Here is a 137,125-nt window from a genome sequence, read left to right as displayed (position 1 = left end):
AATGGGAAAGGAGTATGCCAAGCCTTGTATACTCTCACCCTGCTTATTTAACTTATATGCAGAGTACATCACGATAAACGCTGGACTGAAGGAAGCACAAGCTGGAATCAAGATTGCTAGGAGAAATATCAACAACCTCAGATACACAGATGATACCACTCTAATGGCAGCAAGAAAAGAGGAACTAAAGAGTCACGATGAGGGTGAAAGAGGAGAGTGAAAGAGCTGGCTTCAAATGCAACATTCAAAAAACTAAGATCATGGTATCTAGTTCCATCGGTTCATGGAAAACAGAAGTGGGAAAAGTGGAAGCAGTGACAGATTCATTTTCTTGGGCTCCAAAATCACTGTGGACAGTGACGGCAGCCTTGAAATTAAAAGATGTTTGTTCCTTGGAAGGAAAGCTCTGACAAACCCAGGAGGAGGAGGAAGTGAAAGCTGTTCAGTTGTGTCTGATTCTTTGCAACCCCATGGACTATACAGTCTATGGAATTCTCCAGGCCACAGTACTAGAGTGGGTAGCCTTTTCCTTCTCCAGGGGATCTTCCCAACCCAGAGATCGAACCCAAGTCTCCCACACGGCAGGTGGATTCTTTACCAACTGAGCCACAAAGGAAACCCTAGAATACTGGAGTGGGTAGATTTTCCCTTCTCCAGTGGATCTTCCCAACCCAGGAAACGAACCGGGGTCTCCTGCATTGCAGGTGGATTCTTTACCAACTGAGCTATCAGGGAAGCCCATGACAAACTTAAACAGCATATTAAAAAGCAGAGACATTACTTTGCTGACAAAGGTGCATAGAGTCAAGCTGTGGTTTCTCCATTAGTCATGTACTGATGTGAGAGTTGGACCATAAAGAAACCTGAGCACTGAAAAATTGATGTTTTTTAATTGTGGTGCTGGAGAAGATCCTTGAGAGTCCCTTGGACTGCAAGGAGATCAAACCAGTCAACCCTAAAGGAAGTCAACACTGAATATTCATTGGAAGGACTGATGCTGAAGCTGAAGCTCCAATACTCTGCTGCCTGATGCAAAGAGCTGACTCACTGGAAAAGACCCTGATGCTGGGAAAGATTGAAGGCAAAAGGAGAAAGTGGGCAGCAGAGGATGAGATGGTTAGACAGCTTCACCAACTCAATGGATATGAGCTTGAGCAAACTCCAGGAGATAGTGAAGGACAAGGGAAGCCTGGTGCACTGCTGTGCATGGAATGGCCAAGAGTTGGACATGACTTAGTGACCAAACAAGAATAACATTAGTAAAAGTGCTATGAAAATTTGGGCACATATCTTTTTATTGATCTATGTTTTCATTTCTCTTTGGGAAAAACCTAGGAGTAAATATTGCTAGATCAAAGGGTATGTTTATGTGTAACTTCATAAGAAACTATTAATACCTGTTTCCAAAGTTGAAATGGAGGCAGAAAAACACAGGAATGATCTCTTACATAGAATACAAGTATCACTAACCATAAAAGAAGATTGATAAATTGAACTACATGAAAATTCAATACTTTCTTTTATCAAAAACACCATTAAAAGAGTAAAACAGCAAGCCACAGAGAAAAGAGATTTCCAACTTATATAATAGATAAAACACTTGTATCCAGATTCTATACAGAAAATAAGAAACAGATACACCCAACAGAGGAATGGGCAAAGGACTTTGTACACATAATTCTCAAAAAAGAATATCCGAATGCCAACAAATACATTAAAATGTACTTAATATCATTAGTCATGAACAGCATGAAAAGGCAAAAAGATTTGACACTGAAAGATGAACTCCCCAGGTCAGTAGTTGCCCAATATCCTACCAGAGTAGAGAAATAACTCCAGAAACAATGAAGAGATGGAGCCAAAGCGAAAACAACACCCAGTTGTGGATGTGTCTGGTGATGGAAGCAAAGTCCAATTCTGTAAAGAACAATACTGCACAGGAACCTGGAATATTAGGTCCATGAATCAAGGCAAATTGGAAGTGGTCAAACAGGAGATGGCAAGAGTGAACATGACATTTTAGGCATCAGTGAACTAAAATGGACTGAAACAGGTGAATTTAATTCAGATGACGATTATATCTACTCCTGTGGGCAAGAGTCCCTTAGAAGAAATGGAGTAGCTCTCATAGTCAATAAAAGAGTCTGAAATGCAGTACTTGGGTGCAATCTCAAAAATGACAGAATGATCTCTGTTTGGTTCCAAGGCAAACCACTCAATATCAAAGTAATCCAAGTCTATGCCCCAACCACTAATGCCAAAGAAGCTGAAGTTCTATGATGACCTACAAGACCTTCTAGAACTAACACCAAAAAAAAGATGTTCTTTTCATCATAGGGGACTGGAATGCAAAAATAGGAAGTCAAGAGATACCTGGAGTAACAGGCAAGTTTGGCCTTGGAGTACAAAAAGAAGCAGCACAAAGGCTAACAGAGTTTTGCCAAAAGAACACACTGGTCATAGCAAACACCTTTTCCAACAACACAAGAGAAAACTCTACACGTGGACATCACCAGCTGGTCAACACCAAAATCAGATTGATCATATTCTTTGCAGTCGAAGATGCAGAAACTATATAGTCAGCAAAAACAAGACCGGGAGCTGACTGTGGCTCAGATCATGAACTCCTTATTGCCAAATTCAGACTTAAATTGGAGAAATTACGGGAAACCACTAGACAATTCAGGTATGACCTAAATCAAATCCCTTATGATTATATAGTGGAAGTGACAAATAGATTCAAGGGATTAGATCTGATAGACAGAGTGCCTGAACTATGGACAGAGGCTCGTCACATTGTACAGGAGGCAGTGATCAAGACCATCCCCAAGAAAAAGAAATGCAAGAATGTCTGAAGAGACCTTGAAATAGCTGAGAAAAGAGATCAAAAGGCAAAGGAGAAAAGGAAAGATATACCCATTTGAATGCAGAGTTCCAAAGAAGAGCAAGGAGAGATAAGAAAGGCTTCCTCGGCCATCAATGCAAAGAAATAGAGGAAAACAATAGAATGGAAAAGACTAGATCTCTCTCAAGAAAATTAGAGATACCAAGGGAACACATTTCATGCAAAGATGGGCACAATAAAGGACAGAAATAGTATGGACCTAACAGAAGCAGAAGATATTAAGAAGAGGTGGCAAGTATACACAGAAGAACTGTACAAAAAAGATCTTCATGACCAAGATAATCACGATGGTGTGATCACTGACCTAGAGCCAGACACCCTGGAGTGTGAAGTCAAGTGGGCCTTAGAAAGCATCACTACGAATAAAGCTAGTGGAGGTGATGGAATTCCCGGTGAGCTATTTCAAATCCTGAAAGATGATGCTGTGAAAGTGCTGCACTCAATATGCCAGCAAATTTGGAAAACTCAGCAGTGGCCAAAGGACTAGAAAAGGTCAGTTTTCATTCCAATCCCAAAGAAAGGCAATGCCAAACAATGTTCACACTACCACACAATTGTACTCATCTCACATGCAAACAAAGTAATGCTCAAAATTCTCCAAGCCAGGCTTCAACAGTACATGAACTGAGAATTTCCAGATGTTCAAGCTGGTTTTAGACAAGAAGAAGGAATCAGAGATCAAATTGTCAACATCCATTTTATCATAGAAAAAGCAAGAGAGTTCCAGAAAAACATTTACTTTTGCTTTATTGACTATGCCAAAGCCTATGACTGTGTATCACAACAAACTGGAAAATTTTTCAGAGATGGGAATACCAGACCATCTGACCTGCTGCTTGAGAAATCTGTAATGAAGGTCAAGAAACAACAGTTAGAACCGGACATCACAGCAACCAGATCACGGCATCCAGTTCCATCACTTCTTAGCATATAGATGGGGAAACAATGGAAACAGTGAGAGACGTTATTTTCTTGGGCTCCAAAATTACTGCAGATGGTGATGGCAGTCATAAAATTAAAAGATACTTGCTCCATGGAAGAAAAGCTATGACCAACCTAGACAGCATATTAAAAGGCAGAGACATTACTTTGCTGACAAAGGTCTGTCTACTCAAAGCTATGGTTTTTCCAACAGTCATGTATGGATGTGAGAGTTGGACCATAAAGAAAGCTGAGCACCGAAGAACTGATGCATTTTGAACTGTGGTGTTGGAGAAGACTCTTGAGACTTTGGACTTTGGATCCCCTTGGACTACAAGGAGATCCAACCAGTCCATCCTAAAGGAAAACAGTCCTTGAATATTCATTGGAAGGACTGATGCTGAAGCTGAAGCTTCAATATTTTGGCCACCTGATGTGAAGAACTGACCCATTGGAAAAGACCCTGATGCTGGGAAAGATTGAAAGCAGGAGGAGAAGGGGATGACAGAGAATGAGATGGTTGGATAGCATCACTGACTCGATGGACATGAGTTTGAGCAAGGTCCCAGAATTGGTGATGGACAGGTAAGCCTGCAGCCCATGGGGTCGCAAAGAGTCGGACATGACTGAGTGGCTAAACTGAACTGAATATCATTAGTCATTCAGGAAATAAAAAGTAAAACTCCAACATGATTTTACTACATCTCCACCAGGATGGCTACAGTCAAAAAGACTGGTGATACTAAGTGTTGCTTAGGTTCAGTTCAGTCGCTCAGTCGTGTCCGACTCTTCATGACCCCATGAACTGCAGCACGCCAGGCCTCCCTGCTGCTGCGGCTAAGTCACTTGAGTCGTGTCTGACTCTGTGCGACCCCATAGATGGCAGCCCACCAGGCTCCCCCGTCCCTGGGATTCTCCAGGCAAGAACACTGGAGTGGGTTGCCATTTCCTTCTCCAATGCATGAAAGTGAAAAGTGAAAGTGAAGTTGCTCAGTTGTGTCCGATTCTTAGCCTACCAGGCTTGTCTGTCCATGGGATTTTCCAGGCAAGAGTACTGGAGTGGGGTGCCATTGCCTTCTCCCCAGGCCTCCCTGTCCATCACCAACTCCAGGAGTCTACCCAAACCCATGTCCAATGAGTCGGTGATGCCATCCAACCATCTCATCCTCTGTTGTCCCCTTCTTCTCCTGCCCGCAATCTTTCCCAGCATCAGGGTCTTTTCCAATGAGTCAGCTCTTCATGTCAGGTGGCCAAAGTATTTGACTTTCAGCTTCAACATCAGTCCTTCTAATGAACACCCAGGACCGATCTCCTTTAGGATGGACTGGTTGGATCTCCTTGCAGTCCAAGGGACTCTCAAGAGTCTTCTCCAACACCACAGTTCAAAAGCATAAAGTCTTCAGCACTCAGCCTTCTTTATAGTCCAACTCTCACATCCATACATGACCACTGGAAAAACCATAGCCTTGACTAGACAGACCTTTGTTGGCAAAGTAATGTCTCTGCTTTTCAATATGCTGTCTAGGTTGGTCATAACTTTTCTTCCAAGGAGTAAGTGTCTTTTAATTTCATGGCTGCAGTCACCATCTGCAGTGATTTTGGAGCCCAAAAAAATAAAGTCTGACACTGTTACCACTGTGTTTCCCCATCTATTTTCCATGAAGTGATGGAACCAGATGCCATGATCTTAGTTTTGTGAATGTTGAGCTTTAAGCCAATTTTTTCACTCTCTTCTTTCACTTTCATCAAGAGGCTTTTTAGTTCCTCTTCACTTTCTACCATAAGGGTGGTAACATCTGCATACCTGACGAGGTTATTGATATTTCTCCCGGCAATCTTGATTCCAGCTTGTGCTTCCTTCAGTCCAGCGTTTCTCATGATGTACTCTGCTTATAAGTTAAATAAGCAGGGTGACAATATAAAGCCTCGAGGTACTCCTTTTCCTATTTGGAACCAGTCTGTTGTTCCATGTCCAGTTCTAACTTTTGCTTCCTGACCTGCATACAGGTTTGTCAAGAGGCAGGTGAGGTGGTCTGGTATTCCCATCTCCTTCAGAATTGTCCACAGTTTATTGTGATCCACACCGTCAAAGGCTTTGGCATAGCCAATAAAGCATAAATAGATGTTTTTCTGAAACTCTCTTGTTTTTTCGATGATCCAGAGGTTGTTTGCAACTTGATATCTGGTTCCTCTGCCTTTTCTAAAACCAGGTTGAACACCAGGAAGTTCACGGTTCACATATTGCTGAAGCCTGGCTTGGAGAATTTTGAGCATTACTTTACTAGTGTGTGCAATGAGTGCAATTATTGTTAGATTGAGCATTCTTTGGCATTGCCTTCTTTGAGATCAGTAAGAATAGGAATTCTCATATGTTGCTGCTGGGGTGTAAATTGGTGTGATCGTTTTGAATGCATTTTGGCATTTTCTACTGAGGTTGAACACATGCATATCATCTGACCCAGAAGCCCCACTCCTAGGTATATACCCACTTAAAGATACCGCCTTTGTGCAGGAGGCACAGGCAAGCTGTTTCATAATAAAATCATTCATAACAACCCCACCTGGAAAACCCGCCATATATATATAAGAGCACATACAGACACAACACATATAGCAACTAATATACCTTCATGGATGAATTTACAAACATTTAATTGAGTGAAAAACTGAGACACAAAAGAATTCATACACAGGGCTTCCAGAACTACTCAAATGAAAGTGCCTGTTGTAAGTCAGAAAAGCATTTATGTTTGGGAAGAAAGGAAGGCTTAGTAACTGGGAAAGGAGTTTGGAAAACTGCTGTGATTGTAGCAATGTTCTGCTTCTTGAATGCCTGGTGGATATATTCTTTTGTGATAATTCTTGAGCCATACAGTTATGCTTCATGTGCATCTGTGTATCATCATTCACAGTATAAAGTGTCAAAATAGCAGGCATTCGTCTCTGTTGGGATCCATCATAACTGTACTGCTGACCCAGGGATGAGACACAGAGTCATCCTTGGGATAAAACTCACATCTAAGATTTGATTTTCCAAGGTTTTATTTAATTATGGCCTTTTGGTAAATTCTGTATTAAAATCAACACTCATGGTTTTATTATACAGTAACATGTTACTGAAACTCCAATACTTTGGCCACCTGATGTGAAGAACTAACTCATTTGAAAAGACGCTGATGCTGGGAAAGATTGAAGGCGGGAGGAGAAGGGGACGACAGAGGATGAAATGGTTGGATGGCATCACTGCCTCAATGAACATGAGTTTGAGTAGACCTTGGGAGTTGGTGATGGACAGGGAGGCCTGGTGTGCTGCAGTCCATGGGGTTGCAGAGTTGGACACGACTGAGCGACTGAACTGAACTGAACATGTTACTATCTTTTTAAATAAATAGTCTTTGTATTGATGTGCTTCAAATGGAAAGCATTTTCAACTGTAAAAGTTTCACCAATTTACCTTTGTATTTATGATTTTTTTAAATGAAGGCCAGTATTCTCATGTTACACAGCACCACCTGCTCTGCAACTTATTTTAGACAGAGAAGGTTTCAAGCCAAAAGTCTGCTATTTTTTGTAACTTAAAAAAATGAAGAAAATAAGTGACTTTTTTATTCCCTGCTTTCTCAGTCTGTACTGTCTGACTGGGGAGAAAACAAATTAGGTGGGAAAAAAATTGAATTATCAGTTTTAACATTCAGCATGAATTATAAAAAATTTTAATCTTTATTGTTCAAACTTCATCTGGCAGTTATGATGTTCTAATTAATAGCTTTTTACCCCAAAATATATGCATACATTTGTTCTCTCTTTCAGAGCACAGTATTTACTTGTTAGATTGTTTAACAATTTAAATTGTTAATAATTAATTAATAGCTTAATTAATTTTATAATAAGGGATCTTAATTGTTAATACATAGTTTAATTTTATTCTCAAAATCTGCCTTTTTTAAGAACAAAGTTTTTATTTTATAAAGTTCAGTTCTCTAACCATGAATTTTCTTAACTCATTTAATATGCTTGAACACATTTTAGAATTTGAAAATCACGCTCTTCCGCTGGCCTTTGTATGAGATTGCAAAGGAGGGCAAGGGGGAGGGCAGGGGGACTGAACAGAAAGTTTCATTGATCCTTAAGGCAACGAGTCAGGAATCTACCAATCACTGTACTGTCTGTCTGAATACCCCTTGAATCCTATTCCATGTCTTTGGATGGGTAACCTCATAGGACCGTGATGATATGTGCTGAGTAAGGATCCATGGAGACGCCCCTTCCTCTCTCCTACCACCTCCCTGTGCTGGGATGTTCATGGCACAAATAATTCACACTTTCAAAAGGAACAGAGCTGTAACCGTGGTGCAGCCAGAGAGCAACAGGAGACCCTCCCAACCAGCATGGTGCTGCCGGGACTTCATCAAGTTTGGGTATTTCGTGGGGTGCAAAGCAGAGGGCACACATCCAGAAAGACGCTACACATCCTGAGACACACACAGCAAGCGTCCCCTTTTCATTGTGGGCCCCACCGTTTCCGTGTGAATGATGCTGCCCCAGAACACCCCAGGGACAGTTTGGGAAAGGAAAGAGACACACACATGGTCAGAACAGACTCCTGTGGAAACAAGCCCTAGGGTGGCCATTTCTGGATCAATACACCGCTTTCTGACTTCCGGTCCTCACCCAGGGCCCCGAAGAGCAAACACTCAGAGCACCAGCATAGGCGTCTTCTCTGAGTGAGGGTTTATCCTCTTGCACAGAGAAACTTCAGGGAAGAGAGGCCAGTGGGTGCCAGGGGAGCGCTGAGGAGAGCCAGGCCTCTGCCTTGGTCTGGGGCAGAGATGGAAACCTACCAGGTCGGGGTTTCACAATTTAGATCAGAGTAAATTCACACATTCACAGCTTTCAGATGGAGACCTTAATTTATACAGTGTGAAAAGAGGAAAACTTTGCTAGCTGTTTCTCCATCTTAGGCTGTGTGGTATGCTAAATGGCCCCACACATCCTCGTCCTAATCCTCTGAGCCTGTGAAGGTTACTTTATATGGCAAAGTCTTTGCAGCTGTAATTAAGGATCTTAACACCGGGAGATTATCCTGGATTACCTGGGTGGACCCTAATGCAATCACAAGTGTCCTTTTAATAGAGGGGAAGAGAAGATGACACAGAAAAGGAGAAGGCAGTGGAACATGGAGGTAGAGACAGTGATGCAGAGGCCACAAGTCAGGGGAAGCAGGCAGCCAGCAGCAGCCGGAAGAGGCAGGGACTGAATTCTCCCCTCAGCCTCTGGGAGCACTGCCCCACGCACCCCCCTTTTCAAACCCCCACCCGGGCTGCCCCAGCCCAGTTCTTAGTTTCAGCCCAGTTCTGGCCTCTAGAACTGTCAGAATAAATTTCTCTTACTCTCTGTTGGTTATAAAAAATTCTGACCAAAGTTGTGTTATTTGTTACAGCAGCCAAAGAGAGTTAGTATACCACATCTCAGCCAGAACCCTAAATTCTTAAAGAAAACTTCCTCTTGACAGTTTCGAAAATGTTGGTTCTCAACTCATTTAGCTGGCAGGCGTTTCCTTTCTATATAAGACTTAGTGGTTATAAAACATAATGAGCCACCTCTTAGCCTTGAGCTGGTTAGCGGGTTTGCTGTGCACCCAGACCTGATGGAGCTGCAGGCTGGGGAGCTGGCTCCATCCACCCCCACTCCCCATGAATCCATGATTGTCGAAAACGGATTCTATGTTTTATTTAAAAGTGAATATTCCTATGTATTTTTAGAAGAGAAAGCTTACCGTTAAATTTCTTATTCTCCATAGACTCTACTTAGTTTATATACTCTCAGGTTAATTATAACAGGGTCAGAGGGGACACAGTCAATGATTACTTTTCAAGGATTGTGAGCAAATTTATCTTCCTACCACAAATACAGTTTGCAATAATTTTTATAATAAATATCTTAATAACACTTTTCTCTAACATATAAAGTCAGCATAGCATTTCTGCATCCTGAGATTAAAGGTTACATTCCAAAGAGAATTAACAGTAAGCCTAGAGTTAGAAGGTTGCAGGGTGCTCCTACAAATAAACTACTTAAGGTAATGATGAAACAATTTGAATAAGCAGAACATTAATTTTTTAAAAAATTTCTCTTTTATATAAAGGAAAACCAGTATGAGTTTTGTAGAAAGAATGCATATTATTATAAATTATTCAAGCACTACGTAGAGGTTAAAAAAATTAAATGCCACTGCTCATAAAAAATTAGTATTTACACTAGGAGGGTATCATTCTAAACATCATTCCATGTATGTGTTCAAGAAAAGCTAAATAGATATACTGAAATATTTTATTGTTTCTCAACCTTTTGGCTAAGATCAAATGCAGATATATTGAAGTATTTTGATAAACGTGATTTTTTAAATATGTTTTTGTAATGTTATTGCATTTGAATTCATTTGTAGTTAAAACTTGAAAAATATCAAAATGAACATGAAAGAATGATAAAATTTCAAATAAGTGTTTGTTCACTTCAAGAGAATTCTGTAGGGACTTCTCTGGTGGTCCAGTGGTTAAGAATCCACCTGGCGATGCAAGGTTTGTTCCTCTTCTGGGAGGATCCCACAGGCTGGGTGCCACAACCACTCACCAGAGCTGCAGAGCCTGTGAGCCGCAGCTGCTGAGACTGTGTGCCTCAACTGCTGAAGCCCACGTGCCCAGAGCCCAAGCTCTGCCATAAGAGAAGCCACTGTAGTGAAAAGCCCATGCACGGCAAGGAAGACCAACGCAGCCAAAAAATCAAATTAATTAATTAAAAAAAATAAAAAGAGTTTTGCAAAAGTACAAGATGCTTCTGTAATTACAATAATAGATTTTTTTTGTTTTATTTTATTTTTAAACTTTACAGTATTGTATTAGTTTTGCCAAATATTGAAATGAATCCGCCACAGGTATAACTGTGTTTCCCATCCTGACAACAATAGATTTTGGAGGAAAAAAACATATTGATATGAGGGTAATCATTTTTACAATCCATACTTCAATGTAGGTATTATCATTGGACTCTCTGATGTGAAAGCTGAGGTCATCTGATCCAGAGCCTTTTATCCCCCATGTTGTAATATTATATGATTATATAAATAGTATTTATATTTTAGTTGTGAGTTTTCCAGGTGGTGCTAGCGGATATTTTAGTTTGTAACTGTAATTTGTAAAATGTTTTATACTACTACTATTTCATAGTTAAATGTTTCCAAATCTCAGCACAGTTTCTTCACTCATGAAATCATTTTGATTTATAAACATTTAACTTCAAATAAGACCTTAATCCCTCCCTGATATTTATTTCTTGAATGGTTTTATTCTCAAAAGTATTTATTTTCAATAATACTTCCCCTTGAGTTTTTCACTTGTGATTTATTTTTTCTTGAATATTTAAAAATTTCCCAAGGGTTACACAAATTAAAATTTTTTACCTAGTGCCACACAACTACGATGCAAAGTCAAGATGCAAATACAGGCCTAATTTCAAACCTCACCGTTTTGTCATCCATCAATTATCCGCTGCCCTCATCCACTTATACACTTGCTCATTATCATCATTCCCAGCTATGTAGCTCTGATCTGTTATTCCCATCCACCCATCAAACACCCATCTATCTACTTCTTCATCACTCCATTCACACATAACTTATATGCATATATATGTAACATATATGATTCAAACTTACATGCATATATATGTAGCCATTTATCTAACCCCGTTTTCTCTGTCAGTTTACCCACCATCCTTCCATTCATCTATCCATTTATCTACATTTATTTACTCCAACATCCATCCAAGTACATAGATTCATACATAATTATATCTACTCTTTCAGACATTCATCTATTCACCCACAAAGCCACTCATTCAAAAATCAGTCCATTCTGTCTCTCATGGATCTGCTCATCCTTTCTATTAATTCAAATACTCATCCAACCAGGGTGTCAATTTATCCAGTCACTGATAGCTCTGTAACCCATACCGTCCACAGAACAGGGAGTAGTATCCTAAAATTCTCTTGTGATCTCATTCCATTTTCCCATCGTCAAGAGAAGACCACACCATTGCATGAGAGCAATAAAGAGGTCAGCGAGCTCATACTCTATGTCTCAGCCATATGAAAATTCTTACAATAGCTACTGTGGATCTTAAGATATACCCTACTAAGCATGGAGCCCCCTGTTAACAATCTCCCCAATAACTGAACCTTCTAAACTTACAGTACCAGATCTCTTCTTTATTGGTGAATCATCACAAAGATTACAGCCACAGACCACGAGGCAGAAATTTTGCCCATATTTGGACTGCTTTAGACCTCCTCTGACATTGGCCTGATATTTTTATTGTGGGCAAACCTTTCATAAATCCTCCCACTGCCTAACTCTCTTTCTTTATAGTCCAACTCTCACATCCATACATGACTACTGGAAAAACCATAGCTTAGACTTAGGTGGACCTTTGTTGGCAAAGTAATGTCTCTGCTTTTTAATATGCTGTTTAGGTTTGTCATAGCTTTTCTTCCAAAGAGCAAGCGTCTTTTAATTTCATGGCTGCAGTCACCATCTGCAGTGATTTTGGAGCCCAAGAAAATAAAGTCTCTCACTGTTTCCATTGTTTACCCATCTATTTGTCATAACATGATGGGACCAGATGCCATAATCTTAGTTTTTTGAATGTTGAGTTTTAAGCCAGAGGAAATATACATGTGCATTTGGCACATATATGCATCAAAAAAACACATCTAAGAATTTTCATGACACTGATATGTGTAATAACTAAACACTGGAAACAATGGAAATATCCCTTTATAATAGATGGATAGATAAATTGATATATTTACACCCTGGAACACTATACAACCTCGAAAATGAAACAACTGCTACTACATGGAACACCATGGCAACTCTCCAAAGCCCAGTATTTAATGAAAGAAGCCAGAGATGCAAGAGTACATATGGGGTCCACTTCTCCAAAGTTTACATATGGGCAAAACCAATCTTTGCTGAAATATCTGATTAGTTCTTTCCTTTGTGGGAGCAGAATAATGCCTGGAAGGGGCATTACAGAGATCTCTCAGATTCCTTTCCCTTTTTTTTTTTTTGATTGAAGTATAGTTAATTCACAATGTTGGGTTACTTTAAGTGTACAGCAAAGTGATTCAGTTACATATACACACATATATATGTAATATTCCTTTTCTTCATCTGAGTGATGGTTTGATAGGTATGTTCACTCTTCAAAAATTCATTAAGCTGTACACTTGTGATTTGTTGACTTTTATGCATGCATAATATATTTCAACAAAAATTTACATTAAAATGTGTTAGTAGAAAGATGGAGTAAACGTACTTTTCCCTATTCCTTCTGCTAAATACACTAGATAATTACAATTGAATACACTAGATAATTACAAAAAACCCAAACATAAGAAAACTGTAAAAGGTAGAAGAAGGTAGACAAGCTTTGGACCTTGGGACCTGAGGAAGACACAGTGATGCGTTCCCTGGGTTTTCTTGTTATCGCATATGTCCTGAATTTGGAGCTGAAGAAACTAGTGACTCAGAAATGCCACTGAGCACAGACGAAAATAAAACCTGAACCAAAGTTTGCCCTCTCTAGTCAATAAAGCAGGAAAGGAGCAGCCTAGTAATATAGAAAACTTGTAGTTAAACACTGCAGAGAAAACTGTGAGGGCCTCTGACTTCCAGCTACCAGCCCCAGCAAAGTCCAAGTGGTGAGTATAGACTTCTATCATTGCTAAGCTAGATCGAGGTGTTCAAGGCCAAGGTGGGAGCTGGGCTTGTTGTCCCCACTGGGGGTGCGGAGGGGAGTACCTCCTGCCTGCAGTGTCAACAAAGACCATCTAGGGAGTCCAGATGTTCACCCCTTCCCCAACAATAACAAAGCCCAACTGATCTTTGACAAAGGGAAAGTGAAAGTCACTCAGTCATGACCAATTCTTTGTGATCCCATGGACTATACAGTCCATAGAATTCTCCAGGCCAGAATACTGGAGGGGATAGCCTTTCCCTTCTCCAGGGGATCTTCCCAACCCAGGGATTGAACCCAGGTCTCCCACATTGCCGGTGGATTCTTTACCTGCTGAGCCACAAGGGAAGCCCAAGAACACTGGAGTGGTAGCCTGTTCCTTCTCCAGAGGATCTTCTGGACCCAGGAATCGAAGTGGGGTCTCCTGCATTGCAGGCGGATTTTTTTTTTTTTTTACCAACTGAGCTATCAGGGAAGCCCGATCTTTGACAAAGGGTCAAAAATTTCAGTAGATGAACTACAAAGGTGCTGAATCAGCTGGACATCATAGATTAAAAAAATCCCCCAAACAAGCCTCCAACCTAAGTCTCATGTGCTCAGGCACTCAGTCGTGTCCAACTCTTTGCGACCTCATGGACTGTAGCCTGTGAGACTACTCTGTCCTTGGGATTCTCCCAGGCAAGAATACTGGAGTGTGTTGCCATTTCCTTTTCATAGTTCACACAAATTTAACTCAAACTGAATCATGGACTGAAATGTGAAACATAAAACTATTTTTAAACTTAAAAAATTTTTAATTTATTTTATTTTATTTGACTGCATTGGGTGTTAGTTGTGCCACGTGGGATCTTTAGTTGCAGCATCGAACTCTTCACTGGGGCATGTAGGATCTAGTTCCCAGACCAGGGATTGAACCTCAACCCTTGCATTGGGAGCCCAGAGTCTTAACCACTGGCCTACCAGGGAAGTCTCTGTTTTTAAATGTTTAGAAGGAAACAGAAAATCTTTGGGACTCTGAGCTTAGTGAAGAGTTCTTAGTCATGACAGCTAGAGCACAGTTCTTAGAAGAAAAAAATCAATAAGGTGGGCTTCATCTTATTGATTTGAAAACGTTTACTCTGCAAAACATCCTGTTAAGAGGATGAAAAGACAAGCTTCAGACTGGGAGAAAATACTTGCGGATCATATATCTGGCAGAGGACTAATATCTAGAATATACAGAGAACTCTCAAAATGTAACAGTAAAAAACAAACAATCCAATTTAAAAACGGAAAAAAGACAAGAACAGTTATTTCAGAGGATATACAGATGGCAAATAAGTACATGAAAGGATGTTCAACACTACTAACCATTAAGAAAAAGCAGATTAAAAACCACAGTGAGGGCTTCTGGCTGAGTAGAAGGACGTGCACTCATCTCCTCCTACAAGAGCAGCAAAATCACAACTAGCTGTTGAACAACCATTGACAGGAGAACGCTGGAACCTACCAAAAAAAAAATTACCCCATGTCCAATGACACAGAAGAAGCCTCAGCAAGATGGCAGGAGGGGCACGATCATGATAAAATCAAGTCCCATACCCTCCAGGTGAGTGACCCACAAACTGGAAAACCATAATACCAAGGCCAAACTTTCCTGTTACCCCAACTATCTCTTGACTTTCTACTTTTGCATTCCATCCCCAATGATAAATAGAATATATTTTCTTGGTGTTAGTTCTAGGAGGTCTTCTAGGTCTTCATAGAACTGATCAGCTTCAGCTTATTTGGCACTGGTGGAAGAGGCATAGACTTGAATTACTATGATGCTGAACGGCTTGCCTTGGAAACAAATAGATCATTCTGTCATTTTTGTACCCAGGAACTGCATCCGGCCCCATTACTTCATGCCAAATAGAAGGGGGAAATGTGGAAGCAGTCACAGATTTCTCTTCTTGGGCTCTAAAATCACTGTGGATGGTGACTGCAGCCATGAAATCAGAAGATGATTGCTCCTTGGCAGGGGTTAGTTCAGTTGCTCAGTTGTTTCCGAATCTTTGCGACCCCACAGACTGCAGCATGCCAGGATTCCCTGTCCATCACCAACTCCAGAAGCTTGCTCAAACTCATGTCCATCTAGTCGGTGATGCCATCCAACCGTCTCGTCCTCTATCATCTGCTTCCCTGCCTTCAATCTTGCCCAGCATCAGAGTCTTTTCAAATGAGTCAGCTCTTTTCATCAGGTGGCCAAAATATTGGAGCTTCAGCTTCAGCATCAGTCCTTCCATTGAATATTCAGGACTGGTTTCCTTTAAGATTGAGTGGTTGGACCTCCTTGCAGTCCAAGGGACTCTCAAGAGTCTTCTCCAACACCACAGTTCAAAAGCATCAATCTTTGGTGCTCAGCTTTCTTTATGGGCCAATTCTCACATCAATGACTACTGGAAAAACCATAGCTTTGATCAGATGGACCTTTGTTGGCAAAGTAATGTCTCTGCTTTTTAATATGCTGTCTAGGTTGGTCATAGTTTTCCTTCCAAGGAGCAAGCATCTTTTAATTTCATGGCTGAAGTCACCATCTGCAGTGATATTGGAGTCCCCAAAAATAAAATCTCTCACTGTTTCCATTGTTTCCCCATCTATTTGCCATGAAATGATGGGACTGGATGCCATGATCTTTGTTTACTGAATGTTGAGTTTAAAGCCAACCATTTCACTCTTCTCTTTCACTTTCATCAAGAGGCTCTTTAGTTCTTCTTTGCTCTATGCCATAACAGTGGTGTCCTCTGCATATCTGAGGTTATTGATATTTCTCCTGGCCATCTTGATTCCAGCTCGTGCTCCACCCAGCCCGGCATTTTGCATGCATATAAGTTAAACAAGCAGGATGACAATATACAGCCTTGATGTACTCCTTTCCCAATTTGGACCCAGTCTGCTGTTCCATGTACAGTTCTAACTGTTGCTTCTTGACCTGCATACAGATTTCTCAGGAGGCAGATAGATGGTCTGGCATTCCCATTTCTTGAAGAATTTTCCAAAGTTTGTTGTGATCCACACAGTCAAAGTCTTTAGCATAGTCAATAAAGCAAAAGTAGATGTTTTTCTGGAACTCTCTTGCTTTTTCCATGATCCAGCAGATGTTGACAATTTGATCTCTGGTTCCTCTGCCTTTTCTAAAACCAGCTTGAACATCTGGAAGTTCACGTTTCACATGCTATTGAAGACTGGCTTGGAGAATTTTGAGCATTACTTTGCTAGCGTGTGAGATGAGTGCAATTGTGTGGTAGTTTGAGCATTCTTTGGCATTGCCTTTCTTTGGGATTGGAATGAAAACTAACCTTTTCCAGTCCTGTGGCCACTGCTGAGTTTTCCAAATTTGCTGGCATATTGAGTGCAGCACTTTCACAGCATCATCTTTTAGGATTTGAAATAGCTCAACTGGAATTCCATCACCTCCACTAGCTTTGTTTGTAGTGATGCTTTCCAAGGCCCACTTGACTTCACATTCCAGGATGTCTGGCTCTAGGTGAGTGATAACACCATCATGGTTATCTGGGTCATCTGGGTTATCTGAAGATCTTTTCTGTATAGTTCCTCTGTATATTCTTGCCATCTCTTCTGAATATCTTCTGCTTCTGTTAGGTCCATATCATTTCTGTCCTTTATTGTGCCCATCTTTGCATGAAATGTTTCCTTGGTATCTCTAATTTTTGAAGAAAGCTGTAACAAACCTAGACAGTGTGTTGAAAAGCAGAGATATTACCTTGCTGACAAAGGTCCATATAATCAAGGCTTTGGTAGTTCATGCACTGGAGAAGGAAATGGCAACCCACTCCAGTGTTCTTGCCTAGAGAATCCCAGGGATGGGGGAGCCTGGTGGGCTGCCATCTATGGGGTCGCACAGAGTCGGACACGACTGAAGTGACTTAGCAGCAGTAGCAGCAGCATGGTATTTCTAGTGTTCACATACAGTTGTGAGAGCTGGACTGTAAAGAGGGTAGAACACCAAAGAATTGATGGCTTTGAACACTGGTGCTGGAGAAGATTCCTGAAAGCCCCTTGGACAGCATGATCAAATCAGTCAATCTTAAGGGAAATCAACCCTGAATACTCATTGGAAGGACTGAGGTTGAAGCTGAAGCTCCAGTATTTTGGTCATTTGATTTGAACAGCCAACTCAATGGAAAAGTCCCTGATGCTGGGAAAGATTGAGGGCAGAAGGAGAAAAGGGCATCAGAGGATGAGATGGTTGGATGGCATCACCAGTGCAATGGACATGAACTTGAGCAAACTTTGGGAGATGGTGAGGGACAGGGAGGCCTGGCATGCGGCAGTCCCTGGGGCAGCAAAGAGTCGGACATGACTGAGCGACTGAACAACAACAACCAAGAATACTCTACCCAGTAAGGCTCTCCTTCAGATTTGATGGCGAAATCAAAAGCTTTCCAGATAAGCAAAAGTTAACAGAATTCAGCATCATCAAACCAGCTTTACAACAAATGCTAAAGGAACTTCTCTAGGCAGGAAAGAAGAGAAGAAAAAGGCCTACCTACAGAAAATAAGCCCAAAACAATTGAAACAGTAAAAGGATCATACATACAATAATTATCTTAATATAAATGGCTTAAGTGCACCAACTAAAAGACAGAGACTGGTTGAGCAGATGAAAACAGGTGCGTGTATGCACTTCCACTAACCACATCACTCTACTTGACCTCCTCAAACTGTATGTAATTATTTTATATTGTTAGGTTAATCATGTTAATCATCATGGCTTGCAATTGTAATTACCTTTTTTGGCGGAGGGTCTGGCTATTGATTGTGAAAACTGATAAATATCTTTCACTACTGTGATTATGTAACTATTACTGACTTAATACCATTGTATCATGACTGGTCAACAGGTAAATAATAGAATTCTATACCACCAAAACTACCATTTAATAGAAAAACCTATAATCACTTTAAAATGCAGATGCATATCAGAATTATCTTGGAACTTTTTGGAAAATACAATTGCCCAGGTGTTATTTTATTTGCCAGAGCTTTGGATATGTTTTTAAAGAGTAGCCATGTTTAAAAACAACTGGACCATATGAGAATCCTTTATTTTCATCTAGTTTATTTCACTTTTTCTATTTCATATTCAGTGCTCCCATTTCATTTAGTTTATGTTTTCCAATTTCTCCATCTCTTCTTCTTTTTTTTAATTTTTTTCTCAAGTCTTTATCAAGTGTAGTAGAAAAGCTCTTGTATACATCAGTTCAGTTCAGTCACTCAGTCGTGTCCGACTCTTTGCGACCCCATGAACCACAGCATGCCAGGCCTCCCTGTCCATCACCAATTCCCGGAGTTCACTCAGACTCATGTCCATTGAGTCAGTGATGCCATCCAGCCATCTCATCCTCTGTCGTCCCCTTCTCCTCCTGCCCTCCCAGCATCAAAGTCTTTTCCAATGAGTCAACTCTTCGCATGAGGTGCCCAAAGTACTGGAGCTTCAGCTTTAGCATCACTCCTTCCAAAGAAATCCCAGCGCTGATCTCCTTTAGAATGGACTGGTTAGATCTCCTTGCAGTCCAAGGGACTTTCAAGAGTCTTCTCCAACACCACAGTTCAAAAACATCAATTCTTCAGCACTCAGCTTTCTTTCTTTCATTTTTCAGCTTTCTTTATAGTCCAACTCTCACATCCATACATGACTACTGGAAAAACCATAGCCTTGACTAGACTTTGTTGACAAACTAACGTCTCTGCTTTTTAACAAGCTGTCTAGGTTGGTCATAACTTTCCTTCCAAGGAGTAAGCGTCTTTTAATTTCATGGCTGCAGTCAACATCTGCAGTGATTTTGGAGCCCAGAAAAATAAAGTCTGACACTGTTTCCACTGTTTCCCCATCTATTTCCCATGAAGTGATGGGACCAGATGCCATGATCTTCGTTTTCTGAATGTTGAGCTTTAAGCCAACTTTTTCACTCTCCTCTTTCACCTTCATCAAGATGCTTTTTAGTTCCTCTTCACTTTCTGCCATAAGGGTGCTGTCATCTGCATACCTGAGGTTATTGATATTTCTCCCGGCAACCTTGATTCCAGCTTGTGCTTCTTCCAGCCCAGCGTTTCTCATGATGTACTCTGCATATAAATTAAATAAGCAGGGTGACAATATACAGCCTTGACGTACTCCTTTTCCTATTTGGAACCAGTCTGTTGTTCCATGTCCAGTTCTAACTGTTGCTTCCTGACCTGCATATAAATTTCTCAAGAGGCAGGTCAGGTGGTCTGGTATTCCCATCTCTTGAAGAATTGTCCGCAGTTTATTGTGATCCACACAGTCAAAGGCTTTGGCATAGTCAATAAAGCAGAAATAGAGTTTTTCTGGAACTTCTTGCTTTTTCTATGATCCAACGGATGTTGGCAATTTGATCTCTGGTTCCTCTGCCTTTTCTAAAACCAGCTTGAACATCAGGAAGTTCACGGTTCACATATTGCTGAAGCCTGGCTTGGAGAATTTTGAGCATTACTTCACTAGTGTGTGAGATGAGTGCAATTGTGCTGTAGTTTGAGCATTCTTTGGCATTGCCTTTCTTTGGGATTGGAATGAAAACTGCCCTTTTCCAGTCCTGTGGCCACTGCTGAGTTTTCCAAATTTGCTGGCATATTGAGTGCAGCACTTTCACAGCATCATCTTTCAGGATTTGAAATAGCTCAACTGGAATTCCATCACCTCCACTAGCTTTGTTTGTAGTGATGCTTTCCAAGGCCCACTTGACTTCACATTCCAGGATATCTGGCTCTGGTCAGTGATCACACCATCGTGATTATCTGGGTCGTGAAGATCTTTTTTGTACAGTTCTTCTGTGTATACTTGCCACCTCTTCTTAATATCTTCTGCTTCTGTTAGGTCCCTACCATTTCTGTCCTTTATTGAGCCCATCTTTGCATGAAATGTTCCTTTGGTATCTCTAATTTTCTTGAAGAGATCTCTAGTGTTTCCCATTCTGTTGTTTTCCTCTATTTCTTTGCATTGATCACTGAGGAAGGCTTTCTTATCTCTTCTTGCTATTCTTTGGAACTCTGCATTCAGATGCCTATATCTTTCCTTTTCTCCTTTGCTTTTCGCTTCTCTTCTTTTCACAGCTATTTGAAGGCCTCCCCAGACAGCCATTTTGCTTTTTTGCATTTCTTTTCCATGGGGATGGTCTTGATCCCTGTCTCCTGTACAATGTCACAAACCTCAGTCCATAGTTCATCAGGCACTCTATCTATTAGGTCTAGGCCCTTAAATCTATTTGTCACTTCCACTGTATAATCATAAGGGATTTGATTTAGGTCATACCTGAATGGTCTAGTGGTTTTCCCTACTTTCTTCAATTTTAGTCTGAATCTGACAATAAGGAGTTCATGATCTGAGCCACAGTCAGCTCCTGGTCTTGTTTTTGTTGACTGTATAGAGCTTCTCCATCTTTGGCTGCAAAGAATATAATCAATCTGATTTCAGTGTTGACCATCTTATAAATGAATATAAATAGAAATCTATTATATTTAAATTATTATGATATCATTCAAGATGCTTCTATTAGGGGAGTATATATATCCCTTGGCTTTTTAATGTTGAGGTTTGACAGAAAACAACAAAATTCAGTAAAGCAATTATCCTTCAATTAAAAATAAATACATTCAAAAAACCTATAATTAATTCACATAAAAATATTTTTCTTTTATTATCTAAAAAATATATTTATAAAGATTATTTTATATAAGAATCTCCAAATGAATATTTTAGTGAATGAATAAAGTCATTCTTTTACTTTAAAAAAGAGATGCTTTTATTCTTAATTTTTCTGCACTTGATAAAATATTCTTAAAGAAATATTACTATGTCTCACTATAATTATATGTTTTTTCTTCTCCCTTATATATCTTCTGGTTTTTGCTTTATGTATCTTTATTTCTTTGTTGTTAGGTGTCTAATGGTTTATGATGTCTATCTTCTTTGTGAATTGTACCTTTTATCATTAAAAATATTCATCTTTGTTTCATTGTTAAAAACATATTTAACAAAAAGCATGGGGATTAAAAATAAAAAATACCCACATGAGGGGACATCCCTGGTGGTCCAGTAGTTAAGAATCCACTTTCCGATGCAGAAGACATGGGTTCAATCTTTGGTCAGGAACTAAGATCCCCCATGCCATAATGAAAATCCCGGGTGCTGCAACTAAGATTCAATGTTGCCAAAAATAAATAAGTATTTTTTTTAAAACACAGTGAGATGTCTCTACACATCTCACAGGATAGCTTAAAAAATAGTGATAAAACCAAACATTGGTAAGGATGTGGAGAGACCTGATCCCTCACATGATGCTGATGAGAATGTAAAGATGTACTCATCAGAAAACAATGTGGCTGTTCCTTCAAAAGAAAAAAAACTAAACATGAAGCTACCATATGACCCAGCAATGACACTCCTTGGTATTTATCTCAAAGAAATAAAAACTTACATTCACACAAAAACAAGTAAATGGGAAGAAAAAAAAAAAAAAGAAAGAAACCTATACAGGAATGCTGATAATAGCTCTATCTGTGATGGCCCCAAACTGGAAATTACCCAGATGCTCTTACATGGGCGAGCAGTAAATGAACGGTGGTAATCCCTACTATGGAATACCAGACAGCAGTGGAAGGGAACCAACTGGTGATAGACACAACGTGGGTGAATCTCCACGGAATTATGGGGAGTGAAAAACGCCAATCCCAAAAGTTTACATACTGTATAATTTCACTTATATAACATTCTTAAACTGACAAAATTATTGAGACATAGAACAGTTTAGCAGTTGCCAGAGACAAGGAAAGGGGTGGGCAGGAGAAAGTGAGTGCGGCTATAAAAGGACCTCAAGAAGAACCCTTGCAGGGATGAAAATTTTCTGCACCTTGACTGGACCAAGGTCGAAATCTTGGTTGTGATATGATGCTATAGATTTGAAAAATGTTACCACTGAGGGAATCTGGACAAATGAGACACAGGATCTGTCTTATTTCTTACAACTGTTGTGAATCTATAATGATCTCAAAATTAAAATTTTAACTTAAAGCACATATAATAATATACATAACAGAATCACTTTGCTGTACACCTGAAACACTGTAAATCAACCAAACTTCAAATTTTAAAAAGATTTTAAAACTTGCATATAATAGCAAAGAGCTGAGAATGAGAATAGTCCAGACTTTTCTGAAGAAAATGGAAAATGTAGATGAAGCTAATCACGATGGTGTAATCACTCATCTAGAGCCAGACATCCTGGAACGTGAAGTCAAGTGGGCCATAGAAAGCATCACTACAAACAAAGCTAGTGGAGGTGATGGAATTCCAGTTGAGCTCTTTCAAATCCTGAAAGATGATGCTGTGAAAGTGCTGCACTCAATATGCCAGCAAATTTGGAAAACTCAGCAGTGGCCACAGGACTGGAAAAGGGCAGTTTTCATTCCAATCCCAAAGAAAGGCAATGCCAAAGAATGCTCAAACTACCACACAATTGCACTCATCTCACACGCTAGTAAAGTAATGCTCAAAGTTCTCCAAGCCAGGCTTCAGCAATACGTGAACCATGAACTTCCAGATGTTCAAGCTGGTTTTAGAAAAGGCAGAGGAACCAGAGATCAAATTGCCAACATCCGCTGGATCATTGAAAAAGCAAGAGAGTTCCAGAAAAACATCTATTTCTGCTTTATCGACTATGCCAAAGCTTTTGACTGTATGGATCACAATAAACTGTGGAAAATTCTGAAAGAGATGGGAATACCAGACCACCTGATCTGCCTCTTGAGAAATCTGTATGCAGGTTAGGAAGCAACAGTTAGAACTGGACATGGAACAACAGACTGGTTCCAAATAGGAAAAGGAGTACGTCAAGGCTGTATATTGTCACTCTGCTTATTTAACTTATATGCAGAGTACATCATGAGAAACGCTGGACTGGAAGAAACACAAGCTGGAATATTGCTGGGAGAAATATCAATAACCTCAGATATGCAGATGACACCACCCTTATGGCAGAAAGTGAAGAGGAACTAAAAAGCCTCTTGATGAAAGTGAAAGTGGAGAGTGAAAAAGTTGGCTTAAAGCTCAACATTCAGAAAACGAAGATCATGGCATCTGGTCCCATCACTTCATGGCAGATAGATGGGGAAACAGTGGAAACAGTGTCAGACTTTATTTTTTGGGGCTCCAAAATCACTGCAGATGGTGATTGCAGCCATGAAATTAAGACACTTACTCCTTGGAAGGAAAGTTATGACCAACCTAGATAGTATATTGAAAAGCAGAGACATTACTTTGCCAACAAAGGTTCGTCTAGTCAAGGCTATGGTTTTTCCAGTAGTCATGTATGGATGTGAGAGTTGGACTGTGAAGAAAGCTGAGCACCGAAGAATTGATGCTTTTAAACTGTGGTGTTGGAGAAGACTCTTGAGAGTCCCTTGGACTGCAAGGAGATCCAACCAGTCCATTCTGAAGGAGATCAGTCCTGGGTGTTCTTTGGAAGGAATGATGCTAAAGCTGAAACTCCAGTACTTTGGCCACCTCATGTGAAGAGTTGACTCATTGGAAAAGACTCTGATGCTGGGAGGGATTGGGGGCAGGAGGAGAAGGGGACGACAGAGGATGAGATGGCTGGATGGCATCACTGACTCGATGGACGTGAGTTTGAGTGAATTCTGGGAATTGGTGATGGACAGGGAGGCCTGGCGTGCTGTGATTCATGGGGTCGCAAAGAGTCAGACATGACTGAGCGACTGAACTGAACTCAAAATTACTGCAGATGGTGAGTGCAGCCATGAAATTAAACGATGCTTGCTCCTTAGGAGAAAAGTTATGACTGACCTAGACAGCATATTAAAAAGCAGACACTTTACTTTGTCAACAAAGGTCCATGTAGTCAAAGCTGTGGTTTTTCCAGTAGTCATGTATGAATGTGAGAGTTGGACTATAAAGAAAGTTGAGCACCAAAGAATTGATACTTTTGAAACTGTGGTGTTGGAGAAGACTCTTGAGAGTCTCTTGGATAGCAAGGAGATCCAACCTTTCCATCCTAAAGGAAATCAGTCCTGAATATTCATTGGAAGGACTGATGCTGAAGCTGAAACTCCAATCCTTTGGCCACCTGATGTGAAGAACTGACTCATTTGAAAAGACCCTGATGCTGGTAAAGATTGAAGGTGGGAGGAGAAGGGGACAACAGAGGATGAGATGGTAGGATGGTATACTGACTCAGTGGACATGAGTTTGAGTAGACTCCAGGAGACGGTGATGGACAGGGAGGCCTGGTGTGCTGCAGTCCATGGGATGGCCAAGAGTTGGACATGACTGAGCAACTGAACTGACTGAACTGACTGTTGGAAAATAGTTTGGCATAAGGTTAAATGCATACCTGGTTTTATACCTCAGTTTATCTACTCAGTACACAGCTTGGAAAAACTCACAGGTGTATCAATAGACACATGAAGAATGTTCACAGCAGCATTATCTGTAGTAGCAGAAGGAAAATTGGGTGCACTTTTCACTGTTAATTTCCTGGTTTTACTAGTGTACTATGGCTATGTAAGATGTTATCATGAATCTGAAAGTATTTCACATTTTAACCTGGACACATTTTACTGAAAATGATTTTAAAATTAGACCATAGAGTGGAATACAAAATCACAGTGAAAATGAAAGGACTTCTGTGATACCTATCACAGACGAATCGTAGGAACAGAATGTAAGAAAAATGCAAGTCATAGGAGAAAACATGTCATTTGATACCTTAGAAAAAGTTCAGAAGATGCAAATGAAAGAAAATATTCCTGAAGGGCACATCAAAATGTGATAAAACTAAAAGAAAAGCCAGCTGGGGTTCTGTATTTCTGCGTAGAGGAAGGAGGAAGAGACCGGAATGCAGTGGAGGGAAACAACAGAGGCCTCAACTATTGTGATGCTTGATTTCTTCAGCTGGGTGGAGGATAAATGGGCACACCTAATGACTGCCTCCTGAGAAATCTGCATGCAGGTCAAGAAGCAACAGTTAGAACTGGACATGGAACAACAGACTGGTTCCAAATTGGGAAAGGAGTACATCAAGGCTGTATGTTTTGCCGGGCTGGATGAAGCACAAGATGGCCAGGAGAAATATCAATAACCTAAGATATGCAGATGACACCACCCTTATGGCAGAAAGTGAAGAACTAAAGAGCCTCTTGATCAAAGTGAAAGAGGAGAGTGAAAAAGTTGGCTTAAAGCTCAACATTCAGAAAGCTAAGATCATGGCATCCAGTCCCATCACTTCATGGCAAATAGATGGGGAAACAAGGGAAACAGTGAGAGACTTTATTTTTGGGGACTCCAAAATCACTGCAGATGGTGACTGCAGCCATGAAGTTAAAAGATGCTTGCTCCTTGGAAGAAAAGCTATGACCAACCTAGATAGCATATTCAAAAGCAGAGACATTACTTTGCCAACAAAGGTCCGCCTAATCAAAGCTATGGTTTTTCCAGTAGTCATGTATGGATGTGAGAGTTGGACTGTGAAGAAAGCTGAGCACCAAAGATTGATGCTTTTGAACTGTGGTGTTGGAGAAGACTCTTGAGAGTCCCTTGGACAGCGAGGAGATCCAACCAGTCCATCCTAAAGGAGATCAGTCCCAAATATTCATTGGAAGGACTGATGCTGAAGCTGAAACTCCAATCTTTTGGCCACCTGATGTGAAGAACTGACCCATTGGGAAAGACCCTGATGCTGTTAAAGATTGAAGGTGGGAGGAGAAGGGCACAACAGAGGATAAGATGGTTGGATGGCATCACCGACTGGATGGACATGAGTTTGATTAAGCTCTGGAAGTTGGTGATGGACAGGAAAGCCTGTCATGCTGCAGTCCATGGGGTCGCAGAGTCGGACACGACTGAGAGACTGAACTGAACTGAACTGAGTGACAGGTTTTCTTCTTTCTTTTTTTACATTTTATATATTTATGGTTGTGCTGGGTCTTCGTTGCTGCTGCGTGTGGGCTTTCTCTAGTTGTGGAGTTAGGGGCTACTCTCTAGTTGCGTTACACAGGCTCCTCATTGTGGTACCTTCCCTTGTTGCAGAGCACAGGCTCTGTACACAGAGTTCTTCGGTAGTTGTGGCACATGAGCTTAGCTGTTCTGCGCCATGTGGAATCTTCCCTGACCAGGGATTGAACCCATGCCCCCTGCATTGGCAGGCACATTCTTACCCCATGTACCACCAGGAAAGTCCGACAGGTTTTCTTTACAACTTAGATATACATTGTCAGCCTCAACAGGAAGCTTAACATAATTTTAAAAACTGGAACACAAGGATGCCATGTGGAAGAAACTTGTTTCAGTGAGATTGCCAAATTGAGTGTAACAGCAGCCACACTTCATTTTTTTCTTTCTTTCTTTCTTTTTTTTTTTTTTTGCCACCTGGAAAAAGCCTGTCTGCTCCAGGGCAGGCTAAGGACAAGACTCCAAATAAGGAGTCCCACAGCACAACAACCACGTTCTGTGAGCAACGCCACTGTCTCTTCCCGCTACCTGAGCCAGCCCACGTCACTGTGTGTGAAGTAGCTGGAGTCAGGGTTCTGTCACTTAAACTGGAAGAATTCTGACAGAGCCCCACGGTGCATCCTGGCCCACGGTCAGCCTGCTGGGGCTGGTAAGCAACTGAGCTGACGCAGAGGCTTAGAGTGCCCAGAGGGGCCTGCATTCCCTGCTCCTTCCTCTACTGACACTCTGACTTGTGTATGGACTGGATGGTCAGGGAAGGATGGACTTGTCCAGGCTTAAGTGAAAGGGGGTATTTTTTCTGCCACACTTTGTCTTGCCATAGATGATTTCCTCAGGAAACAATGAGAAAGTATGGGAAGGTATGGTAAGAGAGATATTAGGAGAAGGTGTGGGTGGAAGGAAGGGTGCCCCGTTGGCTGCCCCTCCTACGGACTGTGGCTTGGGAGGCTCATCTCCTTCTAGAGCTTCCTTCAACTCCATCTGGATGCAGTCTCCTGAGAGACCAAAACCCCAGAAGTGGGGTGGGAGTTTGAAAATGACCCTGAGCCTGACGCCAGGCACCATAGAGGAGATACCTCAGGGCCTGTATCCCAGACTGTATGCCCTATAGTCTACGGGGCTCCAAACCAAAGGCCATTCTGAGGAGTAGAACAGTTGTTCTTTGTTTCCCCCAGTGGGAAAAGAATGTATGTTTTATTTTTTAAATTTATTTTTATTTAAAATTTTTATTGAATGAAAGATTCTTTAAGTTCTATAGTGCCTTACAACTTTTAGAAGTTTCAAACAGAAGATTTCATGTAATGCCATAACAACCCTTTTTTCTAGTACCCCTATATTGTCCCTTTCCCTTCCCTTCCCTTTCTACTGGTAATCACAGTTTGTTCTCTATATCTGTGAATCTGCTTTTTTGTTTTATTCATTAGTTTGTTCTAGTTCTTAGATGCTACATATCAGTAACATGGTTCAGTATTTATCCTTGTTTGCCTGATGTATTTCACTTAGCACAATGACCTCCAAGTTTATCCAAGTTGTTGCAAATGGCAAAATTTCATTCTTTTTATGGCTGAGTATTATTCCATTTTATATATACACAACATCTTCTTTATCCATTCATCTGTTAATGGACACTTAGGTTGCTTACGTACCTTGGCAATTGTAATAAATGCTGCTATGAACATTGGGGTGCATGTATCTTTTCGAATTAGCTTTTCTTTTTTTCTTGGATATATACCCAGGAGTTGAACTGCTGTGTCATATAGCAGTTCTACTTTTAGTTTTTTGATGAACCTCCATACTGTTTTCCACAGTAGCTGCACGACTTTACATGCACAGCAAAAATGTACAAGGGCTCCCTTTTCTCCACATCTTTGTCAAGATTTGTTATTTGTGGGGTTTTTTTTTTGATGATGATAGCCATTCTGACAGGTGTTAAGTAATATATCATTATGGTTTTGATTTGCATTTTCCTGATGCTTAGTGGTTGAGCATCTTTTCATAAGCCTGTTGGCCATCTGCATTTCCTCTTTGGAAACATGTTTATTCAGTTCTTCTGCTCATTTTAAAATCAGGTTGTTTGGGTTTTTTTTTTTTTTAATATATTGAGTTGTATGAGCTGTTTAAATATGTTGAATATTAACCTGTTATCAGTCATATCATTTGCAAATGTCTCCTCCTATTCAGTAGGTTGCTCTTTCATTTTGTCAATGGTTTCCTTTGCTGTGTGAAAGCTTTTACATTTAACTATGTCCTGTTTGTTTGTGTTTGCTTTCGCTTTAGGAAATGGATTGAAAAAATATTGCTATGATTCATGTCCAAGAGTGTTCTGCCTATGTTTTTCTCAAGGAGTTTTATAGTATCCAGTCTTACATTTAGGTCTTTAATCCACTTTGAGTCTCTTTTTGTATATGGTATTAGAAAATGTTCTAACTTCATTCTTTTACACATAGCTGGTTAGTATTCCCAGTGCCACTTACTGAAGAGAACAAGACCATGTGCACTCTTAGCACTTTTACTCAGCAAAGTTTTGGAAGACCTAACCACAACAATCAGGGGAAAAAAAGAAATAAAAGGAGTCCAAATTGGAAAGAAAGAAAGAAGTAAAACTGTTACTGTTTGCAAATGACATGGTACCATTCATAGAAAATCCTAAAGATGCCACCAGGAGACTACTAGAGCACATCCATAAATTTGGTTAAGTTGCAGGATACAAAATTAATATATGGGAAACTATTACATTTCTATACATTAACCATGAACTATCAGAAAGAGAAATTAGGGAAACAATCCCATTTACCATCACATCAGAAGTAATAAAATACCTATAAATAAGCTTACCTAAGAAGTTTAAAGACCTGTACTCATAAAACTAAAAGATACTGATTAAAGAAATTGGAGATGACATATAGATGGAAAGATATACCACGTTCTCAGATTAGAAGAATTAATATTGTTCAAATGACCATACTATCCAAGGCAATCTATAGATTCAATGCAATCCTTATCAAAATACCAAAGGCTTTTTTTTTTTTACAGAACTAGAACAAATAATTTCAAAATTTGTATGAAAACACAAAAGACCCTGAATAGTCAAAACAATCTTGAGAAAGAACTGGAGGAATCATGCTCCCTGAGTTCAGACTATATTGCAAAGCTACAGTAATCAAAACAGCATGCCACTGGCACAAAATCAGACACATAGACCAATGGAATAGAATATAGAACCCCAAAATAAACCCACACACTTACAGTCAATTACTCTATGACAAAGTAGGGGGAAATATACAATGGAGAAAACACGATCTCTTCAATAAGTGGAACAGTTGTACTGACTTGGGGTCTAGATATTCATCCAAACATTCAACAATCATTTCCTAAGCTCAAAGTTAAGTCTTTGGGATTCAGCAGTGGAGACTCAACTGCTGATTTCATGGAATTCATCCTACAGTTTTTAATAAGCAATAAGAGAAAGATTCTAAGTAAATAAACCAGGGAGCCAGACAGGAAGACATTCCAAGCCAGCTATGTAAGTCAAAAAGAGAGCAACAAATGTCCCCTAGAAAACTCCAGAGATGAAGGTTGCTTCTCACCTTTCTCTCTGAATGAAACACACACATACACACAATTTGTTCCCTAACATCTGGGGTATAATCCCAAATGAACATTCATTGAACAGCCCTAAAAGAACAGACCACGTGGCAGCAGCACAGCAGAAGCAGTTTGGTGAAACCTCAATTACCCAGAATGCTAGGACCCGATTGGGAGAGCTTCTAACGCCTGGCACCTGCTCCTTGTTCTCACCCACTCACAAATTATCTGTGTGCCTTAACAGATCAGGTGAATGCAGAGGCAAATGGGAGGTCTCCCTCCTGTCCTCTGGGAGCTCATTGTCCAGATACACCTAATGGCCAAGGCAAGGAGTGGTGGTGTCAGCCCATAGATCCCAGGGTCCAGGGATCCAGGATTCCATCCTGGAGATGGAAGAGCTGACATTCAGGGCCTCGTTCCTCTTCTCTCCCACAGGGCATTGGGTTTAAGATAAAGTGATGCTTAGGGGCGGTTGAAGTAGGGTGCTCCTTTTATCGGTGCTCCTCTCCAGTTGGGCATGTCTGCGGGTGGGTGGCGTGAGGGGGGGGGGGACACCTATGACTCTACAGAGGCGCCCAAGAGGAGGGATCTGGGGAGAAGAGGGGAGGGAGGGCCAGACACAAGCTCGAGATGACAGTAGAGCCGGTGTGCGCCCACACGGTCCACCACACCCTGGCTCACCGACCCCCCGCCCCGACTTCTTTCCTTTTCACCCTCTCGGATGGCTGCGCTGAGTGTGTATCAGTGTCGCAGGGGGAGAAAGAAGGGGTAACATCTAGGTTTAAAGACCAGAAACAAATATCCCTTGACAATTTCACGTCATTTTCTGCATTCAAAAGAGAGGTGGAGTGGGGAAGACAGACGCAGTGGGGCAATGAGAGAGGGTCCGATTCGGTAGCCTCTTCAAGGCACGGCTGTGCGACCCTCTCCCGCCCGAGTGCGGGCTCCGGGTGGGTGGACTGACGCCCCTCAGCCCCGCAGCGCCGCGGGCCCCGCATGACATCAGAGGCTAGGGAGCGCGCAGAGCGCAGGCGCGGGCGGAGAACCTAGGCGGGAGGGGGCCGACTGGTGCGGCTCGGGAGAGCGCTCCTCCGCCCCGCGCGCCTGAGCCCCGCTCCGCCGGATCCTCGCAGTCCGCGCCGCGCCTCAGGCGTCCAGAGCGCGCCGCATCAAGCGCCGCCTGCGGCCGCCCAGCCCCATCCTTCCTCCTCCTCCTCCTTATCTTTCTCCTCCTCCTCCGCCACCGGACACGCAGCCGCAGGCCGGGGCCGGGACGCAGCTGGGGAGTCAGGGACGCGCGCAGCCAGCCCTTCCCCCTCCGGCTCCCGCACCGCCGGCCGCCTCCCCTCGCCCTCCTCCTCTCCCCTCCCTGCTCCTTCGCTTCTCCTCCTCCTCCTCTCCCAGCCCCAGCTGCCAGCACCATGTCCGCAGGGGGAGATTTTGGGAACCCACTGAGAAAATTCAAGTTGGTCTTCCTGGGGGAGCAGAGCGGTAAGTACCCCGCTTATTCCCCGGGTTTGGAGTCGAGCCCACCCCCGCCGCCAAATCATCCACCCCACTGGGACCCCGACCTCGGCTCGAAAAGGCCCCTCGATGCCGGGGTAGAGGAGAGGTTTGGGGATGGGGCGGTCGTGGCCGGCTCGGAGGGGCCAGCAGGGGAGGCTCCAAGAGTAAGGGCCGACGAGGCGCTGGGGCTAGAGGTGGGGGTGAGGGTGGGATCTGGGGTGGGGGCTCAGGGTGCGGTGCAGGTGCGGCGCGGCGGGGAGACCGGAGGGCGGCGGCTCGCTCGGCGGCGCCGGCCGCGGGCGTGAAGGCTCCGGGCTCGCTGGCTCGCTCGCACTGCGGCACCGGCTGCGGGCGACGGCGCAGGTGGCGGGGCGCCGATGAGGGTCGCAGGGAGGGCGAGTGCACCTCTTTAGAGAACGAGACGGCACTGGCGTCTGGCCGCTCCCCAAACCGCGGCACCGGAGGGGCTCCCTGGGGCCCCTGACGGGAACCGTAATTGCGGACACGTCCAGGCCCTGGGGCAGACGGCCGCGGGGGAGAAGACCGACATCTGTCTCTTCTGAGAAGAGCCAGGTGCAGATCGTGGGGGCACAGGGCGCCTACCTCTCCTGACTTATGTCCGACTGGGCACAGAACGTTCTAGACCCGCTGCCCTTCGCTGCTGTGTTTTAGCCGCTTTGAGGCTCAGGGGTCTGAGCGATGACAACAGGGGTTCCCAGCGCAGGGCAGATTTGGGGGATGGTACCGTGGCGCCTTGCACCAAGAGCCGCGAAGCCCGGCGCTGGGCAGAGAAAGGACCAGGCGACACGCCCTGCCTGGCTTCCCAGCACCCCTCCCAAGAGCGTTCTCGGCGGATTCTTCCAACCCCCACCTCCCAGCTCACCGCCCTTCTTGGGGGAGGGGAGGCCACCGTGGCAGCGGGCCAGGGGCCAGGGAGACGGGGAGACAAACGGCTTTCCTGCTGTCTAGTAGCTCCCCTGGGGAAAGCATCTCTGAAAGCCAGGTTAGTGCTGAGGAGGGAAGACCAGACTGAAGAGCTTGGAGCCTCTGACACTTGTAGGAAGGAGCGGTTCTCAGAGCATCCCTGCAGAGGCCTCTCACCTGAGGCTGCGGGGAGACAGGCTGGACCTTGACCTGCTCTGGGAGAAGGCTGTCTCTGGAGGGAAGACCACCAGCTGTAGCTCTACAAACCAGTCCAGTTCACCTGGTTTAGTGCCTGTCTGTACAAGGGGCCGCAACACACACAACCTTGGGAGGACCTGGTGAGCTCCAGGAGCTGCTGTGATGCGTGTGTACATATTGGTTGTGGAGGTCACATGACAGTCGCCTGCCTGCCGCTGCTCATTACCTGGGATGGAGGGATGGCTCACAGAAGGGTGTCAGAAGGTGGCCAAGCTCTGACATGGGTTTTAGGGCCAAGCTGGGCATTTCTGAACAATACAACTCAGCCAGCCAGCCCTGTGTCCTGGACTCTTGAGTTTCTGATCTTAGTAGATTCCAGTTTCACAAAACTAACTTTTTCTTGTGCCTAAAAGGATTTGGGAGTAGACGGGTTGGTTTTCACATTACAGTGCTAATCTTACCAGTGCTAGAGCCCTGGGAGTTGAATTCTTAGCTGTGTTCCCTTGAGGAGATTTCAAAGCCTCTCTGAGCCTTAGTTTCTGTCTCTGTAAGATGGTTGCCTGATGGTTGTTCTCTTACCCCTTCATGTTTCCTCAGTGTCTCTCAAAGGGCTGGACCCAGAGAGGCTGTCAATAAACACGTTTTTATTCCAAGTCTGAACATGCTTCAGTGAAGGGCCAGGGGTTTGATAAGGAGAATGCATCTGGTGTGTTTGAGTGAAAACTCTGGGCTCCCTCAGAACCTCTGATGGGCTGAGGCCCCTGATGAGCTCTGCAAACCCTTTTTGCACCTAAAATCACAGAAACAAGAGCTGAGGGCCTCAGAGAGCGAGCCCCCACCTCTTCAGCATGTTTATAAGGGAAGTTCAAACCCCAGGATGGGGTGTGGACCCAGAGGTCTATTGTGAGTTGTTAACACTTCTGGGACTGGAACTCATGTCTCCTGTTCCCAGTCACTAACGTGCCATTGGGAAATGAGGTGACCTTGAATTGGGAAAGACAAGAATTGGGAATCTTTACTTCTTAGGAGGTGGTGGTTACCAAACTCTACTCTGGCCAGGATTGTGGCTGGGTTGGGTGACCTGGTGGGAATGCCAGGCTAGTCGTTTGGGATCATGGTTTCTGGGCCCTTTGAACGTGGTCATTAGGGGAAAAGGCACTGCCGTTAGCCACACTGGTTCTTTCTGGCAGGGATCTCTAAGGCCCTGAAGACTCCTCCCACTTTGTTATATCATTAGTGGGTTATTTACCTTCAATTTTACAGAGCTTTGGGGTCCCGGAGTTATGCAGGGGACATGTGCATCCCTGAGCCTGGCGAAACAGACTTCCATCTCGCCTGCACGCACTTTTATACATGTTGGTCCTTCGTGCCCTCATCCTCCACAGCCTGTGTAGTGTGGGGAGCCGCTGAAGTCTGGCCATCACCTCCACCTTGGGTCTCCCTCCCTGTGTGACGTTGGAGGTCCCTCCCCTTCTGTACATGGGGAACTCAGGTCTGCTGAGCACAGCAGAGACTTCTAGAACAGCAGTGGGCTGGCCTGTATAAGCTAAGCCTCCTGGAAACGGGCCAGGGAAGGAAGTGGAGGGCTATGGCCTTCTCTTGTTTCCTGTACCTGGCATAATGGTGGCATCTCTCTAGGCCAGTGGGCAAGGACAGCTGGGTCCCAGAGAGGAGTACCCACCCTGGAGCCTAGTGATGAGGAGGGTGCCCTGAACCAGATAATACCAGGGGCATAGGGCCTTCAGAGATATACTGGGGACCAGGTTTGGTTGGGACACATTGAGGAGCCACTCTAGAGAGAATACCTCTAGTCTATAAGAGAGCACCCCCTCCAGGCGCGGAATGATTGCTTGCCCTGGATTGTGGAATACAGGGCTGGCCACTGTCAGCTTGGCAGGGGAAGGGATTGTGCAGAGAGTATTGTAGACCCAGGATGAAGGGTTTCCTTGCAGTGGGGAGGCTGAACAATCCTCTTGGGGCTCAGATGGCTCTCTGAGCCTGCTGGCCTTGCTCTCATGCCACTGGCAGTTGTTGGGGAGAGGGGGTGATGCACACTAGTCCTGATTTGGGCAATTGGTGGCATCCAGAGAAGGGAGGCATGAGCAGATATCTGAGGAAGGCGCTCACCTCAGGGACACAGCCCTGCTTCTGAGTTCTGCTGGAGTTCTAAGGGGTCTCCGGCTTCACTCAGAGCGTCTGCAAGTGTGTGTGGCCTGGAGGAGGAAGTGTGCTGTGTCTGCTGCACGCTGGCCTCTGCTAATCTCCCTTCCCCGAGACTCCTCCAGCCAGAGCAGGAAGACGGGTGGACCCGAGTTTGGTCTACTTCCCCAGGCTGAGGCTAGCAGGCCAACTGCCCCCTCTGACTGGGTGCCCCCCATTCCCCCTGGCAGTGGTGCTGCTGGAGGTGCCATCCACACACTGGACGCAGTGAGAGTGGTGTCCCTGGACTCGTGCGGCACAGTGACCCTGCGGACCCTGCAGGCAGCATTGTTGTTTAGTCATTTGCTCAGCCATCCCTCTCTCCCTCCCCCACCCACATCTCCCTTCCTCCTCCCAGCATCCATTTATTCATTCCATCAGATCTTTGAGTGGATCCCTGCCTCATGGAGCTTATAGTCCACTGGGGAGTGCAGATGTCTGCGGGTATAATTCCAGTAAAGGTCTGCGAGAGCCGTGACGAGGGAGGAACAGCTGCTGTGGAAGCGCATAGCGGGGTGTCCTGCCCACCTTCAGGGGTCAGGTGACCACGGTGCTTTCTAAAGGCTTCAGAGGAGAAGAGGAGGAGATGCTTCTACAGGCAGCATGCTGGGCTGAGCGCAGGGAGTAGGTCTCACAAGGGGCGCATCCTCTCTGGGAAGCTTTGTTCATTCCTGTCCCCACTTTGTAGAATAAGTGTGTGGGGTGGGGAGCAGGATGCTGAAGGTGACCCTCAGGCTTGCTACTGCTGAGAAGGAAGGAGCTGTCCATCCACTTTCATCCCAGTCCTCACTGCTGGCTCCTTCCCTGCGCATGGCCGGGCCCACCCTGGACCCCTGCCTTCCCACCATGCACACTGCCACAGCCACCCCGGAAGCCTGCCACTGGCCTGGTGACTGTGCCTAACCCCAGAGGTTTGCTCCTCCCAGACCCGCTGGCCCTGCTGTGCCCAGTCTAGCTGGGCACTTGCCATGGCAGAGCTTTGCTTTTTCTGAACATTTTAAAAAACAATCATATGCTGCCCCGGACCTCTGTTGTGTTGATTATTTAGGATTTTTAAAATGTTTACTAACTTTTTTGAGGTACAAAAACCCTACCTGAATTTTAAGCCCCTTAAGAGCAAATTTCAGCACCTAAGATCTAGTCACCTTTCCCACCTGTCCAATTGCAGGAGGTTTGTACTTATTAAATATCTCATTTGGAAATGATGAGAGATCTTTGCTGTGTGGGATTTGCCGATGGCCCATCAGTACATTGAAAGTGAAAGGAGTCAAGGCGGCTTTGAAATAAGGTTCTTCCTCCTGACACCTGCCACTTTGTCAAGCCAGAGGATTTTTATCCACAGCACTTGAGTCTTCGTAGAGGATTGGCTTATTTCATCCTTGGTTGTGCTCAACTCACCCTTCATCTTATAGAACCTGAATTTCTTAGGGCACCCCCGTCCCTACTACCATTTCTGAAGAACTGTGAGAGAGCAGCAAGGCCCCCAGAGATGGGGCAGAAGGGACACATCTGGCTTTCTGTGAGATCCAGTTTGAGTCACCAGGAGACTCAGTTTCTTGGTCCTGCTTTTTCTCTTCCCAAGTTTTCTCCCTGCCTTAGTGGCTGGGTAAGAGAGGGTACCTTGGATGTTGGATACAGATCCAGAACCTTTGCTTTATTTGATTAAACAACTGGGTATATGAGGTCAGACACACACAGACAGACACCAAGACAAGAGTTAACCTGTACTCAGCATAAGAAACAGAGCTTCCCGTGTAGCTCAGTGGGTAAAGAATCTGCCAGCCATCCTGGAGACCTGGGTTCTTTTCCTGGGTCAGGAAGATTCCCTAGAGAAGGAAATGGCAACCCACTCCAATATTCTTGTCTAGAGAATCCCATGGACAGAGGAGCCTGGCAGGCTACAGTCCATAGTGTTACAAGAGTCAGATACAACTTAGTGTGTGCTTTCTTCTTCTTTCTGGCATAAGATAAAAGTGATGTCCTCAGTGCTGATGATAAATCTCAAGAACCAGCCAGAAGAGAAACAAGAAACTGTGAGATCTGGTTTTGGTGGTGCAGGTATAACAATAATTACATGGTCTGATTATCATTATCATTTGTAGCCTCCAAATTGTAATGAATACCATTAAAATATAACAACCTCATTGTCCTTTTGTTACTTATTACATCCCTAAAATTAGCCCATGAATAGTTATCCTTATAGGTGTTATCTTGGCATTGCAAGTCCACCCAGGGCAGACCTGAGGGTGGTACCATCCGTGTCCCATCCAGGCTGCATAGCGTCCCTGTCTTCCCCACCGTGTCTTCCACTGCTGCGGAATGAATGAGCCATTGAATGTGCTGTCTGGTCTCAGTGTAAATAATTTAGAGAAACAAGATGGACAGCCGTGTTGCAGAAGGTGATGAAAGGTTAGGTCGATCTGCAGAATTCATAAACGTCGGGAGTGGACTGCTGTATTGGGTGTTTCTTCTGTACTGCTGTCTGTGTGTCTGTCATCATTTTCTATTTCTCACTACAGAGAAGATGGCGGAGGTTGCCAGGGAGAAGTACCCCATGCACCCTGAGATGGCCAGCTTTTGTTAGATCCTGAAAGACAGGCTGCCAGGAAATCAGGCCGTAGGCAGGGCTAGGCACTTAAGCCCTGAGGGGACTGTTGAGGATGAGAAAGCCAGTTTCTGCTTCCTGGAACAGGGCAGGGAAGAATGAAGGTTCCTAATGCCTGAGGACTCCTAAGAGAGCTTCTAATACCAAACTTGATATTTCCAATTCCCTTTATTATTTCGGTAACTTTGGCCCTGAACTAAGTGAGATCATTTTGAAAAGTAAATTTTCACTACCATGACACATTATTATTTTAGTAAAATGATTTATTTTTAATAGAAAGGCTTATTTATTTTGGTCTCTTGGTAACAAGGCTGGTGGGAGCCCAGGTGGCTCAACCACACGTCCTGGACCAGGTAGCAGTCGTTCCTAGGGGGTGACATAATCAAAGGACAGGCCCGGGTGCAGGAGAAAGCAGATTATTCCTCACTCCTGAGGGCAGGATGGAGCCTTTAAAGTAAAGGCTGCCTCCATAAAATGCTCGAAAAGCATGGCAGCCGGGAGCCCCAGCAGGAGCTGGGTGCAGTGGGCAGGTGAAGAAGGGGACTTCCTTTGGTGGGTTCTGTGCTGCAGACCTCAGCTTTCCTCCAGGGCCTGGGCAGCTGGGGTGGGGCTTCTTGCCTTCACGGGTTTCCCTGGAGCAAGAGGTTTCCAATATTGGGGGTCACAGACTGACTCAGTTTCCCCTGTGGCTGGAGAGGAGGTGAGGTCAGGTCACAGAGACTGATATGGCCGGGAGCTGGGACTTTCTCCCAAGGGTGGTGGGGAACTGGCAGAGGATCCTCAGCTGGGGGGTGGCCTGGTCAGCTTACTGGGGAAGGATCCATTATTCTAGAGGCGTGGAGAGGAAGGGAAGGTGGTGTCCAGACCCAGCCAGCCCTTTCTGACAAAATGGAGTTGACCCTCCTGGGTTCCTGTGCCCTCCCCCAGTTAACCCAAGTGGCATTTGGGAAAACCCAGTGTGCTCAAGGCTCCACACAGGGAGCCATAGACATGGGATTCATCCTGTTTGGCAGAGGCTCTGAGAGAGCTGGTCACGCCCAGCGACTCCCTGCTTATGTGGCAGGTTGGAAATCCAAACCTGGGTCGCCATGAGAAACCGTGAGCTGTTGGGCCTTGTGCCTCAAAGGCAGGCCCAGGCTTGAGGGGGGCGGGGAGACAGAAGAACACTGAGGTTGTGTGGAAACGGGGTCCACAGTAAGTGCCTCCTGGGCAATCATGTGCCAGGCTCTTTGCTGAGGCAGAGCTGGCAAACAGCATGGCCGGTGTGGGGTGCGGGGGTGGGGGTGGCCTTTAACTCCCCGGACTGGTAGCAGTGCTGAGGCCCTGAGCGGGAGGAGGGCTCTCGGAAGGAAGCAGGGTCTCCTCGAGGGAGTCCGATGGAGCTGGGATTGCATAGCAGGCCCTCTGTTCTCATACAGTGTGAGCTGCTTATCTGGGATGGTTTAAAGGGAGCTGATAGGGATGGTGTCACTAAAGTCCTCTAAGTCAGCCTTACTGCCATGGAGGAAGAATATTCCCCAAGTTCTAGCTGAGAACTAATTACACAGGAGGGAAGAACCAGTCACTCTGAGAAGCTGGTTCCCACCAGCTCTGGGGGTAACCCTTCCTTTGGCTTCCTCCTCCCTCATAGGCCTGGAGATATCAGGGCCCTGGAGACCCTGATTCTGTCCGGTGCCTGCCATCAGCTGGCCATGTGGTTGGATTAGCCCTAGCCCATCTCTGGGGTTCGCGATATCCCCCTGGAGGCTAGCGGATCTGGTGATCATGGGCCAGTGGAGCTCTAACTGGTTTTTTATTCAGCACCAGCTTACAGTAGGATGCCAAGCCAGTAACACTCCCAGCCTGGACACAGCACAGGATAGAGGGGCTGCAAGGATGAAGGCACGGGATCAGGGCCTCTGCCAGCTGTCTCCTGTGCAGCTGCCCTGGGCTCCAGGGCAGGGTCCACTCCAGTCCGCCACCTCTTCTCTTGGCCGGCATTCTAGGCCCACCCACCTGGGTCCAGCCCTCCCTGCTGTGCCCTCAGGCTGCTGTGGTTCATCCCTGCTGATGATGTGTTTGGCTCAGGTTGCCAGGCAACAGGGATGGAGCTGTCTTGCCCTTCCTGCCGGGAGGCATTTATTCCATACAGAGGACCCATGATGAGGACAGTCTCAGGTACGCCTACTCCAGGACACTTCCTTCTGCAGGCAGGTGGGCAAGTGGTAAGCAGGGATGGCTGGGAAAGGCCCAGAGCCAAAGGGGGGTATGCAGTGTCCACCACAGACCAGTCAGGCTTCTTGACCCAGTCCTGGCTCCCACTCCAGCCCCATCACCAGCGCTGTCCTTTCAAGCCCTGGGCTTCCACCCCGGCCTGGCCCTTACTGTCTGGGTGTTGGGATGGAACAGGACCCCCTGTGCTCATTTCCCTCCCCAAGACAGTAGAGTCTTCATGACTTTCATGATGTACTGATTGCATCAATACATGACAATGCTGAGTGCTCCAGAGGAGGTCATTTTGTTAATGAATAGTAATGGTGATCTCCCCTTGCAGATGTGTGAGGGGGAGAGAAGTAAGGGTTCAAGGCTTGGAGAGTCACTCATAGACTCTCTTTGTGGAGTGAGCTGCAGGGCACGCATCCCTGATCTGTAAGGTAGAGCTGCCCATCCCATTTTATAGAGGGGGGAAGTGAGGCTCTGAGAGGCGGAGGCACTTACACAGTGTGCAGGGCTGACAAGCTGCTACCGCCAAGCTCGGAAGGACCCCAAGGGCCCTGAAAACCCCAAGGTAGTGTTTTCCCTGCTTCCCAGCCTGGCAGGGAGCCAGGCAAACTCACCCTGAACCCCCTGGCCCCACAGTTGCTCACAGGCTAAGTACCTCAACTTCACTGCTACTGTCCTTCGCTAAGGACATGGCCCGGGGACTGCAGGCCAGAGGTTCTGCCCTGTGAGTGGAATAGTGCTTGACCCAAGGTAAGTGGGTCGTAAGCCTCAGCCAGTGTTGATGGGAATATTAAGTACACAAGCAAACCTGTGGGTGTGGTCTGCTGGGGAGTCAGGGAAGGCTTCCTGGAAGAGGTGGTATACAGTGAGCAAGAATTCACTGGCAGGTGAGGGGAGGCATCATGAACCTCCTGGCTTATCATGAGAGGGCCCGGCTCTGCCAAGGCCAAGGCCTGTGATGGGCATGGGTCTTCCAGGGAATTGGGTGTGCTTCACGTGGCTGGGCTCTGGTGTGGTCGGGGGAATGTGGTGGGAGGAGTTCTACCTGGGGAAGCAGGGTCAGGCCACATGCCAGGGTCTGAGCCTTCCCCACAGGTAGCCAGAACACACTGGGGGGCTTCAACCAAGGAAGGGTGTGTCTATAGGTTGAAAGACAAAGATATGATCTGGTTGCAAGCAGGTGTCCTGAACCAGGCCACTGGGAACATTCAGAGGATGAAATTTGGAGAAGGGCTTGTGACAGGTGTCAACTTGAGCTTTCTTCCAGGCCTCACGTTCAGCTCTGCTAGGGATGTATATTTTCTTCATTGTTTCTCTGTTGAGTGAGGACTCGGAAACAATGAAGGGATGGGGAGGAGGGGGTTTTGTCCTCTGCAAGAGCACACTGTCCTCAGATGTACCCAAACTGGCTGCCTTAAGCTCCTCAGTCCTTCGGCCCCTACTTCCCCTGGGTGCCCCTGGACTGCTGGCTGCCCTTCCAGGCTCTTCCCATCCTGCTCAGGGCAGGATTCACCACCTGGTGAGAAGCTGCTGCTGGGTGTGTGCGTGCCCCGGCCCTCCTGTAGCCTCCTGTTACTGCCTCCCTTGCTGGGCTTTCCATCCAGCAGACACCTGACTCCCTCTTTTGCTTTCTTCCGTGGATTCCCCTTGTTCTTCTCTGTGGCTTCCAGCTCCCCAGCAAGCCCAGGGATCTCTGAGGACTGGAGGGAGGCCTATGTGGAGAAGAGCCTCCTTCCCCACCTGGGAAACAGAAACCCAGTCTTGAGTGGGCTGCACAAAAAGCAAAGCTGGGAGCCAGGGAGCCAGCATGGAAGAAAGTCCTGCCGTCCTGACCCCAGCCCCCACCCACAGGCCAGGTCATGGTCTCATAGTCTGTTCTCAAGGCCTGAAATGCCACCCTCCAAAGCCCTGTTAACCTCGGCTCCCTGCCCCTCTTGTCTTCTGGCCCTGGAGGTTATTGAGCCCCACCTGGGTATTCCTTTGTCAATGTAGCTGGTGTCAGGAGAATATCCTAATTGGGAATCATCAGTGATCACTGCCAGAGAAGGCAATGGCACCCCACTCCAGTATTCTTTTACCTGGAAAATCCCATGGACGGAGGAGCCTGGTGGGCTTCAGTTCATTGGGTCGCTAAGAGTCGGACACGACTGAATGACTTCACTTTCACTTTTCACTTTTCATGCATTGGAGAAGGAAATGACAACCCACTCCACTGTTCTTGCCTGGAGAATCCCAGGGACGGGGGAGCCTGGTGGGCTGCCGTCTATGGAGTTGCACAGAGTCGGACACGACTGAAGCGACTTAGCAGCAGCAGCAGCAGTGGTCACTGCACGTTTCAGTGGGCAGGGCCACATTCACCATCTGTGAGGTCAGCATGAATAGGGAGACCTGTGCCCTCAACTGGTGCTCACCAGTGGTGTCACCTCTGCCCAGGTTGCTGGCCCAGAAAAAACCAACCTGGAAGTTGGCAGCAAGCAGCTCAGCCCAGCTTTGACCCGTGCAAAACCCTGCTCCATACCCCCTTTGCCCTCCTCTCTGGGGTAAAGGTGGGACCAGGAGACACATCCCTGGCTTGGGACTGCAGAACTGCAAGTGTGACCTCCGCACAGGGGACGGGTCCCTCTGGGGGAGGGGGCAACGGAGAGAGAGGCAGAGAAAATGTTCTGTGCTGACCACATTGGTGAGTGGGGAACAGACATCACACAGACGGAGAGAATCAAGTGAAGCATTCAGAACACGCGTTTCTTGTGTATTTCCCCATCCAGTGAGTGGGGGGAGACGGGAGGAAACTGGGAGCATCAGGGGTGCCAGAAAGAGAAGACCATGGAGGCACTGAGGGGAGGCCCCCCACCAGACACAGACGCCAGAGTGCCACCATCACGGGGCTTCTGGCTGCCTCACGCTGCGGCCTTGGGGAAGTTTGGCTGGTGTAGGCTCTAGGCAGTGGTGCTGTCCACCCCGATGTCCTGACCAAGGAGAATTAAAGGATCCTGTGGAGACACTGATTCCTGTTGGGCACAGGAATGATGGGACTAATTCTGTATTCAGGTGGAGGATGAGGTGAGAGGTCGGGACCTGCTGCTGTGAGGAGGCTGATGACCCCTCACCAGGCAGAGCAGGAGTGGAGAGAAGGGCTCTCACTTGTACCGGGGGATGAGGGAGGCATTTGTCAGCTCACTGCACCAGTGCTGCGACTCCAGGCTTCCTTGAACATACTGGTGCCTCCACAAATCTCTTCCCCACTAGGCCACCACGGTTCCCAGTCTGGGTGGCTGCAAGTGGGGTCAAGCCTTGGATCCAGGAGATTGTTTGGTTCTGTTCTTCTTTGTGTTAAGAGCATTTCTGAGAAGGGTTTCTTTTTGGGGAAATAAAAAAGCCACTCGCAGATCAGCCACTTATTTTGGGATATTAACAGATCCTACTTGCAGCACCAGCATCCGGAAATTCTCCCCTGATTCTAATCCATCACTCCCCCACTTCCAGCCGGAGCCTGCAGGCTGCTGCCCACGTCAGAGTGTGACATGCAGGTCTGGGAAGGTGTCCAGCTAGCCCACCCACCCTGTTGTCTCCCACCTGCGTCAGAAGAGGGCAGAACTCCAGAGGCTGGGCCAGAACAACTCGGCTCCTTCCTCTGTTGTGCAGCTAAGGGTCATCTAAACCAGAGGTCTAGCCCAGACAGCAGTGTCTGCTCGTCTGTCCACCTCAGCTGGAGGGCTGGCAGTGCTGTGGGAAATGTGTGGTGAGGTAGTCACAGCCTCTAACAGAGAGACCTGTGAGGTTCTGTTGCAGGTGCCCAGCCACTGACACCACTGCAGGAGAGGAGGCGGAGGCTAAGTCAAGAGGAGAGGGGGCATCTTTTAGGAATGTGAGATGGTTTGGCAGATAAGGATCTAAGGTGACCCTAAATGAGTCACCCTTGTGTAGTCCCTTGAATCAGATGGAACCCAACACTTGCTTCTAGCCAATACAGTATGGCAGGGATGATAGCTGTCACTCCCATGATTGTAGCTCTGAAAGACTCCTCTGCTGGCCTTGAAGGAGTGAACTTCTGTGTGGGGAGAGAGTAGTGAGGGGTCATACAGCAAGGAACTGTGGGTGTTTCCTCTAGAGGAAAAGCAGACCCTGACCAGAGCTCCCTAAAAAATGGAGACTCAGTCCTCCAGCCACGAGGAACTGAATTCTGTCAACCACCACAGATGGGAGTCTTGAAGAGGACCCGAGCTCCAGAAACAAATGTAGCCCAGTCAATACTGTGATGGTAACCTTGTGAGACTCCAACCAGAGGGTCCGGGAAAGCCAGGCCCAGACTCCTGCCCCAGGAGAGAGTGATATAATAAATATATATTGTTTTGATCCACTTCATGGGTTTGTTACACAGCAACACATAACTAGTACAGATGGGGTAAAAATGTTTCCAGGGAGGACACACCACAGAGATGCTCTCCTTTTGCAGACAAGGAGTTGGAGCTTCCAGGAGGGGCTGTGACCTGCCCCTGGCTAAGCAGCTGGCTGGAGCGCCCCACAGCAGGCATTGGGGTAGCCCGAGATGTGGACCCTGGTTCTTGCTCTGCTACTGCTCTTCCTTCGTGCAACGTTGACCCTCCTGCTCCCTGGGTCTCTGATTTTTCCTCTGTTGTGTGAAGGGCTGGATCGGGTGATCTCTAGGTGCCTTCTTGCCATGATTTGGTGTTCTGAGGCCACTCTGATCTGTCATCCTTCTGGAAGCCAGGCTTCAGGGCCTCACTGCAGTTGAATCTCTGCTGCTCCTCCCTTGTGTTTCTCCCGGGGCTTCAAGAGGCAGCACCTTCCTGACCTGGGCACACTTCGGTAAGCCTGATGGGCTCAGACAAACCTCCGAGGTGGAGTTCTGGGCTGTGCACCAGGAGAGTTACTATCTGACTGTGACCCTTGTGCTATGCGATCCTGGGCAAATGGCCCCTCTTCTCTGACCTCACATCTCCTCAGCTCGGTGAGAGGCTCAGTCAAGTATAATTCCAAGGTTCTCGATGGCTCCCACTCTTCTGTGGTGCTGCTTTGGAGCTTGTGGGATGGAGACAGGTGAGGCAGGCTACATTTTTTTCTGGTACCCAGGCATCCAAGTCCAGGAGGAGACCTGGATAGCCACCCAGTTCCTTGTTTCCCAAGCCTGGCCCTGTAAGCACCCCAGTGCCTGGCCTGCAGTCATTTCTGGTCCACGGGGCTAGAGACAGAATCTTCCTTGCCTGCTGAGTGTTACTGTGCTCCTTGTCAGGCCTAGGGACACAGAGATACAGAATGCATCTTCCACCCCAGAAACATTGGTCCTTGTCTCTAAATTTCACCTGCAGGTCCATCCCTACTCCCTGGGTGAAGCCTGAGCAGGTGCGCTTGAGCCCATCCTGAAGGAAGGAGGGATCTTCTTTCTGTTGATTGAGTGGGGAGGTCTCCATGTCCACTCTTTCCTCACCAGCCCCCTGAATGTGCAGTGGCCTGCGATTTTGCCTGTTTCTTCTGTGGCAAAGCAGCAAGATGCTCAGGGTGAGCAGACTGTGTGAGGGTGTCCAGGGACAGGGAGGGGTGTTGGGCCCACAAAGTGCTGGGAGCAGCCCCTGTGCAAGGGGAAGCCTTGGAGTCAGCACTCCTGATCAGCCAGCCCAGGGTTCCTCAGAAGGATGCCCTGTCTCCAGCAGCCTGTGACCTTGAGGCCACCTTCTACCTGCCCAAGGGAGCTTGGTCTCATGACCAGGCCTCCATGCATGGACACTGTGGGTCCATTGTCACAAGGCCTCTCTGACTGGACCTCAGCTGATAATCTGGGAAACAAAAGCCATGGCTCTCTGCACTCTATCTACCCACTCTGTCACTATCCCGCTCTCCTCTCCCTAGAATGGGGCTTTTAACAGCAATGCCACCAACAGTTTGCCTGAGGGAGAAAAATGTAAATATGAGTATGTACATATATTACTTTGCAAACCTCCGTGCTGTGGCCAAGTGTTCTTCTCAGTTAAATAAACTAGCAAGTTGCATTAACATGAGCCTTGTCAACAGATCAGCTGGTGGTGGGAATTCAGTGTGTCCTTCTTCCTGCTCTCAAATGTGCATATCCTCACTGTGGGTGAATTCTCCATAGCACCCATGCAGCTCTCAGACATGTGACATGATGGCCAGTGCAGGGTTTGTGTGGAGTTGGGCTGAGCCTCAAGCTGATTGGAATGGAGCACATTCTGCCCACCCAGGGTCTGGCTGTCCAGGGAAGCCAGGCCAGGGGGTAACTGTATGTGCTGTGGGCAGGGCTCCTATTCTAGCTGGGGATGGAGGGTAGCTAACAGGCAAAGCTCGCTGGTGCTGGTGCTTTGGGGACATGGAGGGGAGATTCAGCACCTTTTAAAGCTGACAAGAGTGTTTGAGATGGTTCTCTGAGGCAGAGGGTCCGGACAGTGGGTGGGCTGATCACTGTGTGGTCAGATCTCAAGTAGTTTTTAAGAAATCCTGATGATTTCTCAGTTTCGCAGCTAAGACATCAGGAGGACTAGAGAGTTTCTTCACACACCAGGGCTTCTGGTACCTGCTGGGTTGAGTGTGTGTGTGTGTGTGTGTGTGTATTGCATGCATCTTGGTGAGCATGTGTGGTTCTGCTGGGTTCTGCCCACCAAGCTGGCCTGTCAAAGCTTGCTCCCTCTCCAGTCTGTGGTTAGAAGGGCTCACAGCAATTCCCACCCAGCGAGGTCCTGGTTCTCTGTGAAGACTGTTGATGCCAAGTACAGTTATATTCTAGTTCCTTAGGAAATTTTCATGTTGACCAGAATGTTTAATCAGAACAAGCCATTTCCTGAATGTGTTCAGAATCTGAGAGACTTGGATATAGTGTTATGCACTATATGTATATGTGTGCATACTTTTAAAAAAATCATCTTGTTGATTTTTTTCCTTTAACTTCTTATTAAAATTTTATTTTAAATAAAATTTTATTTAAAATTATGCCAAAATAAGTTTAGGCTTGTAGAAAGTTGTAGGAATATTATGAAGACTTTCCATATGCCTTTTACCCAGAATGATAACTTTTTACTCGTCTCATGGTATTCATGGCACTTCTGTGAGGTAAGCATTTCTTACCCCATTGGACAGATAAGGACTCTGAGCCTCAGAGAAGATAGTGACTAACTCAAGACTACACAGTGGCAGAGCCAGGGTTAAAATCTAGGACTGTCAATGGGTGTACTAACCTTGTGTGGTGTGTGAATGTGTTGCTGTCCTGCTTCCCCTGTCCCCAGAACTTCCTTTCTTGTGTTGTAGGTCTGCTAGCTAGAAATAGTCTTGGTACCTGACTTTTTTTATTTCACTTCGGTTTTTGAAAGATCTTTGCTGGGTATAGAATTCTGTGATGACAGTATTTTTCTTCCAGTCCTTCAAATGTATCGCTTCATTTTCTTCTTGTTTGCATGGCTTCTGATAAGGTAACAAAGATTTTTCTTCTGTGTTCTCTTAGGTCTGTGATCCAATAACTTTCTTATTTTTGTTTAAACAGTCAGGTGTCTCTTAAAGATATTTAACTGATATGAAAGACATTTTACATGTTTAGCCATGTAGTGACCATTCCCTGTGTTCACCATTCCTTTATGTGGATCCGAATTTCTATTTGGTGTCATTTCACCTTTTCCTGGAAGACCACCTGTAACATTCCTTGTTATGAGAGTCTTCTGGTGATTAATTTGATCAGCTTTTGAATATTTGAAAAAGTTTTTTATTTCATTCTTGTTTTTGAAAGATGTTAGCTTGTATATATCTTAAAGTTACAGAATTCTAGATTAATGCATGTTTCTTTCAGCACTTTACAGGTATTGCTCCATTGTCTTCTTGCTTGCATTGTTTCTGAGGAAAAGTTCCTGTCTTCCTTATATTTGTTTCTCTGTATATAATGTATTATTTTTCCCTGGCTCTTCTTATGATTTTCTCTGTATCACTGATTTGGTACAGTTTGATTATGATGTAACTTTGGTTTCTTTTATGTTTCCTTTGCTTGGGGGTTGTTGAACTTTTTGAATCTATGGGTTTATATTTTCTCTCAAATTCAGAGATTTGCAGTAAAACTTTCTTCAAGTCTTTCAAGGACTCCAATTACATGTATGTTAGTCTACTTGATGTCATCCCATAGCTCACTGATACTCCAATAATTTATTTCTTTTCTTTTTAACTCTGAATTTTATTTTAGATATTAATATGTCTTCAAGTTCATTAATCTTTTCTTCTGTAGTTAATCTGGGATTAATCTGATGGGGAAACAGTGGAAACAGTGTCAGACTTTATTTTTTTGGGCTCCAAAATCACTGCAGATGGTGACTGCAGCCATGAAATTAAAAGACGCTTACTCCTTGGGAGAAAAATTATGACCAACCTAGATAGCATATTGAAAAGCAGAGACATTACTTTGCCAACAAAGGTCCGTCTAGTCAAGGCTAGGGTTTTTCCAGTGGTCATGTATGGATGTGAGAGTTGGACTGTGAAGAAGGCTGAGTGCCAAAGAGTTGATGCTTTTGAACTGTGGTGTGGGAGAAGACTCCTGAGAGTCCCTTGAACTGCAAAGAGATCCAACCAGTCCATTCTAAAGGAGATCAGCCCTGGATGTTCTTTGGAAGGAATGATGCTAAAGCTGAAACTCCAGTAATTTGGCCACCTCATGCGAAGAGTTGACTCATTGGAAAAGACTCTGATGCTGGGAGAGATTGGGGGCAGGAGGAGAAGGGGACAACAGAGGATGAGATGGCTGGATGGCATCACCGACTCGATGGACTGAATTTGAGTGAACTCCGGGAGTTGGTGATGGACAGGAAGGCCTGGCGTGTGGCGATTTTGGCGTTGCAAAGAGTCAGACATGACTGAGCGACTGAACTGAACCGAATCCAATCTAACATATTTTTCATCTCCCACATTATAGTTTTTAGGAGGATGAGTTGTGTCTTTTTAAATATCTCTGTTTAACTTTTTAAAAGAGTACTTATTTGGCTGTGTTGGGTCTTAGTTGCAGCATGTGGGGTGTTCAGTGCATCACGGGACCTTTCACTGAGGTGCACAGGCTCTCTAGTTGTGGCATGTGAGCTTAATTGCCCTGTGGCATGTGAGACCTTAGTTCCCCTACCAAGGATCAAACCTGTGTCCTGCATTGCAAGGTGGATCTTAACCACTGGACCACAAGGGAAATCTCTGTTTAACTTTTTGAACATATGAAATGCAGTCATAATAATTGTTTTTTTTTATATAATTGTTTGCTAATTCTAACATTTGTGTCAGTTTCAATTGATTTTTTCCCTCCTTATTAAGGATCTATTGCTTCTTTTCATGCCTAGTAATTTTTTATTGGATGCTAGACATTGTGAATCTTGTCATGTTGTGTATTGTACAGTTTTTGTATTTCTATAGATATTCCTAGGATTTGTTAGCTGGGACTGGTGGTGCTCAGTCTGCAGCTAATTATCTCCTACTGTTGAGGCACAGCCCTTCTGAGTTCTTGCCCCAATGTCCCATGAATGAGGAATCTTTTCACTCTGGCTGGTAGGAGCAGGCACTATCCCAGGTCTATGTGGATGCCAGGCAGTGTTTCCTTTTTAACCCATTTGGATGGTTCTTTCCCAAGTCTTGAGCAGTATTTTTTTTTTTTTTTGGTACATCTTTAATGAGCAATCCTTAGCCAAAGACTTAAGGGAGTCATTTTGCAGAACTCTGGTGTTCCCTCTCCCTCTCTGTACCTCCTTTTTCTCTTGTGAACTTTAGCTGCCTTGTTTTCTCTGGACTCTTAGCTGTGTCTCCCTACTGTCTGTCCCATGGCCTGAAATTTTCTCAAAGCAACAATCTGAAGCAATTAGGGAGTTCACCTCATTTGTTTCATATCCCTCAGGGTTTATTGACCTTCATTGCCTGATGTACTGTCTTGTCTTATTATGTTTTGTCTGTATTTTGGTTGTTTCCAGTGGGAAGACAAATCTGATCCTTATTACATGATGTTGACTGGAAGGTAACATCCTTTGGTCTTTGGCTTTTCATTTAATCATTTATTTGTAGGGGACACCGGTCTAGGCCTATGAGTGAGAACATTGGTTTGGGCAATGGTGTTGTCTGGTCTGATTAGCATCCTTAATTTTCATCTGCAGTGTTTTACAATTAATTATATAAACATGTAAGTTTGCTGCATGATTTCTGTACTCCAGAGTCTTTGCAAGAACTTTCTGCTGTTCAACTCTTACTGAAAACTCATTATTAAAAGCTAGTTTGGTTGTATCTTATGAATACTGTGAATTGTACAGTTGGTCATGTTAACTTTTTTTTGCTTGACTTTTTTGACTGTCAGGAGTCTTGGGCAATATCTTAGTCTGACTTTAATGATTGAGTAATATATTTTAAGATGTATGTCTGTGAACAAACTTTTTTGGTCCAGCCTTCTCTTTTTAGCTTATTTGTCCTTTGTCTTATATAGCTCTCAAAGTTCTTAGTTGCAAATAAGAAAAATCTATTCTCACTCTCCAGTTGATTCAGGCAGACAGTCAATGTATCAGAGCAATGACTAGGGATCTCAGAGTCTCTGGGAGGCTCAGAGGACCAGGCTTGGAGCAGCAGCCTGGGTCATACCAGGACTGGTCCAGGGGGAGAGACAGTCCCTGTGCTGAGAACTGGCAAAGACTGATGCTGAAACCCACGTCATGGCTGCCCCTGCATGCAGAATCCAGGGACATCCCACACCTCACTAGATTCATTTCTGGTGAGTCTCACATGAGTATCTAGTGGGAGAAGCCTAAGTCAGGTGCCTCCAACAGAGCTGCAAGAGAGGCTGCTGGACTGGGGAGGATGGTGTTAGACCTCCCCAGTGTAGTAGGGGGGGCATTCAAAGGGATTGGCAGCTATTCACTATTGTTATTGATAGGTAGCTATTATATCCTGATATTATTTTAAACAGTGATAGCTTCAAAATTCACCAGTGATCCTTTTGTGGGGAGAAACAGGAGAGGGTTAATGCAGATGAGTGCAGGTACTCCTGTGCACAGCTCCCAGCCCGGTGCACCCTCCTGGGGCCCCTCAATCCTCTGTTCTTCCACCAGAGCAGACAGTGAAGCACAGACCCTTCTTGTGCTCTCAGGGCTCCAGGTTGATGCAGGTGGGAGTGGGTGTGACAAGTTTGAAGGTTAATAAGAACCAAGGGTCAGAGGGACTTCACTCACAGCAGAAAATGAGCCCCTCCCTTGGTCCTTTTATCCAGCTGCATTTCAGGCTTGGTAATCATTGTCACTCGCCTCAAAGTGGAAGCAGCCCTTAAAGACCACCTAGCCTCACCTCATTGGAATAATATCCTCTTAGCTACGTAAGTGGCAAAGCTGAGATATACATTGGTGGGGGGTACAGAGTGAATGACACCCTACTGCCCCTGACCCAGGACAGACTTTCCTGGTGTCCTGGGCTCAGACAGAGCAGATGGGGACAGGTGGAGGATAGCGGGGAAGCAAGAGCATCAGGGATGGACCAGGCTCCTAACTGGAGCAGGAGAAAGGCCTGGGCCAGACCAGCTCCCCCCGACACTGTCCTGCGACCCCTTCTTTGGCTTCTTCCCCCCTCCTCCCTCCTCTGTTCTGTCTTCCCTGGATCCCCCAGTGAGGCCCAGGTGACTGAGCATCCTCTGGCAGAGGGAATTAACACACTTAATTAAAGTGTCCAATGAAGAGCTTTGCATACTTCTTAATTACAGTTTGAGTCCTTCGGGGGATGGTTTGAAATGGAAGTTTCATGTGTTTCCTTGTTCAGCCTACGGTGAGCCAGCTGGCCCCTCAGGGCTCAGGTAGGAGCTGGCAGAGCCCTATTCTGTGGCAGCATTTCTCAGCACAAGGCGGCAGGGCGTGTGCAGTGGGAGCCTGGCCCCTGGGCCCCCATGCTTGTCCACCTTGCAGGAGGGTGGGCCTGGGTTTTCTGGTTGTGAAAACAGAACAAAAGGAAACAAGAATCCGACAGATGAAGCTCGTGTCTCCAGCTGTCGTTCTTATCACCGCAGGGCCCGGGGGCTGTGTAGCCCATGGTCAGGCAGTAATGGGGGGCTTTGTGGACAGGGTGTGCAGGGGAATGGTGGAGCCTTCTTCCCAGACCCTGCAGAGCAGGGACACTAAACAGGGAGGGCCTGGCCACCTTCCCAGCATCAGGATGAGGACTGGACCCCTTGGTGGGCAGCCCTTCCCAGCATCTCCTATTTATGTTCTGTAAACTGAGCTGATGGGAGATCTGAGTCAGCCGGGCCCATCTTAGGAGTGGGTTGCTTGGCCTGAGCCTTGGGGAAGCAGGTTTGCCTTTTTAGCCCTGAGTGACAGCCCCGTGTGACAGCTGTGGACATTTCTGCGACCTGGGTTTGCTGATAGGGTCTCTGGGCCAAGGATGCAGAGACCCTTTCCCTTCTCTAAAAACACAGGGGTGTAAGAGGAGGGCAGCCCGCCACAGCAGCCTGGAGATGGCAGTGAGCCCTGCTTTCCTATCTCCCACTCTGGGCGCAGCCCTCTGACCCCAAGGAGGACCAAACGGGACCCACCGACCATTCAGTGGCACCCCTGCACTGGTGTGGGCGGTAAACACGAGCATGCCACAGAGAACAGATTTTGGGGCAAGGTTCGGGCGTGGATTAGCGAGGGGGACCCTCTTCAGGTGGGGCATGTGCTGCCAGGCCTTGGCAGACCCTCCATCAAGTCTCCAGCTAATTTCTTAGGCCCATTTCTGGCCCTCATGGATATCTCTCTACCTCCACCCACACCACTGTAGAGATGACAGGGCAGAGAGGAGTCCTTCACAGAGGGAGATGATGTTGCACTGGGGTCTGGGGGCTCACAGCCTACTCAGGTGTCAGCCTGTGACCTGGGTACCAGCTGTGCCCAGGAGCTCTCATGGGCACTGACCCCAGACTCCTGGGAGTCTGTGGCTTCAGGTAGTAGCAGTGGTGAGATGTGGGTAAGGGATAGCTGTGTGCAGAGGACGCCTTAGCCTCATGTCACCAGACCTGTCTGGTCACTCCCCTGGGAATGTCACTTCCCTGATGTGTCGTCTCCACCCGTCAAGACCCAGCCCGAGTGCCACCTCCTGTGGGTTGTTGTTCAGTCACTCAGTCGTGTCTGACTCTTAGTGACTGTAGCACACCAGGCTTCCCTGTCCTTCACCATCTCCTGGAGCTTACTCATGTCCATTGAGTCAGTGATGCCATCCAACCACCTCATCCTCTGTCATCCCCTTCTCCTGCCTTCAGTCTCTCCCAGCATCAGGTCTTTTCTTTTATGGTTAATATTACTTGCGCTCTACAGAAGAAGTAATTACTGGATTTTTCTGCTTCCATTTCAACTTTGGAAACAGGTATTAATAGTTTCTTATGAAGTTACACATACACAAACCCTTTGATCTAGAAACGTTTACTTCTAGGTTTTTCCCCAAGAGAAATGAAAACATAGATCCATAAAAAAAATGTGGGTACAAATGTTCATAGCACATCATGTTGTTCTTGTTTGGTCACTAAGTCATGTCCAACTCTTGGCTACTCTGTACACCGCAGTGCACCAGACTTCCCTTGTCCTTCACTATCTCCTGGAGTTTGCTGACACTCATGTTCATTGAGTCAGTGATGCTGTCTAACCATCTCATCCTCTGCTGCCCCCTTCTTCTTTTGCCTTCAGTCTTTCCCAGCATCAGGGTCTTTTCCACTGAGTTGGCTCTTCACATCAGGCGGCCTAAGTATTAAAGCTTCAGTTTCAACATTAGTCCTTCCAATGAATATTCAGTGTTGATTTTCTTTAGGATTGACTGGTTTGATCTTCTTGCAGTTCAAGGGACTCTCAAGAGTCTTCTCCAGCACCACAGTTTGAATGTATCAATTCTTTGGCACTCAGTCTTCTTTATGGTCCAACTTTCACATCTGTATATGACTACTGGAAAAACCATACTTTGACCATATGGACTGTTGTTGGCAAAGTAATGTCTCTGCTTTTTAATATGCTGTCTAGGTTTGTTACAACTTCCTACAGGACACCTCTGCAGTTTCCCAGCAGAGAGTGACCTTGCCTTTTTTTTTTGTCTCAACTTGCGTTGCCTCTTGGGTGTTTACACCTGACTCTGGCTCCGTCAGCTTAGCCAGGCCGCTGCTGCAGGGCAGAGGGTCATATGCTTTCCACTGTGGATTCTGTGCCTAGCCTGGGTCTAGCACAGAATGAGCCCCCGGTGGGTGTTTGAGCAAGTAGAGATGCCTCACATCCTCTGTTGCTGCCTAGAAGCCACCTGAAAGTACAAAAATCCATTTTCCTGGGACCTGCACTGAGATTGGGAGTGGGGGTCATGGGAGACTGGGGAAGTAAATGGCCCCATGGGTGAGGTCCAGGTGAATGCTGCTGGCTATAGCTTTGATAGCATTGACTATACAGACGTTGGTCAGCAAAGTGATACTCTTCTTTTTAATATGATGTTTAGGCTTATCATAGCTTTCCTTTCAAGGATCAAGTGTCTTAATTTCATGGCTGCAGTCACCATCTGCAGTGATTTTGGAGCCCAAGAAAATAAAATCTGTCACTGATTCTGTTTTATCCCCTTCTATTTGACATGAATTGATGGGACCAGATGCCATGATCTTAGTTTTTGAATGAATGTTGAGTTTCAAGCCAGCTTTTTCCCTCTCCTCTTTCACCCTTATCAAGAGGCTCTTTAGTTCCTCTTCACTTTCTGCCATTAGAGTGGTATCCTATGCATATCTGAGGTTGTTGATATTTCTCCTGGCAACCACTCCAAAATTTAGTGGCTCAAGACAATGAGGCTATATTCTTTGCTCAGGAATCTATAGTTTGGGCAGGTCCTAGCAGGGAAAGGGTGTCTCTGATCCACTTTAATGGCTCCAAGGGTGGGCTCGAGTCACCTGAAGGCTCCCCCACCCACAGGTCTGCTGGCTGGGGGTCTCCATTTCTTGCCATATGGGTGTCTCCGTGTGGTCCTCCTGTGTGTAGGCTGCCTTCGGCGTCCTCTCAGCATGGCGACGGGACTGGAGGACTAGCTTCCAGAGTGTGGAAGCTGGAGCGCTCCAGACAGAAGCTGTGCTGCCTTTTCTGACCTTGCCTTTGGAGTCACACACACTGCCATTTCTACCATAGTCACAGGCCCGCAAATTTCGCCCTGGAGAGAGTGACAGTGGTGCACTGTAAGGAGAGCGTGTGGGCTGGGGCATATTTTGTGAGCCATCATGGACATTACGATCTGCCACACCTTTCCCACCGCCTTTCTGCGTAAGACCCTTAGGAAGCTCCTGCCGTGCCTGGGAGGGAATTGTGCTCCATGGTGTGGCCACAGGCCTGGCCATCTAGCCCTGGCCCACTGGGCTTGCTTCTGATTTGGGTTTAAGTCAACCCGGTGCCCATACAGAGCTCCCTTGAACAGTGTTTGTTATCTATTCCTCACACACCGGGTTGGGCCCCATTTCCCCTGAGACCAAGGTCAGACGTGGACCTGGAGGGCCCCAGTGTGTCCCCAGGGCTCCTGGCCAGGCTGCTGCCCCTCCTCCACTGTAATTAGCCTGTTGCTTCCCATCCCTTCGCCTCACACAAGTGTCGTTGCCTCACACAAGTGTCTTGTCTCCCTGCCTCAGCACTCACACTGTTCCCTCTGCTTGAAATACCTGTTCCCCTCCAAACCCCCGCTTCCCGCTGGGCTGCTCCCCACCACTTGTGGCCTTCCTGACTACCAAGCCACACCCCAGAACCCATGCCCTTTGTGACCTCCTGCTCTGCTGCTGGCCAGACCTTTCCATAAACCAGCGCAACGTCCTACACGCGGTGAGGTCTTAGGCGTCATACCTGGGTTTACACATCAGCTCCACTGCTTCCCAGCCACATGACCGTGGAGATAAGAACCACCTTATTGGATACCGATGAGGATTAATGAGGAAAACTAAGAATTTCTTGTGTAGTGCTGAGTAGAAGATCAGTAAGAACGTTTCCATTCCTTCTTTCTGGAGCTTCCTAGTAAGTGCTCAGGATGAATTTTCTCACCCTCATTTGGGTGAAAGAGGGAAAATGTATCTCCCTGCTTAATCCTGTGGGCCTAAACCGCCAGAAGATTACGAGAATATTACCGAGCTGTGAGCAGAGAGGAAAAAGCTCAGTAATGATTTGCTTGCTTATTTTTAATAAAATCCTGCCAGAAGAGCTGAATCTTTGCTCCTGAAAAGAGCTCTGCATTGCTGTGGTGGTATCTGAGAGCTGTCCTTAGGGCAGTGGGGCAGTGTGACCTTGAGAACAGAGCTGTGTGGGCAGGACGGCCCTCCAATAGGATGCAGGGGGCCGCAGAAGGATTGGGGGGACCTCAGGGGAGGGCCTCCTTCCCCTCCCCCACCCCTCCTTCTCCTTTCCCACCCCCTCCTTCCCCTCCCCCACCCCTCCTTCTCCTTCCCCTCCCCCTCCTTCCCCTCCCCCACCCCTCCTTCTCCTTCCCCACCCCCTCCTTCCCCTCCCCCTCCTTCCCCACCCCCTCCTTCCCCTCCCCCACCCCTCCTTCTCCTTCCCCTCCCCCACCCCTCCTTCCCCTCCCCCACCCAGCCCTGTCTGAGCTGCTTGAATGTGTGGCCCCTCTGGGGCCTCCCCTTGGCCACAGCCCAGTGGCAGTGCCCAGTCAGGTGATGGTTCCAGCTGTCCTGCTGCTCTTTGTGGCGAGCCTGAGAGTGACCCGGCAGGTGGGTTCTCCGTATCCAGGTTCCAGCACCTTCCACCTGGGGCAGTTGTTGAAGGCGGGGTGTGGGGTCAGGAAGAGGCCTCTGCCCTTCAAGGGGAGAGGAGTGTGGACGCAGGGGCCCCTTGACCCGCCCTACTTCTCAACATGACACAGGGCAGCAGTAGGTGAGAGGCTCCTCGGTAAAGCTCTGTCTCAGGGCCCTGGGGCCAAAGTGTGGAGGCTCCTTTCCTGCTGCTGTTGCCGGACAGCATTGCCTGGGGCTCTACTCTGAGAGGTGATCAGTCCCCTTCAGGCTGGTGAGCCCCGCCCCAGAGCCCCGAGGCCACGGATCAGGGTGGAGGCCCGGCAGTCAGTCTTAGCCAAATTGGGGCCAGGCAGGACGCACTGGCCACAGACACACCGGCCACACTTGCCTGCAGTGAAGGGTGCAGACCCAGGCCCAGGCGAGGAGGAGGCCTCCAAGTAGGGAGGCCAAGTGGACAGGTTCAGACAGAGTCTGAGCCACGCTGGCCCGGCAGCCGTGGAAAGAGTATGGGTGGTCTTGGGGAAGCTCTGAGGCAGGCAAGAGGAGGGCTTCTGTTCTGAGAAATGAAAAAAACCGACCTGGAAGAATGGTGGGAAGAAAACATTCCCTTTTGCATCAAATCCATAATGAGGCTGTCATTCAGTACGGGCCTCAGTTTGGGGTGCTGTACCCCACGTGTCTTAACCCATCCATCCTTGATTTTCTAAGCCTTCCTTTTGCTTAAATTCCTAGTTTCTGGCCTTCTAGGTTGGATCAAGCACTGCCCAAGTAGGGGGAAACCCTGCCTCCTGCCCATCCAAGAAAAAGGTTCCTTGGCTTAGGCAAAGCCATTCCTGGGGTTCCATGACATCTACAGTGGTGGCAGTGATGACCTGGCAGAATCCTGCAACCCAGCACGATCCAGAGATGCTGAGGAGCATGAGGCATAGGAACTCAGTCCCTGGTCTGACCGCCTCATCCTGGCCCCACTCAGCTTTGGCCCTGGGCAAGGAGCTGGCAGCTTGTTTCCCCTTGTGTAAAATGGAGATGCATAAGTACCCAACTCAGAGTTGAGGACTAACCAGGGTGGACTTGGGGGCTTACTGTTGCTGCAAGCACAGAAGTCCTACAGGCTTTAGGCAGGCAGGTATCCTGTCTCCCCCGTTTATTGCTGCCGTGTAAATCTGTGTCTGGCACAGCCCCTGCGGTGTGTGTGACACAACCTCCGTAAATACATGGTTCAGGTGGTCGTCTTTTGTTGGGTCTGTGAGAAAGCCGAGAAAATACTGACTCTGGCCAGGACCCCATGCCTAAAAGGTTGTCCTGTGCGGTCCCCAAAACGCTGCTTGTTTCTTGGGCATTTTCTCCTCCTGCCTAGCCATTACCCTGCAAGCCACTGGGGAGCCACTGGTTGTGGCTGGTGCCCCTAGAAGGGACTTGGCAGAGAAGCCTTGCAGAGATTTCTGCTCTCTCAGCTCCTCCACGAGCCTCCTGTTCCCTCAGTGGCTTTTAGGGGATTCTGCTGTCTCTCCTTCCTGTCCTGGGGAGGAGCCTGTTGGAGGAAAGGACTGTGTCCCTTCCCCGAGGTGTAAGGTGCTGCGTGTCACCACAGACGGGAGCTCCCAGCAGGCCGTGCAGTGCCTCTTTACCTGAGGCTGCAGGAACTTGCCCTTGCTCTTGGAAGAGGAGGATCCATGCACTCCCTGATTTCATCCTCTTCCTGCTGGCTTGGGGTTGCTCCACTTCTCACTCTGGGTTCCCCTAAGCAGTTAACAGCCACACTTTTCTGTGGCCTCAGAGTCAATCCTCCTAGCGTCGGAAGCCCCCACTTCTCATTTTCATGTGAATTTAAGCAGAGATTTAAAGCAATTGGAAAGCACTTTACAGATTTAATTTGTACTGGACGCTCAAAGGGCAGTTTCCAGGTAAACTTAGCCAAGAGATCCTGGGTCTATTACTGCTCACCCCAGAGATGTTCAGAAGAGAAGTGGGGCTATTCTGACAGCAGCAGATATACTGCAGTTCAGTCCTGGCACTACCTGAGCTAAGCTGGTATCAGACTGCTCAGGTTTAAGTGGGGGACTCACAGTTCCCCACTAGACTGACACCCACCTCAGACACCAGCTGTGAGTGAGGTCCCCAGGGTCCTGCACTTCTGACCAGCTGGCTACAAATCTAGGGGTTCCCCCAGCCCTCTTCAGGTTCCATAATTCACCAGAACAACTCACAGAACTCAGGAAAGCACTCTTACTTACAATTATAGTTTTACCACAAAAGATAGGAATCAGGAACAGCCCAGTGAAGAGACACAAAGGGTGGAGTCTGGGCAAGCCTGGAGCCAAGCTGCATGCCTTCTCCCTGTGGAAGATGACTGCCCTTTCATTACAAATGCCAGCTGCCAGGAGAGGGCTGCCCTTGTCTGCTGTACTGCTGAGGCTTCCGAACTGGAAAGGGACCTTTCCCAGGGGAGCCCCGTTGGGTTGCCTTGGCTCCGTCTAACCAGGGACCAGCCACACTGCTAGGTTCGGCCTGTGGACATCCCATCTGAGAACTGGGGAGAGGCAGAATGGAGAACTCTTGGGCGCTGGATCTTTTTCTCTCCCTGCCAGAGTTACCTGTCTCTCACAGCCCAGAGCAGAAGGGACTCTGAGCCAAGCTCAGCGGGTCCAGTCTACCTCTGAGCCTCCCAGGGCCATAGCAGAGGCTTGGTGGGATGGTGTAGCATTCCATACAGGGCCTGACCCAACAAATGTTCCTTTATCACCCTTCCTCCCCACCCAGATGCTCAGAGATGCTGCTACTGCGTTTCTGCCACTGCCAGGCCTCAGAGGACCTGCACAGGGTTAGGTCAGAAGCCAAATCCTGCAGTTTGGGAAATTAGAAGTATTTACAGGATTCCAGAGACTTCCTTTTTCCCTTAGTCCTACCAGTAGTTCTCAGTTGGAGATGTTAATGCCCTTAGGGGGATTTGCAGATGTGCAGGGGAGTCCTCGCTTGTCACAATGACTGGGGATCCCGCTGGCACTTACCCAGCAAGGTCCAGGGATGTTAAATATCCAATGAGGAGCTGGGCAGTCAGGTACACATTTTGAAGAATAGTTCTGCCCATGAGAGACACTGGGGAATGATCCATTTACTTCCCCTGCCCTCTGGTTCCTTGGAGAGTCACCTTCCTCATCAGTCTCCAGGCTAAAATAAAAGGGCGTGCCTCTATCCCAGCCTGTGACCAAGGACAAAGTGTTATTTCCAGGTGAATGTAGGCCTGTGACAGAAGCATTCTGTAATGCACACACTTTCTCTGATCGTTCTTATATGGCTCTTATGGGTCAAGGAAGACCTGGATTTGTGTGGTAAGAGTTCACAGGGCAGGGAGTCCCCTGCAGCCCACCCAATGACCTCAGTGTCCCCACCTCCCACTCTGTTTCTGAATCTCATCTTTTCCTCTGGGCTTTTTGATTTCATTATCTGTTTTCATGGCATGAAATGTGTTTAGAGGAGCCTGGCCCGGATCACAGCTGAACCCCTCTCTTCTTGTTTTACAGTCGGGAAGACATCGCTGATCACACGGTTCATGTACGACAGCTTCGACAACACGTACCAGGTGAGTTCCTGGGTCCCTGCCCCTCACTAAGCCTCATGGTGTTTGTAGCCTTGACGGCTGCCTGGACACCATGCCAGCCACCCTCCCAGGACTGCTGATGCTGGAGGAGAGTAGGGTGTGCATGGGGTCCAGGGCATCTATGTTGCCTTGGAGGAGCCTCCCATTTGCACCCTGGTCCCAGCCCACCAGTAAAGACCCTGAGCCCTTCTGAAGCTCCAAACCTCAGTAAGAAAATGTTTCCAGGAGAGAAAGGACAGCTTTCAGTTTGTGTTCTCCTGCCCCCGTGGCAGGTCTAAATCATTACAGTCTTTGGATTCTTGAGAGTCATCATATGGAGGTGGATGGACAAGATTCTAAATGAGGGTCGTGAAAGAGCAGTAGGGGAATGTGCTTCTCTAACGTGGCTGTTGGCTGGACCTTCGTGTGTGTGCACACACACACACGTGGTTGCTGGGGCCCTTCCTTCCCTGGAGAGACTAGTGTGATGGGCCTACACTGCTCTACGTGGGCAGGAGGCTAGGTGAAGTGACCTGAGTGCCCCTGGCTCTCAAGGGAGATCTGGAGTCAAACAGAAATGGCTCCAGGAGCCAAAGGCTGAGCTCTTGAAGGTCAGTATCATTTCACTTTTCTGGCACCATGGGTGAGTGGCGAGGTTTGTCAAATGAAGCGAATTCCCCTGTAATTATAGCTGTTATCATAAGGCACCAAACTTAATCATTTCAACTATTTTTAAGAAAAAATGTATTGTTTTCTTTCTTAAGACAGACAAGTAGTAGTGCATTTTTCTAAGCCAGTGGGTTCTGGGAGTTAGTAGTTCTAAGGGATGTTAGTAGGTGTTTGGGGGGCAAGAGACTGAGGATCACTGGTGAACAGAATTCTCCTGCAGGACTTCTCAGGGCCTTTTCCATATCAGTGCATGGTTTTGATCTGCTGAAAGATGTAGTGTGCAGAATCTCCCAGATGTATTTGGTCATGGAATACTTCTGTCATTGAGTCCTCAAAGGATAAATATTTATAGAACACCCTGAGGACTGTTGTGCTAAGAGGTTTCCCCACCTTCCCGGACTTACAGAACATGCAGAGCACAGCTCACTGCCAATTATAGTTCTGTGTCTAGTCTTTAGTCTGTCTGTCTCACTCTGGACCAGTCAGCATGCCTGCCTAAAATACAGCCCCTTTCTCTGCCTCCCTCTTATCCCTTCTTTTCTTCTGCTGTCATTTGAAATGCCAGATAACTAGTAGACTTGGTAAGAATTGACTAGAGGGGTGACCCGAGTGATGTACACAACCCTGGACATCAGCTCTGGGATGACTGTCTCAGCCACACTTTGTCTCGTTTGGTACAGGCCACGCTCTCTACCAGGGTGGGCTTGCCAGAGGCCTCTCTTCCCTGCAAGGGGAGTCTTCCTGCATCACTTTACATCTGAATCACAGCTCTTTAACTTCAGTTCTTAAGTCTGACTTGGTGTTCACTTGTGTGTGTGTATGAATGATCTCACAGAGATTATTTTGATCATTTGATCTTTCAAGTGTTGTAATACTTATAATACTTGTTGATGCCCCATTGATAATAGTGACACTCCTGGCTGGTTGGTATTCCTGGCAGTGATGGGCAGCAGAGGAGGCCTCAAGGTCTTTGCAGTGGCCCTCAAGAGCCTCAGTGGTCTTTTGTTGTGGATCAAAGCCTCAACTTCTCCCCATGTTGTTTGAGTCCCTCAAAATCTCAGCCCACCTCTATCTTCAGTGTCATCTCCCATGACCCACTGCTTGTCCTATATCCTGTGGTCCAGGGGCCTCCCTGCTTGCTGCTCCCAAGTCGGTGACACTCTGAGGCCTCCAACACTGGGTTTATGGTGTCAGCTCTGCTGGAATGCCCTTCCCATTCCTCCTCTCTGCTGTGAAATGTTCTTCTGACTCACCAAGGCTCAAGTGCATGTCTGCCTGTGGTTGGGCCGTGCCATGCTCTGTGCCCCATGGTTGGGCCGTGCCATGCTCTGTGCCCGTGGTTGGGCTGTCCCCATACTCTGTGCCCCATGGTTGGGTCGTGCCATGCTCTGTGCCCCGTGGTTGGGCCGTGCCATGCTCTGTGCCCCGTGGTTGGGCCGTGCCATGCTCTGTGCCCCGTGATTGGGCCGTGCCCATGCTCTGTGCCCCGTGGTTGGGCCGTGCCATGCTCTGTGCCCTGTGGTTGGGCCGTGCCATGCTCTGTGCCCCATGATTGGGCCGTGTCCATGCTCTGTGCCCCATGGTTGGGCCATGCCATGCTCTGTGCCCCATGATTGGGCTGTGCCATGCTCTGTGCCCCTCTGCAGCTCCCTCTCCCCAGTATGCCGTCCTCCTGGCTCTACAGGAACGCCTCCTGCTTTGGCTGCTGGATGGGCTCTCGGCTTGGCTGAGGCCTGGACCCCTCAGATTCAATGCTGCGTTCAGGGGCCCTCCCAGGGCCTGCCCACAGCTGGTGTCAGTTGCCACAGTGGCGTCAGGAGGGACTGTCTGCCTTGATTTTTAGACCCCATCACACTAAGTTGCCACAGTGGCCCCGTGTCAATGTCCAGTGTTGTGGAAACAAGCAATGAAAGCCCAAGTGCCCTCCCCACCGCAGGCTCTTCTGACTTCTTTTTTTTTGACTGCAGGTGGAATTTCTTTCCTAATAGCTTCTAACATGGTAATTAGGCTGGGAGGCTGGGGCTCCAATTCTGTGCATACACAGGCCCATTTTAATAAATTCTCTGGAGATGGAGAGAGAGAAACGTTAGTTTTTCTTGACATGATGGCAGAGGCATTGGGAAGTAGACACCAGCCCCGAGGGCTCTGGGGATGTTCCCAGTTGTCCCCTGCATGGTGCTCACTCCCAGCACTGCCCACTCATACCTCATGTATCAGCCCTGTAGCGCAGCAGCGCCCTCCCGCCTTGCCTTCATTGGCTGAGGTGCCCAGACAGTTTTCAGGACTGACTCCCTCAGTCCCACCTTTGCTGCATGCCTCTGGCTCTGTCTCCTGCCCCACTCCGCTGCTCATGTACTCTGACAACACATGTTTGCCACGTGCTTACTCTGTGTTGCCACAGAATCTGGTTGTGCCCTGAGGCAGGGCATGGACGGTAGAGGGTGTTCAACTTCATCCTGTGTGACAGTGAGTCCCCCCTGCCCCCATGTCTGGGGCTGAACTTGCCTGAGGCCCCAAGGGGCTGGCATGAGGACCCGGGCATGCAGAGCGGGGTTCCCCACCAGACCTATCTGGGATCCTGCTGATGAGGCTTTAGCGGCCCTAGATGCTCGGGGGGGTTTGGGCTCATGGGGCAGAGTGGAGAGCTACTGGGGCTTCCTGAAGGCTGGCTCTCATGGGAATCAAAGAAGCTAGAGTTTGTAGGAGACAGGCCTGGGGGCCTGGGCCAGGGCAGGATGGCAGTTGCAGCAGGGCCCACAGACTTGGGGCAGCTCTGCAAGTGGAAGGGCAGGGAGGGGCATCACGCATCAGTCATGCAGGGCTGAGTGAGGGGGCCTGGGCCAAGCCTGGGCTGGACACACAGAACCGTGGGAGGGGCGAGTGAGCAGAGTAGGCCTGTGGGGTGCAGAGGAGGGAGAGGCTTGAGTGGCCCTGGGTTTCTGTCCAGATATCCTGGGAGAGTGTCAGTACCATGAACCAAAGGAAAATGAAAAGTCGAGTGGGAAGTGATGGTGGAACAGCCAAGTGCAGATGATTGAAAATGGCGTTATGTGAGTGGGCCCAGGAAGGGCTGGCAGCATCTGGATCCCTGAAGCCTCAAGAGCTGATGAGTTTCCTGGGTCGGATTGTAGACAGCAGGCAGAGGGCCAGGAAGAAAGGCCTTTCTCCACAGGATCCAAGAGGCCACGTGTGCTTAGGTGGTGTTCAGGTAACCACCCGGCACCTGAGGAGACAGGGGAGGGCCTTCAGCCCTGTCGAGGTGCGCAGAGTGGGGTCACACATGAGGAGAACTGAGTCACACACTGAGTCAGCACATCCTCTGATATTAGCTCCTTCTTTTTCTCCAAAACAATGCTGCCTTCAGAGGCCGGGGTTGAAATCCCACTGCTGTCACTTAGCTGAGAGTCTGGGCTAGCATCCCACTTTCTTAGTATTGCGTTTTTTAATCCAGAAATTATTTGGATGGCACTTAACCCCTACATCACCTAGATCAGTGGCCTCAAACTTCAGCAGTAGGAATGTGGTCAATTTGTATTTAAAGCATAGCTCACGGACGCCTTAAAGCCTAGATGATGGGAAATTTTAGATCAGAAATACTGTTGATACCAATGTGCATTACATACTCTACAGAGAGCAGTACTAAACAACTCCACTGCAGATGAAGTTGATGATGATGAAGCGAAGTTAACAATAACTTGCTCACAGAGTGTTTGTATGGGAAACCGCGGCCTGCCTCTCCAGGCCTGCGTGTGCATATGTGCAGAGCTCTGGCACTCTGCCGGGTGCTGCCAGGTCCCCAGGCTTCTGGCAGAACACTGAACTCTGTCTTTGGCCAACTCTAGCAACACGATGATTTTATCATATTAATACAGTTAAGAAAGAGTTCCATGTTTCACAAATACTGGGTTCTGTGGTCAAAATGTGAGGCAACACTCTTATACAGTGAAATACCCCTAAATGCCAGGCAGCTTGGCAAGATGACCCTGCCCTCAGACACCCCCTGGAGCAGCACCAGTCACCCAGGTGCTCCATTTGGACATTTACCTAGGACTCGTCGGAGGGCAGATTGACTGTGACATCTTTTCTTTCCCTCCCTCCTCTCCTCTGGCTTCTCTTCCACTCTTTTCTCAAGCATATTAAAATTAGGTATGTGGCCAGCCTCTAGTACAGAAGGCTGCCTAACCTGGCTTAAACAAGGGAGGGTTTCGGTTTTTCGGGTGCCAGAAGTCACAGTGGGCCTTGAGCTGGCCCAGCTGTGCGGTGATGCCATCAGGTGTGTCCCAGGCCCCTGGGCATTCTGTTCTGGCTTCTTGTTCTGTGGGTTCGTATCTTCATGCATCTTGGCTGTTGCTGCTTCAGACATCACCTCTGCATTCAAGGCAGGAAAAAAAAGGATAGCAAGAACATCCCTAGAATCCCATCCCCCTCCAGCAGACTGCAGCTTGTGTCTTATTGGCCAGAACTGAGTCACCTGATCACCATTACCCTCTAGAGAGGCTGGGAAAGCAGAGTTTTTCTTTTACAGTTTCCAGCCCTGCAAGGGAGTAGGAGGTTGCCAGTTGGTGTTAGGGGAGTCCAATAGCACCTGCTAGTGTTCATAAGTGAAGTGGCCCCATCATGCAACTCTGGCCCAGGTTAGTAATCCTTCCTAATTTACTTTGTGGGTTACTTGTAGATGGACTTAAAAGTCCTCCCCCCAGAAACTCTTTCTCCCTGAGAGCCGAGGAGAGGGCTTGTGCATTTGTGAGCCTGTGGGAGAGCTCTCAGGGAGCTTCAGGCCACACATCCCTCGGCATCTGGGTAGCCTTTGGAAGAATTGACTAATTTTGATGAAACTTAACCCCTTATTTGTTGGTAATGGACAGAGAGGCCTGGCATGCTGCACTTCATGGGGTCGCAAAGAGTTGGACGCGACTGAGCGACTGAACCGACTGACTGACTGACTGAGCCCCTTATTTGGGCTTCCCAGGTGGCACTAGTGGTAAAGAACCTGCCTGTCAATGCAGGAGACATACGCGACGTGGGTTCAATGCCTGGGTCAGGAAGATCCCCTGGAGGAGGGCCTGGCAACCCACTCCAGTACTCTTGCCTGGAGAATCCCATGGACAGAGGAGCCTGGCGGGCTACAGTCCATGGGGCTGCAAAGAGTCGGACGTGACTGAAGCGACTTGCATGTACACATACAACCCGTTGTTTAAAGTTGGAAAGTATATATTGTTGGTTGATGTTTTAGAGCACAGTCAGGAAATGAAAGAGCAATCAATACATATTTATATTGGTTGGTGACTAGCACAAGCCAGTTCCCTTTGGGAGGAAAGTGGTCATGGGGACTGTGTAACCTTTGAGGCTAAAGTGTTGGAATGAATCCAGGTACCTGCCCTGTGGCCTTCCAGCCAACCGCCCCTCCCCCAAGGTACTTGGTTGAGTTGCTGGCCAGGCCAGACCCTGCCCAGCATGTTTTCCAGAAGCTGCTGTCTCCCTCCCCCACCGCACCCATTTGCTGGTCTGAATCCCTAAGTTTCACCAGCTTCATTTGCATGCTCATTTGCATGACTTTACCCTGATACTCTCCTCTGAGGGTTGGTGGTGCAGGGCATAAACAGCAGCTTCATTGTCAAGGGCCTGCCATGCCCAGCTGCTTTCTGCCACTTGCCAAGATGCTTCCCCAGCCACGGGCCAAGGCCTGGCCAAGGCTGAAAGAAGATACGCATACATTCCTTTTCATGATTTCTTTTCCTGAGAAGAGAATCTCGAGTCAACTTATGCAAATTACCATGCATATTTCTACCACAGACTTTATTACTGTGTCTTGTCAGAAAGTGGATGCAAAATTACATTTCATAATAAATGCACATAGCAAAAACGATGTCAACAAGTGCCTCAGGAAACATCTCTTTCCTCGGGCATGTGCTGGGCCAATGGGAGCTTTTGTGCAGAGGGAGACGTATAATGTGCCATCATTCTTCACTGTGTGTCTGAGCCCTGTTAACACTAGTTAACATACCTGCGGAAGAAGATAAACGTGATGCAACTATGAAATCCACCTTGTTAAGGTCCCTCCTTTTTTGTATAAGATGAAGTGCCTGCCATTTTTCATAAGCAGTACAGTTGGCAATATTAAAGGAATAAATAAGCACTGCCAGGTTTGGGGTGATCTAACCACAGCAGGATGCAGTCTGGCTTCCTTGGAAGGGCATCAGGCAGTAGAGGAGGCTCACCCAGCACAGCCAAGGAGGGGAAGGGAGGGAAGGATCGTGGGGGTCATGGAGAGTCCCCAGAGGCAGGCCTGCTGCTCTTGTTATCTTGATATCCTCTTTACATCTTTGTGGAATAGTTTCCAGCAAGAATAATTCACTGCCTACTTCATAAGAGGAAACAGAATACAGAGAATGAATGCTGTGGTTCCTTTGGAACTCATTTCTCTGAAGGCCAGCCTTTCCTGAGGCTCTGTGAACACTCATTTACTGGGATGTGAACAGCAGTTATAAGCATCAAGGTTCCCGGGACCAAGAGTTTGGGAAACGTCAGATTACATGAAATCGTTCCTGATTCTTCCGTGCAGGACTTCTCAGAGCCTTTACTATGTCACTGTGCTTTATGGCCTCCCATTACAGGCTGGAACATGAAACCTTTCCTAGAAACACTTGATCACAGTTCACTTTCATCCTTGTAGATGGCCTCTCTCAGGAGGCTATGTTCCACAAAACCAGCCTGAGAAACGTTATTGGAGGGTCTCCTGTAGGTTGAGTGGGTGGGTTTCTTCTACAGCTTCTTTTGGAAATCCTACCATCGGTTGGTCAGTCCTCATTTTGTTTGTACAGAGTACCTTCACATAGTCTAACTCACTTGATCCAAGAGTCCTTGAAGGAAGTTATGATTGTCCCCATTTTAGAGATGGGAAACTGAGGGTCAAAGAGGCTGTCATTATTTCAGGACAAGCCCATTAAGGTAGCGGCAGAGGTCCCTGAAAACAGACCAAGGACCCATTTGGATGAGGCACTCGGCTAGCTGCATGCCAGATCCTCCAGGGCTGGCCGTGCTCCACCCCAGGAGGCATTGACAGAGCGTCTAGGTTTGTTGTCAGAAATCTGTCCTCCTCCCCCATGGAGGCTCCTGGTCACCTCAGTCCCTTGGCCTCTGGCATCACCAGGGCTGTGTGCGTATCATTGATCTGGGCTTTACCTTCAAGATAAAGGAGGCTTCCCTGGTGGCTCAGAGGTTAAAGTGTCTGCCTGCAACGCGGGAGACCTGGGTTTGATCCCTGGGTCAGGAAGATCCCCTGGAGAAGGAAATGGCAACCCACTCCAGTATTCTTGCCTGGAGAATCCCATGGACAGAGGAGCCTGGGGGGCTACAGTCCACGGGGTCACAAAGAGTCGGACATGACTGAGCGACTTCACTTTCACTTTCACTTTACCTTCAAAGCAGAAATGATGTCCTCCTCATCTCACCTCACACTCATGCCTCACAATCTTTTTACATCTTTTTCTTTCCACCTGCACATACATAGTTGCATGCACACCTGTGTGTCTCCACTCATATGTCTACTCACACATATTCATACACATGTTCCCATCAGCACACACACACTGTATGACCTCTACTGAACTTTGGAGGGAGTGGAGGCTGTGGCACGTAACAGGGAATCAGCAAGATTTCTGGGGCCTTTTTAGAAGGACGTGGCCTGCCTGTGGTGGTGGTTTAGTCACTAAGTCATGTCTGACTCTTGCGACCCCATGAACTGTGGCCTGCCAGGCTCCTCTGTTCATGGGATTCTCCAGGCAAGAATACTGGAGTGGGTTGCCATTTCCCTCTCCAGGGGATCTTCCCAACCTAGGAATTGAACCTGGGTCTCCTGCATTGCAGGCAGATTCTTTTCCAACTGAGCTATGAGGGAAGCCCATGGCCTTCGTGGGTAGCTAGTTGTTCTTTTTGTCTGGTGTTCCCATATTATCCTTTCAAACAATTCCTGTTGATCTGTTTTCAAATTCACTGACTCATCTGTCATTTGCTGTCTACTGTTAAGCATTTTGACTTCCCTGGTGGCTCAGATGGTAAAGCGTCTGCCTACGATGCAGAAGACCCGGGTTCAATCCCTGGGTTGGGAAGATCTCCTGGAGAAGGAAATGGCAACCCACTCCAGTATTCCTGCCTGGAGAATCCCATGGACGGAGGTGCCTGATAGGCTTCAGTCCATGGGGTTTCAAAGAGTTGGACACGATTTTAAAACTTCAGATATTGTATTTTTTGTTCTAAATTTGTATTTTGCTTCTTTATAGTTTCTCTTTCTCTGCTGAGATTTTAAAATCTGGGTGTTCGTTATGAGCATATATTTCTTTATATGCTTGAGCATAATTAGCTATCTAAAAATGCTTGCTGCTTTCAGCATCTGGGTCACCTCAAGGTTGGTCTCCATTTATTCTTTTTTTTTTTCTTTTTATTGAATATGGCTTTCACTTTAGAGTAGTTTTGAGTTGTATACTACACATTGTGATTAAGACTATGGATTCTGCTTGTTCCTTTGAAATAATATTCGTTGAACCCAGATTTTCAACTCTCCTCCCTGTGGTAGGCAGCAATTTAAAGTTCTGTTCAGCTTTGTTTGCCTGTCTGTTTGGTTTTCAGTCTTAAGCTGCTTATGGTCTCTTTGGGCCAGGGATTTGAGTAGCATTTTCAGGCAGAATTTGGGGTGCCCTGTCTGTGGCTTTCTCATCTCCAGGATTTTCCACATTTTCTAGCTGCTGTGATAGTTTTATGACCTGTCCTTTCATTTTTAACCAATAAGACTATGGGTTTCTTGCCAAGTGTTAGCCCCCACCCCTCAGCTCCAGTTGGGACTGCCTTCGGGTGAATAAACAATCATAAAAGCAGGAGGCTCACCCAGAGCCATTCTCTTAAGTTTTTGACTCCCCTCTAGAGTCTCCTGTTTGTAAGTGCCTTCAGGTAGTCGTTACATTTTGCTCAGAGTTTATCATTGTAGTCTGCAGGAGGGTTGGTCTGATAGGAATTCTGCCGTTGCCAAAATCAGAACCCCTCTTCCCTCTGTCTGGGATTTACTCCCCCATGCCTCCAATCCACTACTTCTCCCTCCTTATGCATGCACGCCTGCTCAGTTGCTTCAGTTGTGCCAACTCTATGGACTGTAGCCCGCCAGGCTTCTCTGTCCATGGGATTCTCCAGGCAAGAATACTATAGTGGGTTGCCATGCCCTCCTCCAGGGGATCTTCCCCACCCAGGGATTGAATCTGCATCTCTTATGTCTCCTGCATTGGCAGGCGGGTTCTTTACCACTAGTGCCACATGGGAAGCCCCCTCCTCTTGGTGCCCCTCAATTACAATAGCCCCTCCCATCTTGTCTAATCTGTGTTCTGATTAGTTCTGTGTGCTCATCTTAGCTCCTCCACAAGTTTGGAAATTCAAGGCTGAAGCCTGAACCCTGAATAGGTGTTAACCATGTGGAAGAGCATTCCAGGAGAGTGAACAGCTCCTTATACACAGGGACCAGAGTCTATTTTGGTCTGTGAATCACACATAGTAAGCACTCAAGAGTAATAAGTGAATGAGTCTTACCTGCTTGCTTATACCATATGCCAGAAAGGAGCTGCCCAGGGAAGACCATTACTGCCTTCCCCCTGTAGATCTGGCCTGTCTGGGAGTGATGGGCTAGAGCTGGCAGTAGTGTAGGGCCAGCTGCTTGTGCCTTGTGTCTGGAAAAATAAATGATGCTGAGGAGCTAGAAAATTTCTGGTAATCAAGGCCATCTTAAAAGTTCTTGTTTCTGTTCTGCCCTTAGCTGGCTTTTCTTGTTGTTGAAATGCAAATGAACTTCCTCTTAGGTGGACTCTGCCTAGCTATGGCCAGTGACCACAGATTTTGACACTAAGGAGCCAGACAGGGTGTGACTGCCACACACACACTCAATGAGAGCTTCAGAAATGAAGGGACTTCAGGAAGCAGAGGGAATACAGATCAAGTGTCAGGAGGAGGGGCTTTCAGATCAGATCAGATCAGTCGCTCAGTCGTGTCCGACTCTTTGCGACCCCATGGATCACAGCACGCCAGGCCTCCCTGTCCATCACCAACTCCCGGAGTTCACTCAGACTCACGTCCATCGAGTCAGTGATGCCATCCAGCCATCTCATCCTCTGTCGTCCCCTTCTCCTCCTGCCCCCAATCTCTCCCAGCATCGAAGTCTTTTCCAATGAGTCAACTCTTCGCATGAGGTGGCCAAAGTACTGGAATTTCAGCTTTAGCATCATTCCTTCCTTTGCAGTCAGGGAAACCTGGGCCCTAACCCTGCCTCTACCACCCCACCTGGACGACCTCAAGCCTAAGTGAGCCTTGGTTTCTTCATCCATGATTAGTCCCTTCTTCTGCAGGCATGGGCATCTCCTTGTCTCTCACCTCGGGCAGGGAATCTGCCCCTCCTTCTGGGTACCATAGCCTCCTCAGACCAATTATAGCAGGAGCTCAGAGTCTGCACAGCTATTTGCAAACTTTATTCCTCAAATGAGTTATCCAAGGGCTTGTCTGGAATTCTGATTCCTAGACTGACATCCCAGAGATTATGATTCTATCTGTCTGGGCTGGATTCAGCAACCTGCATATTTAACAAGCTTCTGATGTGATTCTGAGGCAAGTGGTCCATGGACTACATGTTGAGAATTACCAAATCACTGGCCAGTGGGAGAAACTGACCAACGTGAGATCTTTCCAGTTTAGTAGAGAAACTGTTAGAAGAGGGGCCCTGAGGCCAACTTGAGGGCTTGGAAAATGACTTGCAAAGGAGTGGATCTTGATCTCTGAATAAGTTTTAACCTTGTGAAAGAGCATTAGAAAAGGCAGGGAACAGCATTAGCAAATGTACAGAAACACAAAATGACATGTGTGTAAGAGTCCTGACCACAGTCTTATTGCTCAAGTGTAAAGTACAAGCTGGGCAAGCGGGGAATGAGATCAAAGAGGGGAAGCTAGGAGCAGACCCTGTGCAGGCCAAGCTCAAGTTTTTGTACGGTTTCCTGGAGGCAGTAGGGGGAGTCACATGGTAAGATTTATGTTTTAGGAAGATAACGCTGGTGCTACATGAAAGATTAATTATCCAGGAGAGGGACTTCCCTGGTGGTCCAGTGGTTAGGAGTCTGCCTGCCAATGCAGGGGACATGGGTTTGATCCCTGGTCTGGGAAAATTCCACATGCTGTAGAACAGCTAAACTCATGCACCACAGATACTTTAGAGACCACAAGCCACAACTACTGAAGCCTGTGCACCCAGAGCCCGTGCTCTGCCACAAGAGAAGATGCCACGGTGAGAAGCCCTCACACTGCAACTGCAGTGTAGCCCCCACTCGCCACAGCTAGCAAAAGCCTGCATGTAGCCATGAAGACCCAGAATAGCCAAAAATAAATAAATAAATTTAAAAAATTATCCAGGGGAGCACCTGGGGGCAGAGAGATGAGTTAAGAAGCTGTGCAGCTATTCAGGTAAAAGAGGTTGTGGGAATGAACTGGGGCAGTGATGGTGGGAATGGAGAGAAACGGGCAGTTGAAAACACTCTGGAGGCAAAGTGTCAGCTCAGTGATTCTCTACTGTGAGGGAGTGGACTGTGAGAATAAGGGAGAAGATTTGAGAACAAGGGAAGAACTCAGGAGGGCTTCCGGAGGCTTGGGCACCTACAGAGGTAGAGGTGCCTTACATGGAGATGGGGAAAGTAGAAGTAAGCCAGGAGGGGAGAGTGGGCTAGTTTAGTGAGGGGTCTAGAAGACACATGGATGGACATGTTCAGTATGTGATAGGCTACCTGGATCTGGGGCTCAGGACAGAGGTGAGGCCTGGGATGTAGACTGGGATGTAAATGAGGTACCCAACACAAAACAGTTGGGAATGCCGGTGTTTTAATGAAGAGGATCCTGTAAGAGGCCAATGAGGAACAGCCGTTAGAGAGGCAGGGAGAGCCAGAAATGAGTCATGTCATGAAAGCAAAGGAAGCCAGAATGTCAAAGAAGAGGACTATTCCACTGGGTCAAGTTCATCTATTACTAGTAGAGTCTGGCCTATAGAGTGTCCTTACAATTTGGAGATGAATGGCCATGGCGACCACAGCCAGAGCAGCCTCAGTGGGCAGAGGGGCAGGAACCAGACCACCTTGACTGAGCAGTGGGTGGGAGGAGAAGAGGTGGGGATAGCTGGTTTGGGGCCCTTTCCCAAGAAGCATACCAATGGAATGGAGGTGAGAGATTGGCAGAAAGCTAGAGAGCCACTTAGTGATAGGGACCGATTTTTTTTTAAAGATGCAAGAATTTTAAGAATGTTTCTTGGATGAAAGGAAAGAGTGAGTAGAGAATGAAAGGTTGCCGACAGAGAAAAGATCCTTGATGGCTGAGAGGGCCAGAGCCAAGAGAACCCAGGGAGAGGCTTGCTTTGATAGAAGGAGCAAATGCTCAGCACCTGGAGGGATGGGAATACAGGTGGACACACACAGACATCTTTGCAAATACCTTTGAATCCTGGTTCTCCCATTTCCAGCTGTTGATGCTGGGCAAAGAATTTAATGCCTCAAATGCAGTTAACCCTTGAATAATATGAGTTTGAACTGGGCTGGTGCACTCTTATGCAATTGCTTTCAGTATTAAATACTACAGAATTTCACCATCTGCTGTTGGTTGAACAGAGGAATCGAAGTACATATACCAAGGGCCAACTATGAGTTATATGCAGGTTTTCCACTGTGTGGAAATCTAACCCCCACATTGTTAAGGGATCAACTTTACTCAGTTTTCTCAGCAGAAATGTACAAGTACTAAAGAATATAACTCATAACAAGTTAACATAAGTTAATTAATACATATAAAGCACTTAGGACAATGCCTGGCACATGATAAGCACTCAGATGTTTAGTCATTATGACAACAGTAATTATTATTATTATATAAGAGGGGGAAAAGCAAGGGATGAAGTGGTTTGTACCTAATGTAAAGTAAGATTTGAGGCCATCTTCTGAGAGTAAGTCTCACTGAAGATGAAATGGGGCAAAGCAGAGGGGAGGATGTTGTGAATTATTGCTAATATGGATAGAAGTAGGAGGTGGTCAAGGACAAGTCACTTGTGTTTATATTTACCCACAGACTTACCTTTTCTGGTGCTCCTAGATTCCTTCTTTAAAGATCCGAACTTCCATCTGTAAAATTTCCCTTCTCACTGGTGACAAGTCATCACAGCTTTCCCTTATCTGAAAATGTTTCTGTTTTGCCCTCACTGTTGAAGGAAATCTTCACTAGCTGCAAAATTCTGGGCTGACATGATAGGGATGGTGGTGGTTGTTTCTTTTAGAATTTTAAAGATGTTGTTCCATTGTCTTCTGCCTTCAATTGTTTCTGAAGGGAAATCAACCGTCATTCCTGTCATTGTTTCCTAGCTGCTGTCAAGGTTTTCTCTTTCTCTTTCTCTTTAGTTTTTAGCAATTTGACTACGACTTGGATGGGTGTGATTTTCTTTGTCTGTATCCTGTTTTAGGTTCACTGAACTTCTTGAAGTGGTGTGCTGATGTTTCTAGTCAAATTGAAAAAGTATCTGGCTACGATGCCTTTTTTGTTTTGTTTTTGCCTTTACTCTTTCTGAAACCCCAAGTGCATATGCATATATATTTATCAGGTCTTATATTGTGCTTGAACTTCTATTCATTTTTAATTTATCTTTTTAAAATCTGTGCTTCAATTTGAACAATTTCTTTTGACCTGTCTTCAAGTTTACTGCCCTTTCCTCTGAAGTGTCCTAGCTGCTATTATTCACACCCAGGGGATTTTTATTTCAGGTATTGTGTTTTTTTGTGTGTGTTAAGATTTATGGATTTGGGGACTTCCCTGGTGGTCCAGTGGCTAAGACTCCATATTCCCAGTGCAGGGGCCTGGATTCAATTCCTGGGTCAGGGAACTGGATCCCATATGCCACAACTAAAAGATCCTACAGGCCACAGCTCAGACCTGGGGCAGCCAAATAAATAAATATTTTTTAAAAAAGATTTCTGGGTTTTATTTTAGTCTCTCTATATGTCTTGAAATTCACCCATTATATTCATCTTTTTCCTCTCCATTTTTAGCACATTTATAATAATTATTTTAAAGTCCTTGTCTGTTAATCTAATGTCTGGGTCATCTGGATATGTTTCTATTGGTTTTTTTTTAACCTTCAATTATTGGCTTAAATCTCCTGCTTCTTCATGTCTAATCCTTTCTCATAGTGTAGTGGACATTGTGAATAATAAGTTTTAGATTCTTGAATTCTATTACCTTCCTCTGAAAAGTATTGAATTTTATTTCAGTAGGGCATTAAATTAGCAGTAGCAGCAGGGCATTAAATTATGTGCAACTAATTTTTTTTGAAGGGTTCACTTACCACGTTTAAAGTTTTTTATAAGATAGGTCTCTCTTTGTTTTTCCCTTAGTCCTCTGATACAACCCTTATTTCTGAGATGATGTCCTTTCTCCTAAAGCTGACCCTTCTGGGGTTCTAATGAAAAGCCTGAGGTGTTACCAAGTCCTTCTAACTTGGTAGGACTAGAAAGCTACCTCAGGGGAAAAACTGGTTAAGCATAGGATCTCACTTTGTTTTCTTTGTTTCCTTTAGAGATTATAACCCCTCTATTTGTCTGCCTGTTTTGGTCACTGAATTTTCAGTGATTGCAAATTATTTCTTGTACTTGTCCAGGGTTTATAATAGTTGTCTTGGGTGGGTTCAGAAAAGGCAATGAATGGCACCCCACTCCAGTACTCTTGCCTGGAAAATCCCATGGGTGGAGGAGCCTGGTAGGCTGCAGTCCATGGGGTCGCTGAGAGTCGGACACGACTGAGCAACTTCACTTTCACTTTTCACTTTCATGCATTGGAGAAAGAAATGGCAACCCACTCCAGTGTTCTTGCCTGGAGAAGTCCAGGGACGGGGGAGCCTGGTGGGCTGCCGTCTATGGGGTCGCACAGAGTTGGACACGACTGAAGCGACTTAGCAGCAGCAGCAGCAGCTTGGGTGGGTTAGTTTAAAACAAGCTATTTAATCATCATCAGAAGCAGAATTTAGGGAGATGTTTTTGAGCAGAGCTGATGGCTCAGCTGTGTCCAAGGACACGTGCTTTGGCACCAGGTTGCAGGAAGGTCTTGTTGCAGTGGCTCCGCAGCCTGGTTGGGTGGAAAGTGTGGCCAGAAGAGGTCTAAGAGAGTGGGCAGTTAAGGAACCAGATATTTCTCTGATATGAAAAGAAGCATGAAAGTGGGACTAAAGGTGGGAGACAGCCAGAGAGGTAGGAAGTTGGTCCTTTTAGCCTGACTCATCATTACTGCTGACTTGGTCAGACTGTTGTTAGGGGTAGTAAAGTATGTGAGTGTTCAGTAGATGGCTTTTATGATTATGGAGGCCATTGATCAGGCTTACTAGGGCCTGACCCACATGGCACAATCCTTGTCGTGTCATCTGGTGACTTCTCTGTCCTCCATGGAAGCACATATGAGCTGAAATGGTATCGTTGTTACATTATCATCAGGAACATCACCATCACCATCACCATCCATGCTGCCAACCTTTTAGGGGCATGTTTCTCTGTGGTTCTTTGCTCTATTCGTTAGGTCAGAGCTAAGGCATGTTAAAAAGAAACCCCAAATAACTGTGGCTTAGGCAAGATAGTTCAGTTCTCTGTCACACAATAGTCTAAGAGTCTCAGGCTGCAGAGACAAGCTCTACAGGGCAGGAACTCAGGCTTCCTCTGTCTTGTTCACCAGTCATCACTACTCTGTCACTCTCATCTAAATGGGCCAGTATGACTTATTATCACCTGTCTTTATTCCAAGCAGCGGGAAAGGGCAAGGGGCAGCTATGGGTCCATCCCGCCTCCCCATGAGGGACCCATCTCAGAAGGTACACGTGTCACCTTCATATCCCATTGACCAGAACTTAGCCACCCAGCTGCAGCTATGAGTTCATTTTTATGTTTGGAGCCCTAATACTGTATAAAGGGAGACTTCATGTTGGGGACAGCCACCGGTCCCTGTCACCAATCTTGAAGTCATGAACCTGGTTTTTAGCTCAAGGGTCACTTTATGGAAGGAGCTTGGCAGGCGCTGGGGAGCCCACTGAGCACTGGAGTTGAGGGATGTCCAACTGCTCTGTCCATTTCTCTTTGTGGGCATCAGCAGACAAGGATCATTGCTCTAACATATACTAATAAAACGGACCTAATGTAGCTGTTAAGGAACAAAGCTCATTCCACAAGCAGCTCATCAATTCCACATTCGCCAGCAGCTACACCATGCTGGAAAGGTGTACAAAGCTGGGGTTGAAAGTGCTCAAGTGATGCCAAGATTTTACGCCGATCCTCTTACCTCTGCCATTGGTTGGCAGAGTCACAGTAGGCATGGGCTTTAACTTTCCTGGTCTCCAGAGTAGAGGACTGAGTTGTGTCTAAGGTATTTGTTTAGCATGAATGTTCTAGGATTGTGTGATTCCTTGACACTCCCTGTCTTTGCACTAAAGCAAGCTCCCAGGAGGACACAGTCACCTTAACTCCTTTGTGAAATGGGAGGGAGTCGGAGGTATACACACACCTGCTTGCAGTCAGCTGGGGGCCTGCAGACCTGGGCTTTTCTATTTCCTTGGGTTTCTTTGGTTGTGGTTTTTGTAGCCAGAAGTCAATTTTCCATTCAACTAAGCTTATTTTTTTAAACCTTATATTTTTAAAACAATACTTTAAATTTTGCTTTTAGAACTATTATATGTTCATTGTAGAAAATGGAGACAAGTATAATGAAGGAAACAAACAAACAGAAATCACCCATAGCGTCAGTACTTGGACTCTGCTACTGTTAAGGCCTTAGTGTGTCGTGCCTTCACTTCCGCATCTAGGAAAACAAGAAAAATGCTTATATCTCTCCTTCAGTTAATCAAGCTGATGTTTTGTAATCTGCTTTCTTTTACTTAATGACTGTTTCCTGAAATCCTTAAATACTTTTCAAGAACGTGATTTTTAATGAATGCCAAGCTTTCATCATATGGGTGGACCACACTGTACTTCACCGGTGCCCCGACATTCACGCTGTCTGAGTCTTCCTTGTTATTAATTGCGTGGCGGTGACTGTTCCACGTTGACAGCATCTTGGCTCCTGTCACAAACACTGAGTGCTGGTGAGGCCCGTAAAGCTTGGGTGGCCTGTTTCAGGCCATACAGCAGTTGAGTGCTGGGTCCTTCCCTCTGGTCCAGTGGCCTCACCTGATGCTAGGAGAGTGGAAGCACAGGCGTGACACAGACAGTTGACTTCCAGTGTGTTGGTTTGGGTAGAAAAGAGCCAGTGGGGTTTCCCAGCAAGATGCTGCTGTGGCTGGATGTGATGCTCCTGTGGGAAGCCAGCTGCTCTCTGTCCCCATGCCGGCAAGCTGCCCTGCTCCCGTTCCACCCCCACCCACCTGGGCAGCAGTGAGCCCAAGCCAGGCACCTGAAGTCCAGGTCTGAGGAGAGAGGCTTTTGCAGGGGAGGCTGGGAGGCAAGGAGGTGGTCAGGGCACAAGCAGGCTGGGACAGGGAGACCACGCAGCTCCTGCTCCTCCAGGCCCCCACCTGAGTTGGGCAGGAGATCCAGTGGCCTTGTTCCCAAGCAAGCTTCCTCCCCTGTTCTCTTATCCTTTTTCTGAAGCACTTTTCTCTTCCTCTCCAAAGAATGTGTCACTCTCTTAAAAAACAACCTGTCCTCATCCTTATTTATCTCATTTCCTCTGAGAGGGACGAGAGGATTCACTGTTGAGTTGGGGTGTGGGACAGCAAAATAGAACCCACCCAAGGCTTGGCCTGGGTGACGACCCCTTTTGCTGGCTGTGTCCCTGCCTGGATGACTCAGCTTTTGCCCTCCTGCCTGAGACCTTTCAGTTTTGACTGTTCTATCCTCTTCTCTAACAGGCAACTATTGGGATTGACTTCTTGTCAAAAACCATGTACTTGGAGGATCGTACGGTGAGTGCCTGACTGGAGACCTGGGAGGACAGGGAGGGCTCCCTGGGACCTATCACCTGGGGCCTGTATTGGGCACCCCTAAAAGCCCATACCTGCCCAGAGCTGGCAGTGCCAGCACCGCAGAACTTCCCCCCAGCCCCCTGCTCCCACCCTGAGGACCTCACCATGCCCTGAACCTCCTGCCCACCCTGCGACAGGTGCGACTGCAGCTCTGGGACACAGCCGGCCAGGAGAGGTTCCGCAGCCTGATCCCCAGCTATATCCGGGACTCCACCGTGGCCGTGGTGGTGTACGACATCACAAGTGAGTATGGGGCCTGGGTGTTGGGCAGGGGACAGCTCACAGGGCTCCAGAGGCCAGATGCGGCCCCAGCCAGGGTGCAGCGTGTGTGTGTGTGTGTGCATATACACGTGTGTGTGCTTGTCCTCTGACTGCAGAGAGGCAGGTGTTCAGAGTGGAGAGTGAGTTGCTTTTGAGCCTTCCCCCATCCTGCACCAGCCACGGCATACTGGACCAGGATGGCCCTGTTCAGAGCAGAGGCCTGTGTGTGGAGCAGAGCAGATGCTCACAGGGCTGGCCCTTCTCCTGCCCCTCAGCACCATCCTGGGCCCTGGCTGTCAGAAAGACCCCTAGGGAGCAACTTCTTCGTATGGTGTGTGTGTGTACACGTGCAGGTGTGAAAAGATGCTGGTCCGTGGACCAGCCTTGGCCTGGCAACCGTGGTTCTATTAGCAGCACCCCAGCTCCTTACAGGGCTCTCTGGGAGGGGAGGCCCAGTGGGTCCCTGGGGGCCGTGGGTGGGCTGTTCATCTCATGCCCTGTGGCTCTTCTGACCAAATCAGCTGTTCTAGAGAGAGACACACAACTCTGAGGGAGACTTGTGTGCTGGGGGTGAGGGCTAGGGCCCGGTGCAGAGCCCCACTCCCCAGGCAGGTGTCATGGCACACACCTTGCAAACCCTTGGGCAGCAGTCAAGCTTATGGTGAGAGGATGCCCCAGCCTGCTGCCTCTAGCCCTCCCCACCTCCTACTCCCACCGTCTCCCTGACCACATGCTCCTTGCACACCTGAGAGCATGGAAGCAGGGCCCTGAGGAGGCCTGGGCCCCTGATGCCTGTGGGAAGCCCAGGTTCCCAGGACAGGGAGCTTCGCCTCCCCTTGGGCCTGCAGGTTGCTGAGTGGTGGGCATCACACTATGGCTGTTCCTCTGGGAGCCTGTCTCAGCTTCTGACTGAGGAGGGGACTGCCCTGAAAACACTGGCCTCTCCTGGCTTTTGTCTGCTCCTGGGCCCACTTCGCACTCCCCTTACTTGCAGGGCCTGTGGGTACTGTTCGGAAACCCCTGTGAGCTCCTGTCAGTGGGAGGCCACCCTGCAGGGCCCTCCTGCCCCAGGGCTGCCATGGTCTCTCCCACACACAGCATCACAGTGTTTCCAGCTCAGCCAAGCCCACTGCACTCATACCTCACTCTGCTCTGAGCTGCAAAGTCAGATCTGACTCTCAGATGGGCCCAAAAACCACTAGTTCATGGAGCGAATCATGACCCAGTGGTCTTTCAGGTGCCATGACCTCCCCCCAGTGAGTGGCTCAGCAATGTGAGGGGTTTCGGGGGCCCGCAGCACAGTTCCACAAATACACCCAGACGTTAGGTCCAGGCCTGCTGGTCTGTGCTCCCGGCTACCCTGCCCAGGTATCTGAGGGTGCACGCCCTCCCCACCCACCCTTCCCCTCTCCCACAGGGCCACCTCTCATGCCAAGCTTTATCCCTGCTTTCCACCTCCAGATCTCAACTCCTTCCAGCAGACCTCTAAGTGGATTGATGATGTCAGGACAGAGAGGGGCAGTGATGTGATCATCATGCTGGTGGGCAACAAGACGGACCTGGCCGACAAGAGGTAGGTGGTCTGGGCCACCCCCCGCCCTCCTCTGCAACACCTCCTGGATGGGGTGTCCTGGGACTTGTAGGTGGTGAGTGCCCTGTCTGACCTGGCCCCCTGCATCTGGGAAGGGCCCCGTTGGGGCCCCAAAGGCTTTGAAAGCTCACATGTTCCTGGCCAGCCCAGCAATGCATGGTCTGGGCCTGGCCTCAGCTCAGTCATGGACACAGTGGCCCTCGGGCTCCCACTGGTCCTGCCCCGGGAAACGCCTGTGCTGATGCTGGAGTGAGTGTGAAGGGCCTGGTCCCCAGGCGTGAACACACAGAGTTTCCTGGTCCAGCTCTATGTCTGGGTGTGACACTGTCCCTAAAGAGGCTGCCCTCCAGGAATAGGGCTCACCTCGGCACCCTTTCCGTATCTCCTGGGGCAGATAAAGCAACCAATCATGGACTGAGGGCCTCCTGAAATGCACTCTGACCATTTAGGGAGTATTCTGAATGAGAAGCTGCTTCATTAAAATCTTGTCCTTGAAGTGAAGAAAACAGAGCTCAAAGCCCAGCTTCTTTGCAGTAGATGACCTTGGGGCCATTACTTTTGACCTCAATGTGCTCATTTGGCAAATGGGGCTGGTGGTACCACCCAGAGAGGTGGTCTGTAGCTGGCGGAGTGTGACAAATGTGTGCTCTGGCAGTGGTGATCCTGGGAAAAGTGGGTAGGGGCCAGCAGCCCACCAGCCACAGGGCCAGCTCCTGGACTGGACAGTACTGCCAAGGAGTGGAGTGGGGATGCTGGCTTCCTGCTCTGCTCTGCACCTCATGTGCCCTGAGGGAACCCTGCAGTTCAGCCGTGGTCTCAGGCCAACTGAAGTGCCTTCATCATCTGAGGCCGCTCCCTCCACCCCAACTGGGGGCTCCTTCTCTACTGAAAACTGGTTCCCCTCATCTCCCCTCCAGGCAGATAACCATAGAGGAGGGCGAGCAGCGTGCCAAAGAACTGAGCGTCATGTTCATCGAGACCAGTGCGAAGACTGGCTACAACGTGAAGCAGGTGGGAGGTGCCGCCTTGACCAGGGGCCCACACTGGGCTTCTGGTGCCAGGGGCTAGTGACCAGGTGGCCCACCCGATGGGGAGTGAGTCCCTCCAGAGCTAACTGCTTGCCCTCAGGGTATCGGGGGCTATGGGATCAGCTGCACCCAGCAGCCAGCCCCGTGGCCCCTAAGCTGCCGTGGCTGTCCAGCCCCCAGCTTCTAGGCAGCCAAGAAGCAGCACTTTCCTACCTGTTCCCTCACTTGGGATGGGCATGCAGGAGAGTCCATCCACTCAGCATTTTGGGGTTCCTGCATTGTGCTTGGCAAGCACCTGGGGCTGTGTTGGGCCAGGTAGACTTGGGGAAAAGAGCCCACCCTCAGTGAGGTTAGAGCTCACAGGAGGGGGGCCTGCAGAGTCAGACTCCTCAGAGGAGCCGTAGAAGGGCTGGGGTTAGGGCTGAGCCTCAGAGCAAGAGGCTTCTCACAGATGGCCTTCAGCAGGTCAGTGGACTTGGGTGGAAACAACTGCACCTGTCTCTGCACCACCCCCTGAGAGATTGGCAGCATTTTCTGTGGCCACGAGCGTAGCAACAGGACTCCGTGTGTTAGTAGCTCCCCTGGCTTTATTGGTGTCTCGTCTCTTGAGCGTTTACCCCTCAGTATCTCAGGGGGTCCTCTGCCAGCTCCGGCTCTTTAACACATTCCTGAGGAAGCACAGGTGTTGCTGTGTCAAGAGTCTGTATCTTTAAAGAGTTTAGAAATTTATTTCAATACTACATAGTTTCCTTTACATAAAACTTGGGCTTTCCTGGTGGCTCAGATGGTAAAGAATCTGCCTGCAATGCAGGAGACCCAGGTTCAATCCCTGGGTTGGGAAGATCCCCTGGAGAAGGGAATGGCCACCCACTCCAGTATTCGTGCCTGGAGAATTCTATGGACAGTTGACCATTCATTTCACATGCTTGAAAGGAGGCCATAACCTTCAGTAGCCTGCCAAAGGAGTTTTGGGTTCAAAAAAGGTGAGGATCCCGTGTCTTCAAGGAAAAGAGGACTTGGATAGCTGATGACGAGGGGGCTGCCTGGGCAGGGGACTGGCATGGGCACAGGTGGGGCTGGAGGGGCGCTGGGGCCTTGCTGGGGTCACTTCTGCCCGGGCACCCCCAGCAGTGTCCAAGAGCACTAGACAAGCTGCCATGCAGCAGCTGGCCACACGCAGTGAGGGTTTGAAGGTTTACCCGGCCTGGGCAGTGTTGTGCCAGTGGGAAGTGGCAGAGGAGCGGGAAGGGACAGAATGAGCTCCCAGACCCAGGGGATGCCCCCGCCCCAGCTGGAGGGCCTCAGCATTGCTCTGTTCACTCACACCCCCTTACCAGCCTCCCCTGTCCCTGGAGGCCTACAGGAGACACCAGGTTGTGGCTCTGCGCGGTCCTGATGGAAAGGCCTGGAGGGCGGGGAAGCAGAGGTCAGTGGTCCAGAGGGCAGGTGGCCTCTGCCCCCAGTGGACAGAGATGCTGATGCCCCCTTTCCATAACATTCTGGAAGCCAGGCAATGGTCTGAGCAAGAGTTGTGTATAGTCAGTTCAACCCTGGGTGGTTCAGAGGAGTCTCCGTGCAGTGCAGGCTCCTGGACTCTGAATGTGAGCCTGTCTGCCCTCAGAGGCCCCCATGTGACCCTTAGAGCTTCTGTTTGACTGACAACTTGGCCACTGACAGAGGCTGTGACTATTTTGACAGCCAGACAGGTGGAGTGGGGCTGCCTGGGGCATCATGGAGGAAGGCTTGGCAAGTGACTGACTGGACTTCTGCACCCCTCCTACCCCTCTCTGCACCCCACCCACCAGCGTCTTCCCGACTTGGGCCCTCACCCTCACCACGTTGGGTCCTGTCACCCAGCCTGGGTGGTCCCATGTGACTGGGCTCTGCCATGAGACCATGAATGAGCCTCACCCTGTCTTCAGAGAGCTCAGGCAGTGACGTCTTAAGGCCAGAGCTCACCTAGTTCCTGCAGTTGGTGTTTGTCAACAGATGGGAAGAGCATTCAGAATCTTCTGTCTTGTACTTGCTGTCATCCCCCTAGGTTCCATCACCGTAGGTCCTGCCAGCACCCCTGACACCCTGTTGACCCCTGCCCCAGTGAGCACATGCACGCAGACACACACCACACAGCTCTCCATGCACACTTACAAACACACAGGCACAGAAACCCCGCATGTGCACATACATGTCGCACACACGCACCCCCCCACACACACACACAGATGCCGCACATCCACATCCACACCACACACACTCCTCTACACACAGGACACACAGTCACACTCGCCCACGCCCAAGCAAACCCACAATATCACACACTCCCATGTCCTTATTCCCTCTGAAAAGTCTCCTCCACTCTGACTGTGGCCCTGGCTCCTAGAAGCCAGCTGCCTCGATGCTGTGGACTCGCAAGACTCCCTGAAGAGAGGGTCATTGTCATAAGGGCACTTGAAAGCCACTTCCCCACACCTGGCCCCCAGATGGCCAGTGGGACAGAAGCTTTCCAGGGCCTAGATCATTTTCTGCCCGGGGGTGGATCCCTGGCCATCACCATGACCCACACTCAGCCCCCGAGACCCCGAGGCCAGCCTGCCTGGGTGAGAGGCCTGCTGGGGCCCAGTGCCGTCAGGGGTGCTAGGGGGTGGGAGGGAGAAGTTAGGTGCAGTCCCTTCCGTCAAGGGTGCAGTCTCTGCTGTCCAGGAGGCAGTCAGCAGGACAGGACAGGAGTAGAGCCTGAGGCGAGGGTGAGAAGAGGCAGAAGGTGGGCATGCCAGGAGCAGAGGAGGAAGGATGGGGCTCATGCTGCATCTCCCCTCTTCCTAGCTCTTCCGACGTGTGGCCTCGGCTCTGCCTGGAATGGAGAATGTCCAGGAGAAAAGCAAAGAAGGGAGTATCCTTTTCCTTTGACAAGTGAGTGAAAGATGTTGCAGAACTCATTTATTCATGGATTTATCACATGATATATTAGAACAGTGGACAAACCCTTGCCTGGTCCCCAGGCCAGCCTTCCTGATGGGCAGCTGTGCTGTGGAGCCTCATATGTACAGGAATGAGGCTGAACTCCGAGGTCTTCAAGACCCCGTCCAGCTTGAACCAAACAAGCTTCCAAAACAGAGTGGGGGTGCCAGAGGGATGTGTGTGGAGTGACAGTGTGGGGCAAGGAGTGAGAAATAGTGAGTGCCCTTTCTAGTGAACACAGATTTGTGTTTCATGTGGACAAGCAGAATCTCCACTTCGGTACACTCAGAGATGATCTCAGCATGGTTCAGCCTCCTCTGCATGAGACAACTGCCTCCTCAACCCAGCCTGGCACAGCCTGGCGCCTCCCCACTGCCCCGGGGACAGGGTCTGCACACCACTCACCCAGTCCACTCTACCTTGGGCCACACGCAGAGGCTGAAACTGAGGCTCAGACAGGTGGTCCGATTTGCCCAGTGGAAAGGAAGTCAGTTGTTTCTTGTCTTTTTACTAGTTTATCTATACTTTGCCATGTTATAAAAAATGTATGTTTATGTATATGTAATACTACATACACATGAAACAAGATAAAAATATACAAAAGAATATTGAGGTTTAGGGACCATAAAAATAAAAAAAAATAAGGAAAAGTCATGGACAAGGTCATACTCAGAATATATGCCATGGCCAGTGGCAAAAAAAGTGGTAAGGAGGGAAAAGGCAAGGTGTCTTTAGGGAAGCATAGTTTTTTATACTGCTTGACTCCTGAAGCACCTCTCCCATTGCCCTTACATAGGGGCCACAAAACCTCTTTGGGACGCAGGCAACTGATCCCATAGAAGGACTGTTCCACCCAACTCTGGCAGTTCCTATTGGTGCTCCTCCAACCCACACTCCCCAGGGCATCCATGGAAAGGGCTAGAGAAGGGGTGTGGCTTCTCACAGCAGCAAGCTCAGAGTCTAGGACCCCCTCTAACTGGAGCTTGAAGTGAGGGGGTCAAGGTTGCTGTGCCCACCTGAGCACAGCAACCTCAGGTAGCCCTGAGGTTGGCGAGGTGGGCTGTACACCCGCCGGCAGGCTCTGCACCTCCTGTGTACTTCAGGGTGCGGCTGACAGGGAACAAGGCCGAGGCTCCCCACTAGGAAGGCTTTTGAGAAAGGGTCTGTCAAGCCTGTGTTTAGGTAGTGGTCCCACAGCCCCAGGACAAGCTTTGCTTCTGGTAGACAGAGGTAATGCTGTGGGGGACGGTCCGGAAAGAGGAGGAAGGGCGGGACCTGGCGACCCTGCATCTTACCCACCCAGGCTAAGCGAAGTGCAAGCCCCTGGGTGTTTGGGGAGGGACAGAGGGGCTGTGCAGGGCAGCTGAGTGGGTACCGGGGCGGGAGTCAGGTGGGAGCTTCTCTGCCAGTCATCTTCCTTAGCCCCGCTCCTGCAGTGATTGACATCAAGCTGGACAAACCCCAGGAGCCCCCGGCCAGCGAGGGCGGCTGCTCCTGCTAATGCAGCCTGACCCCGGCTTCCTTTGACACTACTCGCTTGTTGTGTTGCTTCCTATTGGTTAGCTTCCTACGGGGGGTGGGAGATGAGCTTATCCAGATGGGAGGAGTTTTCTTTTCTCTCTGTCTCTAGGAGTCGGGTGGGTGGGGAGGGAGGCTGGGCATCAGGGATCATGTCACTCTTAACAGCTGTTACTTAAACAACTATTTTTTGGTTTGGTTGTAATATATTGTACTTTATTAAGATTGCCAAAAACTTAAAATTTAAAAAAAAAATTTAAATCATGTGTATACAACTTTTTGCCAGATAAAAATGTAGTCATTTTTATTTGAAAGATGTGCTTTTTGTTTTTGTATATTTGTAAACTTACAGAGAACCTTTTCCACACACCTCCTCCTTCCTGTCCTCTTTTAATGGTTCATCACCTCTGCCCTCCTCCCACCCTCAGACCAATAAATTTAAACAATTAACTGGGCAATTTATTTAGGCTCCAATCCCCAGGCTGTCTGGCCCAGACCAACCAGGCCTCACCAAACAGGCCCTCTGTAGTTAAATGAAACACTGATGGAAGGAAACAGGCTCTGAAGAGGCAGCTCTGACTCCGTCCTTCTGTGGCCAGAGTAGGACACGAGCCACAGCCCTGAGCTGAAGTAAGGCCTGTGAACTGCAGGGAGCCCAGGCCAGGCCCACTGGAATCACGTCTGCCTCTTTCCCCTCCCTGAAAAGCCTTGAAGGTGGTGGAGGACACTTGCCACAGGCAACTGTCTGTGCTCTGTGGTCCACCCAGTGACTGGCAGAGCAAGAGGTCATGGGCAGGAAGGAAGGACGGGGTGCTGTTGGCAACTGTGGGCTGGGCAAGGTGTAGTTTATAGATTGGGGGCACCATATGTAGTCATGAAAATGTTTTAACCAAGCCGTCCAACGATCAGCAAACGTGTCTGGTTTGAAGCTAAGGGAAAGGCAGAAGGAACCTCAGTGTGTGCCCCTGAAGCCCTCCTCCTTGGATGCCAGGGAATCTGGAGCCTGTTGCACACAGGATTGGCCTGTCTGTGGTGGGGGAAGGGAGGGTCTGCAGACCTGCCACCAGGAAGATGCGTTTGCTGATCCTTGGTTGCTACTACTGCAGAGTGCTGTTTTGGAAAAGCTGACCTCTTGACGTGTTTCTGTCTCCCTGGTGCCGGGAGTTGACATTTTTGTGCACAGACCTTTGCAGATATTGTAGCAGCACTCTGGTCGCTTGAGGGTAGAGCTGAGGTGGGGTCCCCATAAGGCTTTCCGGAGAGCCGTCCTGGCCATTTTTGACTCATTTCTGAGAAGGACTTAGTCTTGAGGACCTATCTGTAAATCTTTGAAAAGAACTCTCTTTCACTAAGTGATGCTGCCCACTTGACCAGCATTCCAAATAGATCCAGACTCACCAACTCCGAGTCTGCACAGAGCCAGGCGGAGGGTACCACTCTGGCCAAAATCAGTGAACCCTGGCTCTTCCTCCAGGCTGCTGTTAGGCTTGTCATAGACGAGCTAAATGACTATCTGGCGTATGGTAGGGAGTAAATTCCACCATCAAGCAGGATCCCAACAAGTTATTATGTTGAGTTTGGAACTTCTCAGAAACTAATCCAGAATGGCAGCTACTAAGTGCAGCAGGGACCTGGCAGGACTCACTGATACTGTGTCCAGTGGGCCTGTCACAGACTCAGCTAAGGGGACTGTGTGTCAGAGCTGATCTTTAGAGAGAAGTTTATCTTCAGGTGAAGCAAAGAGGAAGCAGAATTCCCACTGAGCTCCTCTTCCAGAAGGTAAAGACCAACGTACGAACGTAATTCCAATGTCACATGTTGAGTTTTTATATGTGTGTACATAATTATATATAGAGATAGACTTGTGTATACACCTTCCACACACATTCTCACAAAGATACGTGTGCTCGATGTATATTCTTGTTTTTCCTGCTCTCAAGTTGGAACTTGCATTGTGATATCAGTTTTGGAAATCCAAAAGTACTGCAATGTGTCGAAATAAGAAATACTTAATATTGTCCAAAAACTTGTGATTGTCTTGCCATCAATAAAACAATGCATAGATGTGTTAACTAAAGGCAAAAATAGACCCTGGGAACATGCACACTGTTTCTGTCTGTACTTATATGCACAAGTGTGCATGCCCATGTGGGCCAGTACCCCCACCATGGCACACCCCCAAGTGGTGCTTGTTGGAAGAGTGCTTACTTACCTCGTGAGAATTCATAGGAGTCCAGGTGACAGCACCAAGCCTGGCTGGCAGTGAGGGCCATTGCTTGTGGCCCCTAGGGCAGCCCAATTTGCAGGGATCTCATTGGGTCTCAGTGAATGGATGGTGGATTTTTATTTTCTTGGTACTAAAGAGTACTTTTTCTTTAAAATTTTTGTTAAAAAGGTGAAACTCAGCCCCCTTCTCATGTTTTTTTTCCCATCACAGCCTAGAATAATAGTAAGAGATGAAGTAGATACAATGTGGCTTGATGTGGCCTCCGTGAGCCCTCCTTTCCCAACACATACATGACATCCTCTCTCCTGAGCCCAGCTCTCCCAGCCCTGTAGGAGAGGGGAGGTGGGGAGGGCAACTGCCTCCCCTTATCCTCTTATCCTGGTGGTGCCACATTGTTCCATGAGTGCCCTCCTTGGGCCTCATCTCCACCCCTCTTCCTGGATCTGTCAGGGCAGCCAGACCTCCAGCACAGAAGGGCTTTGGCTCCTTGGCTCCCATTGGGGGCAGGTGACATCACTGTCCTCTTGCTTGTAGGTAGGATCTTGTCTCAGACTTAAGGTTCAATAATGAAATGATCAGGTTCCCTTGAAGAGAATGTCATGAAATTCCTCAGCATTCCTGGTGAGAGTATCCCATCATTGCTGGATCCAAGTGGGCTAGCACGAGGCAGAGAGGAGGGACCCTTTTAGGAAATGATCTCAGTTTAGCTCGTGGTTCAGTCTGTCTCTCTACAGAGCACCCTTGACCTGGGAGTACAGCAGGCTCATCTTCTGTGGCCCTCTCTATTACTTTGAGGAATCTCAAAAAAAAAAAAAAAAGGAAAAAATGCTGTCAGTAAAGCTCCTGTTTTGTGGTCATCTGAAAAATCGAGCATATGGTGGAGAAAGCAGAAAGCATGTTTATGAATGCAGACGTGCCAGAGCGAAGGGGTAGTCTCGGCATCTCAGGTGCTAGAGCTGCAGCCGTGTGGTCCAAGGTTAGCAAGCATGCTGACTCGGTCAGAGGCCTCCCTGCCGTCACTGTCACCGCACTCTTCCTGTCAGCATCCTCAGTTGGTCTGAGATGGCCCAGGTCTGAGGAGCAATGGCCAGATCAGTTTGAGTGTTTCAGGCAGCAGAAACGAGGATTGCTATGGTGGTAGCCGAGAGTGTGGACACATACTGGATGTGATGTTGTCGTTTCCCCGGTGGCAGCAGTGCTGGAAGCCCCTGCCCTCAAGTACCAGGTGTGACAAGAATGGCACCGCTGGCTTCGGTGTCCTGCAGGCAGAGAAGCCTCATTTCTCCACGTGGCAGAAGGCAGGTGAGGGTGTCAGGATGTGAGAACAGGTAGCTGAGGGCTGTGAGGCGTGTCTGAGCCACACGAGGGGCAGCCGAGCTGAAGTGTCTGGGCATCAACCAGTGCGCACCAGTTTCCTAACTACCTCTCCCCCAAGAATGTGAGACATTGTCCCCTGGCCACAGCAGAGTGAGGCGGAAGGCTCACAACCCTTCCTGCAGGAAATGCAGGAAAACCAGGTCCGAGAAGGGTGACTCGCTTATGATTACCCAGTGAACTGCAAGCAGTCAGAATCAAGGTGTTTTCACTCATCTGTCGCTGACATGTGTGTAACAAATGTGACTGTGCACTGGCACACAGGGCTACAGGGCACGTGTGCTCCTCAGACCGGTGTATCTGAGGACATTTCAGGTTCCTCCATTGCAAAGAAGGGCCAGCCCCCAAGTCCACTCTGATTGTCACACCAGGGCACCCTTTGGATTTTTTGTTTGAAATAAACTATTTCAGTGATCCAAAACCTTGAGCTCTCAATGCATAAACTCCCTGGACACCAGACAACCCCCTGACCGCGCCCCTGCTGATGCTCATGGTGGGGTGTGGTTTATCCTTGCAGTGGGATTGGAAGCCGCCTTCTAGTGGGAAATCTCCATAGGCTGACGGCCAGCGTGTATCACAAGGTGTGTGTCACCTTCCTCCTCACCCGGCCCCATGGAAGTGATTGGCCATGAGGAGCACAGAGGATGGCATTCCCATCTCACTGGCTCAGCAGGCTTAAATGGCCACATTGACTTTACATAAAACTGTGTAAAATGTGGAAGACTCAGCATGTTGATCAAACAATAAACTGTCCTAATTCTCAACACAAAGCCTCTTGTTTCATGTTTCTCAGCGGTGTGGTTATATATTGGTGGAAGGGGTGTGGAAAAACAGATTTCTTTAAATGCATGCTCCATGAAGAAGACCCTCCTCATGTCTGGGTGGTGTGTTCACCACCACCTTTTGCTTTTCCCTCCTGCTCCTCACTGGGCTCTCAACTCAGAAGGGGAAAAGGCAGGACACGCTGAACTTTCATCTCCATTCTGCCTGAAGGCTGATGGAAAGGGAAACTCCAGGCAGAACTGAGAGACTCAGGGCTCTGTGTTATCTCCTGTCATCCCTGCTCTCCACTTGCAATGGCTGAGGGTTAGGAAGGGTGGGTATAGAGGCTGGATCTCTATTCCCATGATTTCTGGAAAGTATTTAAAGGCAAGAATTTAAGATGAACCACAATCACCTTTCAGATGACATGAAGCTACCTCGTACGCCCTCCAGCAGCATCTCACACCAATTAGAGAACATCCCTAAGACAGCCCTTCAGGTCTCAGCACCTCCAGACTAAAAGGGGCCCTGAAGGCCAGGGGACCAACCCAAAGAGAACACAGAGGCCAAGATCCGACCCACCACTGCCCTGGACTGGGAATGCTGGGAATCCTGGGGCCGTAGGGAAAGCCAAGACCACCAGGTTTTCTTCATCAAGTTCAACTTCACTGTCTTTCTCCTTTAAAGGTTCTAAAGGTTTCTGGAACACCCTCCAATCTGCCACCTCAAGGAAGCCATCTCTGATTAGGAGGGGTAGGCAGTTAAGATTCCCTGCCCACTGAGCCTAACTTCCCTGGGTGCCAGGTGTAAACTGTGAGGTGGAGGCGTTACCAGGCAAGTCGAGGGGCTGAGGCCTGAGAGCCCAAGTGCACATGCCTGTACGGACCAGACCAAAGCTAGAGGAATGCTGTTCCAGACAGCTTTTCCCCAAGACTGGTATTCAGGGCAATGTGACTACAGACAGGAAAGGGAGTGGGTTGTCTCCCTGAGCATCCTGCTTACACGCACAACATCCAGCAGGTGAAGGAAGCATGCTGGGGCTTCCCAGACTGAGTGTTAAAACTGGAGTTGTGAATGTCCTACCTGCAGCGCCTGCAAGCCATCAAGGTATGTTGCTTGAGGTCGTCTCCTCTATCCCTGTAGCTGTGTTTTGGTCACCCAGTGACCAAGGGTGCAGAAAGGAGCTTTGATAATCCTACGATAACCCCCAATTTTTCTTTTAAAAAAAGCATATTTCAGTTGAAACAAAAATATCTGAAGTCAAAAGAACACCAAGTGTCTCACATATGGGGTGAGGGTGGGGAACGCTAGGATCCCAGGAGGCACTGAGGCCATGCTGGGGCTGCATGGGCGGTGCAGCCAGACAAGGGCCAAAGTGAGGATGGTACTGAGGCAGCTCAGCCTGGGCATGCAGCATGGTGGGAGGGATGGCCGGGGGCAGGGGAGGGGGTTGCGGACAGGTTGGTTCAGCCAAGATGGAGCCTGTGCTAATGAGAGGGGAAAGCAGGGGCTATTTCTTCACCTGAGAATGTGACTGTATGCCCACAAAAGCAGGAAGTATGTCACACTTAGAATTCCCAGATTTGGGCACAGTGCTTGTCATTTTCCGAATGAATTTTGGCATTTTCTGAACGCCATACACAGCTCGTGTGAGTAGTCAACAGGTCAGGATTTCATAGTTGAAAAAGGAAGTGGAACTACTTTCTTGTGCAAAAGTCAGGTGAGGTAACCACCTTTCTTTAAGTACTCAAAGGGCTGGAATGGAAGAGGTAAGCATTGTAACTGCTGCTAATACACCTTTAGGTGAGAACGGGCATAAACCAATTGAAGCCTTGATTTCATTCTAAATTCAAACCTTTAAAAAAAAGAAAAAGCACAATATTCTGGCTGAAATGATCTCAAACCAACAGAACACAGCCAAGTGCCTTTTCCTCACAGAAGGAGCACTGAGACAGCATGGGGAAATCTAAGGGCAGACCCCAGGTAGTCCCCAGCAACAGCAGTTAACGCTGATCAGAAATTAAACTCCAGCAAACAGGCAGGAGAGGGGCTACGAAGGCCCCAGAATGTCTGTAAAGTGTTTAAAGAGCTGGAATGAACGGGCAGCCTCGATCTGCAGGTGTGCTCTGTACCACTAGAGACTCCATTCTGGAAGTGGGTGGTGTTTACCAGGGCAGTCAGTGCACACTGCACTGCAATCTGCACCTCTGCACTCGCAGAGCACAGGTTCTTTCCCATCAGGAGGCAAAGGCCCAGAGAGCAGTCTCTGCCTCCAACATGCAGTGGCTCAGACACTGCCATGTTCCCATCTGTGACACACAGTCAGGCTGAGTCTGCTGGCCCTGTGACCTGACAGCCCTCTTTCCACTCTAGCCATACTTGGCTCCCAGCCCAAGAAGAAATGGGCCTACTTTGGCTGAATGGCTTCAGGGCCACAGGAAGATAATTTGACCTCCCATTGATAACCCAAGCTCCCAAGGACGAGTCACGGTGGCCCAGACCCACAACAATGGGATATCTGTGGCAGAGTTAGGAGGCAGAATGAGTGCGCCCAGAAGGACTATGTAACCTGCCTGCTTACTTCACCCTGAGAGTAAAACTAAACAGGGCCTGAGACGTCCCTGGCAGTCCAGTGGCTAAGACTCGGTCCGTGCTTCCAATGCAAGGGGCTCGGGTTTGATCCCTGATCATGGAATTAGATGCCACGTGCTGCAACTAAGAGTTTGCATGCCACAACTAAAGACCCAGCGTGCCACAACTAAGACCTGGCACCGTAAAATAAAATAAACAAACATGGCCCGTGGCCCAGAGAACGTAACAAAGCACACTGAAGGCATATGCGATACTCCAGGAGGCCAGGTCACCTGTGAGACTGCTCCCAGGAGTCCCAGGTGCTTGGTCATGTCATGCATGCAGACTCCCGAGACCACATGAGTCCTACTGCTGAACTGAATGCTCAGAAGTGGGGTCCTCAGATGAGCTATTTAACAAGCATCACTTAATTCTGATGCATGCTAACATCTGAGAATCACTGTTTGAGATATAACTTTCCTTTTCCAAAAGATCATCTTTAAGGTCTTGAATAAAATTCAACCTTGCTCCCCTTCTTCAGTCACTTGTTTCAGGTATTTCTTCCTCTAATGAAGTGAAACACTTTCTCACCTCTGGAAAAAGCAACAGAACAGCCGACAGCACACGCATGCCTCTTAATGGAAGCATCGGCCACTGATGTTTATTTAGGTGAGCACTGCCTTTGATTATGTGAACATGTCACATTTATCACATACCTGTTGAGTTTCTAGTTCATTCTTCTTACCTACTTCCTAAAACTACTTGGCTAATAAGGAAAAGGCAAGAAAGAGTCCAAAAGACAGGAAGACGTATCAGCAGTGACACGTCCCAATAAGAACCCGCCAGGGCTGGACTCATGGCATCTCTGTGTCAGCCAGGGTTTATTTCATACTCCAGCAGCAAGCTATGTGATGCAGGTCGTGGGAGCGGGGAAGGGGCAGGGGCTCTGAGGCAGAGCCAGAGTGACACACAGGAATGAAGACAGCAGGCAGAGGCCTGGGCCACAGCACATGTATGTGGGGACCACACTCACTGGGATGCCACTGGCTCCACGCCATTCTCCGTCACCTCTCCCCGACCCTCAAGGCAACGTTACGAGGGTCCCACTGCATACTCCTGGAGCATCCTGCACCTCCTCTTTTATGGCTCTTCCCTCACTGTGCTGGGATTAGTGTTTCACCTAACCACAGCCACCTTTGTCTCCTTTTTAATCTTTAGTTGGCTTATCTCTGAGTGTTTGAAGTAGGGATTGAAGTTTCTATGTACGTTACCATCATTAGGCCCCAGAAATGTGGAGATAGGCCTGAATTCTAACACGTGCGCCTACCTGTATTCACTCTACCATTCTATGTAAATGCTTTGCGCTAGACAGTTTTTATTTTGGGGGCAGGGGGCTATGATGGGTTTTGTTGCTGCACAGGCTTCTCTCCAGTTGTGGCAAGCAGGCTACTCTCTAGCTGCAGTGTGCGGGCTTCTCGCTGTGGCTTCTCGCTTCTCTTGCTGTGGAGCGCGGGCTCTAGGGCGTGTAGGCTGCAGCAGTTGCAGCTCCTGGGCTCTAGAGCACAGGCTCGATAGTTGCTCTGCAGCATGTGGTATCTCCCTGCATCAGGGAATCGAATCTGTGTCTCTTGCACTGGCAGGCGGATTCTTCACCACTGAGCCACCAAGGAAGCCCCATACACAGGCTGTTTTATTTACCAAGAAATATATTAATCATTTCTCCGGCACTCAGTGCACAGAGTCTCCTGTACTCAGGTGGGTCTCCTGCATTGCAGGTGGATTCTTTATGGACTGAGCCACCAGGGAAGCCTATATATTAATCATTTATAAAAAGCCATTTATAAAGCCATACATTTAAAAAGATAGCAAAGAACATCACTTTGAAATTGCTTTTAAAAAAAAACCATCAGTGAATGTGCACTTTAACAATCTACAGACAACTTTTTTCATCTTGTATTTGTTCCACAGCATTCATGCTATGAGTACAAAATAGGAGCTCATCAAACAGCACATAAAGATATAGCCCAGGAGCACTCATGCATCAGAAAAACAGAACAGCTTCTAAATCTCCACATGTTCCGTAGTTAAGGGAAACCACTAGAATGGTCATTTCTAGTGTACATTTTAGTAGCATTTGGGGATTTAGCACTTACAGTTCCATCGTCTAGGAATGACTCCAAGAATTCATAACGTTTCTGAAACCTAAGTGTTACAAGGCTAGAGTGTGGACAAGTAACTGAGCTGATGAAGAACAGACCACTGTCAGCATGGCCTTGCTGTTTTCAACCTGCCTTTACATGTCCGGAGACCATGTTATAACTGTACCAACAAATCTGAAGATTCATGTACTGCCCATGAAGGGTAACTGGAAATCACCCAGACCCACACAAGACAGCTTTGTTTCCAGGATAAGGGGGCCAAAGCACAGAAGCAGAGGATAAGAAAACACATTAGATGACATCATATTCTCATGATAGTATCCTCTCTGTTTGAGGTCCACTTGTTAGACCTCGACCTTACACCAAGCATATACTAAAGGGATCTTACATACACTTTAAAAAGGGAAGACACAAAGCAAAGCAAATAACTAGCTTGAAAGCAGTATGGGAGAACTGAACTTAATAAAAAAAAAATTCCACACTGGGTTCAACAATAATTTGTTTCCAGAATAAGGAAAAGTTCCTAACTACATTTGAAATATTCCCTCCAGACTACCAAATCCTTTTCCAAAACTGTCATTCACACATACACACATTCGCATCTTGTGTTTGGATCTAGTCCTCAGGCGATTTTAGCCAGCCACTTTTCCAAGTCCTGGATGTCAGCAGAGCCAGCATCCCCTCTTCCACCCTTGGCGCTGCACTCCAGGAACTCCACTTTGAGGGGCAACTGTGAGAATTCAAATTCTTTGCCTTTCTTCCCCAGCTGAGCAGGGGCAGTGCTGGAACTGTCCAGTGTGCTCGGGGCAGCAGAACGGGTAACCCGTAAAGTATTGCTGTGAGACAAAAGGAAAATGAATCAGGAAGCAAAAAGACCTTAATTCTTATATAACAATTAAAGCCCTTTAGAAAATCACATTAATTCCTAAATATTTCAACACTCACTTAAATACTGAATCATAAAAGTATCAATTATGCTATTAGGATTGTTAAATAATCCTTTGCTTTACCAGTTATAGGTCACTCTCTCAGACAGACAGGATAGCAGTCCAACCTAACACGGCCAGATGGTGGTGGTTTAGTTGCTAAGTCATGTCTCACTCTCTCTGACCCCATGGACTATAGCCCAACAGGCTCCTCTGTCCATGGGATTCCCAGGCAAGTCTACTAGAGTGTATTGCTATTTCCTTCTCCTGGAGATCTTCCTGACCCAGGGGTTGAAACAGGTCTTCTGCATTGAAAGGAGTCTCCTGCACGGCAGGCAAATTCCTTACCAAGTGAGCCGCCAGGGACGCCCACATGGCCAGAGGACAGCAATGAACCAAGGTCACACCAACCTTCTCTCAGCACAGTATCCCCTTCCCTAGGATTGCCTGCATGATGCTTTTTTAAGATATATTTTTACATTACCTGCTGGTTTCAACCTTAAGTTTCTGAAAGTGAAGTGTGGGTAGGTGATATTTATATTTACCTTGAGTCTACCTGGATACAGAGCTTAGATATCTACAAACTGCAGGTTCTCATATTCAGTCCAATCTCTTTAGCTACTAACACCTTCCCAAGTTAAGTCACTTAGCTGCCACCTGCAGGCCTTAATAAGAAGTGCAAACGCAAGGCTCACTGGGTCTATTTCTCTCCCCAGAAGCAGAGGAACATGTGCTAACAAAATAAAGGATGACTTAGTAATGTAAGATTTCATGAAAACTAGTGCAGAATCCATACAAAAAACTAAGTACCTTGTTCAGAAAGACACACATATGGGAAAAGTATTTTAAAAACAATTAACACAAGGAAAAGCATTTGAGGAGGAGCACCCTAAAGGGCCTTCTAAGCAAGATGTTAGGTCCATGGGTCTTCATCTCACTGATTCTTTAAACTCAATACATGTGTCACATACGCTCTTTTAAATGTAAACTATTTTACAAGAAACTCAAAAGGAAAAAAAAACCCAAACATTATATTCAGCTCTTTTCATTCAGAAAAGTATGAAATGCTTCAAAGCTGATAAGGCCTAATTCTCACAAACACAGGATTAAACTAAACTTAGACTCCAAATTTAACTGATATTACCTTTATAACATTTTATTTCACTGCCCTTCTAATACAGCATTTCTTTCTGTATTGTTTTTCTATGGCTCTTTAGAATGAAAAGCAAATGAATCAAGGAAAACATGTTTTAAACATGGGAAGACTTGAACTATGCTGTTTTTTTTTTTTTTAATGGATACACATGAACTTACAAAACAGAAAGAGACTCACAGAGAACAATCTTATGGTCGCTGGGGGAAAGGATGGGGGGTAAGGGATAGTTAGGGGGTTTGGGGTGGACGCAGACACCACTGTATTTAAAATGGATAACCAACAAGGACCTATTGTACAGCACACGGAACTCTGCTCAAGGTTATGTGCCAATCTGGATGGGAAGAGAGTTTGAGGGAGAATGGATATATGTATATGTATGGCTGAATCCCTGTACTATTCACCTCAAACTACCACAACCTTGTTAGTTGGCTATATCCCAACACAAAATAAAAAAGTTAAAATGCTATACAATTTTCAAAAAATGGATATACAAATAATATTATTTTTCTCCAAAGATAATGCTCAACAACTGCAACAGAAATTTTAGAAAAACAAATCATCTAACTCCATTTTTTTTGGTTTTAGCAGTCTCAAAAGAGTGAACATCAAGACAGGAGAATAGATGATGAACATGCAGTTTCAGAAGGGACAGAAACCATTGAGTAACACCAGCAAGACAGCAGAATAGGAGTTTTCAGTACAAGTCCTCTCACAGAAACATCAATTTAAATAATCATCCACACAGAATACTTTCATGGGAGCTAAGGAATCCAGGTCAGAGATTACAGCATATGGGTGTAACACAGAAGTGAGAAAAGACGCACTGAAGAGGGCAGAAGGGAGTTTCAAATCACCATGTTACTGCTCCTGCAAGCCTGCACAGTGTAGCGTGGAGACCTATGATTTACACAGGAGAGGGAGAGTGAAACGAGCACCCCTTTGTCATGGAACCCAGCACCCACCAGGCCAGCCCCAGCAGACACAGGCACCTGTCCAGCCAAGACAGGTTCAGTTTCCAGGTTAGCTTCCATGGACCCAGGCAGCAGGCCCATCTACCCACAAGCCCAACTTGCCCAAGAAATCCAGCAGCAAGCCCATCCAGATCTCTGGCTGGACTGACTAGGGAAGTACTTTCTCTGACAAAGCTAGTCTATAAAGACTAGAAGGGGTGATTATTCTTTCAAATGTGCAGCACCAAAGTAAGGACATAAGGCTCAAGTGATCAGGGAGACATGACACCACTAAAGGAACATGATAAAGCACCAATAACTGGCCCTAAAGAAATGGAGATCTACAGACTGCCTGACATGTAATTCAAAATAATCATCTGAGAGTCCTGTGAGCTATAAAAGAACACAGACAACTCAACAAGATGAGGGAAAGAATAAACGAAAAAATCAAAAAGCCAATGAAGATACAGAAATCATGAAAAACAAAAATTCTGGAGCTGAAGAACACAATGACTGGATGTGAAAAATTCAGAGAGCTTCAACAGCAGACTCAACCAAGCAGGACAAAAAAAACAGACAGCTTGAACACAGGTAATTTGAAATTACTCTGTAATAAAACCAAAAAGAAACTGTAAAAAAAGAAAGAAGAAAGTCTTGTGGGACATCATAAAAGGAACCAATGTATGCATTATGGGGCTCTCAGAAAGAGCAGATAAAGACAAAGAATCAGACAGCTTATTAAAAAAAAAAAAAAAAATGACAGCATATCCCCAAATATGGGGAGGGAAATGAACGTCCAGATCCACTAGGCTGCTACAACCCAAATGGATTAAACATAAAGAGAGCTTTAATGAAACACATTATAATCAAACTGACAAAAGTCAAACACAGAAACTGCTCAAAGCATTATGAGAAAAGTCAACTGTCACAAACAAGGGAAACTCCACACGACTAAAAGTGGATCTGATGGCAGAAACCTTGCGGGTCAGTAGAAAGTGGGATGATATTTTCAAAATGCTGGGGGAAAAAAAACAGCCATCCAATAGTACTATACCCAGAAAAGCTGTCCTTCAGCTATGAAAGATGGATAAAAGCTTTCCGAAACAAAAGCTGCAGGAGTTCATCACCACTAGTCCTACCTCATAACAAATGCTAAAGCGAGTGAATCTTCAAGGTGAAGTAGCTATGACAAAAAGAACTTATTAATGGATACACAATGTTTACAATTTCTGTATACACTCCAAGCCAGGCTTCAGCAATACGTGAACCGTGAAATTCCAGATGTTCAAACTGGTTTTAGAAAAGGCAGAGGAACCAGAGATCAAATTGCCAACATCCGCTGGATCATGGAAAAAGCAAGAGAGTTCCAGAAAAACATCTCTTTGACTGTGTGGATCACAATAAACTGTGGAAAATTCTGAAAGAGATGGGAATACCAGACAACCTGATCTGCCTCTTGAGGAACCTGTATGCAGGTCAGGAAGCAACAGTTAGAACTGGACACGGAACAACAGACTGGTTCCAAATTGGAAAAGGAGTACATCAAGGCTGTACATTGTCACCCTGCTTATTTAACTTACATGCAGAGTACATCATGAGAAACGCTGGACTGGAAGAAGCACAAGCTGGAATCAAGACCGCCGGGAGAAATATCAATAACCTCAGATATGCAGATGACACCACCCTTATGGCAGAAAGTGAAGAGGAACTAAAAAGCCTCTTGAAGAAAGTGAAAGAGGAGAGTGGAAAAGTTGGCTTAAAGCTCAACATTCAGAAAACGAAGATCATGGCATCTGGTCCTACCACTTCATGGGAAATAGATGGGAAAACAGTGGAAACAGTGTCAGACTTTATTTTTTGGGGCTCCAAAATCACTGCAGATGGTGACTGCAGCCATGAAATTAAAAGACGCTTACTCCTTGGAAGGAAAGTTATGACCAACCTAGATAGCATATTCAAAAGCAGAGACATTACTTTGCCAACAAAGGTCCCTCTAGTCAAGGCTATGGTTTTTCCAGTGGTCATGTATGGATGTGAGAGTTGGACTGTGAAGAAGGCTGAGCACCGAAGAATTGATGCTTTTGAACTGTGGTGTTGAAGAAGACTCTTGAGAGTCCCTTGGACTGCAAGGAGATCCAACCAGTCCATCCTAAAGGAGATCAGTCCTGGGTGTTCATTGGAAGGATTGATGCTGAAGGTGAAACTCCAGTACTTTGGCCACCTCATGCGAAGAGCTGACTCATTGGAAAAGACCCTGATGCTGGGAGGGATTGGGGGCAGGAGGAGAAGGGGACGACAGAGGATGAGATGGCTGGATGGCATCATGGACTCGATGGACGTAAGTTTGGGTAAACTCTGGGAGTTGGTGATGGACAGGGAGGCCTGGTGTGCTGCAATTCATGGGGTTGCAAAGAGTTGGACATAACTAAGTGACTGAACTGAACTTATCCCTGTGAACATAGGTGCAAAAATCCTCAACAAAATATTAGCAAACCAAATTCAACAGTATATTAAAAGGATCATGCATCATAATCAAGTGGGATTTGCCCAAAATGCAAAGATGGCTCAACATTTGTAAATCCCGAGATACACCACATTAACAGTCTGAAGGATAAAAATCTTACGATTATCTCAATAGATGCAGAAAAAGCATGTGACAAAATTTGACATCCTTTCATGATAAAAACTCAACAGTTATAGAACGTATATACTTCAAAATAAAAATGCCATATATGACAAGTCCACAGATAACATCATACTCAGTGGTCAGAAGCTAAAAGCTTTTCCTCTAAAACTAGGAACAAAATAAGGATGCCTACTCTTGCCACTTCTATTCAACACAGTACTGGAAGTCCTAGACAGAGCAATTAGGCAAAAAAGAAATAAAAGACATCAAAATCAAAAAGGAAGAAGCAAAATTATCTCTGACTTCAGCTGACATGATCTTAAATATAGAAAACCCTAAAGACTCCACCAAAAAACAGAACTAATAAACTCAGTAAAATTGCAGGATACAAAAATCAACATCCAAAACCAGTTCTGTTTCAATGCACTACTAATGAAGTATCAGAAAAAGAAATTAAGAAAACAAGTCCATTTATAACAGCATCAAAAACAATAAAATACTTAGGCATAACACAAAGCAGGTCAAAGAGCTGTACACTGTAAACTGTAAAACAGTGACGAAAGAAACTGAAGACACAAATAAATGGAAAGACATCCCTTCTTCATTTACATTGTTAAAATGTCCACCTACAGATTCAATAAGCTCCGGGAGTTGGTGATGGACAGGGAACCTGGAGTGCTGCAGCACACGGGGTCGCAAAGAGTTGGACACACCTAAGGAACTGAACTGATAGATTCAATGGAATCTCAATCAGTATTTCAATGGAATTTTCCACAGAAATAGAAGAAACAATGCTAGAATTCATATGGGACCACAAAAGAACTATAATGCTCAAAGTAACCAAGTAAAAACAATAAATCTGGAGGCATCACACTCCCAGATTTCAAATTATATTGCAAACCTATAGTAATCAAAACCATATGGTACTTTAAAAAGACATACAGAATAATGGAATAGACAACCCAAGACATACCCACACATACACAGTCAACTAATCTTCCACAAAGATGACAAGAGTATATAATGGGAAAAGGACAGTCTCTTCAATAAACAGCTCTGGGAAAACTGGGTATCCACATGCAAAACAATGCAACTGAACCCTCATGTTATACTATATACTAAGTCAACTCAAAATGGATTAAAGGCTTTAATAATAAGATCTGAAACCATAAAAATCCAAAAAGAAAACACTGACACTGTGGCAGTTATTTTAAGATATGAGACTAAAAGCAAACAAAAGCAAAATAAACAAGTGTGATTACATCAAACTAAAAAGCTCCTGCGAAGCACAAGTAACTATCTACAAAATGGAAAGATAACCTATGGAATGAGGGAAATATTTGCAAACATGTATCTTATAAGGGTTAATATTCAAAATATATAAGGAATTCATACAACCCAGTAAAAAAACAAACAAATAATTCAATTTAAAAAATGGGCAAAAGGTCTTCCCTGATGGTCCAGTGGTTGGGAGTCTGCCTTGCAATGCAGGGGCCATCAGTTTGATCCCTGGTCCAGGAGGATTCCACACGCCACAGAACACTAGGCCCACGCACCACAATTACTGAGCCCACATGCAGCAACTACGGAGCTCTTGAATCCTAAAGCCCATGCTCCACAAGAGAAGCCACTGCAGGGAGAACCTGCATACCACAACAAAGAGCAGCCCCGATCGTCACAACTGCAGAAAGCCCACATCCAACAACGAAGACTCAGCACAGCCAAAAGTAACTAACTAAATAAATTTTTTTTTTAATGGGCAAAGGATCTGAACAGACATAGAGGATATACAAACAGTCAACAAGTACATGAAAAAAATGCTAACCATCACTAACCATCAGGGAAATGCAGATCAAAACCATAATGAGACAGAATTACTAACATTAAGGGAAAAAAAAAAAAAGATAAATGTTGGCAAAGATATGCAGAAAAGGTAACCCTGGTACATTGTTGGTGGGTATAAATCGGTACTGCTGTAATAAAAAAAGCACCGAGATTTCTCAAAAAATCACAAACAGAACTACTACCACATGATCTAGCAATTCCACTTCTGGACGTTTATCTAAAGGAATTGAAATCAGGATCTCAGAGAGATGTACATACATGCACTCCTACGTTCACTGCCCCATTACTAACAATAGCCAATATAGGGAGCAACCTAAATGTCCACTGAAGGACGAACAAAGAAAACGTGGAACATATATACAAGAGTATTACTGGGCCCTACAAAAGAAATTTCTGCCGTTTGTGACAACGTGGATGAACCTAGGACATTATGCTAAGTGAAATAACATGAACAGAATAAGACAAATATCGTATGATTACACTTATGTGTGGAATTAAAAACCTGTCAAACACAAGCCAAATGATACTGTCACACATCTTGAAAACAAAAAAAAAATTGTTACAAAATAGTATCACAGATTTTTGTATGTTTCTGAAGTGTTCCTTTCTTATTCTGTCAACAAAAATTTCCATGGCTTTCAAAGTTTTTGTTTTTGAAACCTTTCATATCTACCATAAGCTATAGCTAGAACTAGTGGGAAAACAAATTGAGCTTACAGTTTCAATAAACCTGAGATTTTCTTTCCATGAAAATGTTAAATATCTATAAACATCCCATTAATACTTTTTATAATTCCATTAATTCTGTTGTCAATTTTTAAACAAATATATTTCACACTAATCTTCAGGTTAATCGTGGTAATCACACAAAACCAAAGACCTTAAGCAATATATACATATTCCCAAAGTGAAAAGATATACAATTAACCAGCAGGACTTATTTTTACTTACATTTCTTTTTCAAGCTGCTGCTGAATTAACTTTGCTGATTTTGCCATTGTAATGTCTGTAAAGAAACAAAAGACATTGTTTAAAACAGGGTCTTTTCCCAAGACTTCCTGCACATATGGAAAATCCCCATTTAAATTTAGGTTTCTTTGCCGCACCATTTTTTTAAAAAAATTATTTTATATTAGATTATAGTTGATTTATGGGCTTCCCTGGTGGCTCAGGTGATAAAGAATTCGCCTGCAATGCAGGAGACCCAGGTTCGATCCCTGGGTCGGTGAGATCCTCTGGAGAAGGAAATGGCAACCTACTCTAGTATTCTTGCCTGGGAAACCCCACAGACAGAAGCCTGGAGGGCTATAGTCCCTGGGGTCGCAAAAAGTTGGGACATCACTGAGCAACTTTCACTTTCATAGTTGATTTGTAATGTGTTAAGTTTCAGGTGTGCAACAAAGTGTTTCATTTACACATATACATACATCTATTCTTTCTCGAATTATTTCCCATTTAGGTTATTACAGAATACTAAGCAGTTCCCTGTGCCTGACAATAGATCCTTGTTGGTTATTTATTTTAAATATAGTAGTGTGCTTGTGTTTAGTTGCTTAGTCATGTCTGACTCTTTGTGACCCCATGGACTGTAGCCCAACAGGCTCCTCTGTCCATGAGGATTCTCCAGGCAAGAATACTGGAGTGGGTTGCCATGACCTTACCCAGGGATAGAACCCAACCCAATGATTGAACCCATGTCTCCACATTGCAGGTTAATTCTTTACCATCTGAGTCACCACGGAAGTCCACAGTAGTAAGTATATATATCAATCCCAAACTCCCAACTTATCCTTCCCTCCCTTTATCAAAGTAAGCACAAATACTTATATTATAATAAAGCTTATAAATATATTAAGCTGGTGATCCTAAAATTGACTAGTCTTTCATAAAAGTTTTCTACATCTTACAGACATTTTAAATCAACACATATAAGTCTAGCCAATGTTGCAAAAAGAATAACTACCTGCTTTGTGATTTTAACAAAAGCTTTCACTCCAACAGAAATACTCCACCTGTAATAAGAAACTAAACTAACATTTCCAGCTGATACTAAAATGGTATGTTACAGTATCAAGTGCACTCTGGTAATAAAAGGCACTGGTGTGGCACCAGCAAAAGCCAAATATTACTTCCTCTTTTTATATCGAATAAAAGAAACAAAGAAGTCAGTTAATGACCTTAACACTGTTCCTGATTAGTCACTGGTAGGGTTATTACTAGCTCCCCTTTAAGAAATGCATTGGGCTCTTCATAGAATGAGAATAGGTATGAAAAAGGCCAACAGAGATCAGCTAGTCTATCTCATTTTAACTTTTTTTTAGCAAAGAAGTTTATCTTATTATTGAGGTCACACTGGTTTACAACATTATATGTTTCACATGAAACATTATGATTCAATTTTTATATACACTATTCTGTGCTTACTACCAAAAGTTTAGTTTCCATCTATATTTTCAAGTGTTTTTGTTATCTCTGGATAAATACCCAGAAGCAGACTGACTGGATCACATGGTAGTTCTATTCTTAACTTTTTGAGGAATATCCACTGTTTTTTACAGTGGCTACACCAATTTACATTCCCATCAACACTGCACAACAAGGGTTCCCTTTTCTCCATATCCTCACTACTGCATTTCCTTTAGACAACAATGACTCTAACGGGTGGGAGGTAATGTCTAACTGTTGCTTTGATTTGCATTTCCCTAATAATTAATGATACTCATCTTCACTAGTGATGAACATCTTCATATGTACCTGCTGACCATCTGTTTATCTTTTTTGGAAAAACATCTATTCTGATCTCTGCCCATTTTTAAATCAGGCTGTTCATTTTTATTGTTGTTGAGTTATATGGGCTCTCCCTTATCAGACATACTTGACTATCTTCTCCCATTCAGTACACTCTCTCTTTCATTTTGTTAATGGTTTCCTTTGCTGTGCAGAGCTTTTTAGTTTGATATAGTACCATTTGTTTATTTTTGCTTTTGTTTGCCTTGACTGAGGAGATACACCCAAAAACAAATTGCTAAACCCAATGTCACAGTCTGAATTTCCTGTTTTCTTCTAAGAGTTTTATGCTTTCAGATCTTCTGTTCAAGTCTTTAATCCATTTTGAGTTAATCTTTGTGTATGGTGTAAGGAACTGGCTTAGTTTCATTCTTTTGCATGTGGCCGTACAGTTTTTCCACCAGTATTTATTGAAGAGACTGTCCTTTCTCCATTGTATGTTCTTTGCTCCTATGTTGTAAATTAATCGTCCCTATATGTGTGGGTTTATTTCTGGGCTCTCAATTCTGTTCCATTAATCTTTTTTTCTGTCAAATGCCATGTTGTTTCGATTACTATAGCTTTGCAGTATATGAAATCAGGGTATGTGACACTTCTTCCAGCTTTGTTCTTTTTTCTCAGAATTGCTTTGGCTATTCACAGTTTTTTATGGTTCTATATAAATGTAAGGAACTTTTGTTCTATTTATGTGAAAAATGTCATCAAGGATTTTGATAGGGATTTTTACAATGAATTTATAGATTGCTATAGAAAAAAATGGACATTTTTAACCATGTTAATTCTTACAGTGCACAAGCATGAAACATTCTTTATCTTTCCATTTCTTTAAACCAAGTTTTATAGCATATTGCGGAATCCTAGCTCCCCAGCCAGGGATTGAACCTGCGCCCTCAAGCAGTGAAAGCACAGAGGCCTAATCACTGGCAGGAAATTCCCATCCTTGATTAAATTTATTCTTGGATATTTTTTTATTCTTTTTGCTGCAATTTTAAATGATAGGGTTTTCTTAATTTCTCTTTCTGCTTGTTTTTTGTTGGTGTACAGAAACACAACAGATCTTGCATTTTGATTTTGCATCGTGCAACTTTACCATACTCATTTATTATTTTTAACAGGCTTTTGGTGGAGTCTTCAGGTATGAGACTGGTAAGAGTGGGCACACTTGTCTTGTTCCTGATCTTAGAGGGACAGCTTTCAGTTTTTCACAGTTGAGTATGTCAGCTGTGGGTCTGACATGCATAGCCTTTATTATGTTGACATACATTCTTTCTATACCAATTTCATTGAGTTTTTATCACACATGGATGTTGAATTTTGTCAAATGCTTTCTCTGCATTTATTGAGTTGATCACTATTTTAAAAATGTTGTAGCATGTTGATTTGCAGATGTTGAATCATCCCTGCAACCCTGAAATAAATTCTACTAGATTATATTGTATGATCCATTTAATGTATTATTTTGTTTGCTAATACTTTGTTGAGGGTTTCTGCATCTACGTATATCAAAGATACTCACCTGTAATTTTCTTTTTTTGTATTATCCTTGTCTGGCTTTGATATCACGGTACTGTTGACCTTAAAAAATGAGTTGGGAAGTGTTCCCTCCTCTTCAACCTTTTGGAAGAGTTTGACTCAGATGGTAAAGAGTCTGCCTTGCAGTGTGGGAGACCCAGGTTCGATTCCTGGGTTGGAAAGATCCCCTGGAGAAGAAAATGGCAAACCTCTCCAGTATTCTTGCCTGGAAAATCCCATGGTTGGAGACGCCTGGCAGTCTATAGCCCATGGGGTCCCGAAAAGTCCGACATGACTGAGTGACTTCACTTTCACTTTCAAGAATAGATATTAGGTCATCTTTTGAACATTTGGTAGTATTTACCAGTGAAGCTGTCTGGTCCTGGACTCTGGTTTTTTGGAAGGTTTTTGATTACTGTTTTAACCTCCTTACTAGTGATCCATCTATTCAGATTTTCTACTTCTTTAAGATTCCATCTTGGAGGGCTGATTGTTAAGAACGTATTCATTTATTCTATGTTGTCTAATTTGTTCGCACATAGCTACTCATGGTATTCTCTTATGACTCTCTGCATTTCTGTGGGACCTCTTGCAATTTCTATTTTTTCGTTTCTAATTTTATTTATCTGAGTCTTCTCATTTTTTCTTAGTGAATTTAGCTAAAGGTTTATTGATTTTTGTTTATCTTTTCAAAGAACCAGCTCTTAGTTTCATTCATCTTTACTACTGTTTGACTTTTAGTATTTCCTTCCTTCTACTTACTGACTCTGGACTTAATTTGAAGTTCTTTTTATAGTTCCTTTAGGTGTAAGGACTGTTGGGCTTTTTCATTTCTCTTGTTTCTTGAGGTAGGCAAGTATTGCTATAAACTTGTTCTGCTTTTGATGTATCCCACTGATTTTGGTATTCCATATTTTCATTTATCTTCAGGTGTACTTTTTCCTTCTTTGATTTCCTCATTAACCTAGTTATTAGGTTGGTGAAAAAGTAACTGCGGTTTCAGACAGTGAACTTTAAATCACTATCAGTTCAGTTAAGTCGCTCAGTCGTGTCGACTCTTTGCGACCCCATGAACTGCAGCACGCCAGGCCTCCCTGTCCATCACCAATTCCCAGAGTTCACTCAGACTCACATCCATCCAGTCAGTGATACCATCCAGCCATCTCATCCTCTGTTGTCCCCTTCTCTTCCTGCCCCCAATCCCTTCCAGCATCAGAGTCTTTTCCAATGAGTCAACTCTTCGCATGAGGTGCCCAAAGTACTGGAGTTTCAGCTTCAGCATCATTCCTTCCAAAGAAATCCCAGGGCTGATCTCCTTCAGAATGGACTGGTTGGATCTCCTTGCAGTCCAAGGGACTCTCAAGAGTCTTCTTCAACACCACAGTTCAAAAGCATCAATTCTTCGGTGCTCAGCCTTCTTCACAGTCCAACTCTCACATCCATACATGACCACTGGAAAAACCATAGCCTTGACTAGACGAACCTTTGTTGGCAAAGTAATGTCTCTGCTTTTGAATATGCTATCTAGGTTGGTCATAACTTTCCTTCCAAGGAGTAAGCGTCTTTTAATTTCATGGCTGCAGTAACCATCTGCAGTGATTTTGGAGCCCCCAAAAATAAAGTCTGACACTGTTTCCACTGTTTTCCCATCTATTTCCCATGCAGTGATGGGACTGGATGCCATGATCTTCGTTTTCTGAATGTTGAGCTTTAAGCCAACTTTTTCACTCTCCACTTTCACTTTCATCAAGAGGCTTTTTAGTTCCTCTTCACTTTCTGCCATAAGGGTGGTGTCATCTGCATATCTGAGGTTATTGATATTTCTCCCAGCAATCTTGATTCCAGCTTGTGCTTCTTCCAGTCCAGCGTTTCTCATGATGTACTCTGCATATAAGTTAAATAAGCAGGGTGACAATATACAGCCTTGACGTACACCTTTTCCTATTTGGAACCAGTCTGTTGTTCCATGTCCAGTTCTGTTACTTCCTGACCTGCATACAGGTTTCTCAAGAGGCAGGTCAGGTGGTCTGGTATTCCCATCTCTTTCAGAATTTTCCACAGTTTATTGTGATCCACACAGTCAAAGGTTTTGGCATAGTCAATAAAGCAGAAATAGATGTTTTTCTGGAACTCTCTTGCTTTTTCTATGATCCAGTGGATGTTGGCAATTTGGTCTCTGGTTCCTCTGCCTTTTCTAAAACCAGCTTGAACATCAGGAAGTTCATGGTTCACGTATTGCTGAAGCCTGGCTTGGAGAATTTTGAGCATGACTTTACTAGTGTGTGAGATGAGTGCAATTGTGTGCTAGTTTGAGCATTCTTTGGCATTGCCTTTCTTTGGGACTGGAATGAAAACTGACCTTTTCCAGTCCTGTGGCCACTGCTGAGTTTTCCAAATTTGCTGGCATATTGAGTGCAGCACTTTCACAGCATCATCTTCCAGGATTTGAAATAGCTCAACTGGAATTCCATCACCTCCACTAGCTTTGTTCGTAGTGATGCTTTCTAAGGCCCACTTGACTTCACATTCCAGGACGTCTGGCTCTAGGTCAGTGATCACACCATCATGATTATCTGGGTCGTGAAGATCTTTTTTGTACAGTTCTTCTGTGTATTCTTGCCATCTCTTCTTAATATCTTCTGCTTCTGTTAGGTCCATACCATTTCTGTCCTTTATCGAGCCCATCTTTGCATGAAATGTGCTCTTGGTATCTCTAATTTTCTTGAAGAGATCTCTAGTCTTTCCATTCTAAAGCTAGGTTCAAACACATCTTTATTAATCAAAATAGGAACCATTATAGTCAATGCATTTTTGCCAACAAGAAATGTTTGTTTATTTCTGTAGCATAAAAATCTGTGCTTTGAGATTCAACAAACTCTTGGAAAGCATTTTCTGCCTCCTGCTGGTTGTGGAAGCATCTCCCCCGCAAAAAGTTCTCAAGATGCTCAAAGAAGTTGTAGTCAGTTGGCAAGAGGTCAGGTGAACATGGTGGATGAGGCAAAACTTTGTAGCCCAATTCATTCAACTTTTGAAGTGTTGCGCAACATGTGCTTGGTGTTGTGAAGAACTGGGCCCATTCTGTTGACCCATATACTGGCTGCAGGCGTTGCAGTTTCCAGTGCTTCACATCGACTTGCTGAGCATACTTCTCAGATTCAATGCTTTCACCAGGCTGTAGTGGATAACCAAACAGTGACCATGAATTTTTTTGGTGCAAGTTTGCTTTGGGAAGTGTTTTGGAGTTTCTTCTCAGTCCAACCACTGATTTGGTCATCACTGGTTGTCATGTAAAATCCACTTTTTATCGCACATCACAATATGATTGAGAAATGGTTTGTTGTTGTTGCATAGAATAAAAGATGACACTTCAAAACGATGATTTTTTTGATTTTCAGTCGGCTCATGGGGCATCCACTTATCAAGCTTTTTCACCTTTCCAATTTGCGCCAGACACCAAATAACTGTAGAATGGTCGACAATGAGTTCTTCTGTAACTCCCTGTGTAGTTGTTGTAAGAGGATCACCTTCAATGATCTTCTCTACTAGTTGCTGTCAATTTCCAATGGCTGACCACAGCATTTCTCATCTTCAAGGCTCTTGTCTCCTTTGCAAAACTTCTTGAACCACCACAGCACTGTACGTTTGCTAGCAGTTCATGGGCCAAATGTGTTGTCGATGTTGCAAGTTATCTATGCTGCTTTACAACCCATTTGGAACTCAAATAAGAAAACAGCCTGAATATGCTTTTTGTCTAACACTCACTTCCCTAGTTTAAACTAAATATAAACAGCAAGTAATGTCATTAGTAAAAGATAATAATAAAGTGAGAAATGCAGATTAAAATGATGTATAAGATAACCACATATAAAGAATGTATTCCAATATCAAACAGCAAAGTTCAACAATGCATAACCGTTATTCTTCACATATTTGTGATTTTATCAGCTTTCTTTTTGTAGTTGATTTCTAGTCTCATATCTTTGTGGTTCAAAAAGATGCTTGATATGATTTCACTCTTAAATTTATTGAAGCTTGTTTTGTATCCCAACATATTGTCTCTTCTTGAGAATGTTCCATACGCACTTGAGAACAATGTATATTCTGCTGCTTTGGGAAGGAATGTTTCGTGTTCTGATCTAACGTTTCACTTAAAGGCCAATGGTACTTTGTTAATTTTTTGTCTAGATGATCAATTTATTGATGTCAGTGGGTAGTAAAGCTCCCTACTGTTATTGCTGTTGACTTCTTCATTTATATCTGTTAATAATTCCTTTTATACTCTGGTGCTTCTGCTTACATGCTTAAATATTAATAAAAATTACATCTTGATGGACTGTCCCCTTCATCATTATATAAGTTCATCCTGTTCTCTTGTTTGACTTGAAGTCAATTTGATCTGATCTGAGATGGCTACACCTGCTTTGTTTTGCCTGCTATTTCTTGGAGTATCATTTCCCATCCATTCACTTTGAGCCTATGTTTCTTCTTCAGAGCAGAGAGCCTGGGAGGCAGGATGTAGTTGGATCTTGTTTCTCAATACATCCAGCCTGTATCTTTTGATTGGTAAATTCAATCCACTTATATTTAGTATGATTACTGATGAATGGGGCTCCCCTGGTGGCTCAGTAGGTAAAGAGTTCACCTGCAATGGAGGAAACCCAAGTTCATCTCTGGGTCAGGAAGATACCCTGGAGGAGGAAATGGCAATCCATTCCAGTACTCTTGCCCGGAGAGCTCCATAGACTGAGTCTGGCAGGCTACAGTCCATGGGGTCGCAACAAGTTGGGACATGAATGAGTGACCTAACACTTTCACTTTTTCACCGGTAAATGAGGACTTAGTACTGCCATTTTATCTTTAGTTTTCTGGTTGTTCTATATCTCCACTGTTCCTGCCTGATATCTTAGTTGATGGTTTACTATCATGTTTTTCTTAGCTTCCTTCTCTATTATACTCTTGCCTGGAAAATCCCATGGACAGAGGAGCCCCTTAGGCTGCAGTCCCTGGGGTCGTGAAGAGTTGGACACGACCGGGCAACTTCACTTTCACTTTTCACTTTCATGCACTGGAGAAGGAAATGGCAACCCACTCCAGTGTTCTTGCCTGGAGAATCCCAGGGACGGGGGAGCCTGGTGGGCTGCCATCTCTGGGGTCGCACAGAATTGGACACGACTGAAGCGACTTAGCAGCAGCAGCAGCAGACTTATATTTCGTGGTTACCATTAGATTTGTATAAAACATCTCATAGATAACTTAGTCCTTTTTCTGTTGATAGCATCTAATATTCATTTGCCATTTATGAGTTCCTTTTCTCTTCCCCTTTTATATTTTGTCATCTCAAATTATCTCTTTTTATACTGTGAGTTCATTACCAAATTCCAGTAGCTGTGGGTATTTTTACTGCTTTTTCTCCATTAATCTTTATGCAGTAATTGTTTAGCAGTCTATTCTGATGTAAAGTTGCAGTTTTCTGAATCTACCTATCATCTTACTCTTAAGTTTTATTTACTTTTGCCTCTTCATTTCAGGTAGAAAAGCTCCTTCCAATATTTCTTGTAAGACAAGCCTAGTGGTAATGAACTACTTCAGCTTTTGTCTCAGAAAAGCTTTATTTCTCCTTTATATCTGAAGGGCAACTTTGCTACAAGGATTTTCAGCAGTTTTTATCTTTTAATATTTTGCATAGGTCATTCCATTCTCTCCTGCCTATAGAGTTTCTGCTGAAAAATCTGATGGCCTAATAGGGGTTCCTTTGTAGGTTACTGTTTTTTTCCCTGGATGCCTTTAAAGTTCTTTATCATTGAATTTTGACAATTTTAACACAATGTGCCCTCGAGAAGGTCTTTTACCATTGAGATATTAAGTGTTGTATTAACTTTATGGACTTGTATATACAGTTCCTTCCCCAGGTTTGTGAAATTCTATTATTTCTTTAAGTAAACTCTCTGCTCCATTCTCTCTTCTTCCTCTGGGATAACCATTATTCTTATGAAGGATAATGAAGTAGGAGAATTAATGTAAGATTCTAGATCTATCTTCAAGCTCACTAATTCACACTTCCATAGGTCTGCTCTAGTTTCCAGTGCTTACTAATGCATCTTCATCTCATTTATCGACACAGTCAGCTCCAGAACTTCTGTGTGGTTTTTTTTTTAGACTTTTAATATCTTTGTCAAAGTATTTCATCTTTTCATTAATTGTATTTCTAAGCTCACTGAACTGCCTTCCTGAGTTTTCTTGTAGCTTGGTAAGTTTTTTCATAACAACTATTTTGAATTCTCTATCAGTTAAGAGTGCAATCTTCCATGACTTAAGTTTGGTTTCTGAAGAACTTTCATAACTTTTTGTGACACTGTGTACGTGGTTTCACATGGTACTTGACAAGTTATTCCTCTGCCAGTGCATTTAAAGTAGCAAATACCTTTCTTATGTAGGTAAAGGGTTTTTATTTTTATCACCTCTAAGTTGGAAATTAGAGGCTTTTCTTTTATTTTTCTTGCTATAACACAAGTTTTTCCCTTTTCATACCTGAGCTGCCTCTGGCTATATTTGAGAATTGACACTTTCCACCCTCTACTACCTCTGCCTGATTGTACCATCACTGTCACTGCTTGTGCTCCAGGGTGGCCTGGACGGCCACTGCTGCTACAGGGAGGGGTTGGCGAAGGTGGAGGAGGCAGGGTCATGGGCACCTTCTCCACATCTAGGGTTGTCAGGTTTACAACCTACCACTGCTGTGACCCAGGGGATTATGGTCACAGGACCCACCATCACTGCTGCTACTAGGTTCCCTGTGGTCAAAGGAGCCACTGCAGCCAGGAGGCTGGAGTCATGTGTGCTGTCTTCCCTGTTGCTACAGGGATCTCTAGGGCTTCCGGCTCAGCCACTGTGGCCAAGAGCCAAGACTGCTGGCATTTGCTTCACTGTTCCCTGAGTTCTACCTCCTTTATGTATTCCAGTCCATCCACCTTCAGAAGTAGACTTCTGGATCTCTCCGGTCCTAGTGTGCTAGGCAGAGGAACCTTTGTTGAGTTATCAATGTTTTACAAGTTGTAAAATGAAGGGGAGAGGCAAAGAGGGTGTCTCATACCTCATGATGCTGACATCACTTCTAATCTGGTTTTAAAAGTAATGAAACTAAAGCCTAGTTTTATTGGCTGAGACTAAATAGTTTTTCATTCTTATGAAGCTAAAGAAAAACACTTCTGCAAACTCTCCTTGACGAAATGTGCTACATGGCAAACTTACTTAAAAGGAGAGACTCTACCCTGTCCTTCCTCGATTGTGTATCTGATAAGACATACTGCTGATCTGATGAACTTGATAAATTAAAATTATTTATGATTAAAAAAAAGAAAACACTGTATAAATGAATGGTAATAATTATTCCTTTGTCATTCTTTAGAATAGCCTGGTAAAGGAGACTAAAGAAAATGTTGGAGTATAAGTAAATTTTAAGATTTAAAATCCTGAATTTATAGTTTATTAGCAATTGTCTCTCATCCTCAGTAATAACAACTGTAGATAACTATTAATTCACAGTAGGAATCCCAGAAAAAAATCTCAACTATTATTGCCAGAAAACATGACAGTACCTTGCTTATTACAAGCGATTAAGAATGACGGTGTATTCTTCAGACCTATACTGTCAAGGAGGACTTGATACAGAAACTCAGCCACGTCTTTCACCTCTCGCTGGAAGGCTGCACTATCCACAACAAACACAATAGCCCTGGAGGGGAAAAAGAGAAAAACTGGCATGTGAGCATGCAATAGTGCAGCACTATGTTGAAAAAACGATATCCTTAATTTTGTTCAATTCAATCCTAATGAATAACACAAAATAAGCTCACATACAAGTGTGTGCACAAGTAATCATAAAACATATGTATTTAACAAAGGACTAGTCAGTGCTACCACATATCGATATTTAAAATCCTAGAAGATGATCCTGTTAAAAGTGCTACATTCAATATGTCAGCAAATTTGGAAAACTCTACAGCGGCCACAGAACTAGAAAAATCAGCTTTCATTTCAATCCCAAAGAAGGACAATGCCAAAGAATGTTCCAACTACCATACAACTGCATTCATTTCACACGCTCAAAATCCTTCAAGCTAGGCTTCAGCAGTACATGAACTGAGAATTTCCAGATGTACAAGCTGGGTTTAGAAAAGGTAAAGGAACCAGACAGCAAACTGTCAACATTCACTGGATCATAGAGAAAGCAAGGGAGTTCCAGAAAAACATCTACTTCTGCTGTACTGACTACGTTGAAGCCTTTGACTGTGTGGATCACAACAAACTGTGGAAAATTCTGAAAGAGATGGGAATACCAGACCACCTTACCTGCCTCATGTAAAACCTGTATGTAGGTCAAGAAGCAACAGTTAGAACAGGACATAGAAAAATGGATTGGTTCAAAATTGGAAAGCAGTACATCAAGGCTGTATATTGTCACCCTGCTTGTTTAATTTATATGCAGAAATGACTGACCGAATGAACACAAGCTGGAATCAAGATTGCCAGGAAAAATATCAACAACCTCAGATACACAGATGACACTATTCTAACGGCAGAAAGTGAAGAGGAACTGAAGAGCCTCATGATAAGGGTGAAAGAGGAGCATGAAAAAGCTGGCTTAAAACTCAACATTCAAAAAATGATCATGGCATCTGGTCCCATCACTTCATGGCAAACAGAAGGGGAAAAAAGTGGAAGCAGTGACAGATTCTATTTTCTTGGGTTCCAAAATCACTGCAGATGGTAACAGCAGCCATGAAATTAAAAGGTACTTGTTACTTTGAAGAAAAGCTATGAGAAACCTAGACTGTGTATTAAAAAGTAGAAACATCATTTTACTGACAAAGGTCCATGTAATTAAAGCTATGGTTTTTCCAGTAGTCATGTACAGAGTTGGACCATAAAGAATGCTGAATGCTGAAAAATCGATGCTTTCAAATTGTGGTGCTGGAGAAGACTCTTGAGAGTCCCTTGGACTACAAGATCAAACCAGTCAATCTTAAAGGAAATCAAATCTGAATATTCTTTGGAAGGACAGATGCCAAAGCTAAAGTTCCAAAACTCTGGCTACCTGATGCAAAGAGACGACTTACTGGAAAAGACCCTGATGCTGGGAAAGATTGAAGGCAAAAGGAGAAGGGGTGGCAGAGGATGAGATGGTTAGATACCATCAATGACTCAGTGGACACGAATATGAGCAAACTCCAGGAGACAGTGAACGACAGAGGAGCCTGGCATGCTGTAGTCCATGGGGTTGCAAAGTTGGACCTGACTCAGCGACTGAATAACAAAAATGAATCAATGACTGTATCTAAAAAGACAATAGGAAATGATGCATCCTCTCAAGTCCAGGAAATTGTCATATACAAAATCATGTGGTAAGACACTAGGACAGACATTGTATCTGCTAGGAAAGAGAGAAGAAAATCATTTACATAAAACTAGATCAAGATGACTTAAAGGAGAGTGTAATAGTTGAGTGAATTTTAGCCAGACAAAGTATCACTGTGGCACAGGTTGTCTAGAAAGTAGTTTGTGCAAGGCACAAATGCTCTGGAGAACTCAATGTAAGCTAATATGCAGATAGGTGGGGAAATGAAGGAAAGTCAGGTGAGAGAGAAGAGGGATGTGACATACTGACCTACAGAGTTTATGTTTTTCTGTCTTACAAAGAATGTTGTTGTTTAGTTGTTAAGTCATGTCCAACTCTTTGGTGACCCCATGGATTGTAGCCCCTCATGTTCTTCTGTCCATGGATTTACCTGACAAGAATACTTGAGTGGGTTGCCATTTCCTTCCCATGGTATCTTCCCGACCTAGGGATTGAACCTGTGTCTCCCACTTTGGCAGGTGGATTCTTTACTGCCTCTTACAAAGAATATTGGTGCCTAAATGAAAGATAAAACTAAGAGGATAATCAAACTAGAAGCAGAGTGATCAGGCAGGGCCTAACCTAAGGCAGCAACATGAGAATCCTCATTTGCCAGAAATAAAGAGGCATCAGAGCTAAAGCAAAGCAACCCAGGAAAAGAGAAGACAATAGACTTTAGGGACAAGTATTTGAATGCCTAGGAGATGTGCAATGACCAACACATGAATGCTCTGTGTAAAGCCTAGAACTTAAAAGCAGTCTAACAGAGGGTGGTGTGGGAAAATAATCCAAGAACTGAATCACTAGGCCTCTTGTGCCACACACAGAAACACAGTATGAATTTACATTTTCTCACAGTGTAAGATCCTGAGGCAGGAAGACTGTGCCAGCCTCAATGAACCCCCATGGCCTCCAACAGAAGGAAATATGAATCCTTTCTGGAGAGAGGCTTTTATAACCTAAAGCAAAAAATAAAAAGAACAAAACTAACCCAGCAACCACAATATCAACAACAAAATCTCATCCCCTTGAACAGGGGTTCTGGATCTAAACTACAAAGACAATAATAAGTAGTAAATAAAATATTTTAAACTATTTAATAGAATACTAGATACCATAAGAAAAGAATAAACATAGTACTAAAAAAAATACTAGACTAATTTTAAAAGATAGGTTTTTAGAAGCAAAGAACAAAATAACAACTTAATAGAAAAGATTAAGTGGCTTAATGGCAAAGCCTTTGACTGTGTCGACCACAACAAATTGTGGAAAATTCTTAAAGAGATGGGAATACCAGACCACCTAACCTGCCTCTTGAGAAATCTGTATGCAGGTCAGGAAACAACAGTTAGAACTGGACACAGAACAAGAGACTGGTTCCAAACTGGAAAAGGAGTACGTCAAAGCTGTATATTGTCACCCTGTTTATTTATGTTATATGCAGAATACATCATATGAAATGCCAGGCTGGATGAAGCACAAGCTAAAATCAAGATTGCCAAGAATAATATGAATAACCTCAGATAGGCAGATGACACCACCCTTATGGCAGAAAGTGAAGAACTAAAGAGCCTCTTGATGAAAGTGAAACAGGAGAGTGAAAAAGCTGGCTTAAAACTCAACATTCAAAAAACAAAGATCATGGTATCCAGTCCCATCACTTCATGGCAAATAAATGGGGAAAGAATGGAAACCTTAACAGACTTTATTTTGGGGGGCTCCAAAATCACTGCAGATGGTGACTGCAGCCATGAAATTAAAAAACACTTGCTCCTTGGAAGAAAAGCTATGACCAACCTAGACAGCATATTAAAAAGCAGAGACATTACTTTGCCAACAAAGGTCCGACTAGTCAAAGCCATGATTTTTCCAGTAGCCATGTATGGATGTGAGAGTTGGATCATAAAGAAAGCTGAGCACTGAAGAATTGATGCTTTTGAACTGTGGTGTTGGAGAAGACTCTTGAGAGGCCCTTGGACTATAAGGAGATCAGATTAGTCAATCCTAAAGAAATCAGTCCCGAATATTCACTGGAAGGACTGATGCTAAACCTGAAACTCCAATACTCTGGCCACCTGATGCAAAGAACGGACTCCTTGGAAAAGACCCTGATGCTGGGGAAGACTGAAGGCATGAGGAGAAGGGGATGACAGAGGAAGAGATGGTTGGATGGGCATCACTGACTCAATGGACATGAGTTTGAGCAAGCTCCAGGAGTTGGTGATGGACAGGTAAGCCTGGCTTGCTGCAGTCCATGGGGTTGCAAAGAGTCAGACACGAATGAGCAACTGAATTGAACTGAACTAATGGATGGAGGTGGCAACCCACTCCAGTGTTCTTGCCTGGAGAATCCCAGGGACAGGGGAGCCTGGTCGGCTGCCGTCTATGGGGTTACACAGAGTCGGATACGACTGAAGCGACTTAGCAGCAGCAGCAGCAGCAATGGAACAGATAAGCAGAGACTTCTACAGCTAAAAAGGATATAGTAAACTACAAAATAAAGGTAAAAATATCTTACTATATGCAAGGTGAAAAGACCTGGAAGGTATGACAGAGAAGAGATAAGAAGAGCAGAAAAGATGTGGCTTAATGATGCTAATGAGAGTTCTAGAAGAAACTGAGTAGAAACAGAACTACCTGAAAAGATACTGCTGAGAATTTTCCAGAACTGAAGATGCAAATATTTCAACTAAAATAGTACACTTGAATTCCTACCTCAATAAAGCTAAATCATCCCTGAACAGAAGAATAATCTACCCCTCAACACAGGATAAAAATAAGATTCTATATTATGAAATGACAAGTAGATTGAGCAGTGCTTTCTAATCTACAACAATAGATACTTGAAGTCAGGAGTAATGTCTTCAGTGTGAAAACAGAGCTAAGAAAATTATTCAAAAATGAAGGCCAATGAAAAAAGTTTCAAATGAACAAAAATGAGAAATTTTATCTCTTGTTCACCATTCTGCAAACATATCTAAAAGAAATATGTGAAAGAAAATTGAATCAAAAGGAAAGAGTAAGAGGCAAAATGCAATGGACTGAAAAAAAATCCATAAACATCCTAGTAATTCTAGGCAGTCACTGAATGGAGGAGAAAAAAAATCACTGTTGGGGGCTAAAAAAAAAAGGAAAGAAAATTAAAATGAAAGATGTAAGGAAGATCAAAGTAAGGTATTTTAAGATTCAGTTAAAGAAACTAGTATTATTGATTTTTAACTTTTGTTAAGTGGTCAGTGTTTAAAAAAAGAAGTGTAGAGGATAACAATGAAAAATAACAACATAGTTTCAAATCAGTTGAGGGAGAAAAATGAGATGATTAGGGAAACCTGATCATCAGGTATGATTAAAAACTCAGAAGGTACAATTAAAAAACAAGAAATCACAGATCAATATATGATACCTATCCTTGAACAGCATGGGGTTTAGGAGCCTGACCTTCTAATCAAAAATCTGTGTATAACTTCAGCTGGCCCTCCATATCTGAGGTTTGACACTGGTTGATTCAAAGCAACCACAGATTGGGTGGTACATATTAAGTGAAAAAATTCCTCCTAAAAGCAGATGCACATAATTAAAACCCATTTTGTTCAAGGGTTCATTGCAGGATCTTTTGAATTTGTATTTATTGTGATTATGATTTGAGCTCATTTGTATCTTCATACTTTGAATGTTTTAGTAACCCAAAATACTTGGATCAAAGAGTAATTATAATTACACTGTGAAATGTAAAAAATTTGTAGCTGAAAGTGAGAAAAGAATTTTTAATTAAAATTTTAATTTTAAAACCCAATTACAGTAAAATTTACCAGTTCTAGATTTGTATCAATTGTTTGAGGAATAAAAAAAAATGTATCACACACCTTCCAGTTTCCAGTCTGGGATGAAAGAAGCTGAAAGTCACCACTGCATTCTAAGAAGTAAAGAGCTAACCAGACTGGAAAATCCACAGCACTTAAGTTCATCAGAGAAGTGAGGTTACAGGGCAAAGCACTGCCCCTCAAACTGGAGAAAACAACATATATACACGGAAAAGTACAACTTACTGGAGTATAAACTCATGAGCACAAATCTCTGTGGCACCTAGTGTGAAAACCTGATCCGTAACTGATGAATTGCTAGAAGGTCAGCATGAACAAGTCGGAGTTATAAAACCCCAAGGAGACCCACACTTTTGTAAATTTTACCTCCAGAAGCTTGACTAGGTTCTTGTGGTATATAGTAGAGAAAAATCCCCTCATGCTTCTGGCAGGGGGAAGGGAAAAGAAATCATTTTGAAATATGCCAGACCTTGATGAGGTCTTGGAGAAGGAAATGGCAATGCACTCCAGTATTCCCGCCTGGGAAATCCCATGGACAGAGGAGCTTGGTGGGCTACAATCCATGGGGTCACAGAGAGTTGGATAAGATGACTAAACAACAACTACAAATGAAGTCTACTCTCAGGAGAAACTATTTAACCAGAGCCTAATTTGCTGGGATTTTATAAGAGCCTAACTGACCTGCAGAAAGGGAAATATCCAACTCCACACAGCTCTAGCATTCCAAGTGGGAGAAGAAAAATACCCATCTCCCGCCTACACTACCAATCCTATCCCATTTAAGGGGGCTGCTGCTAAGTCGCTTCAGTCGTGTCCCCGTAGACGGCAGCCCACCAGGCTCCGCCGTCCCTGGGATTCTCCAGGCAGGAACACTGGAGTGGGTTGCCATTTCCTTCTCCAATGCATGACAGTGAAAAGTGAAAGTGAAGTCGCTCAGTCGTGTCCAGCTCTTAGCGACCCCATGGACTGCAGCCTACCAGGCTCCTCCATCCACGGGATTTTCTAGGCAAGAGCACTGGACTGGGCTGCCATTGCCTTCTCTGATTTAAGGGGGCAATGGGAATCAATTGAGAATCAAGTGTAAAGCTCACAGTCCAGATACAGGCCCATTAAGACTAAGATCTAGTCAAAGGACGCTTTCTTTACTCTCACACCTCACCACGTTACTAATGGCAGTTCTTACCCAGTTTACTGCATGTCTATCAAGAAAAATTACATGACACACTAAAAAGTAAAAAAGTTTGAAGAGAAGGGGCAAGCAACAGAACTTGACTCAGATATGGAAGACACGTTGGAATTGTCAGACCAGGAATTTAAAATAATTGTGACTGTGGTGCTAAGTGTTCTAGAAGATAAAGAAGACAACATGCAAAAACAGATGGGAAACCTAAGGAGAGAGATGAAATTCAAAAAAATAACTAAAAAGAAATGCTACACAGCGTCCCTAGTGGCTCAGTGGTAAAGAAGCCACCTGCCATGCAGGAGTCATGGGTTCAAACCCTAGTCTGGGAAGATCCCATATGCAGCAGAGCAATTGAGCTGGCCCAAAACAACTACCAAGCCTGTGCAGAATAGGGGAGCTGCACCTATTGAGCCCACATGCCACAACTACTGAGCCCACAGGACGTAACTACTGAAGCCCATGTGCCTAGAGCCTGTGCTCTGCAACAAGAGAAACCACCAAAGGCCCGTGCACCACAGCTAGAGAGGAGCCCTGCTCGCCGCAACTAGCGAAAAACCTGTGCAGCAATAAAGACCCAGCACAGCCGTAAAAAAGTAAAATTATATATAAAAACAGAAATGATACAGATCAAAAGTAAACTAACAAATGAAGAACACCTCTGATGAAACTGTTAGTAGACTGCATACAACTGAAGGAAAGAACCTCTAGCTTCAGATATCTCAATAGAAGCCTCCAAAACTGAAAAGCAAAGAAGACAAAGACTTAAAAAACCAGAAGAGAATACCTGAGAACTGTGGGAGAACTACAAAAAGTGTAACATATATGTACAGGCAATTTCAGAAAGAGAGGAAAGAGAAAAAAGAAGAAATATATAAAACAATATTGGCTGAAAACTTCCCCAAATTAATGTCAGACACCAAACCACAGATCGACAAAAACCACAGGAAGCTCCGGAAACACCAAGCAGGATTAATATCAAAGGACTATAGCTAGCCGTACCATTTTTAAACTACAGAAAATGAAAGATAAAATAAAAAAATCTCAAAATAAGCCAGAAGGGAAAAGACATTATGTATAGATGAGCAATATAAGAATTATATCCAATTTCTCAGATACCATGCAAGCAAGAAGCAAGTGAAGAGAAATATTTAAGTGTTAAAAGAAAAATCCCCAAACCTACAATTGTATACCCTGTGATGTTGATAACACTGAATGCATTTATTAGAAGAGAAGAAAGACCTAAAATCAATAATCTAAGCTTCCATCTTAGGAAGCTAGAAAAATAGAGCAATTTAAAGTAAATAGAAAAAAGAATAAAAGAGCAGAAATCAATGAAATTGAAAATAGGACATAAATGGAGAACGTCAACAAAACCAAAAGCTGGTCCTTGAAAAGATCAATAAAATCTATAAACTTGTAGAGTGAAGAGGAACTAAAAAGCCTCTTGATGAAAGTCAAAGTGGAGAGTGAAAAAGTTGGCTTAAAGCTCAACATTCAGAAAACGAAGATCATGGCATCTGGTCCCATCACTTCATGGGAAATAGATGGGGAAACAGTGGAAACAGTGTCAGACTTTATTTTTCTGGGCTCCAAAATCACTGCAGATGGTTACTGCAGCCATGAAATTAAAAGACACTTATTCCTTGGAAGGAAAGTTATGACCAACCTAGATAGCATATTCAAAAGCAGAGACATTACTTTGCCAACAAAGGTCTGTCTAGTCAAGGCTATGGTTTTTCCAGTGGTCATGTATGGATGTGAGAGTTGGACTGTGAAGAAGGCTGAGCGCCAAAGAATTGATGCTTTTGAATTGTGGTGTTGGAGAAGACTCTTGAGAGTCCCTTGGACTGCAAGGAGATCCAACCAGTCCATCCTGAAGGAGATCAGCCCTGGGATTTCTTTGGAAGGAATGATGCTGAAGCTGAAACTCCAGTACTTTGGGCACCTCATGCGAAGAGCTGACTCATTGGAAAAGACTCTGATGCTGGGAGGGGTTGGGGGCAGGAGGAGAAGGGGATGAAAGAGGATGAGATGGCTGGATGGCATCACTGACTCGATGGATGTGAGTCTGAGTGAACTCCAGGAGTTGGTGATGGACAGGGAGGCCTGGCGTGCTGCGATTCATGGGGTCGCAAAGAGTTAGACACGACTGAGCAAATAATCTGATCTGATCTGAGCCAGTCTAACTAAGAAAAAGAGAGGACACAAAATGGACGTGAAAAGAATAATCAAGGAATATTATAAATAACTCTATGCCTACAAATTTGATAAGCTAGGTGAAATGGTCCAATGCCTTGAAAGATACAATCTGCCAAAACTCATATAAGAAACAGACAATCTGAATAGCCCTGTATCTATTAAAGAAACTGAATCAAAAATTAAAAACCTTCCAAAACAGAAAGCACTAGGCACAAGCGGGATCACTAGTGAATTCTACCAAATATTTAAGGACATTTATACAATGTTATTGTGTCAAATATATTCAATTTAAAAAATTAAGGAAGAAAACATACAAATTCTTTACAATTTCTTTCAGAAAATAGAAACAAGGAATATTTTCTTGTTTATTCTATGAGGTCAGAATTACTTTAAAATACAAACCAAGACATTACGAGAAAACTATACACAAATATCTTTCATGAAAGTGAAAGTGAGAGTTGCTCAGTCATGTCCAACTCTTTGCGACCCCATGGACTATACAGTCCATGATTCTCCAGGCCAGAATACTGGAGTGGGTAGCCTTTTCCTTCTCCAGGGGACCTTTCCAACCCAGGGATTGAACCCAGGTCTCCCACATTGCAGGTGGATTCTTTATCAGCTGAGCCACAAGGGAAGTCCAAGAATACTGGAGTGGGTAGCCTATCTCTTCTCCAGCAGATCTTCCCGACCCAGCAATCGAATCACGGTCTCCTGCATTGTAGGCGGATTCTTTACGAACTGAGCTATTAGGGAAGCCCATCTTTCATGAACATATATGTAAAAATCCTCAAGAAAATACTGGCAAATCAAATCCAACAATTTATAAGAATTATACACCATGATAAACGGGTTTTGGACCCAATATCAATGTGGTGGATGGAGATTTCCCCTACCACCAAGCAATTCTCTTGACACCAGCTGGGTGTCCTACAACTCAACTCAATTCTGATACCTGGAGATAGCATCAGGTTCCACAGGCTAAGGGCTCAGTGCCACAAGACTGACTCCACTACAGATGCCAATCACAAGTCCAGGTTTCTACCTGTGCTTCTGAGTAACGGGCTACAGATTGGAAGGTCTCACAATTCCTTCCTTTGGTTTGGTTAGTTTGGTAGAAAGGACCTAAGAAGCCAGTCAAAAGTCAATGTTGTTAACCTGTACTTCTGACTAACTGGCTATAAATCAGAGGTTCCCATGACCCCCTTCTTAGATTCAATTAATTTGTTAGAGCAGCTCACAGATGGAGAAGGAAATGGCAACCCACTCCAGTATTCTTGCCTAGAGAATCCTGTGGACAGAGGAGCCCAGTGGGCTGCTGTCCATTGGGTCGCCTAGAGTCAGACACAACTGAAAGGACTCTGCATGCATGCATGCATTGGAGAAGGAAATGGCAACCCACTCCAGTGTTCTTGCCTGGAGAACCTCAGGGACAGAGGAGCCTGGTGGGCTGCTGTCTATGTGGTCACACAGAGTCAGACACGACTGAAGCAACGCAGCAGCAGCAGCTCACAGAACTCAGGAAGTTCATTTACTCACTAAATTACCAGTTAATTGCAAAATTATTAAAGGATATCAATCAACAGCCAGATGAAGAGACACATATGGCAAGTTCCTGAACAAAGGAGCTTCTATCCCCACGGAGTTTGGGCCTTGCAGGGTGGTACGTGGAAGCATTCTGATTCCCCAACACGGAAGCCCTACAAATCTCATCCTTTGGTGGTTTTACAGAGGGCATAATAAATACAGGCATGACTGACTGAACAACTGACCACAATTCAACCTCCAGTCTCTCTCCTCTCCCTTCCCTGGATGGGAATGAAAAGTTCTCACTCACATGGTTGGTTTTCTTGGCACCCAGCCCCCATCCAAAACTCACCTCAATAACATAACAAAAGACAACTTTATCATTCTCATCACTTAGGAAATTCCAAGGATTTTAGGAGCTCTGCTCCAGAAATAGGGACAAAGATCAAATACATACTTCTCATTATAAATCACAGTATCAAAACAACCAAGTGGTATGCAAGGCTGATTCAACATTCAAAAGTCAATTCACATAATCACATCAATAAACTAAAAGAGAAAACTCACATGATCATATCAACAGATCCAAAAAAGCATTTGACAAAATTTAACAAACATTCATGATATAAAAACTCCTAGTAAACTTAGAAGGGAAGTTCCCCAACATGATAAAGAATATCTACAAAAATCATAGAGCTAATATATTTAATGGTAGAAAAAATTGAAGATTTCCTGCTAACACTAGGAACACAGCAAAGATGTCCCAATCTCACCACTGGTTTTGCAGCATCATACTAAAATTTCAAGCTAATTCATTAGGACAAGAAAAGGTATATGAGAAAGGAAGAAATAAAATGTCTGTGTTCTCACATGAACTGGCTGTCTATGTAGAAGATCTGAAAATGATCAACCAAAAAGCTTAGGAACTAATACACACAATTATAGCAGAATTGCTATACAAGGTTGATACACAAGTGAATTGCTTACCCAAATATCAGGAATGAACAAATGAAATTTAATACTAAAAACACACTATCACTTACATTAGCATCCTACAACATGAAAGAGATACAAATACATACGAGATCTACATGAGAACTATAAAACTCTGATCCACAAAACTGAAGTAGAACTAAGAAAATGGATAGGGAAGCTAAGTAGTGTCAAGAGGTCAGTTCTCCCCAACTTGATTTATAGATTCAATGCAACCCCAATCAAAATCTCAGCAACTAAGCTTGTGGATACTAACAAAATGATTCTAAAGTTTATACGGAGAGGCAAAAGATCCAGAATAGCCAAGAGAATCCTGAAGAAGAACAAAGTTGGAGAGCTGACATTACCAACGTACTGTGAAACCATAGTAATGAAGACAGCATGGTACTGATGAGAGAATAGATCAACAGAACAGAACAGAGTCCAGAAAGAGACCCTCATCTATACAGTCAAGTGATCTTTGACAGAGGAACAAAGGCAACAAATGAAGAAAAGATAGTGTTTTCAACACATAGTGCTGGAAGAGACAGCTACTCACACACACAAAATAAATTTAGATACAGAACTTATACTTTTCACAAAAATTAGCTTGAAATGGCGGAGAAGGCAATGGCACCCCACCCCAGTACTCTTGCCTGGAAAATCCCATGGATGGAGGAGCCTGGAAGGCTGCAGTCCATGGGGTCGCTAAGAGTCGGACACGACTGAATGACTTCACTTTGACTTTTCACTTTCATGCATTGGAGAAGGAAACGTCAACCCACTCCAGTGTTCTTGCCTGGAGAATCCCAGGGACCGGGGAGCCTGATGGGCTGCCGTCTATGGGGTCGCACAGAGTCGGACACGACTGAAGCGACTTAGCAGTAGCAGTAGCAACAGCTTAAAATGGATCACATACTTAAATGTAAACCAAAACTATAAAACTCCACACTGGAGAAAACCAGTGTTGAAACACCAGTGTAAAAAGCATTAGATGATCAGAATTTCTGGAACTCAACAGTAAGAAAACAAACAACCCAATTTAAAAAGTGGGTCAAAGATCTTTACAGACACCTCACCAAACAAGATTTAAAACAGCAAATTTATTTGTAAACAGCAAATCAGTATACGAAAAGATGCTCCATATCCTATGTCATTGCTGCTGCTAAGTCACTTCAGTCATGTCGGACTCTATGCGACCCCATGGACGGCAGCCCACCAGGCTCCCCTGTCCCTGGGATTCTCCAGGCAAGAACACTGGAGTGGGTTGCCATTTCCTTCTCCGGTGCATGAAAATGAAAAGTGAAAGTGAAGTCGCTCAGTCGTGTCCGACTCTTCTCGACCCCATGGTCTGCAGCCTACCAGGCTTGTCTGTCCATGGGATTTTCCAGGCAAGAGTACTGGAGTGGGGTACCATTGCCTTCTCCGATCCTATGTCATTAGGGAAATGCAAATTAAAACAACAATTAGGTACAACTGAACTCCGGGAGTTTGTGATGGACAGGGAGGCCTGGCGTGCTGCAATTCATGGGGTTGCAAAGAGTCGGACACGACTGAGTGACTGAACTGAACTGAACTGACTGATATACCCATTTAGAATAGTCAAAATCCAGAACACTGACACCACTAAATCCTGGTGAGGACGCACATCAGCTGGAACACTCATTCATCACTGGTGGGAATGCAAAATGGCACGGCCACTTTGGAAGACAGTGTGGGAATTTCTCACAAAACTAAACATATTCTTACTATATGATTCTGCAATTGTGCTCCTTGATATTTACCCAGAAATGTATATTCACACAAAATCAGCTTTATTCACTGTCAAAGCTTGGAAACAACCACAGTGCCCTTCAATAGATGAATGAATAAACTGTGGTAAACCCAGACAATACATGTTATTCTGCACCACAAAGAAATAAGCTATCAAACAGTGAAAAGACATGGAAGAGACTTGATCACATTTTACTAAGTGAAAGAAGCCAACATGAAAAGGCAACATACTGTATGTTTCCAACTATTTGAAATTCTAAAGAAAGCAAAACTATGGAAACAGTAAAAAGATGAGTGGTTGTCAGGGGTTAGGGGAGACAGGGATGAACTGGCAGAGGACAGAGGATTTCCAGGGCAGTGACACTACTCTCTGATACTATAATGGAGAATACGTATCACTCTACATTTGTTCAAACTCCTAGAACGTATAACACCAACAGTGAACCCTAATGTAAAATACAGACGGTGTGGTTTTGATATGTCAATGTAGGTACATCATTTGTAACAAATGGGTGAACATTTGTAATTTCACTAGGTGAAGGATGCTGATAATAGGCGAAGGATGCTAGGTGTAGGGGTTGGGTTATATGGGAAATCTCTGTACCTTCTGCTCAATTTTGCTGTGAACCTGAAATTCTCTAAAAAATAGGTTTAAAAAAAAAAAATCAAGTAACAATCTCAATTTTGACAGACTGCTCATCATCACCACCTTGTGGGCAAGGAAGCAACGACAAAATATATGACATTTTCAAAAATAAGGAAATTTTCACTTATTCCATCAAAACAAAGCTTCCATCAATTAGAAGACATTATTTCAGGTTTGACTAAGAAAGAAAATACTGCCAACTGAACTATGATACCATCAACTGTTAGTGGCATTCCAATGTCATAGATTTTAAAAATCAATGAAATGTAGTATTCTGATTTTCTTCAAGTTTCTATCAGTGTTGGAGACTAAATAAGAACAAAGCATTTAAACTGAAACAAAAGAAATTTAGGAAATAAGAGACAGTAACACTAGGACAATACTAAAAGAAATATGAAAATATTCTTCCATACTTTTCAACCATCGATTTTAGGTAATTTAAGGATAGAAATATATAATGTTGGATTTTAATATCTTCTAGGATTCCATCTAGCTTTTAAATTCTTTTTCAGATTTTAATAGTTCTACACATTATTAAATTTGTCCTCAGAGTAAATGAAAAATTTACTGACACGATAAAAGGGGTAAATACTTTCTGAACCTCCTGAGAAATACTTTCAAACATTAATATAATCCAAGTGAAGGCAGGCTTGCAGCCCAGAAATGCTGACCCCAGGGTGCATGCTCTTCGCACTCCAGGACACCAGGCTGCTGCCTCCAGCATACCACAAGGGCAAACTACATGGCTGGCCTTGAGACACAGATTTCAGACAAGCCCATCCCACTTCCAACATACCTGGCTGAAGCCTTAAATCGCTCCAAGAACTGAAGTCTCAGGCTCTCATGTCCAGGGAGGTCAATCAAGGTCAGGTTAGTGCCCTAAGGACAGCAGCAGTAATATTAATGTTTTGGTACTGATTCACATTCACAACATAAATTTTTCACAACATATCTCAGGTATGTGAATGGTACCGAATTAATTAATCAAAAATGTCAATGCAATTGATTAATGAATCAAATGTTCACAGAGCATCCTCTATAAACCACAGAAGGCTGTGGAAAATGTAAAATTACAACTCTGATAAATGTTCTAAGGGTATGTGAGAGACTTGACCCTGTATGGGGAAGTCAGGAAGGTCCATCTGGAGCTGGGGAAATATACCAGTATGAATAAAAGCAAAAACATGTGAAAAACAGTAACAAACACTCACAAGCTAAAGAATGTGATAGAAGAACCTATACTTTATCAGATAGCATGTTACAGGACATCCAACCTTTATAAAAACAAAACACCTTTTTATATTTCTACTGCAATCTAATTTTAAAATATATGTCCACCAGACACACCATTTTTTTGTTCTGTTAATACTTTGTGTCAATTGTTGATTCAGGTGACAATCACTGAACAAGGCAGAGTTGTGCCCCACTGAGCAGACTGACTATTGCCCACTTACATGCTACTCATTCTAAGCTTTCATTCTTGAGCTCAAGTTCAAGGCAGATGAGGCCATCCTCAATGCTAAGATTTGAGTATAGCCCTGGTACATGTATCAGACCAATGGATCATTTCTCAGATGTTCCTACATTCTCTACAGTGAGCCTCAACCACTATTTAGGAGGAAGGAGTCAGCATTATGCATAGATTTGACATAATTACTGCTAAATACATTGTGACTTGTAATTTAGCCTGTGTGATCTTTTATAGGTAATATACAAAGTATGTAAGACTTTTTTTTGTTTTTTTTAATACCAGTAAGTCTAGGGACCTCGGGTTGGACCCACTATCACACTGCATAATCAGTATCACATCACATACTTTCAATATAAACAATCCATAAGATATATTACTCAGTTATAAAAAAAGAACAAAATAATGTCATTTGCAGCAACATGGATGGACCTAGAGATTGTCATACTAAGTGAAGTAAGTCAGATACAGAAAGACAAGTATCATGATATTGCTTATATATGAAATCTAAAAAGAGGGTAGAAATAAACTTATTTAAAATACTGAAGTAGAATCACGATGTAGAAAGCAAACTTATGGTTACCAGGGGATAATGGGGGGATAGGAAAAAACTGGGAGACTGGGATTGACATACACACACTACTATATGTAAAATTGATAACTAGTCAGAACCTGCTGTATAGCACAGGGAATCCTACTCGATACTCTGTAATGACCGATATGGGAAAAGAATCTAAAAATAAAAACAAGAAGAGTGGCTATATGTATATGTACAACTGATTCACTTTACTACACCTGAAATAACACAACATTGTAAATCAAGTATAAAAGTGAAAGTGAAAGTCGCTCAGTTGTGTCCGACTCTGCGACCCCATGGACTATAGTCCATGGAATTCCCTAGGCCAGAATACTGGAGTGGGTAGCCTTTCCCTTTTCCAGGGGATCTTCCCAACTTCACCTGGAGTGAACCCAGGTGTCCCACATGGCAGGTGGATTCTTTACCAGCTGAGCCACGAGGGAAACCCAAGAATACTGGAGTGGGTAGCTGATCCCTTCTCCAGCTATCTTCCCAACCCAGGAATCGAACCAGGGTCTCCTCCACTGCAGGCGGATTCTTTATGAACTGAGCTAACAGGGAAGCCCTGATATCAAGTATACTCCAATAAAAAATTTTTTAACAATCTCCCAATATTGGAGACTAGGGAAATCAGAGGTAGCAATTAACAAAAATATCAGTTAAGAATTCTCAATGGGTAACTGAAAACATTTTTATTGTGTAATAATAAATATAGAAATGTCCAAAAAAAAGTTGTCAGAAAATAGTCAAACGCACTGTCTATGTTCATGTCAAGTTCCCATCAACAGTAATTTCATTTGTATTTGTGTAATAGAGACTCTTGAGAGTCCCCTGGACTGCAAGGAGATCCAACCAGTCCATTCTGAAGGAGATCAGCCCTGGGATTTCTTTGGAAGGAATGATGCTAAAGCTGAAACTCCAGTACTTTGGCCACCTCATGTGAAAAGCTGACTCATTGGAAAAGACTCTGATGCTGGGAGGGGTTGGGGGCAGGAGGAGAAGGGGACGACAGAGGATGAAATGGCTGGATGGCATCACTGACTCGATGGACGTGAGTCTGAGTGATGGAGTTGGTGATGGACAGGGAGGCCTGGCGTGCTGCGATTCATGGGGTCGCAAAGAGTCAGACACGACTGAGCGACTGAACTGAATAGAGCATCAAACAATTCTGACTATTTAAAAAAATAAAAAGTGTGAATTCAAAAGGTTAAAAAAAAAAAGACATACATTACTATTTTGAGAGACAAGATCTAAAACTGGGAACCCTGGGTACAGGGATACAGTACCAGTGCGTGGAAAAACTGTCTTCCACGGAACCGGTCCCTGGTACCAAAAAGGTTGGGGACTGCTGATCTAAAACATAAAAGGGGTGGGAAAAGAAGTTAAAAAGAAGAATGCTTTACATATTCAATAGAAACATGCAACTCTCATATGTAATGTTAAGTTTTCTGATAGTCATATTAAAAAAAGTAAAAAGAAACAGGTAAATTTTTAATAATATATATTATATAATCTAATATATCTAAATTATCTTTTTAAACATATAATAAAAAAATCAAAAAATTGATATTTTACATTCTTTTTTTTTTTTTTTTTTGATATTTTACATTCTTTCTTTCATCCCAAGTCTTCAAGATTGGGTGTATATTTTATACTTAACAGCAGCCCTCAATTTGGACTAGTCACATTTCAGATGTTCATTAACAGCAGCCACAAACAGCCAATGGCTACTGTGTTGGAAAGCACAGGTCTAAACCATACCCTGGAATACTCTACTTAAAATATCTAGTACATGTGTCCTAAGAATTAAAGCTGTCTCAGATCTTAAATTTCAAAATCTGAATCCTTGAGAATTTAAAAAGGTCTGAGTTAGAAACACTGTCATTACTGAAAAAAGAAAAAATATCTGTAAGACATTTAAAAGGATGTCTCTTTATCTTTGATCACTCACTAAATACTTATTAAGCAGTAAAATCAGCTTGGCAGTCACTGTCTACATTCTAGAGACATACAGGTACATAAAAAGTCCTCCTCATGATTTCTTCTTGGTATTTCTTAAATATACTCATACACACTCTTTAAGATTTCCACTGCAACTCCATTTGTAAAAGCAAGACTGTAATAACAAAAAACCTAAATGTGTATTAATAGGGCTCTTATTAAATAAAAACTCAACATGAACTGAAATTAAAAAGTAAGTTTTCCGATCAATCTGCTTTCACTTTCAACTATGATTATGATTTACTTTTCCATGTGTACCTACAAGATTTTTCTGTCATGTCTCATAAGTAAAGGCTTTAAGAAAGAAAAAAAAAAGTGTATGGTAGTCACATAACGGAATACTCACAATATTCAGCTCCTAAATTAACCAGGTAGTACTATGTATGGAAACGAGAAAGAAAAAAATGAAAACAAACCCAAGCTGTATCAATTATACTGTTCAATTTTTAAAAAGGGAGGGGTGGAACAGAGTGTTATAAAAGAAAAAAGTAAAGAGGACAGATTTGTTTGGACAGCACTGACCATCTGGAAGGCTACACAGGAAAATGGTAAGTTACTGAAGACTTTTAAGGAGGGACAGGAAAAGCAAAACTACTTTTCACCAAATATCCTTTTAACCTTTTGAATTCTGTCCCATATACATGTACTACAGAAAAAGGCTTAATGCTCACTCTTAAGAACTCAAGGTAAAGCTGGAAAGAAGACACAGAAATATAAGCTAATAAAATGTGATATAACATCAATATGCATATGGTACAACAAAGAAGGGGAGAGCATGATTAAGTTCACTGCTTGGATGATCAAGAGAAGAATCTGTCACATGCACATTATTTATCCATAAAAATAAGCCATGAATGGTACCTATGTCCTCAGACTAATTCACCCTAGAAATGTCTTTTCCTGACACACCAAAGTAAAATAAAACTGTCAGACTTCCCACATTCTAGGAACCTCTTACCCTGTTGTTATTGACTTTGTAGGCAGCAGAGCTGTCAGTGATGGAAGTCTGAGTGTCTCTGTAAAGGCCTGTTAACAACTGTAAAACAAAACAAAACACAATATGTGGGGAGATCCGAGCAAATATATAAATAGCAAACCTAAAGAGTGTAACTCTGCTCTAACTCTCCTAGGCGTAAAGTCAAACAAACAAATGTCGCTTACAATAGCTAAAAATGACCATACTGATTTTTTTTCCCCTTTGCTTGTAGAAAAATCTAATTAACTGCAAACTTCATTCCCTTCTCCTTAATGAGAGGAGGGGGGAAACTATTATTTTTAAACTATTATTTTCAAATAATAGTTTCAAATGCTTAGTGGCCAAATTTACCAACCTTCTCAACATTTACAATCATCAGAAATGATTAGAGATTATATTTCTTTAGTGGAAAGGAAAATAACTTATACTCTCAAAAAGAATAATAATAAAGAGAAAGCCTCTGCTACTCTTTGTAGCAAAAACCAAACATTTAAAAATACTACATAGACTAGAAATAAATATTAGTGAAGTGAAGCCTAAGTAGCCAATAAAAGTTTCTTTGACAAATTCTCAGAATTACACATTGCATACAGATTAATGTCTTCTATCTATCTCTTCAGCTGTTCTGGTATCCTTAACTATGGCATGAAAGTAGTTAGTATATAAAACCCTTAAATGGGATAAAGGCTAAATATGTCGGTATCTGGTACGAGAGAAAAAAATGGCCAAGAAGTTCCAGTTTAAGAGTCTTTTCGTTCTCCCAAGTGAGTCAAAAATTAATTCTCCAATTTGTCAGCAACAGCTTTTTTCCCAAAGTAAACCTAACAGGAATAATACGGTGCCCTAAAATTTCCTATCAAGTGTTAAGAGAGGTATAAATCAAAGCATTTACTCTGACAAAAAGCAATGTTTTCCCGGAATCACAAAGGCCCACAAGAAGAACAGCTCTCTGACTGCTCCTTCTGCTCCGGATGAACTTCCAGAACACTGTGGAATAGAGAAAAACAACCAAAATGACGCCTTGATTATCAACAATACGCATATATGGTTGGGCTGGAAGAAAGTAAGAGGTCTACCATAGCATGCCTTATTTATTTGGAACTTACTTTCACTGTTACTACCACCATTATAATCGTTGTTCTTGAGGACTCCGCTGAATGCCAGCCACCATCAACTGTCAACTTTTCTGCATCCCCTACCCCGCCAGTATACTCAAGTGCAACCTTGCCTTACTAACTCTATATCCCCCGCGTCCAGCTCGCAAACACAGGATGCTCACGCAAACACAGGATGCTCAAACTTGGAGCGAAAACCACTTGAGTATTGGTAGCAAGAGCACTGGAAGGGGAGAACGGGGCGCTCAGGCAGTACAGGAGCTAGCAACCCGTGCCCAAGGACCAGGACGTCACTCTGGGGGTCGCGGGAATTCCCTCTAACGCTGTGCTGTTTCTGCTGCTTCAGGCAGGAGGGCAGGAGTATATAAGCTGTTAGTCTCCCATTCTAGACGCCCCTTAGGTGCCACCTCTGCTCCGCGGTCTACAGAAGCCCAGTCCGAGCTCGATCCCCGCCCGCCCCGCACCCGCCATATCCGCCGGCCACCTCTTTACCTAGCGTCAGCAGCACCGCAAGGAGCGCCACCACGACTGACAGCAGCGTTGGGTCCCTCTGCTGCAACTCCTGCCGCAAAGAGTCCAGGTATGGCTGGAAGGCTCCGCCAGCACCGCCGCCATCGCCCATCCGCCGGGAGTCCGCGGACGCCATGGCTGAGATCACGCTACCCGGCACCGCAAAAGCAACGTGGCCCTGGGCTCTGCGCAGGCCTGCGAAGCGGAGCATCACGGAAGTGGTAGTTTCTAAGCTGTATTTCCTCCTTCGCAGGCCGGTATACCGAAGGTCCTGATGGGAGTTGTAGTTCTCTTGGACACTGTACTCCCAGCGAAAGACTGACTAAGCAGCCAGCCAGAAGGATGAGCGACACACTCATCCTTTAGAATATGAGTCAAATGTCCCTCTCTCTTCATGGTTGTTGACAGAATGGTGGATGAATAAAATGAATGGCTCAAGAAACCTCCCCTGAGGATTTCCAGTCGCTCCCTTCGTGAGGTGAAGTGAATCTTGTGAGGAACTCAAGCATTACACAAACTCAAGCATTACATTCATCGGAATATAAGGTGTGGCACAAGGTGTGACAGAGGGTGTAAGGTGAGGTATGGGGGATGAATAAAGGGGCGCTTAAGCCACATGGGTTCAGAGAAAAGCTACTGGAGGAAAATGACAGGAAGTGAGACTTGAAGGACAAGTTAGCCTCTGCAGGCGTAATAGGAGAAAGGGTGCTCTGTGCAGAAACGAATGGGCAATTCAGTGTACCTGAGTCAGGAAGATCCCCTGGAAAATGAAATGGCAACCCACTCCAATATTCTTGCCTGGGAAATCCCATAGACGTAGGAGCCTGGAGAGCGACAGTCCATGGGGTCTCAAGAGTTAGACACGACTTAGCAACTAAACCACCACTACCACCACCACCACTAAATTGTAAGTCCTGGCTACTTCCCTTAATGTAGAGCTGCCCCTGAGATGAAATACATTAAGGGAAGCAGCCAGGAAAATCAAAGAGAAGGGCTGAGGCTGTTGAAAATTGTCACTCTGCCCTAAGTGACAGCCACTACTTTGCCAGACAGGTATGTGGGACCAAGATGGCCAGTTCTTCAGTTTTTTAAGAGAAGCCAGAAAAATAGGTTTTTAAGGGAAATTTTCCACTTTTAAAATTTCAGCAAGGAATGAAAACTTGTGGCCTAAATAAAACACCTCGTAGAGTTAGAAGTGGCTGGTCTGGAAGCTGCCAGTTTGCAGTCTGTCATTAAGCAGTTGTCATTTCAGCAGAATTGGCAGGAGATGAGCAGGAAATGTTGGCAAAAGCTAGACATGAAGGGACTGGGAGATATACTGAGGAACCTAGATTTTACCTAGATGCAATAAGAAGTTTCAGTTGAGAGTGAAATAGTTTGTTGGCTGATAAGGGAGTACTACGGTTTGAGAGAGAAAAGACAGGCAAGGAGACCAGGTGAAGGCTGTTGCAGTGTTTTGGCAAACAATGCACAGCGTCTGAACCAGGGAAGTGTGGAAAGTGTGGAAAGGAGGGCACAGTTATGAGAGACACTTAGAAGGAAAATATATAGGATTTGGCGATTAATTGTACAAGCTGAATTAAGGAGAAGAAGAGCTAGCAAGACTGCATCTGAAACACTTTGTGTGTATTGCTGGGAAGATCAAAGTGTTCAGCATGAATGAGAGAACTCAGTTGAAGTTCCTTGAAGCCAGGGACAGAGCCAGAATGAAAACTGCCTGTATTTTGGGTACATGGAATTTCCAGTGCCTCTGGGAAGTCTAAAATCATATATCATGCAGGCAATACAGTAAACAAACGTGGAGTGTCAGCAGTAGGTGCCAGATTTTTATTTGGGAGTCATACGTAAACA

General features: G+C 45.2%; 2 protein-coding genes and 1 non-coding gene across 3 annotated transcripts; 2 read left to right on the top strand and 1 right to left on the bottom strand.

Annotated features, from left to right (window-relative positions):
- Positions 1 to 31,268: 31,268 nt before the first annotated feature.
- Positions 31,269 to 86,534, top strand: RAB6B (RAB6B, member RAS oncogene family). The gene is made up of 8 exons (XM_086316097.1): positions 31,269 to 31,724; positions 60,100 to 60,158; positions 78,751 to 78,804; positions 79,002 to 79,107; positions 80,587 to 80,698; positions 81,634 to 81,727; positions 84,568 to 84,634; positions 86,139 to 86,534. Exons 1-8 carry the CDS (start codon positions 31,655 to 31,657, stop codon positions 86,201 to 86,203), a joined length of 627 nt encoding a protein of 208 aa, XP_086172223.1. The 5' UTR covers positions 31,269 to 31,654; the 3' UTR covers positions 86,204 to 86,534.
- On the top strand, positions 68,861 to 68,932 carry TRNAR-ACG (transfer RNA arginine (anticodon ACG)). The gene has a single exon. It is a non-coding gene; the product is annotated as a tRNA-Arg (tRNA).
- An 8,497-nt stretch (positions 86,535 to 95,031) lies between the features above and the next one.
- SRPRB (SRP receptor subunit beta) lies at positions 95,032 to 135,443 on the bottom strand. Its single transcript, XM_086316072.1, has 7 exons — positions 135,257 to 135,443; positions 134,542 to 134,636; positions 133,632 to 133,709; positions 129,424 to 129,506; positions 114,711 to 114,847; positions 103,768 to 103,822; positions 95,032 to 96,149 (listed from the first exon to the last, which is right to left on the bottom strand). The coding sequence occupies exons 1-7, from the start codon at positions 135,408 to 135,410 to the stop codon at positions 95,936 to 95,938; spliced, it is 816 nt and encodes a 271-aa protein (XP_086172198.1). The 5' UTR covers positions 135,411 to 135,443; the 3' UTR covers positions 95,032 to 95,935.
- Between the last annotated feature and the right edge of the window lie 1,682 nt (positions 135,444 to 137,125).

The sequence above is a fragment of the Bos grunniens genome, chromosome 1 (genome assembly GCF_055505025.1).
Source record: "Bos grunniens cultivar Pamir isolate PY7600 chromosome 1, Bosgru_T2T1.0, whole genome shotgun sequence".
NCBI classification, from domain to species: Eukaryota; Metazoa; Chordata; class Mammalia; order Artiodactyla; family Bovidae; genus Bos; species Bos grunniens.
This window is presented reverse-complemented; position numbering and strand designations above follow the sequence as displayed.

Excerpts from the sequence above, each read along its gene's own strand:
- RAB6B (XM_086316097.1), top strand. The coding sequence starts at position 31,655 with ATGTCCGCAGGGGGAGATTTTGGGAACCCACTGAGAAAATTCAAGTTG. Across the intron at positions 31,725-60,099 it reads CTTCCTGGGGGAGCAGAGCG|TCGGGAAGACATCGCTGATC; the intron begins GTAAGTACCCCG and ends CTTGTTTTACAG. Across the intron at positions 79,108-80,586 it reads GGTGGTGTACGACATCACAA|ATCTCAACTCCTTCCAGCAG; the intron begins GTGAGTATGGGG and ends TTCCACCTCCAG.
- SRPRB (XM_086316072.1), bottom strand. The coding sequence starts at position 135,410 with ATGGCGTCCGCGGACTCCCGGCGGATGGGCGATGGCGGCGGTGCTGGC. Across the intron at positions 134,637-135,256 it reads TGCGGTGCTGCTGACGCTAG|TGTTCTGGAAGTTCATCCGG; the intron begins GTAAAGAGGTGG and ends TCTATTCCACAG. Across the intron at positions 103,823-114,710 it reads AATCGCTTGTAATAAGCAAG|ACATTACAATGGCAAAATCA; the intron begins GTACTGTCATGT and ends GTTTCTTTACAG.